General features: G+C 33.0%; 1 protein-coding gene across 2 annotated transcripts; it reads left to right on the plus strand.

Moving 5' to 3' along the window:
- Positions 1-235: 235 nt before the first annotated feature.
- LOC146998541 (lysosomal dipeptide transporter MFSD1-like) lies at positions 236-100261 on the plus strand. 2 transcript variants are annotated; one of them, XM_085811008.1, is made up of 13 exons: positions 237-743; positions 12176-12276; positions 29909-30015; positions 47503-47558; positions 49432-49575; positions 51238-51396; positions 52232-52347; positions 65506-65606; positions 70122-70230; positions 83131-83268; positions 85911-86050; positions 88123-88237; positions 95730-100261. In XM_085811008.1, exons 1-13 carry the CDS (start codon positions 719-721, stop codon positions 95841-95843), a joined length of 1425 nt encoding a protein of 474 aa, XP_085667134.1. In that variant the 5' UTR covers positions 237-718; the 3' UTR covers positions 95844-100261. The 2 variants fall into 2 exon arrangements, with proteins under 2 accessions (XP_085667135.1, XP_085667134.1); XM_085811009.1 differs by lacking the exon at positions 12176-12276 and having other exon boundaries at positions 236-743.
- Positions 100262-144179: the final 43918 nt, after the last annotated feature.

Here is a 144179-nt window from a genome sequence, read left to right on the forward strand (position 1 = left end):
TTTATCTGAATGAAGTTTTCTTATTACAGAAACAGTAAAATTATGCCATTACATAAACGAATGCACTTTCAGACAATATACTTCACACAGTTCACAAGTGCAAGCCACAAGTTCTGTATATGTTACTTCTCGCCCTTCAGCGCATGCTCAAGAATTACCATCTAGGCGAAACTAGTCGATTTGTCCATGACGTCAAAAATTCGAAAAGTGGGGTAGGGTTTGGATAAGGCAGCGTATTTCCAAACCTAAGGCCTAAGGCTCCTCTCCTAATATTAGGCCTTAGGTTTGGAAATACGCTGCGATGCATAAAGAACCTTGCTTCGCACCTATGCTTGATTTTTCGCCCATCTGTGCAGAAAGACTTAGCGGGTGCAAAACAAGACATCCGTTTACTTTGTGTATCTGTTTTGATTTCAAATCTGCTATTTTATCATCTGATCCTGATTAGTTTAGTCACATGTTTGATTACTACTGTGTGTAAGGGATGTTTTTCGTCAAGATATGTACTTATTTAACGTTTGCAGCTTTCTGATTACATTGAAATGATTTTGAGTGAAAATGCTTTCTGCGCTGTGATTACTGTACTACAAATTTTATTGTCTAGCAGTCTCATTTTTTTTAAATTTTCCATTGCAATAAATAATGGGAAAAAATAACATTGCTTTAAGTGCAATCAGAATTTAAGTATCATCATTTAATTCACAATTTAATATAAAAAATGTGCCTTGAGGATGTGGAAAAGCGTGAGTATCAGTAGTGTGTGGTGTGTTTGATAAAATTTTGACCATCGTATAATAACATTTAATACAATAGCAATAATATTTAATATTTTTTAAATAGATGGTTGGCTATGCAGTTATTTTTGAGTTTGTATTATATTTATATATATATCCAAACTTCGCTCTAGTGTAGAATTGGGTGCCCCTTCGATTGGCGACAATTTTTTAAAATTTTGCCGATAAAACCTCACTTCTGGTTACCACGATAGTTTTAGCTTCCCGATTTTATTTAAATGAAAACAGATTGATGTGTACATGGACATATTTAAGGCAGTGCGCAATGCCTAGTTTGTGCAATTCTAGGATGTTTTTTTAAGTAAAAACAGATCGATGTGTACATGAACACAGATCTTGTGCAATTCTTTGACTTCTTATTTTGGTTTTATGTAGCGGCCATCTTGAAATTGTGCCTTCGTGGCGTCAAAAAAGAATCGCCAATAAACAAGGGGCACCCAATTGTAAACTTTTACCCTAAACTTAATGTGGTAATGAAGAGTACATGATTGTGTGCTATTATTAAATTTTTATTTTTTACCATAATGGTCAGTCTTGTCTCAACTGTTCATTAATTTTCATGGCATGATTGAATACCTCAGACTTCAAACTTAAATTGGTCATACTCAACATTTGGATGCTTTAACGGAAAATTTCTTTATCTGAATTTTTGAGTCCCCAAATTATTCAAAAAAATATATAAAAATGTTTTAACTTTTTAGTAATATAAATATGCAGTTATTTTATTAAAGAGATTGTGATTTACTGCATATATAATTTTAATTTAATCATTATTTGGCTTGGAAAATTCACTTATGAGAAATACTGTTGTAGAATCCAATTTTAGAAAAAGAAAAATTATTGCCTAATTTACAAGTATAAATGTTAGCAGAATTTTTGTTAATAAAGTTTAGGAGTTGGCTTATGCAGTGGAACCTCAGAGCATGAACACCTCACATCATGAATAAATTATCTGAACAGAAAATGCTTCAAATAATGAATGGTGCCTTGAGTTACAAACACTCAGTCCAGAAACGTATAACTTTTAAAGATATTTTAAAGTATTTATCTATGTCATATAATTTATACTTGTGGACTTCTAGAAATATAATTTTTATATTTGTCGTTGCTCAATTCTCATTAACATAGTTTGGCAGCAAGTCAATACAGGACCACGAATTCGGCCTGGAGGAAATTATTATCAGACTGAATCGTAGGCAGAAACTTTGAGCACTTGTGACTTTTTTGTCATCTGTGATATTTTGTCTCTAGGCTAAACCATGGACTAGAAAGTTGAGAATCAAGACATGGAGAAGTAACCAGAGGACTATACAAATGAGCTAAAAAAAAAAAAAAAAAAATCCTAGCAGCATTCAAAAGCAAGCTAAGCAACTGTAAAAGAAATAGCTTAAGAAGAGTAAGAAGGAATAAGAGTTCATTCTCTGATCCATGAAATAAGTAATGGGGTAAAATACAAAATTTTCACATAAGGATATCACCCTAATAAAGTAGCAACAAGCTAAAGCATAAATGTTTTCAATGACAGGGCAATGTCTCAATTTAGGAACATTTTGAAACATAGGGTTGAAACATTATATTTTGTACAGGTAGAATAAAATTAAGGTTGATCTTTGGATTATGGTAACTTGGCGAAAATTTGGCGACCAACTCTGCTACAGCAACCCTCTATTTTTTTTTCCGCCGCCATTTTGTCTTCACGAAGTAGACATGTTTCTTTTCTTTTTATTTACTCAACACTTTTTCCAACAATCTACTAGCTGATACACTTATGCTAGAAATTTTATGTAACAAAACTGCTTAATCATGACAAATATTAACTGCAAAATTGGGAAAAGTGCACAATCGCAAACTCCTTGCGCGTTTTTCAGAATAGCACATACACATAAACCATTTTTAATTCAGAATTAAATATAAAAAATGTGCCTTGAGGATATGGAAAAGCGTGAGTATCAGTAATGTGTGGTGTGTTTGATAAAATTTTGACCATCGTATAATAACATTTAATACAATAGCAATAATATTTAATATTTTTAAATAGATGGTTGGCTATGCAGTTATTTTTGAGCTTGTATTATATTTATATATATATCCAAACTTTGCTCTAGTGTAGAATTGGGTGCCCCTTCGATTGGCGACAATTTTTTAAAATTTTGCCGATAAAACCTCACTTCTGGTTACCACGATAGTTTTAACTTTGTTTTAGCTTCCCGATTTTATTTAAATGAAAATAGATTGATGTGTACATGGACATATTTAAGGCAGTGCGCAATGCCTAGTTTGTGCAATTCTAGGATGTTTTTTTAAGTAAAAACAGATCGATGTGTACATGAACACAGATCTTGTGCAATTTTTTGACTTCTTATTTTGGTTTTGTGTAGCGGCCATCTTGAAATTGTGCCTTCCTGGCGCCGATCTTGGCGTCAAAAAAGAATCGCCAATAAACAAGGGGCACCCAATTGTAAACTTTTACCCCAAACTTAATGTGGTAATGAAGAGTACATGATTGTGTGCTATTATTAAATTTTTATTTTTTACCATAATGGTCGACTACATTATACACGTCGACTTATTTTTACTTAAAAAAACATCCCAGAATTGCACAAAAATGGCATTGCACACACTCTTAACTTTATCCATCTACACTGCTATTTTCTCATAAATTACAAAAATTTGCACGAAAATGCAGGAAAATTTTCTTAATCTTTAAACTCGGTAAAAAGCACATATGAAATTACCTGATCGCGAAAAAGTATATACCCTTTCCAAGGATGAACATTTCCACGTATAAAATAAATAAAATATCCACAAGCTTTTACCTCTAAATTATCTGTTATATCATAAATGTCACCAACGAATTTATACGCAAACATTAAAAATAGTTACAAATACTTATGTCAAATATTTAAATTATTTCCATACACGTTTACTTCAACTGAAACGTATCCCAAATTCCTACAAACATAAAATTCCCAAAATAACTATCATTTAATTAAAATATAACTAAACCATGTACACGCGACTTATTTTTACTTAAAAAAACATTCCAGAATTGCACAAAAATGGCATTGCGCACACTCTTCACTATATCCATGTACACTCCTTTTTCTCATAAATTAGAAAAATTTCGCGAAAATGCATGAAAATACTCAATGTATACTACTCAAACGTATTCCAAAATACTACAAACATATAACTCACAAAATCACAATCATTAAATTAAAATATAATGAAATTAAAAAAACACTACTTAAAATATAAATAAGCACATACATTAAATTAATAAAAATTAGATTACTATCCTAATTACTTTAAACTAAATCATTGCTAATAACAATTTTCTAATAATACCATATTAGTTTATTTACTCCTTACATTTAGAACAATGCATAAAAATAATATCCTCAAATGATTAAAAATACTAACTTACCTAATCTTCTTCAGAATCTTCATTACGTGGCACGCACACTTCCCTACAGAAAGAGTTCCAATTGGCTGCAGTACTACTGCTAATTTCTAAATCCGAAATCCAGTAGTCAACTGGCAGTCTATTCACCAAGTAATAAGAAATTAATAAAATTTCACCCATACTCAAACTACTTTCAGCAAACCACGTACCCTTCCTTACACTCCGTTTCATAAAATGTCCATTTTCACCAGATTTCTTGCACTGCCATTCAAACTTATCTGTAATATCCTTCCTTTCACACACTCTCAACTTATTATTATTATCAGATAAACGCATTAAAAATTTAAAATTCACTTTACATAGCGCCATGCAATCCGAAAATTAATCAACACTATTTCACACAACACACAATGAAGCTTAATACAAAATAATTTTTCCAAATTTACCCCCTTTTGCGATTAAAGAACTCTAATTCGTCCATTAATGTCACATGACATATCTCATGATCTCTCATTTCCCTCACACAAAATAATGCATAATCGGAACTGAGTACTTCTCACATTATTACCAAAGTCCTAAGTAGTAAACCTTTATCGCTTCCAAAATGTCACCAAACTACCTGTTACCATATTCCAAAGATCAGCCAAAATTAAATTAGGTTTTTATCTCCTTTATCTGTTTGATACTGTATTTATCATTCTTTTTTTATATTTAATGATTTCCATTGATTTTGTCATAAACTTGTGCACAAAGTTCTGCAAAATTTAAATAAACGATCATCTGTGGTCCAGGAACAAATTAATCCATTTTACATTAAATCATATGAGTAAAATTGTTTTGATTCACAAACATTTCAGTTGACAAATGGCTTTCAAGAATGAATTAAATTCGTAAACTGAGGTTTCATGTTGTTCAAAATGATTTTAAATAATTTGATTACAGAAATGTTATTATAGGTTAACCAACTGAAAAACTATTGTGATTGTTTTATTAAATCCTAATATACATTAATAAAATTTTTTAATATCAAATTTTTTTTAACACGAGTTTCCTATTTTTACGGTGGATAAGGGCTTCGCATTTAACTTTATAGCTTGTTAGACAATCAGTTATTTAAATACTTTGAAGAATGTGCAGTATTGTATTAACAAGGTGATTTTATAGTCAGCTTAAAGATGGATTTGCAGTTTTGGCTGAATTACTACATAAAAAATCATATGTCTTGGTGGTACTATTCCGTTTTGAGGACCAGCAGCGAAAATGTATGCGCAAAAGCGCCAAATCTACCAAAAGCACCCATTTAACAGCGCGCCAAATCTAGCTTACGTGCTTTCAAATTGCGTAAGTTTATATAGTTCTATATTTCTTACGACGCCATTGAAATACTAGTTTAAAACAATTTGGGAATTGCTCATGATGAAAAGTCTGGAAGAGAATTTTTTCAAAGAAAAGACATCCTTCATTATAGAAAATTATGTTTGAACAACCAACGAGATGAAATTGCTTTAGCGATAACTCGGTAGCGAAATAGCAATGCAGGAATCTATTCAGTTATGTTTAGCCTTTTTTTAAATAAATTATAATAATGATCTAAAATAGTTATTTACTCTTATGCTTAGCCTTTTCTATATAAATTATAATACAGTACAAAGTCTTTAATCCACACGTGCATAATCCGGAATGATCTATAATCTGGACCTCAAAGCTACAAACTTTCTGCAATGCGTTTACGCATGCGCATAATACGTTTACGCATGTGTATTTAATGTAGAACGGACGATATAAGCTACGTTAAAATTATCTAATTATCAATATCAGTTAATGCTGCAGATTGTGTTGTTTCTTAATCTTCTAATTGGATCCAGCTTATTATTTTTTGCAGACTGTTAGAGCAATTTTATAAAAAGTAAGCTTGAACTTTCAATTATGTCGAAAAGAGTTTCCGATTCTGGAGCTGCCAAAGAATCTACAAAGTAAAAGCATGTTTTGATGTCCATCAAACAAAAAGTGGAATTGCTGCAAAAAATGAATAAAGGCATGAAGAAAGTGACAGAGAGTGAAAAATATGGTAAGAAAGATTTTTTTAAGATAAAAAATTTTGATTGACAAGTTAATCTGTATTCTCGGCACAGCAATTACAGGACTTGAACAGCAGAACTTTGTAACTGAACAGAAAATGATGTCTGCTTTTAGAATTAAAGAGAAAATATTAGTACATAAAATGAAGCAACTAAACAACATACATTGAAAGAAATGTTTAATAAAGTAAACAAATAAATATGAAGCTTTTTTTTCTTTGTAAATTTTGATACCCTTTAGATCATAATTGCTCTTTATGTCATAAATTATGGTTTCATATTTTTAATTTTATAATTTCTTCATGCCATCTTACCAGATTTAAATTGATGATCTATATATAATCCAGAATCGACGAGTCCAGATTAAAGACTTTGTACTCTAATAAAAAAGTATTATATGAAATTAACCTTTCATATAAATTAAAATAATAATCTTTAGATAGTTATTTACTATTGTACTTCCTTTCTTGCGTTAGGGTTGCCGTAATTATTTATGACAGCACTGGCATCAATAATAGTTTGGCGATTTTTACGGTCCTCAAAAACGGAATAGTACCGTCTTGGCTTATACGCTATTGTCGTATATACTGAAATATATGGGTGTCATCATCTTATGTACCTTTAAATTTTAATGTCTTCATCTACTCATTTAAACTTTCTTTTTTAATATTTACTAATCTATGTTTTTAATTTTTTTTTTATTATTATTGTGTCCTTATTCTGCAGTACAAAATACAAAATTAAGTGTCTCCTTTCAATGGCTGAGTGATTAAGAGCACTAAATACTAGTAATTTAACTGATTTGGGTCCGTGCCTTGGAAATTGGCTGGCTGCATGGTTGGTTTTCCCCTTTGTAATGTGAATATGTACCAGTTTCTCTCAGAAAGCCAACCATGAAGGCATTCCTTCCTGTTATGCATGTAATCCTTGTTGCTTTGCTATATTCAAATAACCCAACCAAAATTTGGATGTCTATTATGTCCAGTAATTAAAATTATCTGCTATCTAGATCTCGCATATTTTTTTTCCCCCGTTTTTTAATATAGTGCGGTAGGGATGGAGAATACGATAGCCAAGGAAAACAAGACTGCCATGAAATTATTTTTCCTGCCAATTAACTAAGATTTGTTTTACTGAGAGACATACGCCATGTTACAATCGCATATTGTTTCATCAACAATACAGTCAAAAGTCTTTAATCCGGACTCATCAGCACTTCAGCGATTCTGGATTATCGGTTTTTCTGGATTATAGATCATCAGGTTAAATCTGATAAGATGGCATGCAGAAATTATAAAATTTAAAATATGAAACCGTAGTTTATGAAATAAAGAACAATTATGATCTAAACGGTATCAAAATTTACAAAAAAAAGCTTAATATTTATTTGCTTACTTTATTAAACATTTCTTTCAATGCGCGCATGCGTAAAGCATTCATTACGCACCAGAAAACTATTTTATGTGTATTCATGATATTTATAATGACGAGGAATTTGATTTAAATCATATCAAAGACGGAGTACATCGAGATGAAGTACTACATTTAGTAAGGAATTAAAATCCAAATAAAATAAAAACATCTGCCCTTGAAGATAAGGATAGTGCTGACAGATCAACTTCCAGTTCATTGTGCGCCGCAATGTCCCCCCACCCCCTCCCGCAGAGCAGCGTGAAATTGATAAACAGATTTCAGAATGGTTAGAGAAACAAAGGATATGCCTTTATCCATTTTTTGCAGCAATTCCACTTTTTGTTTGATGGACATCGAAACATGCATTCGCTTTGTAGATCCTTTGGCAGCTCCAGAATCGGAAATTCTTTTTGACATAATCGAAAGTTCAAGCTTACTTTTATAAAATTGCTCTAACAGTCTGCAAAAAATAATAAGCCAGATCCAATTAGAAGATTAAGGAACAACGCAATCTGCAACATTAACTGAATTAGATAATTAGATAATTTTAGCTTAGCTTATACCATTTGTTATACATTAAACGCACATGCGTAAACGTATTATGTGCATGCGTAAACGCATTGCAGAAAGTTTGTAGCTTTGAGGTCCGGATTATGGACGTCTGGATTTAAGACTTTTGACTATATTATGTATTGTATCACCTTTAAATGCTTGCTGTCTAGGAAATCAGTTTTCATTTTCAGCCTTTCAATAGTTTTGAGTGGTTTGACTAGATAGATCCTTTGCTTCTGATTCTTAGCTGGATGAATTATTTTCAAGTTTTTAAAAGCTGCACTCAGCATGTATATGCCTATCCTTTTTTTGCCTGAATTTTGATATTGTGTCTGGCTCCATCTGGTACTTTTCAGTATGTTCCACTCGGGATAATTTTATGTTGATTTTATTACAATCTGTGCAACTATTTTGTAGATAATTCAGGTACTTGGATGGACTTTGTTTTTTATTTTCCTATAGTTGTAAGTTAAATATTGTGGTGGACACACATGTGATATTTTCTTTTATATTTATTAATGGCAATTCTTGCATATGTATGCATTGATTTTAAGTCTAGTTGTGATAATGCCCATACAGCACAGGAATATATATTCCAGGAAAATTCCATCTTCAAATTGTGTATTACTGTATATGAAAGCGCACTTTTTTTTTTTTTCTTTTTTAACTAAGATTATGTCACTAAAATGCAGGTGTGGTCATTACACGGATCGTTCAAATGTCGCCCTTTTTCTCGTGAGTAATTTTGGGTGTAAGTTTTCTTTCAAACAGCCAGGTTAAGTTCTAATTGGAAGAAAATGGCATAAGTAATAAAAGTATCAAATTTAAAGTTTTCTAATAACTACCTAAAATTTACAAAGTCACTTTCTTCCATCCACATATACTATAATATAAATTATTCCGCTTACATTATCAAGACTCGGCACATATTAGTTCGCACAGGAGCACAGTATAGAGGCACAAATTAACCAACACTTGCAATTTTAATATTTACTTTTACGCAAAATAAATAAATGTTGCTTCTTTTAATATCTCACACGCGTTATTTTTTTAAAAAATCTGTTCTGACGCAGTGTAGAAAAATCCATTTTGTTTCATCATTTGCCGCAACCAGCTTTCACTCACCTTGAATTGTGATGTAGGAATGTCTTTTTCTCATGCTGCAGCAAGTGCTCTTATTTGACACATTTCCCGTGTTACTGCATACCTTTGAACACACATATCATGAACATATGCAACTACTTTTTTTCTGAAGTTCAGAAACTTGCATTTCAAACCACAAAACGCAGGTCTTGTTTTGTTCGTTGCCGCCAATTGCACACAAACTTTTCATACTCTTTGTGCTGCTCTTTTTCAATTTTCCTGCATAAATTATATGACTTTCAGTTTAAAACCACTGTATAGCTGCTGTATTCTCCCATTTCAAGCATACTGCCTGCTAACTACCACAAATTCCAAATGATACTATGAATGAAAAGAGAAAGCTTGAAATGTCCAAATGCTCCAAGGGTGAAGGAGAGGAAAGTAATTTCATTACAAAACAGTATTACCTGAAAGCTTTAATGTGGTGAAAACCTGTTTGGACTGCTTTCATTTATTATCCCTTCTGCTGAGTGGATTGTTGATGCTAATGTTATTACTGAGTAACAGCTGCACCAGTATACACGGAAAGTCTTTGCTTTCCATCCTGGCACCAACCAAAGATAAAACAAATGCATATTCTTTCTTTAAAGATGTTTACTGACTAAATGGGAAAAGGCAATGTTAAAAAAAATATATTTTAAGGTAAGAAATTCTTTAGTTTTTGGAGTGCGGACTTTGTGCGGGTCACTTTTTTTTTTACATAAATTTTATCTGTAAAGTTGGGATACAGACATTACATAAGTGTGGGTATTACATGATTACATAAGTGTGGGTATTACATGATTACATAAGTGTGGGTATTACATGGTATTACATGATATAGTGTTACGATACAATATATATGGAATATCCCAGTGTCTGCCTGTTTTCATGTGCCAAAAATATCTGAGGGCTATTCTTTACATGTTCTAGGAATGTTTCAGAAATTTAGATTATGTAGAAATCAAATCTGTTACCTTGTCCAATAGCTAATGATTTTCTTTGGCCTTTTCTACAAGAAACCGTCACAACCCATTCTTTTTCAAGGCTTGGTATGCATTTTAAGAATATATCATGTATGTTTTGTAATATAGAAGAACATTTGGTTAAATTTCACAAATATAGGAAGAAATAATCAAAGATTTAAAAAAGAAAGAAAAAAAAAAATTGTATTACATTTAGGTTGTTTCCTAATCTGCCATCCATGGTTTCTAAGTAATTTTAATGTACTTTGAAAATAAAGGATAAATGTTCTTAGTATTGTTTCCATATTTCCTGTATCTCATAAATTTGATGAAGTAGAAGTCATATTCAAAACTGACATTTAAGGCTTTATGCTCCAACAATTTTCTCTTATTCTTATAAACTACTCTTTGAAAAATTGAACCATTCTGAAGAAATTAATCCATCATCCCCATTCCTTTCGAGAGCATTTTTCATAACTGTATTTTACAAATGACTGAAAAGAATTGCAAACTTAGTTAATCACTCTTGTTGAATTTCGAAATGCTAGTGAAACTGAATGTTGCTATGAAATGAAAGTATATATTACTGTTAAGAAGCAAAATTTTAAAGGATTTTAATTTCTGCACTAAGGCAATTTATCAGATGGCTGCAGAATTTAAGATAACTCAAAAATAGTCCTTTACATGTTTCATCCAGTGCAAAAGAAGCAGATGAGTTTTTATTTTGCACAGATATATACTTGCTTTACAAATATAAAAATGCTTTAACTGAAGAAAAATTTCAATTTTTACTCTAAACCTTCAATTTATACTGAGATTTTAAGCATAAAACTCAATTTTTAAAGAACTAAGTTTTTAAACAAATAAACATTCTGAGAATTTGAAGCAAGAAAAAATTTCTAATCTACCTGAAAAGTTGCCATAATTGCACCACTAAAACCTCTCGATATAAATAAAACCTAGCCAGTCCATTTTATTGACATTTTGAAATTCTAGCTCATGGGGTGCCCTGTTCTGAAATTATACCAACTTGTTTCAGGCATTCTTTCCTGTAGATTAGAAGAATATGGATTTGAATATTATTGGAATATTTTTGAGGAATAATCTAGGATTACTCTTCAAAAATCATAAAATGTACCCTGAGATATTCCTAGAGTATTTCAAATCACTTGCTAGATATGTTGAGGATATGTATGGAATATTGCTCAGTATTCTATACAGTTTAATTAGGTGAATTATTTCATTACCTTTATTAATGCAAAAAATATTGAAATGTTATAATAAAAAATGTTTTTTTTTTTAAATTCATTTCAGGTATCAAAAATTATTTTTTCACTAATGTACTTGCTCACATAATAAGACTGGTGTCCTGATTTGTCAAACATAACACAGATGTCCGAATTTGTGAATAAAAAGAGTGGTAATCCTATACCAACCTCATTAATATGAATCCAGTTTCTCACAAGGCTTGTAAAAGTTTTATCTCGTTATTTTGATGTTTTTCTTGAGAGATAGCACTGCAATCAATAATTTTTTCTCCTGACATGTTTTTGTTCTTCTGTGCAAAATATTTTTGCTTCTTAATGAAGAGCAACCCAGTGCTGGCCTAGCTTTTTTAATAAAATTTAAATCAATGTAATTGTTTTTAATTTTAAAATTTCTGTTTTAATATGTAATTTCAGAATTTTTATTGAGTTTGTGCAGGGCAACTGCTCATTGGTAAACATTGTCAGTCTTATTTGAAACTTTGTAACATATAAGTAGTATTAGGTAACTTTTTGAAATGAAAATATATTATTTGTAATTTGTAATTTTTTTTTTTTTTTTTTACTTTAATTATCACAGCTACTTATAGGTTTCTTGTTCTCTTCTTCAACTGCTTACTAACATTTGGCTCTTACTATTGTTTTGATATGCCAAGTGTTCTTCAGGATGTTATGCAAAAGGTACGAATAATTTTTTTTTTGTCTTCTCAAGAATGAATAACGTGTAACTTTTTGATATGGGGTTTTCCTTGAAATGAATAATCTGTAACTGTTTGATAAGGGGATTTCCTTGAAATACAGTCAAAAGTCGTTAATCCGGACTCGTCGGGACTTCGGCAATTCCGGATTATCGATTTTTCCGGATTATAGATCATCAGTTTAAATCTGGTAACATGGCATGCAGAAATTATAAAATTAAAAATATGAAACCGTAATTTATGAAATAAAGAACAATTATGATCTAAAGAGTATTAAAATTTACAAAAAAAAAAAAAAAAAAAAAAAAAAAAAAAAAAAAAGCTTAATATTTATTTGTTTACTTTTAAACATTTCTTTCAATGCAAGTTGTTTAAGTTGCTTCGTTTTATGTGATAATACTTTCTCTTTAATTCTATAAACAGACATAATTTCTTCTTCAGTTACAAAGTTCCGCTGTTAAAGTTCTGTAATTGCTGTGTTGAGAATACCGACTAATTTGTCAATTGAAATTTTATCGTTTTCAATAACTTCTGTATCACTTTCTTCTTTATCGGAAGCGAATTATAATGACGAAGAATTTGATTTAAATCATATCAAAGGCGGAGTACATCGAGATGAAATATTACATTTAGTAAGGAATTATAAGGGAAATAAAATAAAAACATCTGCCCTGAAGATAAGGATAGTGCTGACAGATTAACTTCCAATTTATTGCGCGTTTCGGCGCCCCCCCCCCCGGTCCTCAGAGCAGCGTGAAATTGGTAAACAGATTTCGGAATGGTTTGAGAAACGAAGTATATGCCTTTATCCATTTTTTGCAGCAATTCCACTTTTTGTTTAATGGACTTCTAAACATACTTTCGCTTTGTAGATCCGGTACTTACGTATTATCGCAACCAGGTTGGCGCGATTTGTAAGTTTGAGTAAAAAAGTATGAATAGAAAGAAAATATACATTTATTAATTACAGATAATTTTTAATACAGTTTTTTATATTATTTTGTTTTAAAATATAAAATAGGAATTAAACCCTTCCGGTTTCGAATTTGAATAAGTTGCAGAATTATTTTTTCGGCAGAAATCTTTTGGCTATTGCTTTCAGCACTGATTGAAAACTGTCTTCACCATTAACAGCTTGAGCTTGGCGTCATATAAATTCGATAGGTATGAGTCAAGATGATGACGGGCTGTTCCTCTCTGTTTTTTGTTGCGCCATTTGGCTGAGCCCCACATGCGCTCTACATGTTGTGTGTGAACGCCCGTGTTGGGATCCACAAAGTTATATTTGTGATTAACAGTTCCATGCAGAAATCCAGCATTTTCGAACTCGCTTGTATTGTATCCTTACCAGCAATCCGAATAAATGATGCTTCCTTCCTTGATATTTTCGCAAATTTTTTCCATGAGGGTAACGGTGCTTCTGTTAGGTACAGTAACCAAAAAGTCTCTTTCTTTTCTCGGCAAATTCCGCCGAAAACCCATTGCTGTGGTAGTACATGCCCAGTGTTATTTTTTCTTTTTACAAAACTACTTATAACACGTAAGGTTGCCGTAAGTAGGGTCGCCAAATTTGGCGATTTATGCGAATTTTGGCCTGGTTGCATTAATACGTAAGTCCTTTACATATTAGTAAATATATATCGGAAATTCTATTTAACACAATCAAAAGTTCAAGCTTACTTTTATAAAATTACTCTAACAGTCTGCAAAAAATAATAAGCTGGATCCAATTCGAAGATTCAGGAACACAATCTGCAACATTAACTGAATTAGATAATTTTAGCTTAGCCTATACCGTCCGTTATACATTAAATGCGCAAGCGTAAACATATTACGCACATGCATATTCACAGCAGTAAAAGTCTTACGCTGCGACCTATGCGCAGAAAGTTTGTAGCTTTGAGGTTCGGATTATAGATCATTCCAGATTATGGGTGTCCGAATTAACAACTTTTGACTGTATAAGAAATAAATATTAAAATGCACTGTTTTAGATTTGGTCCTTTCTGATTATCTGCATCCCCATGGAAAAAAATCACAAAAAGTATTCATGAGGCAAAGCAGTATGTTGCCAAAATAGTTATGCGGCAGCCAACAGTGTTGCCAAAAAGTATTTATGTGGCAACATAGGTATGTGCATAGCACATATCTTTTAGGTGGTGCACAATATTGAAGTTGTACAATGTCAAATTTTTTCAGTATTCTGAATTTTTTTTTAAAATGAAATCAAATTGCTATATACATCTTGCATTAAAAAAAAGGGGGCAGCTCTATCTCTCCCATTCTAATAGGCCAATTGACAAGATTTAACTTGTGTTTTTCATATCTCAAAAGTGTGACTTATGTATTAGATTTATAAATTATATTGTTCTAACATAGGTATTTGAACACAAAATTGGACTTTTCTGATATGACATAACAATTTTTTTCATGCTTTGGTTCTAGACCTTAAATTATGCCTGGATATTAAAGTAAGTAAAATGTGATGAGACACTGAGAAATTTTTAAAATTTGTTTTGATGCAATTTAAAACTCTTTTTCAGTTTGCACCAAGAATGATTCACTTGGCAAAATTCTTAATTTATGGTAAATTTTCCTTTCCATTTCACTGTGCACAAACAGAATAAAAGGTGCATCGCTTATTCTTTCAAATTATTTTAACAAAAGGTATAAACCATATTTGGCATTATTATCGCTTATAACGAATATGCCAAATTTCAAAATGTGCCAATATATAAATTTACATATATTTTCAGAAATTTTGAATAAATAGTTCTAATTTTTTGCAGGTACGCCTAGAAATAAATCTTCTTTAAGATGATGGCAAAAATTTTATGACTTATAATTCAAATATGTTTTTTGAAAAATTTGTAAAAATTACTAAAGAATACAAATTTTAAAAACAAATCAGAAAATAGTTGTAAATTTGTAAAAATTACTAAAAAATACAAATTTTAAAAACAAATCAGAAAATAGCTGTGAATTTTATTTGGATTGAACCAAAATTTCGAATTGTGAGAGAAGGAATCCACTAAGTTTAATAAAAAGAGATATAGTAATATATTTAGACCGTATTCTTTAAGTAAGTTTTAATCACGTTGAGGAGCTGAAATTTTTAGAGCTAATTTGTTAAAAGTAGTAGTGTTCTATTAGTATTGTTTCATGCTTTTAAAATTTTATTGATTATTGCTTTTGTGCTCAGTGCGCCACTATTTTGAAAATAACTATTGCCTTTCGTACATAAGCTTTGCAAAAAAGTAGTCACCAAGTAGTCAGCGAATTCACATCTCTTCAGTGGGGGTGCAGATAATCAGAAAGTGCCCCAGAATTGAAGTAATAGTACTTAACATTTAGAAGCGTTTTTCATTTAAGATGTAGTAGTTGTGTGTTTACATTACAGTAGACACAATGACTACATTTATTGTGTCTTAATGTAGTAGTATTACTTTTTTATTCCTTTTTATTTCTAATGAAGCAGCTTCCGTAACTGTAAATAATTGAATGTCTGAAAATTATGTAAAATAAAAGTTAGAATTATGTTAGCATTTCCCATATAAAATTGTATATAATATATATGTGTGAAACACAGGTTTCTAAACTGGTAAACATTATGGCATTTAAAATATATGTTACAATCAATGAAATATATACATATAGCAAATTTAATATCTTTGATTATAACTATATTATTGATGAAATGAGTGGAGGTTTCAGCCTCTTAACTTGCAGAGATTTTGAAACTTTTATAAATAACCACTTGAATGAAATCATTGATTAAACACATTACTACCTTATAAGTGAACAACAGCTACCTGTATGTAGTAATGATGGAGATTAATATAGACATTCTGCACTGTTTTGACTGAAGGGCTGCATTGATACAGCTTGTATGGAAACAGTGCTCCAAGAATACTGGTGAATGGACGGCACACTGTAAGGTACTAAAACCATCATTGTTCTGGTATACCACTGGTGATTGCATGTTGTTAGGCAGTATGTTTCCTCTAATATGTATCAGCACTATTGAATGTGGATCTATAGGCTTTGCCTGGAAAGTAGTAGGACTGATTTTTTTTTTTTTTTTTAAATTTATGTACAGTTTTGACACATCGACTTAATAGTTTTCAAATATGCCCCTTCTGCATCAACACACCTTAAAAGAGGTTTACCTTAAACTAGATTTATTCTCCTTGATGGTTTGCAGATGACTGGCGAATGGTGCACTGGTAGCTAAGATTCTTCACAATCCAAACACAATAACATACCCCTCCTTCACCACATTTTGGTGGGAAAACATCAGTCCTACTACTTCCCAGACAAACCCAGATGAATATGTCTTCGTGTGCCAGGTTGATGTGAAAATACAATTGGGTTGGCATCAACATCAGAGTGAAGACTGTCAAATGTCAATGATATTGTGGTGGCTCTGTGAAGGTGCACAATATTGTACAGGGTTTGTAGCGGTCCTTATAACTTTTTCTTTAAAGCCCTTATTTTTTTGTTTTTAGTGCTTATTTTTTGCTTTTAGTTTTTTTTTAGTCCAAAGGGATTTGAATCCCGAAGGACTATTAGTTTCGTTTTGGCATTTTGCGTCGGACGGATAAATGTCGGTTCACTTTTCAAACTGTTGCCATAAAATGTTAGAGTCCTGCATTATATTTGAAGAAATTAAATAATGAAAATCTGCATAAATGTATGTATATTTCTCACATTGTCATAAAATAACAGTACATAGAGTCATCGAATTTTGAATAACGTAATCCTCCAACGAATATGAGCATGTGGAAGACCAAATTTGAAATTTGTTTTATGATCGATTTCCTATTTTTTAAAACTTTGACGAATTTTTGATTAACAAACTCAAGGATTTAAAAGCGAGCAATGGCAACGTTGTGCAGAAAAAACATTTTTATCTCCAGCGCGTGAGTCTCTGTATCGGAAATTCTAAAGATATGCTCGTTTTAAAACTATTTTGCGATATTGCTGTTGCACTGGATCTTATGGTTTAAGTGCGAGGAACATGATATTTAATAAAGAAAGGTAACACACAAAATGTTAAAAAACGCCCCTTTGGATGTAAATCTGAAACATTTCAGTTTTTTTTTCTAAGGAACGGGCTTTTTACTCCCGTACCAAAGCCGAAACTAAATAAACAACTTTTCTTCCTAATATGGAATGTCAGATGGCGAGTCATACTTCCGGAAATAGCTTTTCCCCTTTCTCTGCATTAACATAACCTTTGGTGTGTACAAAGAGTACAGACAGGTGCCCGTCGTTCTATTGGTCAAAGAATTGCGAAAGCAGTAGAAAATTCCGCTACATTTGGCATTTTTTTCCTCCCACCCAAATACTACATGCGTTTGAATTTCTATCAAGATCTTAATAATTTGCATTCTCGTTTTGCTTGGTCAGTTCATATTCATGTTTATTATGATCGTTATGCTTATATTATGAGCATATGTATGAATATTTATAATAACATAGTTGCAGTAACTACTGAAGTATAGTAAACTTCCAAAAATGGTTGTGTTTTAACACAGATTAGCTTTCTAAGGAATAATATTCGGAATGGCTTAAATAAAGGGAAAGTAATCAAATAGTCAAAATAATTTCATTTTTTTGGCAAATACATTATACAGTACGAAGGTTGGGAGGTTCTCCCCTTTCTCCGCAAAATCTTGAATATTGAAACTTACAGTTCGCTGCAAAACAAGCAACGGACCCTTCCCCCCACACTTTCCAATCTGGATTGAATAGTTAAAAAATAGGATTGAATAGTTAAAAGTTCTGCGGTCTACCAATCCAAGCGAAGAATGATTCTATTCCAGAAATTTAACGCCGTCTGTTGAAAATTAGAATGAAAAACACCAGTTATTTAGTTTTTTATTCTCCCAATACCAGCAGTTGTTGATTCCGATTGCTTAATATCACGTAGGGAAGAATTACCATGCACATATTGCGCAGTAACCTTTGCGATATTTTGCAGAGATAATTAATTTTGATGTTCAGTTCGAGATTTGTTTATGAACACTTAAAAGAGTTTTACTGTGCTTGCTAAGCAGAATATTTTTTAGTTCCGTTGGTTTATTTTTATATGATGCACATATTGAAATGTCAAAAGCATTTATTTAGCGGAAAAATCTAAAGAGCGGCTACAGTCTACCCTCCCATCGACTCCTTCAAGTTACGCTTGACTGTCCGAATATTCGCCAATTTCCACGTATGCGGGTTAGTTAAGCTTTTACTGTTAAAGATGACTACATGAAGCAAATTTCTGTCTGCTGATTTCAGAAATGCTCCTCTTTTTTACTTAAATTACTTTGCTTACAATATCTGTTAAGAGAAAACTGATATACAATGAAAATGTAGAAAATGTTCAGAATTTAGATTTAAATTATTTAAATATCAATATTAGTGGAAAAATAAATTGTATGTATTATTAGGTTCCAAGCGAATACAATAAATATGCCTTATTATTATTTATTTTCTCTATTTTGAACTGAAATTTCATCATTAAATTTGGAATATAGTTTAGTTCTTCATAGTTTTTTTTCCTCTCATTGTAAACTAGTTCTGTAAATTGAACTATTATTTAAAATTAAAAAAAAAAAAAAAAAAAAAAAAAAAGTAATTATTTTCCATGTTTGAGGTAATGCTTCTTATCTCTTAATTAGTACTTCATTTCTCATATTTTAAATTACAAGTCTAATTTTTAAGGTTATGCAGTTGTGTATGATGTAATTAGACAGGTGCTTATTTTTTTTCTTAAAATGTGCTTGAAAAGTGCTTATAGGTGCTTATTCTTTTAACTAAAATGTGGCTATGAACCCTGATTGTATCATGGTACATATTAAACCCTCATAATATATGTCAGAATGTACTGATATAGCACAGTTTTATCAGTGATAAAAAATAATGCAAAAAAAAGGTTGAAGAAAAAGAATTACCCGAAGAAAACAAAAGTAATTTCAAATAACAGAATTTTAACAAAAATATCTAAAAAAAGTGCATCTTGATTATCTGCATATCAACTAGAAAATTGTGTCAAAGAAATTAACTAGGCAACGTAAGTTGTTTAAATAATTATGTGACAAACCACAATGTCGTCCAAAAGTATTTAAATAACCATCTAGGTATGTGCGTAACACATATCTGTTTTAAGAATGCACAAATTTACACTTTTGAAATTCAACCGTCATTTTTCTGATTAATGTTTCTTTTGCTTTGAATATATTTGTTTTTCTCATAATGTATCATATTGGGATTGTGGAATTTGCCTAGCTGATGGGGAAAAAAAAAAAAAAAAAAAGCATTGTATTTCTGTACAAATGTGATGTTTTGCCCAGTAACAGAAAAGCAAAAATTCACATGCTATGAAGTTATACTTCTTAAGTAACTAAATTTTATGGAAATGTGATGTGAAAAATTGCTAGGAAGATGTTAGAATGCAGGTCGAAAGCTGGTTTTAAGATATTCATATCTTGTTTATGTCAGCTGTTTGTTTTATTTATTTATCTTTGGCAGTGCACTGTGCTGAAATTGTGCTTGATGTCGAATTTGTGCGATTTTCTGATATTTTTTTAAAGCAAAAACGCATCATTATGTACATAGGGACCAGCATAAAAAATTACAGGTTTCTTGGGAAAAAAAAATAAGATTGAATTTATTACCTAGTCTTGCTTTTTTAATTTTATTGATTGATTGTTCTTTTATAAAATTCTTAGTGTGCTGCTGTTTTAAAAATAGCTCTTGCCTTCAGCTTACATTACCTTGGTGAAAAATTAGTTGCCATTGAGTTTGTAAGTGTTCTTTTAAGTGGGGAATGAATTTATGACTTGTGGGCTGGGGTGCAGATAATTAGAGAGAACCCCCTTAAAAAACACATTATTTTCAAAAATGTAAAGTCCTACTTAAAAAAAGTTTTGCAGTATACTACTGTCAGGATTATAATTTTTGAAGCAGCAAACCAGTTGCTGATGTGACTTTTTTTTTTTAACAACTTTTCACATTTCATTTCTTATATGGCTTCTGTAGTTGCAGGTAACTACATGTAATGCCTGTTATTGCAAATTCGTGTGGAAGGTAAAATATGCTTTTCTTTGTAGAATGTGATAGTTTCTTGATGATAAATTAAAAATTGTCATTAATTTGAAAAATTATCGAAAAAAATTCTTTCATAAATGGGGGAAAAATATTAAAAATAGCATAGCAATTTATTTAGCATTGAGCAGAGAAACTGTGGTTTATTAAGTTTAGAAGAAGCAAATCAGCCTTTAAAAAAAAATGTGGTCTGTTGACTAGAAAAGTTTATTGATGATAGATGAATATTTGATGCCTAAAATGCAGTTATTGACTAGAAAAGTTTATCCAATACAGTGTGCCAACTTTATTTTTGCGAGCTCGCCAAAAAATAAAGCTCCTATAGTACTGGCTATTTGGCAAGTTATGCCGAGAAACTGGTGAATTCTTTTTCGCTCAGTTTCCAAATTTTAGGTAACCGCACTCATGTACAGAAAGGATCAATAATTTAGAGGCCTTTGTTAATGATTCTGGTTGCAGCCTCGAAGGTAACTCCAATAGACAAAGAGATAAGAGAAGCCTTTTCATCGGGGTCAGGAGATGGACTCCTTTGTTATACAAGTGAAGGAATTTTCGCCTTTGGGAGTTCAGCGCATGTAACAACACAATGAGATATAAAAGGTGGTTTCCCGAGAAGAGACAGCACCTTATTCCTGCTAGAGCAATGGATATGTTGGCCCGCTAGAACTATAATTCCTCCTGTATAACGCAATAGAGCATTTTTCCTGTTAACAAAATTCTGAAATTACGGGACTAAATATATTCAAGTCCCATACTATCAAGAACCACAACTATTAATGTTTTTATATTATTAAAATTCATGTTATTGTTAGAACTTGAGTTTGAAGTTCATTTCAACCCTGTATCATAATCCAGGGTTTGTGTAGCGGTTTTGGCCGCTACACCACAATCTTCAATCTTTCCTTGGTTTTATGCTTTTTAAAGGGTGTGGTTTATTTCAACGTATGCTTATTTAAAGGAACAGTCAACTAGGATCATCTGTTGACATCGCCAGCTCCACAACTGGTACAATCAGTGCAACTGCATTTTGTAGCAGAATATGTTAACGATATATATTGCATTGTGCTGCAAAATGCTTAGCCCTGTCTGTTAGTCTGCATTATTCCTGTTTTTAGCCATGTAAAATCTTTTTGGGATGCTGTTGAGCAAAATATTAGTTTTTAAAATCAGGTTCAGGTGGAAATGTAGTGGGACACCCAATGTTTACTATAAGTAATGTAGGTATAGTCCCACTATGGTTTAATTTTAAAGTTAATATTCAGAATAGTATATAGTATAATATAACACATAATATAACATAATAGTATAAATAGTATATCAGTATTTTGATAGATATCATATCTATTAGATATAATTATAGTAGTTATAATAGGTATAATAATAGTAGGCTAACAGTTATAATTTATAACAGTTCATAATAGTTCCTTAAGATAAAGTTTATTATATGAATCTAGTATATGTTCTTCCTCTTCTTTTTCCTTTTTTTACTATATCATTATTATTGCAAGGGTATGTATTAAGATAATTAGATAATAAAAGTTTTAGAAGAATTGCAGCTTCAAAAATGAATTTTGACATTAATTACATTAGTGCTCGCATAAATTTTTGCCTATTGAAGATAGATATTTCATTGTATTTTCTATTTTATTTTTTAAATGTTTGTTGGTAATTGCAAAACGAAGGAAGGCATTGATATTTGAATTAGGCAATGTAATATGAGTTGACTTTGTTAAGGGACATTGAGTAATATAATGGATTGGATCACCTTTATTTCCACATACACATTGCTCAGAGTTTGAAATGTTGAATCTTAAGAAGTATGTGGGAAATGGTCCATGTCCAGTTAAAAAGCGGTTTATATAACCATTGACCATTGTACATGTATCATTTACATGAGGTGCTATTTGATGTAAGTGTCTTCCTGTATTTATTGTTGTCCATTCTTTTTTCCACATTTGGAGGCTGATTTTATGTAGATATTTAGTGATTTTATGTAGATAGGTATGATTTCGGCCAGGAGATTTTTCTTAAAGGGATAATATTGTTGGTAGTAGCTATTTGGCTGCTGAATCGGCTTCTTCATTACCAAGAACTCCGACGTGAGCCTTTATCCAATAAATGTTTGGTGATATTTGAGGATATTGGATAATTTTGTTAAAAATATCTTGAACTATTTCAGATGTGTGTTTGAGATTTTGTAGAGCTTCTCGGGAAACCACCTTTTATATCTCATTGTGTTACATGCGCTGAACTCCCAAAGGCGAAAATTCCTTCACTTGTATAACAAAGGAGTCCATCTCCTGACCCCGATGAAAAGGCTTCTCTTATCTCTTTGTCTATTGGAGTTACCTTCGAGGCTGCAACCAGAATCATTAACAAAGGCCTCTAAATTATTGATCCTTTCTGTACATGAGTGCAGTTACCTAAAATTTGGAAACTGAGCGAAAAAGAATTCACCAGTTTCTCGGCATAACTTGCCAAATAGCCAGTACTGTAGCAGCTTTATTTTTTGGCGAGCTCGAAAAAATAAGTATGGCTGATTGACTATCTGAGAAAATATTGATTTTTTGTAAATTGTTATCGATTGAGTATTCTATTGCCATTCGAATTGCATGTAATTCTGCTTGGAAGATACTATTTTCCTTGGAGAGTCGATTTTGGAGAGTTATTTTCTGGGTTTGATCTATTTGTATTATACATGCACAGCCAACTTCTAAGTCCATCTTCGATCCATCTGTATATATTATTGGTGGAGATATATGATTGGTTGGAGGTTTTACTGTGCTATATATTTTAGGATTAGAGGCAGGATGTCTTTTGTAGGGGTTGACTAAAATTTCAAAATTGTTTGGATTAAATATTTCATCATGTAATATGCAGGATTTTTTTAATTTGAGAACTGTGACTTTTGCATGTTCAGTTTGTGCTAAAGTATGAAGAGGTGCTATTCCTGAAAGTACACATAGGGCAGCATTTGATGTTGTTTTATAATATTTTGTTATCCGGAGAAGGAATTGACGTTGTATGGCTTGCAGTTGTTTTTGTTTCCGAACAGTCATAGGCTGCGCCCAAATTTCTGCACCATATAAGAATATTTTTGTTATTACTGTATTGAACAATATTTTTTGAATATGAAAATTTAGTCCCCAATTTAGTCCTTGGACATAACGTAAGTTGTTTGCTATTTTTTGTGTTTTAGTTCTGATATATTTGAGATGTTCAATCCAGTTGAGGTTTTTGTTAGTGATTAAGCCTAGAAATTTAAGTTTTGGAACTATTTTTATTCTATTATTTTCTATTGAAAATTTTGGTAGTCGAGTGATTTTTTAGATTTTTTATGGAAAATTATAGCTTTTGATTTTTCTTCACTTATTGTCAGTTTCAATTTGTTGCACTCAGTTTTAAAAAGATGGAGAGTTTCATTTACATTATTTTCCAGATTATTTCTTGTTGTACCACTCACAAAAGCTGCATCGACAGCAAAAGCAACACTTTGTGTATGATTTGGCCATTTGAAAGATGTTATTGAGTTAAACGTAAGGTTCCAAAGGTCAGCACTAAGGCAGGAACCTTGTGGACAACCTCTTTGTTGAGCATATTCTATTATCTTATTGTTGTATATTATAAAACTTTTTCTTTCACATAGATAATCTTGAAGTAAGTTCAATATATTTTTTGGACAATTTGCTTTTCGTAATGCTTCAAGTAGAGATGGCCACCATAATGAGTCAAAAGCTTTGGTTAGATCCAGGCAAATAAAACCAGAATGCAGATTATTGGAGTTATTGATATGAATTTGGTTTAAAGCTGAATCTATGGCATTCCTTGTTCATTTATTTGGGATGAATCCAAATTGATTATTGCTGCTAAATTCTATTTTTGTTAGATGATGTCGTAGGCGATTAGCTATTATTCTTTCTAAGACTTTTCCTATTGCCGGTAATAAGTTGATTGGTCTGTAAGATTTTAGAGTATTTGCATCTGCGCTTGGTTTGCTAAACAAAATGACTTGACCAGTTTTGAAATGAGTAGGAAATGTGCTTAATTCTAGACACTTATTACTGAGATTTAAGAAAATAGTTCAATCAATAGAATGAATAAGTTGGACTATTTAGTTAGGTATTCCATCTGGTCCTGGTGCCTTATTTCTTGCTAAATTTTTTATTATATTAGAGATTTCCTTTAATGTAAAGGGAAAGTTATCCATTGTATCAAGAGCTCTATTATTATTTCTGATGTACGATTGTTCAGGAGTATCTTCTTGAGAGGAGTCTTGTAGAAAAACTTGTTCCATGATATTAGAAAGAGTTATTAAAGTTACATCTTCATCTTGATGTTGAGATTGATTGAGGTTTGAAGTGATGGAGATTTAGGTTGGTTTAAAAACTTTGTTCATACAGATCTTGTAAATATTTCCATATCTTTCTGTGTTTTTGGTACAATAATCTCTCCAACATTTATTTTTAGCTGATAGTATCATTTTTTTATACATTGCTTTTTGTTGTGAGTATATAATGTAAAATTTATCTTTCAGTTCTTGAAGGGAGGCTTTTTTCATTTTCCTATAGAATGCTCTTGTTTTGCTTCTCTGTATCCTTAATTCTTTAGTTCACCAGTTTAAGTTAAGTTTATTATTTGGTTCTTGGGTTATAAATGAATGTTTGCAGCAATGCTGTATGAATATTATAAGGTTTTCCATTGATTTATTGAGTGTGATTTTATCATATGAATTATTGATTTCCCGATGGATCTTGAAGAGATCTTGTTTCATGAGCTGATTAAAAGTTTTAATAGATCTTGGATTAATTTTAAATCAATGAGGTAAGGTTATTTCAAAATTAAGATCTATTCTGAATGAGATTATTTTGGTCAGATAGCGATATGGTATCTAAAACTTCCCATGATAAAATTTTGTTAGCTATTTGATATGAGGTTATAGTTAAGTCAGGCCATCCACGTCCATGTATGGTTTCATACGTAGGTAGGCTGTTATCATTATTATGAAGAATTAAATTATGTTGCTATAAAATCTTCGACATGCTCACCTCTTATATCAATATTATTATATCCCCATATTGTATGGTGGGCATTAAATTCACCTCCTATTACGTGTTGATATTTTGAATGCTTCCTTATTATTGAAAAAGGGGCTTGTAATGTTATTTTCTAAATTTTCTAATGGGGATGCATAGAAGGAGGTGATGATAAGTTGGTTTTCTTTATTATTTAATAATATGGAAACTATATCTTTATTTGTAAAGATTATTATTGGAGATAAGTATTTGTTATTGATGATGATAGCTGATCTGACTGAAGGTTTATCTGAAGATTCATATTGAATACAATTCCAAAAGTTTGGTATTCCGCTAACTTTTCCATGGACACAGTAGGGTTCTTGTATGAGGATTATGTCTGGATTGAGTTCGGTTGAAATTTGGACCAGGTTTGTCATAGAAGAGTGGGCTCTTTGAAGGTTAATTTGTTGTATTTTGAGAGTCGAAAATTCTTTATTTTTAATTAGTATTGGTGTCATATTAATTATATTGTTTTGGTGAATTAAAATGAAGAAGTGGTATTAACTTGTTAATGGTAAGGATGAAACTAATCTAAGATGTCATATTCGGTTCTTGTAATTACTTTGGTCACTTCTTTTTGATATGTTGGGCAGTTTGGTGCATAAGCAGGGTGATATGTATTAAGGTCCGTATTATTGGTATCATTATGTAATTTGCAGTTTATACATAAGGGACTTTTTGCTTGGCATTCTTTGATATTGCGATTGCCGCCACAGAATGCACAATAGTTTCTATGTTTGCAATTTCTGACTGAGTGTGAAAAGTCTTGACATATGAAACATCGACGTAATCCAAAACATTCTGCGATTTTGTGACTTCTCCAGCTGTAGTTAATAATATTTTGTTTCATTAGTATTTTGAAAGCTAGAGGAGAGCATTCAGTTACCCATTTTATTCCATTGTTTCTTTTGTCATTTATTTTAAAAGAGGGTATGAATTCATTTTCATCCAAATTAGTTGCTTGTTTAATTATTTCAGTGACATCTTCGGGACCAGTATTGTTAGGTAGATTGTTTATTGTGCATTTAGGTTTTCTTTTGGAAGGTATTTTGAAAGAAACTAAATTATTGATATTTTTATTGCTTTCCAATATGGAATTAATCTTGAATCCAAAACATTCTGCGATTTTGTGACTTCTCCAGCTGTAGTTAATAATATTTTGTTTCATTAGTATTTTGAAAGCTAGAGGAGAGCATTCAGTTACCCATTTTATTCCATTGTTTCTTTTGTCATTTATTTTAAAAGAGGGTATGAATTCATTTTCATCCAAATTAGTTGCTTGTTTAATTATTTCAGTGACATCTTCGGGACCAGTATTGTTAGGTAGATTGTTTATTGTGCATTTAGGTTTTCTTTTGGAAGGTATTTTGAAAGAAACTAAATTATTGATATTTTTATTGCTTTCCAATATGGAATTAATCTTGAGTATTCCTTCTTTTGTATTGTATGAAACTGCAATACCACCTTTTCGGATATATGAAATCTTTTGAATTTTTACACCAATTTTGGAAACTGGATTGTATTTTTCTAAATTATCTTGCAATTCACGATTCGTCATTTGTGCCTTTGGGATAATAAGAAGTGTTGGAGTCTGTCTTTTAGTTGGATCTTTATTAATTTTGGTTACTTCTGCATAAGGTCTGGATCTTTCCTTTTGTATTGGTCATGAGATATAGGAGATATAAATGTGTTATTGATATTTTGATGATAAATAAAACTTTCTTCATTTGGTGGTAAAATCTGCATGTTGTTGTAACCTATGGGTGGATTATTACTTGCATCTTGGATATACTTTTTCTGCAGAGAAGGATTTGATGTTGAAATCCTTTGCTTGTGTGAAGATATATTTTGTAAATTGGTTTCATATTCATAGTTAGAACTGATTGGTGAGAGAGCTGCGTCATCATAGAATTTTCTTGTATGACAGCTAATAGGTGAAGTTGCTGAATCCATATATCTCTTAGAATTGATATGATGACTAATATCATTAGAACTTTTTATTTCATTATCTTTACATGAGAGTGAAGATGAATGCGTGTTTTTTGCAGCAAATTTTGAATCTTTTATAAAATCAATCAAAGATTTGATTTTTAGATATCAATTGGTACTTTTCCGTTTTGCCGGCGCAAGCGATAAAGTCGCCAATAATGGTACAACCGATGCCAAACGGAATATTCTCGCTGGTAACCTTTTACGCTTCATTTTCAAAACAAGTCGCAGCTTTTTCTTATCAGATTGTTTGTTTCTTTCAATACTGGCATATAATTACATAGAATTTTTATCAGATAGTTCAGTTTTATGTCTAAGGCCATTTTGAGTAATTAAGTCAATTAGGATGAAATCACAGCGCTTACCCGAAGCCGAAAATATAGAAAAGGTAAAGTCAAGGGTTAAATTTATCAATTCTAATGAGAATGCATTAGCGAAGTAAAGCACTGCAGTTTTATATAATTTCTGAGTAAGCTATTCGTACGAATTGAAATATTTCTTGCATTTAAACTTGTGTTCCAAATTAAGATTTAACTTGAAATTAATGTAGATAATTACTGAGAGCATTAGATTTTTGTAGAGTAGTTTACGTGAAATGAGATCGCTTGGGGTCACGTGATATGAACCGGCGAATCAGGATGTTGAACCATGAAAGCATAGTAAATTCTTTAATTAATAATGTCTTTTTACAAATTTATTGTCTTTATTTATTGGCTTTTTATAAAATTTTAAGCGATATTAAAATGTTTATGCTTTCAAAAAAAGAATTCTTAGAACTAGCATTTTTTAAATATTTTTTATGTTTTTACTGTATGTTGTCGCCAATAAAGTCTGCTTGGCGAGATTTGCGCTGGCGAAACGGAAAAGTACCTATCAATTCTTAGAGAGACCTCTTTTGCCAGATATTCGAGTTTGTAGTAATGAAATACATTCCTTATAAGCGTTTTGAATTTTTTGATCCATATTATCAGTATTATGAATTGTGCTTTGTGAATTAGCATAAGTATTGCAAATCCTTGAAAGTTTAAAATGCTGAAGAACAGCCGTTGGATCAGTCGAATGATAGGTATCGAGTGATATTAAACTTGAAGATCTAGAGTTTTGCATTAAAGGGTTGCATGCAGTAAATCAATGTAAATCTTATTTATTTTATTTTAAATACTTTATGAGTTCAGTTGAGAAATATTTTTATTATTATTATTTTTATTTATTTAATAAGACTATTTATGTATCTACTTTATATTAATACATATTAAATAAACAGTTGATATTAAATACCGAAAGTTTCAGTTGTACAAAAAAATATAAGGATTAAAGATATTAAATTAAAATTTATTTTTAATGTTTATGTTACATTAAATTACATGAGAAAAGTTGAGTTGTCTATATCCTTGTTATTTTATATTATTATAAGAAAGATAACGTGAAATATTTTAATAAACAGTTTTTCAATATATGTAATACAAATCTTATAAAGGAATTATTGCATGACCTATAATAAAATTAATATGTCAACAATGGTTTTCTATAAATTTTAAAAATAAATATTAGTGAAAATTCAATATTTTAGTCAATATATATAGAAAAAATATCACATAAATTTATATAAAAATTATGTATTCTGAAAGAGAAAAATTTGCTCTATTTGGTACTGTAATTCTTGATACAATATGTTGAGTTTCATAGAGATATAAGCTATTTAAAAGATTTGGCTCCAGTCGTTGTAATATTAGTTTAACATTGAGTATTGTTAAATTTTAATAACTTACGAACTTGATAACTTTGAATGACAATATCTTTTCAGTCCTTGGCGATACATTCCTAAAGATTATATCCTCTTATGTATCTTTTTTAGGGCTTTAAAATGATATAAAAATTTTTCACCTCGGACACCTATTTACGCAATTCAATTTTCTTGCTGTAGGAGCTCCTAAAAATACGTTCAACACAGTTCAATACACAACAACAAACCAGTTCTTAAAATCAGTGTTTGAAATGGAAGAAGTAAACTAGGTATTGTGATTCCTCTAGCAGCCCTGCAATACTGATTAGAAGTAATCCTTGGTATGTGCATGCTGTGTCTTTCCTGCTGGAGTCACACTGAATTCTATTAAGAAGGTTTATTGTCTTGGCCATTCAATGTAATTTTTCGTTCATTAGTTTTGAGAATAAACTAAATGATTAATTTGAGAATAAACTAAGTGATTTAATTACCAATGATATCTGTATACGTAAAAATGATTATACATGAATATTGATTTCTTTGTAATCTGCAACATTAGTCTGTATTAATTTTTGTAGAAGTATATTAGAAAAATTAGCTAAAAGGATTATATTGGTTTAAATTGCAATAATTAAATAAGAAAATTATCCTTATTTAATTATTAAATTGGAATAAGTGGAGTTTTCCCCTGTGATATGTTTGTTACATATTTTCTTTTATATCCACAGAATTACAATTGCTCAAATTTTACATCAAATGGTACTGATTGTTATAAAGATGGTTTGGCCATGTCTCCCAGTCAGTATAACTTGTTATATGCAGTATATTCATGGATGTAAGTAGAAAAAAATAGCTGACATATTTCTTCTCTTTTTAAATATAATTTAATGATTTTTTAAGATGGAATTTTTCGTAATGAATTACTTATTTTTTAATATTATGATATTATATATTTTGTTTAGTACATAAAATAATTAATGATGAGATGCTTTTTACCAACTGAAACAGGATCTAGTATTTGATTTCTTAATCTTATTCTGAGTGTGAAAATTTGGCTATTTTTTTAAGTCATGCTTAATTAAATAAAATACAAATAAAATTTTCACTTAAATGTGTACACATTCTAATGCAAGTAAATTCAGGTATGAATTTTGAATATTTTTTCACTTTATTTTGCTCTGCAATTTAATACTTTGGTATTATTAATGTCATAGGCACATTATTTAGATGATCTCTATAGGGTGATTCTAAATTGTTTTTACAAATTAAGAGGTGTCATAGTACTCATCCAGATGAGCAATAATTACCATAGAACATAGGGTTGCACTCTACTTTGGGAGGCAGAAAAGAGGAATGTTGGAATTCCAACTCGAACTTACAACAATGTTAGGAGAATGAATGAACGTGTTCAAAAGTTACACAATCAGTTTAGTGAAAAACTCGCAGAAAGTGCACAAAATGCATAAAACCGAAAACTTGGCGTTTAAGTGTTAATTCGAGCTCAGACTTTGATGGCAAACACTCAAATGCACATCTTTGGTTGGCACATCTCAACCTCGCAAACGATTGCAACAAGTTAATTATCTAAATTGCAGGGGTGTTTGTGCTCTGGGGAAACTCCAGATTTCCGGGGATTTTGAACTTCGATACCCGGAAATTCCGGGGATCGTCGTTCAAAAGGAAGTAGGAATAATAATGAATTATTTATTTTGATCTGGGTAATTTTGTTTGCTTTGAAAGCAGAAAATGCAAGGTCAGTGTGTGTGGGGAAAACTTTTCCTTTTTCTCCAAAGGCAGTGATAATGCGTGAAAAGGGGGAAAAAACTTCTTTTTTGTTCTTTCCTTATTGCGAGTTATGACTCATTCCCCCCGGTTCTCGGACATTGTCTTCTGGATTCTTTTCGGCAAGTAGGCGCGGCAGAAAAAAAAAGGGAGAGACTTCGTTCGACCAGATGTGCGATCACGTAACTCTGGGTTCAAAGGTCTTATCTCTTCTGGCGTGGCGCCAATAAGTAGAGAAGGGGGATTTTTCGCCACATTAGCTATTTGTCATTGATCGCTTCTCAACTTTTTTTCCTCCGCTGTGTAAAATTTTCGTTTCATTTATTGATGCACGTGTAAATTTTTCGTTTCGTTTATTGAAATATTTTATTTATGTACGCAAGAGAATTTCACTATGAAATTTCTCGATATAAATAGTGATATTATACTATTAGAAGAATGTCCGGAATGCATTTAGGTGGAATTGGATTGAACAGAGAGGTGGTAATGGGGATACCATCGGCACATGGTGCACGAAAATAAATGTTGCTGGACAAACATATTATGTTTTTATTAACTCACTGCTGAAGTATGGTGGGGAAGGATTCAAGGCTTTCACAAATCATTCTAAAACTGTGACGCACATAAAATATTCAAAGTGCATTAGACATTCAATGACTTTAAGTAATTATGCTAATTCAAAAAATACTGATGACTTACTGGAGACTGATGCTCGGCCATTGGATATAGTGACAAGAAAAGCACGCCAAGAGGTATTAATAACTTCGTTTATCGCCGAGAATTCTCTTTCTTTCAATGTAGCTCCCAATTTAATTCAATTCTGCAAACAGTTGAGCCGCGATCAGACGGCACTAAACTCGTTGGAAATGTCCAGGACTACTGCATGTTATAAGAAGAAATATGGGCTCTCAAAAACTATTAAGGAAAATATCATTAAAACTTTAAAGGAGACTCAATTTTCTCTAAATTTGGATGAAAGTACTAGCATCAATGCTCAAGAAAGTATACTGGTAATATTGATGCAGTTTTATGACAACAATCAAAAGGAAGTTGTAGTTCATCATTTTGCATCTCTAAAGATGGAATCTTGCTATTCAGAAGCTGTTTTTAAAGCAGTTGTTAATACTATTGAAGATAATAATATTCCATGGGCAAACTTAATTAGTGTATTAATGGACTCATGTAACACCATGCGTGGAAAAAAAAAAGTGTTTTGAAACAAGATTACAATCAAAGAACCCCACTTATTAGATATTGATGGTGACACATGTCACACAGCTAATAACTGTGCAAAAAAATTTGCTTCATGTTTTGATAGATACTTAGAAGATTTGTTTGACATCTATTTTGATATGAAAAGCTGCAGTAAAAGAGAAAATTTTTTCAAAATCTGTGAATCCCTTGCCATTAAAAAACTTAAGCCCTTGAAGAGACCAGACCATAGGTGGGTGTACATTTTATGTGTTTTAGAAAGAATCAAAGATCTGTGGGATGCTCTTATTGCATTTTATTTTCACTACTTGGATAAAACTGATAAAGGGGATTATTTTTCTTATGTTGAAACTGTATACAATAAAAGAAATATTTCTGCAGCTCAGAAAAAAAATTGTTGAGGAGGTGTATTCTTGCTTGCATTCCCAACAACTCACAAAGGATGCTTTAGCTCAGAAAAAAAGAATACTAAATGGGTTATTTGTTATGCAAAACAAAACTTTATTGCATAAGGCATTATATTCAGCAGTATTACCAGAGTTCAACACATATATTAAATTATTTGAAACAAAAAAACCAATGCTTCATTTAATACATTCCAGTATTTATAAATTGATGGCAAAAATTTTCTCTTTTTTTATGAAGCCAGAAAATATAGAGTGCACATCTTATAATGATTTATTAAAGGTTGATGTCACAAATCCAGAATTCCATCTACCTAGCAAAGTAATATTTACTGGTGCAGAAGCTTTCACTCTCCTGAAGAAATTATCATCCAATAGCAAAAGAATTCCAAATTTCTCTGATGAAAGCTTATACTAATACAGCACAGCATATGAAACAGAAATTACCCCTTAAAAATCCATATCTAATTAGTTTTACAGCATTAGATCCAGAGCTAAGAGTTATCATCTTTTATGTCCCATATTTTTAGTGATAATGAAAAGTCAAAAATAGAAGCTGAAATAAGGTTATACCAGAGTGATATTGGTATTACCAAAGAAATGCTCTACACATCTGATGAAAGTGGAAATCAAGTCAAGTGTACAATTGATAAATATTGGTCTAAAGTTTTTAATTTAAAAGATGATTTCACAAATGATTATAAGTATACTACATTGCCTAAATTGGTCAAAGCCTGCCTTAGCTGCTTCCATGGCCCATTGAGTGGAAAGTGCATTCAACTTAATGGATACACTTGTCACTGACTATAGAACCTCTCTTAAGATTGATTCCCTAGATGCAGTGCAGACTATTAAATATGATTTAATGGCTTCTAAAGAAACCTCATGTGAAAAATATGGCTAAAAAAATCCAATGTCTGATCCAATTCACAAAGATCTCTTACTGAATATGAACAGAAGTTGGAAAACATATCAAGAGGACTTAAAAACATGTATTTCAGATGAGTCACCTATAAAAGTCTCTGAAAAACCTTCTACATTAGCAGAAAAGCAAACTGCTTCTACCTCTGCATGTGCAGTTCTCGAGGAAATTTCTTCAACTGTAAATGAGGAAAATAAAAGTCAACCCTCCTGCAATTATGAAGTTCACCACAAATGAAAGACAAGCCCACAAACATCAGGAAATAAAAAAAAAAGGCATAAATTAGATAATTTTTTTTAAAGAATTAATTCAGGTAATTTAAAATATTTACATAAAATGTAGTAGTTTATATGTTTGAAAATTTATGGTTATTAATTTTGCAAAAAAAGTAATTCATTGAACTATTGTAATTAGGTCATTCAATACTTCATAATTGTAATTTTTCATTTCTCTTCCCCCCTTCTCGAAACTCCAAAATGTCGGTAGTAAGTCCGTTTTTTGGGGTCCCACAAACACCCCTGAAATTATTATGAGGAAATTATCTATTATTGGGGGAAAACTGCTACCTTGGTATCAAGTATCAAGATAGCAGTGTTTTTTCCCCTTCACCATTTTCTATCCTGTCTTCCTAGACTTACTGTGCTGTGCTCATTCAACTTGAAGCGCCCTTCTATGGGACGCGAAGTTCTGACAGCCGGAGTACAGCATGAACTTTTCATGCTAATCTCGGCATACAATGGAAGTTGGAGTTACTAGATAGCCCTTGATTAGATAATTAACTTGTTGCAATTGTTTACGAGGTTAAGACCTTGCCAACTAAGGATGTGCATTTGAGTGTTTGCCATCAAAGTCTGAGCTCGAATTAACACTTGAACACCAAGTTTTCGGTTTTATCCGCTCTGTGCACTCTCTGTGAGTTTTTCACTTAAACTGATTAGGCAACTTATGGTCTCGTTCATTTGCTCTCCCAACACTGTTTAAGTTCAGGTTGGAATTCTAATATTCCTCTTTTCTGCCTCTCAGAGTGGAATGCGACTCTCTGTTCTATGGTAATTATTGCTCATCTGGATGAGTACTATCACCCCTCTTAATTTGTAAAAACAATTTAGAACCACCCTATATTAGTATTTAGGCCCGGTAGTGCAGTGGCTAGCACGTCGTGCAGCTGCACCACTGGTCCAGGGTTCGATCCCCAGGCTAGACAAGGTTGACTCAGCCTTTCATCCCTTGAGTGGGTCAATAAAATGAGTACCAAGTTTGCTCGGGGTCTAAACACCGGATGTCCTGCAAAGGGCTGACCACTTGCCCAGGGCATATGCTGATGCACATCGCGGCCCAAGGTGAAGAAAGCAGATTTGGGGGTACTGCCGACCGTAGCCCACTAGGGCTGTTGCGCCACTGAGTTTAGTTTTTTCATTTATTATTTGCTAAAATCTAAGAGTTTTCATAACCCGGATTCAGTGAATTTTGATTAATGTAATAGAATAGCATAATCAATTTAAAACAATTAAATTCATTATTTTAGGATCATTATCTTTTAAATAAATAAGTCTTTTACAGACTTTCAGTTCCCATTTTGTTGTTATTACTAAAGTTCATTTGAGTTAAGCCATCTTCATATCAGCAATAACCAAGTAGATAAAACAGCTGATCTCTGGTAGTTAGACCCAGATTCAAATTCTAATGAACAGAGGCTGAGCACATGATCATTATTATTTTATTGTAGTTTTGCCTCATGTAGTATGAATATGAGCCAATTTTTATAGAAAGGTCTTCCATGAGAATCTCTCCGTTTTGGCAGATAGCCCTCATATACATTGCAGTAATCAAAATAAATCAAATCTGTTTTAGAATGAAACAGGGAAAGAAAAGTCTTTCTAATATTTAAGAAAATATTTAGTATGTAAACTTGTATTAAATAGTTCAAATAAGATCAAAAAAGAAATTTTAGTATTTAGAAGAAAAAAAAAAAAAAAAAAAAAAAACTGATAATGGTGCATCAATAATGTACTTCATTTTTTATATGCCATTTTCATTTATTTTTAATTTTCAAAAGTATTTGATGTTGTGATAAATATGCTTATGAAAGGAAAAAAAAACACTTTGTTAGAACAAGCTTAAAAGGTTTTCTTATATTCTAAAATTATAAATTTGTCTCAGATGATATATGACAATGTCTCTTTTTGCTTTTGAGAGGTAATTAAACCAGCAATGAAATACTGTTTACTGTCTTAGTAGCTGATTCTCAAGTTTTAAAAACAAATCTTCTAGGTATGTAGTATAATGTTTGACACATTGAATTACAACAAAGCATTTTAAGGGCTTTCCTATAACTCAATAATTAGTAATCTGCTTTAAAGAGATAATGCCATTTGATGGAGAACATTCTAAGGGAAGTTGCTTGTATTAGTGATATGCACAGCAAAATCTCAAGCTGCTGGCTTATTTAGCTTCTGGATGAGTACTATCACCCCTCTTAATAGGAAGTAAACAAAGAGCAACTACCAGTATTTTGTGGCTTTAGTCACATATCTATTAGTGAGCTACTTGCTTATTTAGAAAGATCTATTTGCTGTAAATATTTACTTTCTTTCTAACTCTTATTATTTATAAACTTTTCTACATTCTAAAAGTCAAAAATTTTATAAAACAGACATATAACAGTATTTAAATTTTAATTATTTATTGGGTTAATATTTTAGTAGATCAAGAAATGCTTTTAAGAAAAATTGCAAATATGTATTCTTTTCTTTAAAAAAAAATGCAGAAAAAATTTTAAATATACAGAAATAGACTAATTGTAAAAATTCATAGGTTACAGATTCATTGATTTTTGATTCAGTTTCTCGTGTTCTTTTGTATGAATTTGTTTATCCCTTTCAAAAAAGAAATAAAAGTCAGCTTTTTGAAACCTAACTATTAACTTCACTTTTTATTATTACAGAGGTTAGCCTAAATTTTTTGTATCAGCTTGACTGATAATTCTGATAATGAGCCAAAGATGTTTTCTTGCTAGGAATCTAGAAAAATTTCTAATAGCAGAACTATTAGTGCACTGATAAGTTATCAGAGTAATCAGTAAACTGATATGAATAATTAGGTTACCAAACTTGGGTAATCTGAAAAGAACTTGAGTATCTTGGCTGATGGCAGAATACAATTTATAGATGTTCATAAACTAGATAATAGAAATAGATATTTTTAAAAGAATTTCATTCAAAATAATTATTTTCTTTTATGTTCCTTGGAGTTGAAATAATCCAAAAGAAAGCAATTTTTCTGTATTTGCATTAAGAAAAATACTCACAGTCAAACCCAATATTGGTGCAAAACAAACCTGGTTTGTAATGAGCTCCTGCATATAATAAACAAACTTTTTGATCCCATCCAGTTTCCTATTCATTTAATGTTATTTTATATAGCTGTAGAAAACCTCTGTATATATGAGAATTACACGTAACGAACTTTATGGATATATTTGCTTAACATGTTTTGTATATTTCATATTCGTTTCCAGAAATTTTTTGCGTTATAACTGAAAAATTAGTATCTCTTAAAAAGCATTCATGTTTAGGATGTTAAGATCCATATTACATTATTATCTTATTTATGGCCCCACTTTTCTCCATGTTCTAAATAAAGGCTGTGCAAGGGAGGTGTAATACCTTATTCTTGAAGAATTTAGGACATACAGTAAGCACCTTATGCATTCAGCATAAGGAGGTTGAATCCTTAAGCATTCAGCCAGCCTACAGTTTGAGTTTACTAAAATCTCCTGATAAATCCTCCCACCGCCGTTTTTTAACAAAAAGATTTTAAGTGAATAAAAAAATTTATAACTAACGTTTGAATTTTACTTACTAATTATCTATTGAAACACATGTAAACAACAACAATAATAATACAAAGGGGGGAAATCAAATTGATATTTGTTTTATTATTTGAATTTTAAAGGTTGGCCTAAAGATGGGAGAAATTTTGTTGGTTACGCTGTATAATTCAAGCGTACTGTTTGTAGCTAAATAATAGCTGTTTGTGAGACCGCCTCTACAGAACTAGAGTGGTGGATTCCCATATACCAGTGTTTGGTATAAATCAATGGTCTCATTCAAATTGCATGCGGGCTGAATACACAGTCTGAAAATAACTGACAAGCCAAATTTTTTCATTTATTTTTTATTTTTAACAAAATGAGTACAAAATAAAAAAATATTTTAAATATTGCTTACTAAATATTTATCACATATATATTACATAATTATTTATTACAAATAATGATAATATTGCAGAGAAGAAAATTCAAATTTATACTTATTTTCTGTATGAAATATAAAGTTTCCTGCAAGATATTATTATTGGTTACACTTTTTAAATAAAATATGTTGACAGTTAAAATTTTAATTTTCAGACTGGCATTTCTTTCAGGACATATTTAATTAATCATTAAATGACTTACTTTAATGTAAACTAAAAATAAACCAATTATGAAAACTTTCCAAGTTGGTCAAAATGTGTGAATTAATAATGACAATCCACTCCCTTTCTCTTATTTATGAAATGTTTTTGACACATCAATTAAAATACGTATGTTTGTAGGTGAACAGTTTTAAAATTCTTTATTTCTTAATACAGCTTGATACTTGATGGCATTTCAATTCGGATAAAATTTGCAGTGTTGGAAAGAAATTTTTTGAAATTATCTTTGTCATGGATTATAGATGTTCATCAGTAAATTAGGTTCTTTTCTAACTAATTTTCCGCTATCAAAAAAACCTATTCATATATAATTTGATTCCCAAACAAAACAATTATTTTTAGGGCAGATATTCGTAACTGAACTTGCTTATTTTTTGACTAATACAAATAAAAGTTGATGAAATCTGTATCTTCAAATCTTTGAATAAGATTTATGTCACACTCTAAATTAATTAGTTTCATTTATAGCTTTTCTGGTGTGTTATTCACATTTGTTTTTAATGGAATGAAAATAATATAAAGTTAAACTTTGCATAACTAAAACATAATTGAATTCAATTATCTCCATAGGCTGCATAAAATTGCTTTGTTGGCTGCGTAAAATTACTTGCTTGTGGCCCACAAGTTGTTGATTTGAAATAACTGGTTACATCTGAACCTCCTCTGAAAGCCACATTCTATTCAGCTAAATACTGATTTATTCATTAAATGTTCTAAAACCTTAAACCAATGCACTTGTTTTTTCCTCATTTGTTACTGAAGCTAAGTATCAATAATTTTATTTTCCTCTGGCTTCATCATAACAGAAAAACTATGTTTATTTGCATCATTTGAGAAAGTGTTCCGTTTATTAATAGGATGTAGCCCATTCATAATGATGTGATAATTGACAATTAATATGGCCAGTATCCTGGATCCTTGTAGTTTACATTTATTTCCATTTATTTTTAAAATTTACTTTTAGTATTCCTTAATATTCCTGTCTGTGAGTGTGACATTACCTAAGACTAATCCTTCAACGGCATTTCATTTAGGATTTTTTAGTTCATGCTTTTGATTGCTACTGTTTTTGAAAGTACTGTATTTTTAGTGGGTCTGGCCTTTCAATCACTATATATATATATATATATATATATTTTAATGGCGGGCTCATGCCTATAACAGCACTGGCCACTACTAAGGTTAGAGAGGGTGCCCATTTTATTGTGGACGCACCTAATAGGCAGCTACCATTACTTCCTATGAAGGGACACACAATTTTTCATTCATGCCTTCTCTGGGATTCAAACCCGGACCCTTCGGTATCGCATTCAGGCTCCTCTAACCACTATATCGTCTGGGAGGCACAATCACTATATGATATGTGGGTGTATATCTGAAGAAGTTGAGTCTGTAACTAAAAAAAAAAAAAAAAAAAAAAAAAATTAATACCTTAGATCTTTCGTGACTGCTTCTTCTTGTTGATGTTATCTTTTTCTGTCTTCGTAGATAGATAAGTTTTTTCAAGGCATTTCCAAGTTTTAGAGATAAGAAAAAGGAAATAAATCTAAATTGTCTTCAGGGAGGGAACACTACAATACATCATTATAATTGCAGCAAGCAAAAGAACTCAAAAACGATCTTAAGAACAAACAACAAAATGCTGATTTTGACTCAGCATTGCTTTGGTGCTGCCATCTGTAACTTTTTTCTTAAATCGGAGTGTCAGAAGTTCAACCCAAGTAATGTTTAGACCAAAAAAAGGAAATTCGTTTACTTTTTAGGGGAAAGGAGATTCTTCATGGGTGTGCAGGACAACTGCCCATGTTGCCAGCACTAATGAAGAGTAAATTTTGGTGTAAAACTCTTCATAAATCTGCTAAATTTATTTATAGACAAGAAATTTGATATACGCTGCTATCTGCTAAGGATGTTGCTGATTGCTATGGTCCCAATTGCTAAAGATGGATCTCAGATTGTTATATAACATAATATTAAGTGGTGTTGGAGGTTAAGCAGGATAAAATAAAATATTGTTGTCTCACTGTTCAGACATTTGAATAAAAGACATTTGTTGTTTAAGAAAATACAGAAAAATATCCAAAAGTTTAAAAAAAAAAAAAAAAATGATGTACAGAAAAATGCAAAAATTCATGTTAATGATAGTTTGCATCATTAGGAAAAATATCAATATAGGATATTTCCACTGTAGAGTATGATGCAACTTTAGTTGTGTCATGCTTTGCACAAAATTCCCCAGCAGGTTTTGAGGCATTCTCCTACTTCCAGTACATGGGTGAGGATGTTCTTATACGTTAGAGGATATTTTCGACCAGCTAGTTGCCTCCTCAAAACATCTCAAACATTTTCAATGGAGTTTAGGTCTGGAGAATTACCTGGCTATACGAGATATTGAATATTCTCACTGTCTAGGCAATCATATGCAGCATATAGTCAACAGCATGGTGCATTATCGTAAATGAAAATTTTTACCGAAATTACCCCATAAAAGGCGAACATGAGACAGTAGAACTTCATCAGTGTACTGTTTGCTGGTCATAGTCCCAGTTCTACCACATGTAGAGGCAAGCTGATATTGATTATGATGCCAGCCTATATCATGATGCTGCATCTTGGATATCAGTCCCTTTCCTAGATATTTTGTAGATAATAAGTAGTACCACTCTCATACTAGATCAGTAGGCATCTACAGTCTGATGACAGACTGAACCTACTCTCATCTGAGAACAGTACACAAGCTCAGTTGCATTCAGTCATAATGTGATGATCACGACATAGTTGCAAATGTGTAATATAGTGCTGTCTGGACATAGTGACACACACAACAGGGGTGAAACAATGCTGTGGGTGATGGTAATCTTTTTTACAACATCTGTTATTTTTCTCTTCATGAATCTTTCCAGGGATATTGCCACTTGTAAAATTATCTAAGTGATGTCAGGAAGATCTACTGAAACGTTTATGATCATCAATTAAATCTTTCCTGTAAAATGTTCTCATGCAGCAAATCTTTTAAATCTTTTATCAGCACCATCACATCATGAATAGGCAAGGAAATAAAAATTTGTATACACGCACCTCTTCTTAATGTATCCAGCACTTTTTCAAATTTTCCACATTTTTTTTCTTTTTTATTTCATTTCTCAGAGCAATGCTATTGCCCATCCTTAGCAGTTGTCCAGCAGTGAATAGCTATGCACATAATAGTTCATTTTTTAAGTGAAAAGGAATTGAATGAAAGTGGGGAGAAAATATTACTATATTGAACTATTAATAATACTATATTGTACCTTTTATTACTGTATGTAAGAACAATGTATTTAATGTTATATGATAATCCCCCTTAAGTTTCTGCAATTATTTCAACAAGATTTCTCATTTTTCACACATTTCTGTGTGTTTTTACTTTAATTATAACTGGTTAATTCAGTGATAAAAATTATAATTTTTGCATTCCTCAAAGTAGAAATCAAATTTCTGTACTGGATCAGTGATTTACTTGGAAAATCTGTCAGTCTTGAACTCCAGGTTAGTTTAAAAAATTACAGCTGATTGCATAAATTCAAAAAAAAAAAAAAAAGTTTTAATTATTTGCTTATTGCTTTTAGGTAATCCAGAAAAAATAAAATATTCAGTTCTTGATCGCTGAAGGTAAAATTTTCCATTATTTTTAGTGTCATTATAAACTTTCAGAATATCACAAAACAGCACTGCATCATTAAACCTCAGTACACTTAAATTTCTCCAAAATTTAAATTTATCCAAAAATCCACTGTGTTGGGAAGATTATTTTTTCACCTCATGGTTTAACTATCATGTATTTCAATGATGCACCCAATGCTGATTTTTTTTTTTCCTCAGTCTTCCTTTTTCACAGAAAATGCACACACTCGAAGATAATTACTTCAGTCCATTGTTGTGTTTGGAGACACCTACAGTTCTTGTTTACAGAAATTTATGGATGTATATTCTTTTGCCCAACAATAAATGAAACAAATGGCTGTCATAAACGAGATACAACAAGATACAAATGTCTTCAAAAGAATTTCCAACACGCATTCTAACACATTGCTTGCAATTTTTTCAGTGCATTTTCATAAAATTTAATCATTTATGAAGTACATTTTCATGAAATCTATGTTTCTGTATTCTCTGCCATTGGCCAAAGTCCTATATTTTTGAAGAAATGCAATGCTTTCTTTTTATCTAACTAGCAGACTTCACAGGCCCATTATGATTTCTTATAAAAAATATGCACACACTTATCTACTCTAACCAAATATCTATGCGATTCTTCTGCATACGCATATGCATACTATTTTTTAAATTACACCTATCTAGCTTTCAAGCATAGGGCACCTTGCAATCCAATAAATAAAGGAAATTGTCCCTATAGTTGGGAGAGTGTAAAGAAGTCTGATGAAAGAACATCTTACAAAGCAGTACAAGAAAAAAGATACTGTCTAGTCATTGGAACAAAGGCATAGAGTATACAATCTATGGAATCAGCAAGCCCAAATCTAAAAAGATGAGCCTCTAAGTAATTATATTGTGTCATGAATCTGATGCAAGTCACATCAATAGCTCTTGGCAGAGAAACACAGATCTGTTTGTCCAATAAGGAGCACCAATTCTTCGCAGCTGCAGCATCCCTGTAATGACGGAATGTTTCTTTATGAGTTTGCTCTCCAATAGTCCATTTGATGTTTCTAAGAGGAACGTGTAATTCAAGTTGGTTAAACCATAACTCTGCTTAGTGAGCACGTCTGCCTGCTCATTTCCAAGAATATCACTAGGAATCTATTTGAAGACAACATCCCTTGCTGACTTTATGGAAAAGCTATTCAGTAATTTTCACTTAAACTCAGCGAATGTAAGGTCAATATTATAACCTGTAATAGTGTGAATGAGAGTCGAAAAATCCACAAATAGAACAATATTTATATTAGCTATATTAATGATGCAGAGGGCCATCAAAATAGCATGCAATTCAGAATTAAAGTTGTCACAAAAGTGCCCGACTGCCTCACTCAGTCGAAATAGTTCTGACTCCCCATTTTACTAAATTTCTGTTGGTAATTATGTCCTTCCCATTGCATAATGTTAGTTTCATCTTTGAAATAAAATCTAAGAAGCATAAAATAAAAACAAATGCAGGGAAAAGGTAGTTTTAGTTAATTATTTCTTCTTAAATTGTAAGGATCTTAAGTTTTACTAACGTTTATTTTATTTTAAATCTTTACTATCACTTCTTATTTTCTACTTCCGGCCAGAATTATAAGCGTTAAGGTTTTTATGCAAAGTTTGTCTGGCGAACGCCAAGTATTTAAGTTGTGGCCTTTTGCCAAGCGAGAGAGAGGAAGCAGTGAGTCAAAGCAGGCCGCTTACCTTAGAAGTTACTTAGTTGCTGTTTGCCTTCCAGGCCAGAGGTTTTAATCCTCTTGATAAATTTAAACGTATTGTAGTGTTCACAGTCTCTGTACTACATACGCTTCCTGTTAATATAAGGCCAATCTTCCACGTTTATTATTCTAAAGTTAAATTAGAGTTTAGTTTTATTTTTATACTTTTACGTTAGACCCCAAGTAGTGGGTCAGTGTATTCCGAAGTACGGAAGTTATTGTATAAGGAGAAAAATAAAGGGTTTTGTATACCCTTCGTCTGTATCCTGTCTACTTACCACATTAGTGAACATAGCTTTAGTAAGCTCTCTGTTCCGAGTCAGGTCCTTGTATGTTCCCGAAGAAGGAAAGAAGGAACATTGAACCTGATAAAATGACTAAACAAATTATAAAAAACTAAAGTAAAAAGTAACAATAATTAATTACACCAAAGGAAGAATTGTATTAGATTAAATGGCAGGCATGACATTTAAAATTACATTGGTGTGCAAAACTTAAGCAACAGGTGTTCTTTTTGGCATAACTCCATGAAAAAACATCTGAGAGACATGAAATTCAGAATTAAGGGACAGCATTTTGTATTTAAACGATGACGAAATCATAATTGCTCTAAAAATTAATACAATGCATACAGTATGGAATCAAAGAACTTTATTGAACTCATAGTATTGTTACACATGATTGTCTGTACAAGAGGAAGAATAACAAAAAGGTGTTCATTAGTATGGGATATGCCCTCCCCTTACTGCAATGGTTGCTTCGAACGGTCTGTCCATACTCTGCACCAGATTGTCCAACAGATCTTGAGGTAAGAGTGCCCATTCCTCAATCACCATCTGTTTCAGTTTCTGAGTGTTCCCTGGAGGATGTAATCGTGTCACAAGCGTCTCCCCAAAGCATCCCACATATGTTCTATGGGGTTTAAATCAGGGAAGAACACTGGCCAATCCATTCGAGTGATATCTTTAGTTTACAGTAGCTTCTGAACAGCAAGAGTCTGGTGTGGCCGTGCATTGTCATCCATAAAAACGAAGTCTGCTCCAATGGCACCTCGGAACAGACGCACATGGGAAAGGATCACCTCCTGATGATAGCGATCTCCGGTTACAGAACTTCTGTCAAAAACGTGGAGCTCTGTCCACCCGTTCAGCATAATGCCTCTCCAGACGAGATCTTCAGAACACCGGGCTCTTTTCGTCTGCAGGACTATATATCGGTTATTTGCTGCAGTTGTTTTCTTGGGATGGCCACCATCAACCTTTCTAATAGCTGTGCCTATGGTTTGGAAGGCTTTTTAAACGCACGAAACGCCATTTTTGTTGATTCCGAACTCTTCAGCTGTACTGGTCACACTTTGCCCCTACTCCAGATTTTCGATCATTCTTCCACATGTGAAGTCATCCAGTTCATTTCTTCTAGCCATATTTCACGAAAGAGCACCTTGTACTTGCAGCGAATGTCTTTAATTGCATCTCCATCCTTTCTTTTATGGTAATCTCGAGTTGAGCGTGCCAACCGTACGCGTTTTGCAATAGTAGACCAAAAGTGGAATCTAAAGGGAAAATTAATCAAAGACCTTTATCTCAGAGGGGTAGAGTGCATGATACTATATGGGTGCCCCATTTGGATGACTAATACAGCTAGACTCAATCAAAAACTCCTACAAATTCAAAGAACGGCCCTTCTAAAGATCACGAAGGCCCTCTCCACAACATCTAAAGCCGCTTTGCAGATCCTAGCTGGAGTAATCCCATTAGATCTCAAAGCCCAAGCAGAAAAGCAAGTTTTCCAATTAATTCACTTCCAATAATAATAGATAGCGTCCAAGAACCAATTATAGTAGATAGCGTCAGTTTAATCCCAGAGGGATACGGAGAAAGGAGATCTCCAGCACATGCGCAATATCTGGCAGAGCAGTAGACTTCAAATGGTGTAAAAATACTCCAAATGGCGAAAGCATAGAAATCTTCACAGACGGTTCTAAGCTCAATAACCAAGTAGGCTCAGCTTTTGTTGCTTACAACAAGAGCTTAGAAACGCATGCAGAAACCTACCGACTTAGCGATACAGCTACAGTCTTCCAAGCAGAGTCGAATGTGCTAAAAAGAGCACTCCTTTGGCTAGACCACCACAACATCAGTTCGCCAAGTTCCAGCGCTACCATCTTTACGGACAGCCAGAGTGTCCTGCAGAGCCTTAATAAGATCTCACACGTCCCTCTTCTTATAGAAGCCCTAAGACATCTGCTGAGAATGCTACCAACTCCCTTACAACTTAATTGGGTCAAGTCTCACATCGGCATAGCTGGTAACGAACGTGCAGACACTCTCGCGAAGGAAGCATCCACACACCCAGCTATAGATGTAGATACACCACTTTCTGAGGATGTCATCAAACACAGAGTCCTACAGTTTATCATTGGCCAGTGGCAGGACAGATGGGAGCAAACTTCAACTGGACGGCACACTTTCTCCATATTCCCGGAGGTCTCTACAAAAAGATTGCACACAGACTTCTACCTAATGCAAGCCCTTATGAACCATGGTAAGTTCCCAGCTTATATGGACAGGTTCCTACACAGATACTCCAGATGCTCCTGCGGCATCATAGGACAAGACACAGACGCACTCCATTACATCTTAGAGTGCCCATTAACTTCCTCTTTAAGGGATAAACATTTCCCAAACAACTACAGGTCCAAGGACCGCACGGACTTGTTTACCGACTACTATTGCTTAAAAGGAATCAGCAATATAATGAAATATGTAAATCACACACCAGGCATTGTAACACGGCAATAATATAGTCCATCTTTGTCCATGTTGGGCAAGCTCGCCCATGTAAATATTGTATCGTGTAAATGTATTTGTAATTTGTATTAAGTGTTAAATAAAGAACAAATGTCCACATACTGTCGATTGCTGGTGCAATGACCAGAGTGATTCGAACAGACCTGTAATACCTAAGGTGGAACAGGTAAAGGATAAATTATGTACCCTTTCATAGCCTGTGACATTTTATCTTGACATTTGCATACGCATGACCTTTCTATTGAATTTCATGTTCATTATACTGAACGCAAGAACGCTTTTTCTACAATTTTAAGGCTATCTGATTAAAATTTGCATTGTTGCTTAAGTTGTGCGCCCCAGTGTAAGAAGCATGTTTGTATGAGTAATGAAAAAGACAGTTATAACCGGGAAAGAAATCAAGCCAAACTGGTGGTAGTTAGTGCCACAGAAAAATGCCAAAACAAAGCAAAAATGGGGGGGGGGACAAGTGATATGACTTTAATAGAAAATTACATTGAATAACATATTTTATTTATATGTATTGATTAGAAGACTTCACAGAGGCACTGGATATAATCATTTTTCTTAAAACCACATAGTATATGTATTGCTAAAAAAAGTCAGCATATAAATTTGCATCTTTTCATTTTGCTTTAAAATTTATGTGCAATTTCTGCATACTAATTAAAAGAAAATTGCATAAAGCGTAAAAATTGATATTTAAAAGCAATTGCATTCAATACCTCATTTAACACTTTTAGTGTTTGCTTGCTTGATTGTATTTTTTTACATAAAATTTTGTATGCCATGTTGAAATTATACATTAAACCTGTTATATTGTTATAGGTTTATTAACCTATTATATTATTACAGGTTTAATTTTTTCGCATTGATTGATCTGGAAAAAATATTTTTACTAAAATGTAGGTTACAATTTTAAGTGCATATAGCTAGATATTTTATTATGGCATTCCTAAATCTATGTTAATAAGTTGCAATTAAATATACGAGTATAATGATTGCTTTGATATTTTTCATTTATCAAGAGTAAACACTATTTTCACGTTTTAGGCTCAAATTTAAGGTTAATTCAGATTAAGATGCCAGCGTGGAATGTTAAATAAAAAATGGATTTCAGTTTTTCAAAACTTTTTATGCTGTTCTTTTAATTTTTACCTTTTATTATATTTATTATAATTTTTCCTTTTATTATATGTATAGGATATTTGCTTTTAATATTAAATATCAAAATTTGAAATAATTTAACATTAAAATAAAATTGAGATAGAAGTATTTCTGCTATTTTCTCTTTAATTCTTTTGTTTGTTGCAGGAATGCCTTTGTTGTTATTGGAGCTGGATTTTTCATTGACAAATTTGGCAATAGAGGTTAGTTGGTTTGTAATAAAAATTTTTGCGTATAATATTGCCTTGTAATATACTTTCATATCATTTTTGGGTGAGCTAATTTTGATTTTGAGTTATGTAAAAGTATAATTCGAATGGGAGATTTACACCGAGTTTTTAGAATTTCATATATAAAAATGCTTAGAATTTTATGTGCATTCATTTTATTTCTTCATATTTTGTGACATGAGCATTTTATCTAGCACTTGAAACAACACTCTTTTACTTTATCAAATACATATTTTATTCAACTAAATTCTTTAATCTCTGAAAGGAAAATTTAAATCGATGTGTTTGGGCAAACCTCCATTACCAAATACTCCACTTTAATGGACAGTTCTTGAATCCCTGGACCCTCAAAGTAGGAGACTGTTGTTCTCTTATTTAGCAGATACATCTGAAAACATTTCGGGTGCTATTTATATCCAGTAACAGAAGGTTTGACTGCATTTGTAATCTGCTTTATTCACTATTTCAGATTGCAGTTCTGTTACTTCTAGAAAAAACTTGTTATAGAATATTGCAGATTTCTGTTGTAAACTATCCTTCGTAAATTTGAAGCCGTATAGTAAACCAGATTTTGCTTTTTATTTCTTGAAATTAATTTGAAGTAGATTTTTTTTAATTATTAAACAATATTAGTATTTTGAAACTAAGTAATTTTTTATTCCATCTTTTTTTTTAATATTTTCTCAACTGTAACATTTGATTAAATTGTTTTCTATTAAAGCCTTACCACTTGGAGCTTCTTTTATTTTGTCATATTTCCTTGGCACCTAGCTTCTTCAATTGTATTTGGCTTCTTTCCTGCCACTAATTGTCTTTATAACCATTGTTTAATGCAAGGTTATAAAGACAATACATGTTTTTCATATAATTATAGTTGCTCATTTTTTTTAATACTGCAATGGATTATATTATTTAGGATTTGGAGAATTCTAAATCAATCTTATCATTTGTTGATCCAGAAACTAGGTGTCATATCTAGTCTATTGAACACTTATGGAGTAGTGCAAAATGGTATAATAAATGCCAGTCATTGTCCACTGGCATTTAGACTGTTATTTAGATGATTTATGCATTCTAAAAACAGTGTCTTTTGCCATTTTTACCAAGTGCCATTTTTAATTTTATGTGTACTGTTTAGTCTTCATGATTTTTTTTTTAAATGCAATGTTTATTAATTACCATTATTGTTCATTTTAGCTTCATGCATTTTATTCAGGCCTTTAAAAAGCAATAAGTAAACTTTTTCCCTGTATTTGTGTTTATATCATGTGTCTGTTCTTTTTTTTTTTTTTTTTTTTTTTTTTTTAAGAGTGAGAGATGGAGCTAATAAAAATCAAGGGGGGAAATACAGTGCTTTTTCATCATTGCACCCCTTGAAAAATTGCCAACTTGTTGCAAACTTCAAGTAATTACATACTGTGAATTATGGATATGGTTAAATATAAGGCATGTAAATCCACATGTATTCAAACATGTGGTTGTTGGGTGTATTCAAAAAATACTCCAGAAACGTAGTAATTCAACTGAATGTTGAAACCAGGGTATGCACATATCAGAAAGTACCAGAAATACTAACAGAATTCAAAAGGGGGGATTAAAAAAATAAAACAAGAAGGTTTTTTTTGGGGGGGAGAATGTCTTATATCAGGCTAAGGCATGTCAAAAGAAATAAGCCAAAATATGCCAATACTGTGCTAAAAATGTATTATATGGCTTCAGTAGAAAAGTGTGTGTAGTTGTTTGAATGAATATATTTTTACACAGTTTTAATAGTAAAAAATGTGCTTTCTTAATCTAAGATACGTTAAAAAGTATACTTTATAAAATCTTTGTCATTTGTTTTTAGTTGGTGCACTGCTATTTTCATCCCTTTGTGTAATTGGTTCTTCTGTTTTTGCTCTTGGGGCAATGTACAGAGGAACTGAATATTTGTTACCTCTCATGCTGATTGGAAGGCTTGTATTTGGTGCTGGGAATGGATCTCTAACAAGTATTGTTCTGTTTATATTATGATTTATAAATAGATTTTGCCTTAAATATCTTTTTTTTTTTTTTTTTTTTTTTTAGTCTGAATTTGATTTTATAACTAAATTATTTTTTCAAAAGTGAGACACTTGTAAAAGAATATGCAAAGGGTGTCTTTATATACACTCATCTTGTTAAAAACTTGGCATATCTCTAATTTCCACCAAATTCAATGGAATCTACAATATAAAATGTTTTTATCAATTCTAAAGATATGAATACAGCATTTATTTGGAAGGAGTTGTTATGTTTAAGATTCTTGCTGTAGCATCAAGAAGATTAAGTTATATTCTTTTCTGAGAATATAAGAGGGAATGTCCTGTATATTGTATAACTGATAACAGTCTATTAGGCGAAAATTTAATTAGTACCAAAAAGGACGTTTTATGGCCAATTTGAACGATTAGGAATTGAGAGTGGCATATTGCAGTTTATATATTGGCTTAGTTTATATATTTATATATAAGGCTTAGAAATAAACTGGATTTTGGACTTTGATATTATTATTGGTACAGTACAAAGTCCATAATCCGGACTCGTCAGGACTTTGGCGATTCCGGATTAGGGATTTTTCTGGATTATAGATCATCAATTTAAATCTGGTAAGATGGCATGCAGAAATTATACAATTAAAAATATGAAACCATAATTTATGAAATAAAGAGCAATTATGATCTAAAGGGTATCAAAATTTACAAAAAAAATAAGCTTAATATTTATTTGTTTACTTTATTAATTATATCTTTCTCTGAGTTGTTTAAGTTGCTTTGCTTTTTGTGCTAATACTTTCTCTTTAATTCTATAAACAGACATAATTTCATGTTCAATTACAAAGTTCCACTGTTCAAGTCCTGTAATTGCTGTGTCGAGAATACCGACTAACTTGTCAATTGCAATTTTTTCGTTTTCAATAACCTCTCTCTTACTTTCTTCACTATCGGAAGTGGTATTTTCTGGATCTAGAACCATACTACAGATTTCGCTGTCCGTTAATTGATTGATAATTGGAGCATTGTTGTCGCAATGAAAAACTTCTGTTATGTCATCTTCATTTATTACCACTTCTCCACATTTCTTTACAAAATTTAATAACTGGAAAATTTCACCTTTAGCTTGCGATGTCCGACAACCTACAAATTCGTGGCTATCATCTTCATCGCTGTCACCATGAAATATGGTAGCTGGCCATAAATTATGCCAAGCATTTTTTAACGTATCTGGAGACATCCTCCTAATGTGCATGCGTAAATGCATTTTATGCACATGTGTAAAGCATACAAAAAAAAATTTGTGGCTTTGAGGTCCGGATTATAGATCATTCCGGATAATGGACGTTCGGATTACAGACTTTGGACTGTATTTATAAAAATTTTGTGGTGCTGAAGAATTGCAAGTGCTTTATTTTTTAGTAACTATTTAGTAAAAACTTTTATTAATTTTGTTTTTATAGCAAAACGGACCTTACTTAAAAAATAACCCTTCTGCATTATATCAGCACAAAATATATATTTGAATTATACCCCAAAGATTCTGTTTATATTTTGTAAAATCTGTGTTTTAAATGTAAATTAAATGCTTTGTCTAAATATTTAAATACTTATATTTTATTAATTTTTTTAAAACCTAGTTGTGCAAAACAAAATTACATCTTTCTGGTTTACTGGAAAAGAGCTGGCATTAGCATTTGGATTTACACTCGCATTCTCTCGCCTGGGAAGTGTTCTTAATTTTTTCCTAACTGAGAGCTTACGTGATGCTGTTGGGTTGAGCTATACTTTATGGATTGGTAAATTATAATATTGTATTTTCCTGTCATAGGAATTAAGATATATATATATAAGAATTCACTGAATGTATATTTTTATTAACTATGGATAGTTTTATTTTCTTCACTATTTTAACCATATTTTATTATTATTTTTAATTGCTACTATTATAAATACAAGGGAGATTATAAATTTTATTGGAAAAATGTTTTGTTTGGAATTTAAAAAATAATTAAGAAAAATTTAATAAAAGGGTAACAGAAAAAGAGTTACCATTAGCAAATTAGATATTTAATGGATTTTAATTAATAATTAGTAATAAAATAATGTTTAATTAGCTGCTATATGTATAGAATGGGTAATGTGTTAATAATATTGCATACATTTTAGTAATTAAACTAGGAAAAAACTACATGCACGAGTTTGGAATTTTTTAACCGTAGATTATTTTATTTGGCTATTATTTTAAAACTTTTTATTATTATTATTATTATTGTTATTATGATACTCAACTGTAAGTATTTAAAAATGATATATAGTTTTAATACTTAAATTATTATTATGTGATTAATGTGTTTTATTTTAGGTATTTTGTATTTATCAAAATATATAGCAATTGGTTTTCAGAATACCAATATATTAACTGTGAAACACTTTATCTGATATACTTTAATTAACTGTTATTTCTAGTTTTAATGGCTTTCACAAAATTTTAAAGATTCTGATTTTTCATATAAAAAATGTTATTTATGATATATCAAATTCATTCATATTTTCTGTTTTTGTAATTAGGACTAACACTGTTGTTATCATAGATGTTGTTGTGTACATTTTGTATATTCATAAAATTTTCAGGTGCTGGTCTTTGTGGTTTTGGTTTTATTTCTGCTATAGTTGTTGGTCTTTTAGATGTATATGGCTTTAAAAGACTAGGCATGTTAGATACAATCAATATGCAGTCCAAAGCAGTAGTATGTTTTATTATTATTATTACGATTATTATTATTACAGTTTCTAGTGTGATTGTAATTACTGTCATTATACTTGCAATTTTTTGAAAGCCTTCAGTGTAATAAATTGCAGTTATTTAAATGGAAGGACTGTGGAGATAGGAAGAAAAGAAATAGCACTTTTACTTTCAAATGAAAATTTGAGATCTCAGCTTTTTCTATCCATCCTGATCTCATTGTGTTTAAGAATATTCCTTGGATATATATAAAATTTGTCAAAACATTCATGCTAAAGAACATTTCATGAGTGTATTTTAGAAAGCAATATGGACTAGTTACTTTTGATATAGCCATCATAATAATTTTACAAAAAACATTTAAGTTCTCTTCGTTATGCGATATTTTCTTCCCGGGATTTTCCAAAAATGATTTTATGAATTTGAAAAGTTGACTTATACATGCTACATATATATAGTGAACTTTCAATATTATGTCAGTCTTTTTCAATCATTTAAATCATTTCTTGGAAATAATAATAATATTAATAATAAAAAGTTGAAACATACATTATAGGCTTTTTTTTTTAATTTTTTTTTTTTTTAAACAGAGCTGAAGTAAATTTGTTTAGGAAAAAACAATTAAATAATAAATTTCTTTTTAAAGAGCAAAGAACTTTTAGTTATAATATTTAAAATACTTTTTTTCTTTTAATTATTTTAATAATAGCTTCTTTTAAAATGCAAACATTCCTATATTTATTGTTATGTAGAGAAATTATCTGATAGCGTTATAAAGAAATTAGGTGAATGATTTTATGATTTATGGAAATTTAAATTTTATTTTGATTCTGAATTATTTAATTTAAGGCTTTAATTGTGGGGAAAAACAGATGCTTCTGGAAATATTATTTAGTTTAAAAGAGTATTATTTATTTTCCTCTATTTGTAAATCTTGTACAAACTTTTATTCATTGTGAAAGAAGCAGGGAAAGGGAGGCAATTTTTGCCAAGTCATGATTTCGCGCGCTTTAGAATGTTCGAGAAAGAATTTTCATTGTTAGTTGACCTTAAGAGAGGAGAGTACGTGACGGAAAGGTCAAAGGTTGCTACTTGTCTTTCAATGTAAGTCATTGAGGTTTTTGGCGATTGAGGGTCCGGTTGTTGGCTAAGTGAAGAAGGGCGCGCATGCGCGATAACCCTTATTTCCGCATTCTGGAGTTGAAAACGAAGATTTTGCCATAATTAAGGGGGTGATAAGTGAAGCCATAGTGGGAGCCCGTTTTGGGAAGGAGGCGAAGGAAATTCGAGTGGGATTCACACTTACTCTTGGACTCGCTTAGGCACTCACGCTTGGATTCGCTGACTTTCGGGTTTGCTGGTCTTGTGGACGTTGCTCTTGAAAACTGGCTTGAAGAAAATTGGAGTTGGATTCTCTCCCTTACTGACTGGTGGGTGGAATTTACTTGGGTCGTTACTCGTGAAGCTTGCTCTTGGGATGAGTAAGAACAGGCGAGCTGAAATGGCCTAGAAAAAACGTTTCTGACCTGAGCCTGAAAACCCTCTTCCTTGCGGCGTGCTGGTAAAGAGGCGAAATTTGAACGAGTTACCTGCGTGTGGACATAGGACTTTCAGGACCAAGCGGATAGCCGCCCTGGGCAGCAGTGCTCCTGTTTCTGTTCTACAGTAGTGAAGTGGAGTCTACATTTTTAGAACCTGTGTCAAGATGAGCCCGGCCGACATCAACTCTTGATAAGATAAGAGTCCTCCGCTTCAAGATGTCCCCTCAAGCTAAGTTGTATTTTTTTGGTGTGTTTGAACCCTAGGCAAGTTTTTTCAAAAACGTCCTTAGCAGTAAAAAACAACGTCGAATCTAAAATTTAACTCTCAGGCCTTAAATTGTTTCCCTTTTCTTTCTTTTAAATCACCAGACAAACCTTAAATTTTTTTATGAATTTAAATGAACAGACTCTCAGATGAGGTTAAGATTTTTCTTATTGTGTTGTAATTGAATAAACTGATATTTAATCTGGAACCTCTTACAGTATGTTTTTTTTTTATATATTTAATATGAACTTTTCCTTTATATGTTTTATGTTTTCGATCCTCTCACGGCGCGGTCCCGGAATGCATTTTTTTCACAACGCAAAAATGCTGTACACGTTTCACTATACGATCACTCCCTTTAACGGCAAGTAGTTTCATATTTAACATTTAACAATATAGGAATTTCAGATATAACATGGTACCTAGAAGCAAAACTATTTAACCATGGTGGTCGAAACTTTCTTTTCTTATAACATTGGTGCCGTGAAGTAAGATTCATAACATTATTTCCCGGCGTGAACTTAAGAAAATATAACATTGGTGCCGTGACCTCTGCTTAGTGAAGGATCGAATCAGTAACTTATTTTTGAATTTATTTACTTTGTATAACTTACTGTTTTATGAAAGTGTTAAATTTTATGTGTGAGGACTAATTAAGGTTTTGCTTTGAATTATGTTTGCTTACTGGTTACTGCAGGATATTAATTCTCTAATTTAATTTAAGACTTGAATTTAAGATTAAACTGTTTTGGTATAATATTAACCAAAAAGATAGTGTTTTAGTACGTGTGATTCAATGATTTCATACTGTGCATGTTAGGTTGTTTACTAGTACAAAAGTATTAGGTTTTAAGAAGGCTTGTGAATTTCAAATTTTGAGGCTTTCGAAATACGCAGTATGTTTTAGGTGTAATGATCGATACTTATGTTTTCTGTAAAAGTACCGGAGTTGTCAATGAGTGGAGGTTCTTTTAAGTTTTGCGTGTAACTGGCAGCTGATTAAATTAGCTTGACAATTTGGAAACTTTTTGAATGATTCAAAACTATTAGAGGGCGATATGTTGAAGAAAACGCGCCGTTCTACTAGACAGCCTGACCCATCAGTAGAGATGTTGGAAGAGACAGCCCCGAGCGTAAAGGGTACTTCAGTTTTTGGCTTGGACCCACTGGAGTCAGTTCCTATTTTTACGGGAGGAGAAAATAGCATTAGCCTAGCTGATTTTTTAGATAGACTCGAACTGATAGCATCACGTGTAGGATGGACGGAGTCAGATAAAGTTACAGTAATTCGGGTTAAACTTGGGGGGGAAGCCGCGGAATTTGTTAGGAATAATCCGCGTTTGAGGAGCGAAGCTGATTTTTCCTACCTGGTAGGTGCCTTGAAGGACAGGTTTACAACAGTTCAAAGTCTACATTCCCATATTCGCTCCCTTATACAGGCATTTCAAAAGCCGCGGGAGTCAGTCAGACAATTCGCTGCGCGTATCGAGGCTTTATCTTATAAAACAGTGCCAGTAGAAAGGATGGGCGATCCGGCAGCAGAGACTCAAGAGACAGGAATTGCTATTATCGGTTTTTCTAGAAGGATTGCATTTGCACCTTAGACGTCTGCTTTTGCCCCATAATCATAAATCATTTGTAGCAGCGAAAAACCACGCAGTTTTGGAGGAAGACATGTGGATAAAAAACCATGCTGAGGCAGATTTTCAGTCAGCGGAAGTTAAGGCGGTCCATACTACGGGTACGGTAAATTCCAAGGATACTCTTTGTGTTTCGGGTGATAATGTAGAGCTTGTAGAGGCTATTCGATTGCAACAACAGAACTTAACCCAGTTGACACAGATGATGAATACTTTGCAGAGCCAAATGCAATCTTTGATGGTGCATAATCCTCGGTCGAGATCTTTACAGCCTAGATGTTTCCGTTGTAACCGGGTAGGACACATAAGCAGAAATTGTTATGTAAATGGCAGGTCTAATAACGAGCAGGGTAGATCAGATCACAGATTTCGACAAAGAGAGGCAGGAACGGCGAATACACTTAATTCTCATATGGCACCCGAACATTTGAAGGTAGCATCTCAGGATCGAGGTGCAACTGGTAGCAAATTGAATCACCAAGCTCAGACATTTAATTTAAACTAGAAAAGGGTGTGGAGAAACACGCTTCCATTTCTTCCTCGAATGCCCTTTTGGAGGTGCCATCCGTCTTTGTAGTCACTACAGGAGAGTCTTCATTACCAATAGTAGAGGGTTCTAGATTACAGGCAGAAATTAAGTTTTTGATAGATTCGGGGGCAACGGTTAATATTATAGAGGAAAAATTTATTGCAGGGTTAGGGGATAAAGTTTCATTTTCTCCTTGTAAACTTTATTTAAAAGGAATTTCTAATCAGAATGTTCTAATCACACGAAAAGTTTCACTTCCCGTAGTATTGCAAGGCAGGATTTTTCCTGTTGAATTTCTCATTAAGGACAAGGATTTTTCTTTGCACTATGGTGCCATTTTAGGAACACAGTTTTTACTTGATAATGCACTCATGCTGGATTTTAGCACTAAACAATTACTTGGGCAAAATTTTGCTTTACGTTGGTGTGACAGTTCAAATTGTCTCTTTCCGAGACCGATAGATTCCTTGGATTATTGCTATGCAGTTCATAAACATAAACTTTTGCCGTTTTCTGAGAATATAGTAAAGGTAATTGCTCCTACGTTTAATGATTCGCATGACACAGTCCTATTAGAGCCGATTGATAAAAACTCTCATAGTAAATTCTCTGTGGCAAGATCAATTAATTTAAATAATGATTCTAAGACTTTTAACGTTAAGATAGCAAATTTTACTCCACAGACTATTCATATTAACAAAAGAACTAAGTTAGCATCTATTCTTCCTGTTACTGTGTCTTCAATAGAAACTGCTTGCGTGAATAACACGACGACCATGGAGAAAGGAGAGGATTTTGAGTCGTGGGGGGGAGAATTTGACCTTTCTCACTTGTCACCGGATCAGCAGCAGCACCTGACTAAGCTTTTAAGCCATTACAATGACATTTTCGCTTCTTCTGTAACTCAGCTAACGGGGTGCGATACAATTCTACACAATATTAACCTTAAGGATAGTATTCCGGTTCGACAAAAGCCATACAAAGTGCCTTTTCATCTTCGCGAGGAATTAGATAGGCAAATAACAGAATTATTGGATTCCAATATTATTCAAGAAAGCGATAGTCCATATAGTGCGCCGGTTCTTTTTGTAAAGAAAGCTGATAATACGTATAGATTAGTGACGGATTTTCGGAAACTTAATGAAAAAACTGTTGAAGATTCATTTCCTCTTCCTAATATGCTCGAGCTTGTGGAACAATTGGGTGATGCGAATTTGTTTTCAACGTTGGACTTAACTTCGGGATTTTTCCAAATGAAGATCCACCCGGATGACACATTTAAAAGTGGTTTTTCGACCCCTTCCGGGCATTACGAATGGCTTCGGACACCTTTCGGAATGCGCAATGCACCCAGTTCCTTTCAAAGGCTCATGTCTGTTGTCTTAGCCAATCTGTCCCCGTTAAAAATAGGCATATACATAGATGACATTGTGATAGCTTCGAGTACTTTTGACGAACACCTTGAAAAGCTTAAAATAGTTTTTGACAGACTCAGAAATCATAATCTTAAGTTGAAACCGTCCAAGTGTCATTTTCTCAAAAGCCAAATAACTTATCTAGGATTTAAGGTATCAAAAGGTATCTTACAACCAGATGACAGAAATTTAAAAGTTGTACAAGCCTTTGTGCCTCCTCGGAATAGAAAAGAAGTTAGAAGGTTTCTCGGGCTTGTGGGGTTTTATAGAAGATTTATACCTAATTTCGCACAGAAGGCTCTTCCTCTTACACAGCTAACAAAAGACAAAGTTGTATTTAAATGGACCAATGAAGCTCAAAATTCCTTTGACACTCTTAAAAATGAACTTTTAAAGGAACCTATTTTAACTCTACCCAATTTTTCCAAACCGTTTTCGCTTTGTACGGACGCTTCCAATTTAGCCTTAGGAGCTGTTCTTTGTCAGGAGGATGATACTGGGTTCTTGCATCCAATTTGTTACGCAAGCCGGAAGTTAAAAGATCCGGAGACCAGATACAGTACAGTTGAAAGGGAATAGCAGTAGTTTGGGCTACTGCCTTCTTTCGCCAGTACCTTTTAGGGAAAAGGTTCACAATTTATTCAGATCAGGCGTCGCTGTCCCACGTACTAAAATTGAAGGATCCCACTTCTCGGATAGCTAGGTGGATTATGGGCTTGTCCCAATTTGACTATACAATAATACATAAACCAGGGAAATTGAACGTAACAGCTGATTTCTTGTCTAGAGCAGTAAATGTAACGCACCTTGTTCAAAATTCTGTCAGTCCAGACTTATTACAGACGTTCAAAGAAGAGCAGGGTTCAGATATGCATTGTAAGCAGATTATTTCAGATATAAAAAAAAATTTGACTCCTAGTCCTCGTTTTTTGAAATTTTTTATGCGTAATGGCATTTTATATTGTGAATATGCTAAGCAACGTACCCGTTGGCAAAAACTGCACAGGTTGGTTGTTCCACGATCTTTAGTTTCACGTATTCTGCAAGAGCACCACGATTCGCCGGTGGCGGCGCATTCCGGGTTCCATCGCACACTGCAACGTATTCAAAAATCCTTTTATTGGAAAGGCATGTATAGGGACATTCATAATTATGTAAAATCTTGTCACTCCTGTATCGGAAGGAGGGGTCACCGGCCTTCTCACAAGGCTCCTCTTCTGAGAATGCCTGTGGCTTCCCGTCCGATAGAAAGAATAGCCATGGACATTGTTGGTCCCTTACCCATTACTTTACAGGGAAATAAATACATCTTAGTTATCACTGATTATTTTACGAGGTGGCCCGAGGCTTATCCTTTGAAAGACTTTACTTCTGAATCTATCATAGAAAAACTGGAACTTTTTATTTCGGCTCACGGTGTGCCTTTACACGTAGTTACTGACAGGGGCTCGAATTTTATTTCACATGCAATAAAAGAAGTATATCAGAAATTAGGCATCACTAAGCACACCACCACCAGTTACCACCCGCAGTCTGACGGAGTCGTTGAACGCTTAAATGCTACTCTAATAAATTCTCTCAGCCACCTTGTGAGTGAAACGCAGGAAGATTGGGACAGACATTTGCCTTTCGCACTTTTAGCACACAGAACTGGACAGCATGGCGCATTACTGGACTGCCCAGCATTTTTTCTTTATGGAAGAGATTTAAATTTACCTATTGATTTGTTGACACAAACAGACTTTAAGACATATCGTGACACAGACACTTATTCAAGGGATTTAATTTTAAGACTCCGCAGGGTTTTCTCTTTAGTAAATAAAAACTTAACGGAAGCGGCCGAAAGACAGGAAAAGATTAGAGACAAGGTTGTTTTTTCAAAAAATATTAAAATAGGGGATATGGTGTATCTTTATACTCCTGTGTTGCGGCCTGGATTGACTAAGAAATTTGCGAAGTTTAATAAGGGTCCATTTAGAGTGGTCGAACAGGTCACCAAAGTGAATTTTAAAATTGAGTCAGTTACGAGCCCACAGCAGTCGCAGGTAGTACATGTGGATAGATTGACAAAGGTACCTGAACGTATAAACTTTCCTTCATTGCAGGCGTGCAACTCTGATGCTCCAGAGAGAATTCATAATCAATGTGCTGATATTCCTTATAACCTGAGACGTAGGGATTCGCAGGGTTTTGTTGCTTACTAATGTAGGGCTTTGCAAACATTTATTTTTGGACTCAGTAAATCAGACTTTAGCGAAATATATACATATAGATATATATTTTTTTTTCGTTGTATATAGTTTGACTTTTTCAGTTTGGCCAAACGTTATTTTGTATATGCATTAGGTTGTATTATTACTATTATTTTTGTGTGTCTTGGATAAAATTCTAATTGGTATTTGCACAGCGTATTCTGGATGCTATTTTCGGAATTGATTTTGGTTGGATTGAATTTTGGACAATCACGTTTTCTTTCTTTCTGATTTTTTTTGTGTGGGGTATTTTCGGCTGGTTCCGAGGTTCCTTGTGTTGTAACGTTCTTTTCTTTTCTAATGCTTGGCCCTGATCAGGCCGCTTCTGTTCTTAGACGTGATTGTTTGGGATTCATTCTTGGAAGTTATTTAATTTCGTAGTACTTAGGGGGATCTTTACTCTTTGTTTGAATACGTTCATGTGACATATTTTATTTGGAATTGTTTGAATTATTAGTGTGTTATTTTCTCAGGAATGTATTTTATGTATCTGCGGCGCGTTAATTATCTTATTTTTTTTTTTTTTTTTTTGGTGTGAACAATTGGATTAGATTATTTCTTTCTTCGGGTGTGAGTATCCGAACACATTCAGTGGCTTATCTATCGTAAGGGAAAAATTGAAAGATAAAGTCTTCTTCAACTTTGAAAGAGTGATTGTTCTTCCTTGGTCGAAGGTGAGACGTAGGGGGGTGAAATCTGGTTTCTTTTGAGGTCAAGTTCCTCTACTAAGGAGTATTGTGGTGCTGAGTTCACATTCCGGGGTTGGTTGCTTTCATTGTCTCGCGTTGAAGGCTGCAAGGGGGAGTTGTTAACACAATGATTTCTAACTACAGGGTTTTCCCTCGATTGCATTGACAACTCCGTACTCATTTAATGTACTCCATGATTGTGCTCAGCAGAAATTGTCACAATAGTAGACTGTGCTCGACCTCAGGTGAAATTGTTTACATTAATGGACTGAAAAAGAGAATGAATAGATAAATAAACGTTCAGGAATGTGGCCACACAGAGACTGCAACACTAGTGTGATGTAATGAACTGGAAAAAAAAAAAGAGAAATTCTTTTGCCATTATTGATTGATCTTAGACATATTTTGTTTGTGATTAACGCCTTATTTTTATTTTTATTTTTGTATGTGTTCTGAATATTTCTAGGTAATTAATTGATTTAATTGATTTTTTTGATTAATTATTTTTGATGATTTTCTTTGAGTATTTTAATTAGCAATTGCTTTGATTAATCTTGTTGTTTTACTTGCACATTTTGGACTTGAAATTTAATGTGTCAGTTACGTCACTGTTACCAAGGAGTCGTGTGAAATATTGTTACATTATGCTATCCTTTAGCCTTATTGCACAGTATGAGTCATGGTATTTCAAGAAGTGTCTGTCTGCTAAATTTTGGTAAACCAAAATTTAATTCCTTAGGGGAAAGGAATGTTATGTAGAGAAATTATCTGATAGCGTTATAAAGAAATTAGGTGAATGATTTTGTGATTTATGGAAATTTAAATTTTATTTTGATTCTGAATTATTTAATTTAAGGCTTTAATTCTGGGGAAAAACAGATGCTTCTGGAAATATTATTTAGTTTAAAAGAGTATTATTTATTTTCCTCTATTTGTAAATCTTGTACAAACTTTTATTCATTGTGAAAGAAGCAGGGAAAGGGAGGCAATTTTCGCCAAGTCATGATTTCGCGCGCTTTAGAATGTTCGAGAAAGAATTTTCATTGTTAGTTGACTTTAAGAGAGGAAAGTACGTGACGGAAAGGTCAAAGGTTGCTACTTGTCTTTCAATGTAAGTCATTGAGGTTTTTGGCGATTGAGGGTCCAGTTGTTGGCTAAGTGAAAAAGGGCGCGCATGCGCGATCACCCTTATTTCCGCATTCTGGAGTTGAAAACGAAGATTTTGCCATAATTAAGGGGGTGATAAGTGAAGCCATAGTGGGAGCCCGTTTTGGGAAGGAGGCGAAGGAAATTCGAGTGGGATTCACACTTACTCTTGGACTCGCTTAGGCACTCACGCTTGGATTCGCTGACTTTCGGGTTTGCTGGTCTTGTGGACGTTGCTCTTGAAAACTGGCTTGAAGAAAATTGGAGTTGGATTCTCTCCCTTACTGACTGGTGGGTGGAATTTACTTGGGTCGTTACTCGTGAAGCTTGCTCTTGGGATGAGTAAGAACAGGCGAGCTGAAATGGCCTAGAAAAAACGTTTCTGACCTGAGCCTGAAAACCCTCTTCCTTGCGGCGTGCTGGTAAAGAGGCGAAATTTGAACGAGTTACCTGCGTGTGGACATAGGACTTTCAGGACCAAGCGGATAGCCGCCCTGGGCAGCAGTGCTCCTGTTTCTGTTCTACAGTAGTGAAGTGGAGTCTACATTTTTAGAACCTGTGTCAAGATGAGCCCGGCCGACATCAACTCTTGATAAGATAAGAGTCCTCCGCTTCAAGATGTCCCCTCAAGCTAAGTTGTATTTTTTTGATGTGTTTGAACCCTAGGCAAGTTTTTTCAAAAACGTCCTTAGCAGTAAAAAACAACGTCGAATCTAAAATTTAACTCTCAGGCCTTAAATTGTTTCCCTTTTCTTTCTTTTAAATCACCAGACAAACCTTAATTTTTTTATGAATTTAAATGAACAGACTCTCAGATGAGGTTAAGATTTTTCTTATTGTGTTGTAATTGAATAAACTGATATTTAATCTGGAACCTCTTACAGTATGTTTTTTTTTTTATATATTTAATATGAACTTTTCCTTTATATGTTTTATGTTTTCGATCCTCTCACGGCGCGGTCCCGGAATGCATTTTTTTCACAACGCAAAAATGCTGTACACGTTTCACTATACGATCACTCCCTTTAACGGCAAGTAGTTTCATATTTAACATTTAACAATATAGGAATTTCAGATATAACATGGTACCTAGAAGAAAAACTATTTAACCATGGTGGTCGAAACTTTCTTTTCTTATAACATTGGTGCCGTGAAGTAAGATTCATAACATTATTTCCCGGCGTGAACTTAAGAAAATATAACATTGGTGCCGTGACCTCTGCTGAGGGCATACTGTGGAAAGCTCTGTGCTCATTTGCTATGAAAAATTGTAATATTTGTTTCAAAACCAAGCATAAGCACTGGTTGTTATCTTGAAATAGAATTGGAAGTTACGTAAAATTTGCATTAGATTAGCTTGCTGCTTCCAATATATTTCTTTATGCCATAGTGATCATATTCACTTCTGTTCTTCATCTAAAGGTCAGATGTTAAGGGAGATGAGACGAATGTAATCAGTATCGTAAGCAAATTTCAATTATGATTCTCTATTTGATGATAATGGGGAAATCAAGATTCATTGTCAAATTTGCATAATTATACCTTTTGCTTAAATGCTGATGCACAGACTATTATCTTGCATTATTCTGTTCTACCCCACAAAAAAAAAAAAAAAAAAAAAAAAAAACTTTAACTTTTTTCACTTCCTTTGAGAACAAAGCTCTTTCATCAGCAAACGGATCTGTATTAAGACTTTAATTTTTACCCTTTAATTTGCCCATTCACTTTTAGTTCCATGTTGTTATATTAAAATTTGAGATAATTTCTTGTTTTGAAGAATAAAAACATAAGGAATCTGAGGGAAATGGATTCTTTGGAATGAAATTTAAGTTTTCTTAAGGATTAGGTTTATGAAACTTAAAAAACATTCATATATGGTTAAAATTGTAAAATTTTTTGACATTTTTATTATGCTTTAGCACTTGTTGTTTTGTATGTAAACCACCTTGAACATCAATAATTTTTATTGAATTTGTATGAGCAGGTTTAATGAATTTAATGAAGAGGTTTCTTTTCTTAGAGTTTACTTGAGTTTTCTGATATATTAAAAGTGTCTGAAGCATTTTTTTAAAGATCTTTTTTCAATAAAAAACTAGGTTAGACAATTAGTGAAGGTAGTTAAAAATCATTTGCTTTATTGTCTTTGTTGATTGATTTTTTTTCTTTGAGTAATGCCAAATGCCATTTCATGGTATTTTGAAAAATTCTTGCTTGTAAAAAGGAAAACTATTAGCAGTAACTAAAAATTTAAGGATCTTAGTAAATAGAATTAAATAAAGTAAAAGAATTTCAGTCTGTACTTCATTATTTTGGCAGTGCTGCATTCTATTTCATTTCAGTATAACTAAGATAAAGATAATTGTTTCAAAAAGGTAAAAATATATTAATATGTATGTAAGGGGGGAATATGCAAAACAAAATTCTGATTTTAATTTACACTAGGCTCTTAAATCTCTTTCTGTATTTGTTTGTTTTCCCTTTCCTGCCCTACTGCATCGTTTCAAAGTTAATTCTCCTTTTCTTACATTTAATGCTAATGGTGCAGGTGCTTTTGAAATGCTTCAGTTAATCAGAATATTAAAATTGTGAATAAACATTTAAACAACCAATAGGAATGAAGCTGAACATTCTAAATTAGGCTTTCCTTTTGGATTGTCCTTATATCTTCTCTTCTATAGCTTGCAAGTGCACTACTTGCTACGTCTCCTTCTTTCTTCAGATATTCCCAAAGGGAGTAAAAGTACTAATGTATTTAACTATTCAAGGAAAGATGAAATTTCTTTGCCAGATTATCTGTTTTTTCATAATTTTACAGCTGTAAAAGCACTCTTTTGTCAATAAATAAAATATGTTCAACTGACAATGATGACTGATATTATCTCCTGCTTTTTATGTTCCCTGCTATCATCATTTAAATTATTACACATATACATTGTCTGGTAGTGAATTAAAAATTTTACTGATTGATTTAAAAAAGGTACTTGTTTTTCAGTGCTCTATATTTTAAAAAAAATTGTGTCATTTTTACTGCAAGCTGTAATTAAGAGTAATTTTTTTAAACTTCATAATGCAACTACTGTTTTTAATTCAAATGTTACATGCCAGTGAAGAAATTATAAAAATTTACAATTTATAAAATTACTTACTGTAATTAAATATATTGGTACTGTTCTGTAATCGGGACCGGATTAAAAAATGTGTGTGTATGTATACGTACACACATACATTTCTGAATCTGGTTCTGATAACAGATTATCTGTATCTTTATTTTTTGCTTACTGTAAAGCAATAAATGTGTGAATGAAGTGGGATATGAATTTTTTACTCTACCATGTTATATTGCTTATATTTTTAAATATTATTCTCCCTAAATACTTTTCATTGGATATAATTTTTTCATGCACTATGCATAACAAAATCAGATAAAAGTATTTTAAATCAGCCTGGCTCAGAGACTTGTATGAAATTTTTATGCTTTTATTCTATGTTTTGTAAAGTTTTCAAGATTCGTATTAATGCTGTAAATTTTAATATTATTAGTGTTTTATTTTGACATGTAGATTATTTCAGCTTTTTCCTGCAAATATTTAATTATCTGTATTGCTGTATGTAAAATTTTGTATTTAGCATTCTAATATATGATATTCTAATGCAATTTTTTTTTCACGTTCCTTTCTGTGTATAGCGTGTATCAGATGTAAAGTACTTCTCTCTTTCATATTGGCTTGTGATATTTACCATAATGTTTTTCTATAATGGTATTTTCCCATTTGTGGCTGATGCAAGGTGAGCTGTTTGTAAGTTTTGAACTAGTGCTTTGTATTGATAAAAACTTTATTCATGTTAATTCTTATACTTTTTAAATTTTTCAAAACGTTTAATTCATTTACTTTAGTGTGATTTATTTTGTGCCAGTTCAGTACTGTTATTTTTATTTGTCATGATCATTATTTTTTGCAAAAATTTGAAGAAAATTATTAGAGGTACCATATGTTTCTGCATATAAACTGAAAATTTATGGGACTATTTAAAACTAAATTTTGGGGATCAGCTTATATATGGATCTGTTAATATCGCCAAAAATATTAGTTTTCCATTACGCTGAAGCAAGCAATCATTGCCATATATTGTACTTTTTTATTTCTTTAAGTTTTTATGAAAATAAATTTGAAATGAAATGAGATATTCATTTTATGAAAATGAGTTGTTTTATTTTGAAAATTGTTTATGTTTGTTTGGTGTATTGTCATCAACATGAGAAATCTGATATTAGTGAAATTGCAAAAATGAATCACTTTTGAAAGAATGAAGTAAAGTTATTTTATTTCGAAATGTATTAAAACTGCAGGTGGCAAGAGAAATGAAGGAGCTTTACCTAATATCACTTACTGTAATTAAATATATTTCAGATATTTACCATTAGTTTGATTTTAATAACCTGTGTGATATTGGAAAATAATAAATTTTCATATTTTCTGCTCTAATGGAGGGGGGGGGAGGGAAGAGTTGAATCTGACATTTGAACTATACCCTAAAAAACTTCATGTCATAACAATGCAATAGATCACAAGACATGTACTGAAAAACAATATTAAGTTATATGTTGTCTCTGTGTGTGGGGGGGGCTTCTAATATAATTTCAGTCATTAAACATATTTGTAGAATTATTCTGATAGTTTTGTGAAATTTTTTTACCCTTGTCATATTTGTTATGTTTATTAAATTGAAGATTAAAAAAATAAGTCCCAAATTCCTGACTTATCAACAGTTAAGTGAATAAAACCAAAAATTCAATTTCCAACAATTAATTATATTTGTTGCATGGAATTTTCATGCTCTTCTTCGTATGCTTATGACTGGAGTCAGTTTCATTAAGAGAGTCTTCCACAAAAACATCTTTTCTAAGCTGTATGTTTGGTCATAGTAAATTCCTTGCTAACAAGCCATTATTGTTGAAGTAAAAAGTGCAAAAATCTTGACGTATATTGAAATAAAAAATTTAAGTACACTTGTAATAAATTATTTTTTGTTAAATAATGCAAAACATTGATGTTAAATGTTTTGTTTTAGGATGAATAGTATAAACCAGGTGTGGCCAAACTGCAGCTCTCCAACACCTTAACTGCGGCTCGCTAGCTATTTCCTATCCTGTGCCATCTGATGTGTGACTTGTTTTGAATAAATATAGTTTAATCTCTTAATACAAATGGAATTTGAAATAGAAATCATGCAATGCCACATTTCTTTATTAATCGCTGATTTAATTTCTGATATTATGTATGCAAAAATTTGGTAGATTTCAAACCATCTACTGCTGGCTTATCATCAGAGCAACAATATATAAAATTACAAATAATTCCAATTCTGGTAATTACTATTTCTGTTATGTTTCTTTTTGAACAGATAATGGTCATCGGAACACATGAATATGAAGTTAATCTAAAACTCAATGCTAATATTTTTATTTAATTATTCTTCCTAGTATTTTTTCTCTCAAGTTAATTTTACTTCAGGCAATATCTGCTTACATTCTTGTGTGATCTCATTGTTACCAACAGTGGTGATCGACCTGGAAGATTTGCTATTACTTGTAGGGTACAACTTTTATTCAATCCATGAAGGGTGTGAGTATCTGCTGAAAAAAACCGGTTTGGCATTGCAATCCATATAGAGAGATCTTTTAATCAGTGAAAGAATTTTACGAGGATTTTATTTTTGGTGGAGTGAACCTTCAGCCTCTTACTTGGTTAAGAGACTTATCTCAAATTTATGCGGAACTCCTTCAAAATTAATTTCTTATCCTAAACAAATCAGGCATTTTTATACATTTGCTTCATGTATTTCACAAAAATTCACAATAATATGCTTAATACTTTTTCTACATGAAACTCTACCTCTCATAAAATTCCTTGGTAATCCTAGATATGAATTAATTTTTAATTTATTTCCCCAATGGTTGTGTATGCTGAAATATTTAGAGTCGTGGGAGGAATCACTGGTTTGCCAATAATTTAAATTTTAGTTAAAATATTTAATTCCCATTTAATCAAATATTGTTATTCCAGCTAAAGATCTTTCACCTTAATCTTCATGTTGTTACAGATTTTGTATTTATTTAGTTATTTTTAGTAGAATTTGAAATTAGAATTGTTTTATATTCCCGTGCAATGCAGTATGAGACTTATTTGAAGACAAAGCTACACTGGAAAAATTAAAATACAGGAGCATGCACATTTAATAGTTTAATAAATAGATATCTCATAATTGTACTCTTTTGCTATCCAGAAAAATCGAGAAAATACCAGAATGTTCATGTGCTGGATTAAAAACCTTAAGAAAAGCCAAAGAAAAACATCTCAATTTGGTTGTTTATTAGTTGTTTACTTAGTGCTGTTATTGATTTTAGTGAATTTGCGGTGAGATCGGATTAGCTTTCTCAGTGTTTTGAAGTGTGTTCTGTTCAGCGTTTTAGTAGTTTAAATTATAACTACTGTGAGATATTGTATGAATATCTCTGAGGAAATTTCAGCATTTTGTTTTATTTGTTGTGATAAGTATAAATTTTATTCACTTTTCATCGGATTTGTGCATTCAGTTTATTACAAATCCATATGCACGCAACAATACGAATAACGTTGCATCAAGCAATGAGGGATCAATAGAACACAAACCTCTCCAAAATTTCTGTCAAAATCGGCATACTTATATTGGTGAATATCTTTAGCTTTTCTTTCTTTTAGATATTTTCTCATATATTTTTTTTATTTCTTGTTTGATGACCTTCCTTCTTTCTACCTTAGAGGGATTTTGCTGCCCTAGGTTAGAGGCAATTTTCTGCCCGGCATAGCTAAGATTTTTCAGATTAGTTCGGCCAGTTGCTCCTGCTCTGATGCCAGCATGCCTCTTCTTTTAATCTGTTCATATTTTTGTTGTCCTAATTTTCAATCATTGTATACACCTGACAAGTCCTTCTTGAAAGCTTAGTAGCCAAACGAAAATTGTACAATGATCCACTGCTTGATCACTACAAATTTCGGGCAATAATGTGAAATTTTGCTACCATAAAAGTTTATTTTTAAAAGTCTGATCTTTTATTTTCTAAAGAGTGCCTAGAGACTAAAGACTCCATTTCAAAGTCATTTTTCTACCTAAAGACTCCATTTCAAAGTCCATTTGAGATTTTTTTTAACCTGAGTACACAGGTTAGGTAACCCAATGGAAAGTTGTACTCTGTAATCGTTAGGTGGTAATAATTTATTTTAAACTTTCTTCTGATTTATTTTATTTAGATTTTCAGTACAAGACAGTAAGTCATTTGACTGTCTTTATGGGTCCAGCAGTAAAAATATGGTAGATTCATTCATCAGTTTGGCAAGAGCTTTGGAACTAAACTATTCTACAGATGTCTGCCATGTTACAAAAAGCCTCATCGAACATCTGTGCATGTCCATAGAAATATGAAGAGTTATGCGTTGGTGTTACACAACTTGGTGTATTAATGTCACAGTAGTTAGAATTTAATTTTAATCATTTTTCTTTTAAGACATGTCTTAATATTTACTTTATGGATTCAGAATTACTTAAAAATTTAATTTAAATTACTTTAAATTAAAATCTAATTTAAAAGTACTGCGTGCATTTTTATGTTTGCATTTAAGCTTTATTTATCAGTATGTGCCCATTGGGAGATGAATGTTAACTTCACAAAAGCATTTCTCTTCAGAACTCTTAGAACTCAAGATAGAGTTTTTTAATTTTAATAATTTTTCCTGAATTTTATTCCATAAAATATTTAGCGGATTTTAATTTTTATGATTTTTCGCTATAAAAATGGGAAATGATGTATATGTAATATCCGAATAATGTTGTGCATATATAATCCAATCTCCCAGAAATTCTTCCATTAAAAAAGACTTTATAAAACTAACAGCTGTTGCACATTTTGGCATAAAAAGTATATTTATGTCCAATTTTAATATAAGTCATATAAATGTTTCATTAGGGAAGTTATATAATGCAATTTACAGTATTGATCCATATTCACCATTACTGATTAGGTTTTGCATTATAATCAATATATTAAGAAGTGCTGCATGCATTTTTATGTTTATGAAGTTGTTAGTGTATATTATGTAATTATATATCATTAATACATTTTTATTACAATATTCACTAATACTAATATGTAAGGAATTATTTAATGGATTTAAACTATAGGAGTATAGTGAAATGTTACACTCAATTGACTTTTGTATGTAGTACACTTTATGAAGTGTGTATTCATTGATGTAATATTGGCAGTAAATTCATTGGAGATAAGTACCATTACGATGACAAGCCTGCTGCATATATAGCTGGTGCTGTGTATGATGTTTCCTTATTGATGTCTCCATTTTTGGGTGGATTCATAGTAAGTATTTTGTTTTTCCTCTTTTAAGACATGTCTTAATATTTACTTTATGGATTCAAAATTACTTTTGTTTGAAAGAATGGAAAGTTTTTAAGATGTAATATTACTGGTAATTATGTATTAACCAGCATTCACCTTTATTTTGCCAAAAATAACCATCCCTGACTCTTTTTCTTGCAAGTATTAGCAACTCTGGAAATGGTTGCAGATTCTTCTAGTAAGTTGAGTTTCTCCCTTCTTCTTTTCTAGTTAGTGTTTTCTTTCTGATTTCCTTCTTATATTGCTGAGGGAGGGTGAGTTGGCTTCTTTTTTTATTCTGTGTAAATTTCAAACCAATTAATAAAAGAGTATATCTGCATTGCTTCATTTCTGGAGAGAGGGGATAATCCTTTTCTTATAGAATATTCAATATCATAATCAAGCCAGTTTCCCTTAGAAAGTCCTCCACAAAGGCATCCCTCCCCTTAGGCAGATTGCCCTAGTGTGCTTTGCCATAATTAATTACACCAATATCATATTCAGTAATTTTCTGTTAAAGCCACACCATTTGAATTCCCCCTTGCATTTTATTTTATTTTATTATTATTATTGTTAAGAATAAGTTCACAAAAAAAGGTAAGCGGACTGTAATATCACTAATTTATTTTACATAACACTTCAAAATAGAAGAAATGCCGTCCACCTGACGACACAGCACACGTCACTCTTCGCACTGTAGCAATTAATAAAAACAAAAAAGAATAGAATACAAATCACATAAATTATGAGTTGAAAGTTCGTTACCATAGCAACCAGAATTGAATCATCAGGCAGCAACGCCATCTAATGTTGCAAAGACACACTAGTAATTTGTTTGATAACAAAAAATACTAAACATAGCCCCCGGCCTTGAAGCCTTCTAAGGCTTCAAAAAAGACAAATAGTTAAAGCATACATAATAACATTAACAAAAAAATTAATTGAAAATATAACTAAAATTAAAGTTCAATAATATGAAAAAAGTCACTAGTTCATAGTTCATATTAGTCATGATTGGGGATAAGCATAGACTCCAACTACTACGGATTCTCCGTAGTTTCTACGGAAATTCATGAAAAACTACGAGCTACGAAAAGTATGGAAAAAACTACGGATTTTACAGAAACAAGAGCAGGAGAACCAGTACGCAAAACGGAACCAACTAATTCATCCGATGATTGGCTGAATACTCGTGTTATCATATATCACGTGTTGAGTGCGTTCCTAGTTTTGAAGAATTAGCCAATCGTAGATCAGTAACTCCAACCGTTAACGACTTATCAATAGTTCCACCCAATTGTCTGTCTCCCAGGTTCCTCGCTGATGCGTGTTTAGGCTGCATTCGGCTGCATTGTGTAGTTTACGGCGAGAGCTTAGTGTGTGTCTTGTGAACTGTGAATCAGGTGAAAGATTTTTAATCATAATGCTGCCTCGAACGAAGAAGCCAAAATTATCAAAGCAGTTTAAAGATTCATATTCTTCAGAATTTCCATGCATTAAAGCGTCCGAAATTTCTGTGAATCACGCACACTGCAGTGTATGCAACAAAGACTTCTCAGTTGCTCATGGCGGAAAAGATGACTGTAAACGGCATGTGTTTTCTCAAAAGCATATAGAACTTGGCACCGTAAAATCTAAAGAAATAACAAATTTCTTAATAAAAGATGATGAAACAGATCCTATAAAAGCCGAATGCTATTTTGTTCGTTTTTTAATTGAACATAATCTACCGCTTTCTGTTTCGGATCATTCCAAAGAGCTTTTCAAAGCAATGTTTCCGGATTCTGCCATAGCAAAAAAATTTAGCTGCGGTCATACCAAAACTGCTGCTATTGTGAAAACGCTTGCAGAAAATACTGTTGCTGATATTATAAAATCAGTGTGCAGTACATCATTTTCTCTAAGTACTGATGGAAGTAATGATAACAATGATAACAAACTGTACCCATTGGTTATAACATACTACAGTAAAGAAAAGGGAGTGATAATTACTTCATTGATTTCTATTTTAGAATGCACGAATAATACAGGAGAAGGTATTTTAAATTGTATAAATGAAAACTTTAAAAACAAAGGTTTAGAATGGAAAAATTGCTTATCATTTTCTTCAGATAATGCTAGTAATATGATTGGAAAGTTTAAAGGTGTAGCATCATTTATCAAAATGCATCAACCAAGTATAATCACCCGAGGTTGTCCGTGCCACCTCTTGCATATAGCTGCAAAAAAAAGCTACTGAAAAATTAATTGGCTCAGAAATTGAAATGTTGATAATAGATATATATTTTTACTTGGAGAAAAGTTCGAAACGGAAGCATAGCTTCAAAGTTTCTCAACAAATTTTGGGACAGAATGCAAAATCTCATAAAATTTTGAAATATTGCAGTACGAGATGGTTGTCTCTTTTAGAATCTATAACAAGGATTTTGGAACAGTGGGATGCTGTGATAAATTTTTTTGGAGATAAACCAGATAACAGTGAGAATGAAGGAAAGAGATTGCAAAACATTAAAAAAATTTTACAGTCTCCGACCACCAAATTGTACTTGTTATTTTTGAAAAATACTTTGTTTATAACAGTAAATATTAATTTGCAACAACAAGCTCCTTATATACATAAATTGAGAAGAGAACTTTTTGAACTTTTAATGAATTTATTTGTTAGATTCGTAAAACCATCAGTAATTTCTAAAGAAACTGAAGATGTTACTCTAATGTCTATTCCATTTCAGAAGTATAGTAAACAAAAAGAAAATGAAAATTTAGTGATTGGTGCGGAAACAAGACTATATTTAAAAAATGCCAAGTTGAATGAAAGTGAAGTGAAATCATTTTTCAATTCTGTGCGAGCTTTTTTTGTAACTGCATGTTCATATATAGTTGATAAATTTCCACTGAGTGATCCATTTCTAAAACATGCTGAAGTTGCTGACATCAACTTGAGAACTGAAGTCTCATTTTCATCTGTTCTTTACTTGATGAATACTTTTCCATCCATTATTGATGAAAAATGTCTTAATCAAGTAGAAATTGAATTTTCCATGTATCAAGTAGATGATTTGAAAGAAATTGTAGATTTGCGTATTGATATAGCATGGGGAGAAATTGCCAAATTAAAAAATATGAATGGGTGTATTAAATACAAAGTATTGCCTTCTGTAATGCTTGCTGTCTTAATAATACCTCATTCAAATGCAGCTTGCGAAAGAATTTTTTCTATTGTTAAAAAAATCAGACAGAATTTCGACCAAATTTAGGTCTTAAAACTTGAAGCAGTTTTGATTGAAAAAATAAATATGCAGGCAAATGAAGAACTGTGTTATAAAAAAACATTCTCAAAATCAGAACTTAAGCACGCTACATATAAATCTTTGCATTCATAAATTATGCGTATTTTGTTTAATACTTATATGTATCATTCTTGGTTATTTAAATTTTATTTCCCTGTAGAAATCATATCCAGAATAAAGATATGATTTATAGCTTCTGATTTTTTCTATGATTAGTAGTGATTTGAAGTACTTTTTATTAGTGAATGCTTGAGGAGTTAAAAGAAAATTTCTAATTAAATGTGCATATAATTTACAAGGTATATTTTTAATTATTCAGTTTTATATGTATATGGATTTTAAATGTAATAAAATTGATTACAATTAATTATTAATTTAAAATTAATGAATGGTTAATTACAACATACGCTACGCGCACATTTTCAAAGTTGTAAAAATGTCGTTTGCGCGTTGACTACTGACAAGGTTTGCTGAAGGTTGGAGTCTATGGATAAGACACAATTTAGTAACAGCTCGTTTGAAATCACCAGCGGCTGTATGGATTGTAGCCACTCAAACTTTTTTATCACTACCTGGATGAATTAAGGCAATTCTTCCAATTTTCCATTAGTTTGGAGGCAGTTGTTCGTTTTTGATCAGAACTAAATCACCACATTTTAGATTTGGAGACGCACAAAACCACTTAGCACGTAGTTGAAGTGTTGTTAAATATTCTGCACACCATCATTTCCAAAAATGTTGCACAGTCTGTTGAACTAGAGACCAACGTTTAAGTCGTGAAGATTTCACATCACTCAAGTCAGATTCCAGGTGACCTGGAGTCAATGCACTAAAGTTGTTTGGATCACTAGACATTGCACAAAGAGGACGGGAATTCATACACGCTTCTACTTGTGTAAGCACGGTTAAAAATTCCTCGTAAGTTAGAAGTGTGGATCCTAATACTCATTTAAGATGAAATTTCATGGATTTCACATTAGATTCCCACAAGCCACCGTAGTGAGGAGATGTCGGAGGATTAAATAACCAAGTTATACCTTCTGAGGTAATGTAGTCACATAATTCACTGCTTTTCTCAATGTGTGCTGCATTTTTATAAATCTCCTTCAGTTCCTTACTAGCACCTTTGAAGTTAGTAGCACAGTCACTCGAAATTTTAGATGGTTTGCCTCGTCGGGCGATAAATCTTTTTAGAGCTGCTAAAAACGTTGAAGTTGATAAATCACTGACTAACTCCAAGTGTACAGCTTTTGTTGAGAAACACACAAAAATGGATACGTAACACTTGAAAGTTTTTGTTCTTCTCCCAACTTGGGACATAATGGAATATGGACCAGCATAATCAACACCGGTGACTGCAAAAGGTCTTGATGGTTGAACTCTGGGTGAGGGTAAATCACCCATTATCTGGGTCAGTCTTGCCTCGATTTCTAATACAAGGAATACATCTGTGAATAATCTTTCTCACTACGCTTCTCACCGCAAGAATCCAAAACTGCATTCGTAAAGTGCTTATTAATAACTCTTGACTAGCATGCAAATAATTGACATGGTAATGAGTTACGATGAGATTAGTGACATGTCCTTCCTTTGGAAGCAAAATAGGATGTTTGCTATTTTCAGGAATGTTTGCATTTTTTAAGCGACCACCTACTCGAATGACACCTTCTTATTAAGGAAGGGAGTTAATTGTATTACTCGGTTGCTCACACCTTTTAATTCTCTCGATGTTTTTAAATAAGAGAGCTCTTGAGGAAAATATGATTCTTGGTCGAAGCTCATCGGTTGTCAGAAAACCTGTCAAACGATTTTCGGAGAAGTTTCAACAGTTGTAAGTAAATCTTAGGCATAATGTAACTATACGACGTAATTTTGTCCAAGATGAATACCGTTTAAAAATGTAATTTTCCTTTACCACACAAGATACTGAAATGCAAGTTTTTCTTTCTTCTCTACGAACTCCTTCATAATCTACATCAGCAAGATGTTCACTGTCAGGACATGGTTTGAAATCTTGTGAATATAATCAAGTAGGTCCAATGAACCATCGCTCACACTTCAGAAATTCTGCCGGAAACATTCCTCTTGTACATGAATCAGCTGGGTTCCGCTTTCCATTTATATGGTTCCACCTTACATTAGGAATTGTGTTCTGTATTTTAGCAACGCGGTTTGCAACAAAGGGAAACCAATGATATGGTTTTGCAGAAATCCAAGACAGTACAACAGTTGAATCTGTCCAGGCCAAAACTTTCCGTATAGGAAACTCTAAATGTTCTAACACTGATTTAAGCAAATTCACTAACAAAACTGCAGCGCATAACTCTAATCGAGGTAATGATTGCACTTTCAGAGGGGCAACTCTTGTTTTTGATGTTAAAAGTGTTACTTTGATGTCCAAATTACGTGACACTGAACGAAAATAAATTGCTGCACAGTAGCCTTTCTCGGAGGCATCACAAAAGGCACAGATATCAATATAGTCACGTCAGGAATCAAAACAAATCTCGGTATTTTTAATTGTTGAGTAAGATGTAAATCATTTCGGAAAATCTTCCATTTGTTAGCAATCTCATCACTAACAGGTTCATCCCACGATAAATGGAGTTTCCACATGTCTTGTATCAAGATTTTGACATAAATAATACAAGGAGAAAGCCAACCCAATGGGTCAAATATTTTCACTAAATCAGAAAGGATATCTCTTTTAGAGTATTTAAACTTTTCACCAAAAATGGATACGGAAAAGTTAAAGTAGTCTTCACGGGGGTTCCAATTAATTCCTAAAATCTTGATTGAGCTATCGTCTTGAATTTTCATAGCCTCAGAATCATTTCTCAACTTCTGGGGTATATTCTCTAACACTGACAAGTCATTGGGTGACCATTTACGCAGAAGAAATCCTCCATGTTCTAACATTTGCAAGAGTTGATTTACTAGATTTTTGCACTCTTCAGTGTTTTGAGCACCTACCAAACAATCATCTACAAAAAAGTTTTGAAGTACAGTCTTCGAAGCTAAAGGATAGTTATTCTGCTCATCGTAAGCAAGTTGGTATAAAGCACGAGTAGCCAAATATGGAGCCGAGGCAGTGCCGTATGTGACAGTATTAAGTCGAAATTCTTGAATAGGATCACTTGGATTGTCCCGCCAAAATATCCTTTGAAAGTTTCTATCCTCTTCATTAACTAGAATTTGTCTAAACATTTTCATGATATCAGCTGTGACAACTACTGGGTAACATCTGAATTTGACCAAAACTGGAAACAGCTCTTGTTGTATTCTGGGACCTGTCATCAGTATATCGTTAAGAGATACTCCTGATGAAGACTTACTAGTAGCATTAAATACCACACGTATTTTACTCGTAGAGCAAGATTCCTTAATTACTGCATTGATGTGGCATGTAGCTGACTTGGGTGACTGACTTGGACTGATTGATGTGGCTGACTTGGGGACTCTGTACTACGGACTGGTTCCATGTGCCCGAGATCCAAGTATTCCTTCATGAAATGTTTATACATATCATATGTATCAGGATATCTTAAGAGATTTCTCTCTAAAGATTTAAATCTTTGTAAAGCAAGATCTTTAGAATAACCCAACCTTGAAGGGTTATCTTTAAATGGAAGTTTCACTACATAACGACCATTTTGATCACGGAAGTGTGTTGTTTTAAAGAACTCTTCACATTTTTTATCTTCACTTGAAATACGTTTGATTTCCGGAATGGAGTCTAAAGACCAAAATCTTTCAACTGATTCGTTTATATTCAACTGAAGATTATTCACTGTAAAAGTGTTAGTTAGATTCGAGTCATCAGTTATAGTGTTCCCGGAAATGATCCAACCCAACTGAGAACAAATTGCAAAAGGTAATGATTCTCCTCTCTTTATGATGTCTCCCTTAAGCATAGTAAAAAATACATTTACACCTAACAAAATATCTATAGGTTTTCTTTCATAGAACTTAGGATCAGCTAAGACTAGATCGTCAAAATGATTCTCAATTTTAGAAGGAAGCGACACGTTAGGCACATCTGAAGTTATCCTTGGAATCACGAATGCATATGTTCAAAATTTGGAATTTGAAAGTGCGGGGTAAAAATTAATTCCACTTCTCCACTTGTTACAGTGTTGAACGAACCAAGGCACGACACTTCAATTTTTTTATTAAATCTACCTATCTTTAGTTTACTGACACACTCTTCACTTATAAAGCTGGCTTCACTGCCACAGTCTAGTAAAGCCCTGCAAGGGATGGCTTTACCATTGGAATCACTAACTTTAATGAGAGCAGTACACAGTAATACACGTTTTGATTCACCTTTAGAATAACTAAATTGTCCTGTACATGTTGTGGCATTTGTAACGACTTCATTCTTTGGTAAGAACACTTCGGCTGTAGGGGAGAGTGAGGAAGTTTGTTTTGGTTTCTCATTTTCACTAGTTTTGATATTTCTATCAAAATGAAGAACAGTATGATGAGGTAACTTACATGTCATACATTTACGTAAACTATGACAGTTTTTCACTAAATGAGGCTGAGAAGATAAACAATTAAAACAAAGTTTGTGTTTCATAACAAATTCGATTCTTTTTTGGACACTTAAGTTTAAAAACTTACTACATTTGTGGAGAGAATGATCTTCCTTGCACATTATACAACTGTTTACACTAAAGAAGTTACTTTGGAATTAGAAAATTTCCTAAAATCTTTAGATTGGTTTCTACTATTCTGAAGGGTTCTAGCGTGGTCTTTTAGAAACTCGAGTAAATTATCTAAAGTACCTAATTCATCTTTTTTCAAAGTTCTTTCCCACCAAAATTTTATGTTTTTATCTGATTTCTCAGTTATCAGATAAACAAAAAGAACATCAGAAAGATGAGAAACTTCTAGCTTAAGAGTTCTCAAAGAGCGTACACATTCATTCACTACATCAACACAATGTAAAATAGCTTGAGCTGAATCAGAAACATTTGGCAAATTAAACATTTTACAGATTAATGCATCAGTTAATTCTCTTTTTTTAGAATAATGTTCCTGTAAAAGTTGCAATGCTATATCATAATTAGCATCAGAAATAGGAATTGACTCAATAATAGACAGAGCCTTTTTTTTACAAGAAGCCTTTTGATATTGAAGCTTCCGACATTTAGAAATATTCAGATTGTTATCTACACTAGCCTTAAAAAGATCATAGAAACTAATCCACTCATCTATATTTTTCCCTGTAAAGGTAGAAAGTTGTAATTTTGGTAATCGAACGTAAGACGAATTTACTTTTGCTACACTACTTGTTTCGTTAACAGAGTCACTGGAAAGTTTCTGTAACTTTTTATTTATAGCTATCCATAATTCATCTAAAGTTTCTTGTATTGCTTGTTGTTCCGTAATGAATGTATCACAATCTTTTTCAGGACACAATAAAAATATTTCCTCATAAATAGAACGCAGTTCACTGTTAAAAGCATTTAGTTTTGTTTCAAACAACTTTACCTCTAAAATTTCTGCTTGTTCTAAATTCGAATTTACCTTGCCTTTAAACATTGTTATATTGCTTTTTAGAACCTTCTTTTTAGTTAAAGCTGGTTTCAAATCAGCCATTATGAATAACAATAAATATTATACTAACAACTCTAGCAAAAGAAGATGAAATATTGGAACGTACTCACCCCAATGTTGAGGTTTTTACGCTTACCATGCCACGGGAATATTCCACAAATCGAAACTGATTTCACCACAGATGCCACACGCATAATCCACAAATCGAAAGTGATTTAACTTGCTAATATTTGAATAAATCACATCATATCCAAAGCTTGCTAACTCTTCTCTCCGGCTCGACAGACCAGGAATGTTAAGAATAAAGCGGTAAAAAAGGTAAGCAGACTGTAATATCACTAATTTATTTTACATAACACTTCGAAATAGAAGAAATGCCGTCCACCTGACGACACAGCACACGTCACTCTTCGCACTGTAGCAATTAATAAAAACAAAAAAGAATAGAATACAAATCACATAAATTATGAGATGAAAGTTCGTTACCATAGCAACCAGAATTGAATCATCAGGCAGCAACGCCATCTAATGTTGCAAAGACACACTAGTAATTCGTTTGGTAACAAAAAATACTAAACAATTATTGTAGGGGGAAATTGCAAAAAATCATTACATTCTTTTATTTTTTTACTAAATACAAGGAAACAAAACAAAATATGTAGGTTTTAAGTTGAATTTTTAATTTTTATAGGTGTAAAAGCATTTAGTTTTAATATCAGTTGGTCTCTTTTCTTACTGGCTTACCTCTGTAATTACCTTACCTCTCATCCGAATCCGAATCACTTGAACTATCGTCTTCAATAAGGTTACATACAGAAGAATCACTTCCACTTTTTTCACTGTCCACCTCTTCATAATCACTATCTGAAAAATTGTTGCTTTCGCTATCTTACATTATCGTCATTATTTTACCCTTTTTCAGCGCAACTGTCTTTCTTTATACATTACTAATCCACTAGCCAATGTATATTATACATTAGGGAAAACAAGTGATCAGTCCCACCAAAGGAACCACGAAAGCAACAAAACTTGGCAAACTGCTAGTCAAAGCTGAATATTTCCTTTCATTTCCTCCAAGCTGAGTAAAACCATGACAAAACAAATCATACTAACAAATTCTGCTTCGCCCGAGTTTTCTTGGGATAAATATATATACGAATATATATGAATCTGAGATAACTCAGAATAATCAGGCAAGCGGTTAAAGACACTGGCATACATTTCTGACGTATTCAAACTGTCCAAGGAAATGCAAGGTAATTGTTCGCATTAAATGTATGTTTTGTCATATTTTAATGTAAAAACTTTTTTTTTTCATAAATAAGGTTATTATTACGATATCTGGTTATGTTTAATGATAGTAACTAGTTTGAATTGACTCCTAAAAACAAGGTTCTTGAAAAGAAATTTGCCCTCAAAAGAAATCTTAATCACTGTATTGCTAATCTTAAGCTCTTTTGGCTAATGAGTTTGCTGATCATTGGTTTAAGAGAAGTCACTTGCATAGGTGTTAACTCTCCAAGTTTTTCATCGCATCTCACAGTCTCTTTGTAGATCCCATGTGTTTAATAAATTTTTAGACTTTACTAAAAGCATTTCCCAGAAGTAAATGAAATTTAGTGAGTTAATGAAACTTGCAAATTTCATTTGATCTACTGTAGATAATTGTAGATCTACTGTAGATAATTGTAGAACATTTTTGAAGACTCCATGAAAGTTTAATCAATTAATGTTTGTATTTAGTTCTGTTTCACATCAATAAATGGCACATTACTAAGTTTATCCAAGCAATATTATATACATTAATTATTAATTTTATTTCCAATGCGTTTAAAAGTACTTTGATAAATAAAAGCTTTTCTTCCCTACTCAGGATTTTATCACTGTAAGCGTGTACAGAAATTAAGAAATGAAATTAGTAAAAAAGTATATCTAAATATACATTAATTTATTTTGCATCAGAATCATTTTAAAACTAGTTCAATAATTATAATTATGTAATATAAAATGAATTTAAGCCAATGTGAAGTTTTGTAATTGGTATCTCATGCTAGCATGGTAACTTTTTTTTTAATTCCTGTTTTTTGTATTGTAAGTTTGGTAGCTGTGCACTTTGCCTCCTTATTTAAAGAGTTCATATGAAGGCAAAGATAATTTACAAAGAATAAGAATCTGATGTGATTAGGAAACAATACCCAGAAAAAATCAGAAAATCTGTTTCATTGAACTGTGTATGAAATCTGTTTATCGCACTATTAGATTATTGCAGGTATATTGATAGGTAGCAATTAGTGCAGAAATACTGTATTGCCTTTCAAGTGCTTAAATTATTTTACTTTTGGTTGAATGTAAGACAGTTTTTTTTTTTTTTTTTTTTTCCTTTCTGTCAATATTTCTCTCCGAAAATGTTACTCATGTTGATCATGCAGTAGAACTTAAAAAAAATATGAAAGAAAATATTTTAATTTTAAATTTTAGTTCAAAGTACAATATTTAGACCATTACTCACTTCTGGTAGAAAACTTCAATATGTTAAACTTATGTATGAGAGGTTGTTTTATATATAAGCTCCCCCCCCTTTTTTTTTGTGTGTGTGTGTGTGTGTGTGTAGCACTTTTGAAATGCTTAGTTATCTTATATGCTGTTCAAGATAGCATGGTCTGTATATATAAAAAAAATGGATAGAGATATAGATGTGTATGTGTTTGCATGTATGCATTCATATTATGTATGTGTGCTTCCTTACTTTTAACTTAATACTCCATTATTCACGTTTTATTTCTTATTAAATATTGTATTAAGCATTCACATTATGAAAACTATTAACTCTGTATCTTAAAAGTACCAAGAGTATTAATAGCATGTATCATGTCAGGTACATTAGTATATTTTGACAATAACAAATAGGATAATATTTACAAACCTGTTAAATTAATTACTGGATATTGTAAAAAGTGTATAACAGGGGTGGCCAAAGTGCGGCTTGCGAGCCTAATACGACTCTTGCAGTCAATTTGTGCGGCTCGTGCATATAAAATATATGTATGAAATATTGTAAACTAAAACTATTCAGTGTTCAAAAAGAAGTAATTAATTAGTTTAGACTCTTTTTGCAAAGTTATCAGGGATTTCTTTCTATTTAAAATCTCCTCCACTACTTCTATAATGATGTAAATATGAGTTTGTGGCTTTTAGAAAATCTAGATGCGGCTCTTGAACATGCCTGAATTCAAACGTGCAGCTCTTATTGACATGAAGTTTGGCCAACCCTGGTATATAATTTATTGAAAGATGTTTTGGGAGTTGGTGGTGATCAAGGATGAAGATAACCATGCTTTTTTTTTCCCTTCCCAATTTATGAAAGAACTGTATTTTTAATTAAAAAGTGTTTTCTATCGAAATTTTTTTTATGCTTACAATAGAATTCTTAATAATTTTTATGGTCCATGAACCAAATTCCCTTATTATTTTTAATCTTATTAACATAAATTACATTTCCCTGTTTTCTTGTAACTGTTAAACAAAAATTGGATTTTGTAGATGTATAATGACTTTGATATATACTGGTATCTAAGATCTTCACATATATAAAAATAGGAATATTTGATAAAATAGCCAGTTTGATTTATATTTTCATGAAATGAGGAAAAGGTAACTTTAATTATCATATCCGATCCAGTTTGATTGATCTTGGTTTTGAAACTAATACATGATGTTATTCAAAGATATGGCAAGTGCTATATTTTCAAAATATATTTTAAGTAATTGTATTACACTGATTGTATACTACTTTATACTATTCTGTATGCAATTTATCCTAAAGCAATTAATATTATAAAAATTACACACATTTTTCTGGTTACTGAATATTAATTTACATACTTCTCTCTAAATTTGTTCATTCTTAATTTCATTGTTATTAATACTTTTAAGAAAGTAGAAAAATATTATGGTATTTTATATTTATTTTCTGTATCTGATACTGCTTTCTCTTGCATTAAAAAAATGAAAATTATTTTATCTTTAGGATGTTTTTGGAAAACGTGGAATACTGTGTGTTATTTGCTCAGTTTTGACCATACCAGTGTTTGGGCTTTTGGCATTTACTCAAGTTCATCCTCTAGTATCAACCATTTGGCTTGGTATTACGTACTCTGTGGCAGCTGTAAGTTTAGTATTAATATAAATTTAAATAATATATACCTTAATAATTTATTTAAAATTTTAGGTATATTTGAATAATTTAAATCACTAATCATTCTTAAGGGAGTAAGTTAAAAAAAATGTTACATTTTTCTAAAATTCCCCATTTGCTAGAAATAATTGGCTGTTTTACCTAAGTTATTTCATACATTTTTCTTAATTAGAAGTATGTATGCACAGAAGTTTTTAAGCTGTTAAATGCATGGAACTGTTTTTTTTTTTTTTTTTATGAAGTGAATTTTATCCTTTCATAATTATTTTTGATGATGGATTGCTTTATGCAATCCCAAAATTATACCTGTATAAAAAATGCTTCAATTAATGTAACTTATTTTCTGTATTTTGGTAATATTTGTATTTTTGCTGTGTCTAAAACTTTTATTTTATATATTTTTATTCTAATTTTGTATTTATAAAAAATATATTGAATATTTTCATTCTGTTTTTCCATGTTGAATTTAAGCAATAGGAAATATCGGCCTCTTACCAGGTCATATTCTTTTATCTTAATTTTTTAATTTGGATTTGTTAGATAAACAGAAAGAAATCAATCTTGAATTTTTATTATTATTATTATTATTATTATTGGCAGAAAACACATTTGTTGTAAATGTTTTATTGTACATTTGAGATAATTGTGTTTTGTAAATTATTTCAAATGTATAATAAGTATGTTTAAGTAAAAATGCTTGTTGTTAAAATATTTAAAATGATTGATTCATTTTATGTTCATGTATTTCACTAATTCAAAAGTTGAAAAATCTTTTGTATCATTTAAATTTTTTTATTATGCTTTTGAGATAAATAAATGTATTTGAACAAAACTATTCTAGAGTCACAAGAATTTTTATGTCAGCAATTAGAAAAAGAAGGATCAAGGTAAAGAACTTGTAAACAGTAATAAGTTAATTAAATACTTCTGTTCAACAATGATATCAACAATCCTCGTTGGATTACCAAATCATGTTTATACTAATTGGTTAATAGTAGTGCAAACAGTTGAAACTATTTAATGTATGTCCTTAATTATGCTATGCTTTTTAGGATAATGTGTAAAATAAAAATGTACAAAAGGTCCTTCCAATAGAATCATACATTAATGTAATATTTGGTAAATGCAGTTAAACTTTGAACAAATAAAACTGAAGAGAGCAAGCAAGAATATCAAGTAATCTAAAATGTAACTATCAAGAAGATTTAATATTAAATTCACGATCTGTATTTTGACATGTAAAAGTTCTGTTCTACTTTTATTCAAATCATGCATGTATGTTTGTGTATATGGTGTATTTGCTATGGAAAGGGATGTCAAGGGATGTGACAGCACATGTCAGGGGATGTGAATGTAAGTAAAAACATCATCTTCAGAAAAGGATTAAACTAAAATTAACTTTAGAATTGTCATTGCTATGCTATATTGAGTTGACAGATTTAGCTTGAAACATTTTATTGGCATGAGGATGTGATCCTGTGAGAAATTTTGCATTGCCTCTCTTTCCGTTATTTAGAAATGCAAATGCAAATGCAAAATAGTGTAAGGTTTTATTAAGTTTTTAATTACTATTGTAATGGGCATTTAATAAAAAAAAAAGTAAGCGGAAGGCTGCTAGAAGAAATCTGTTTCAGAAAAAACTTTCGAAGTGTCTAAGGTATAGTCTTTGGGAGGTTAGAGTCACCATGCAGTGGAGAGTCAGAAGGAACTAATTGTATATTGATGTAAGGGCAAAGTGAACCAACTGTATTCACTATCTTTGCAGTCTACATGTCAGGTGAGTGTAAAGATTTGAAAACATTGAAATAAAAACAAGGAGCTATAGTGCATTTTTTATCGCATATGATATAAACAATACTGAAATTCATTGATGGATGGTAAAAGTTTATACAGTCAATGCTGCATGTCACATGTAAGGATAGAGTATTACAAGTGCTTTTGAGAGAGTCCGTCATTTTTGGCAAGTGACAACTAATATGGTACACCAAATTACATTACTACAAAAGCAAATATATGCTTTCAATGAGACTAATATGTAACAATAGGAAAAATTTGTTAAAGAAAGCTTTGCAAAGACAATGATTCCATTCAGACAATAATGTGAAGAAAAGAGTTTTAAAATGTTTCCAAAAGAAACCTAAGAACTTTTCCAAGTATGCTGTTACATATTTGGTGTCTGGGTGATATGTATTCTAATTAATAACAGTAAATATTTTTTAGATATACTAAAGTATTTCTGTGTAAAATCTCTTATTTTTTTTATTAAATGCCCCTTATAAATGCTTTTGTTTTTTTAAAAACAAATCAGATTTTAATATGCTAAATTTGCTTACAATGGAAATAAAGTTATGTATAAAATACGTTGTAAAATGTTGCAATTTTTTATAATACAATTTTTAGTCATATCTAAAATTTTAAGAATGTGCTACATATGAAATTGAGTCGTGCATTCACAACACCGAATTACAAATTCGTAACTACCTGTTTCTTCCAGGCAATGGTTGGTAAGCTGAGATAAGTGTTTTGCATATAGTATTTGTTTTTATATGTAGGAAGAGGTTGATAAAATATTAATAAAAATATTTTTGAAGAAATTTTTTTTTATTTGATAGGCTAGTATGTGGCCTTCAATTCCTCTTGTTGTATCTCAGGCTACAGTTGGCACTGCAATGGGGATTGCAACATCTCTTCAAATGATTGGTGTAGGATGTTCCAACCTTATTGTGGGTGAAATCCTTGGCAAAAGAGATAAGTAAGAAACAATTACTGATTTTTCTTTTTTATTTTAATCCCACCTATAGTAAATTTCAGTGTCTAAGTTAAGCAGTTTGGATGCAGAATTTACAACTAATTGCTGCATCATAAAGAATACTAACTATGAACTTGTTTTTTATTTTTATTTTATTTATGTATTTATTTATTTTTCCAATGCTGCAAAATTACTGCACAGATATTTTTTAGCATAATAGTTCTAGCACATTTGAATATTTGCTGAATGGCTCTTTGCAAGGCCACATGCAAGATATGATAACTCTTTGTAGATGAGAGAGGAATTTTACTTTGTGGAGCAATATAAATCATATGATGCAATGTCTGTGCAAATTAGCAGCATTTGCCAGTCCTGTGGATAAGTGCGTGATAGGGTAATATAACATTAGGAATCCAAAAATTTTGATACAATCCCATTAAAGACATTCTAAGATCAAAAAGTGTTTTTTTGGAGCTGAATGTTTTTTGTGGTTTTGTGTATATTGTTGGAAGCATGCACCTTTATTGTATTAAATATGTCTCAGTTAATTTGATTTTAATAAATGTTTGCTGAAACTGGCACTCCATGTGAATATTTTAAATATGACAAAAATACTATTCTTTGCTATTCCTAACTCATTCATTCATGTTCTTTAGTTTTAAAATTTAAACTATTATTTATGCAAACAGTTTTGAGGAAATTCACCTGTGAAATTGCATAATAATCAAAGATTGTTGGACATTTGCTGAGAAAATGATGATAACATCGGAATGCTAAATTGGCTTGCTATCATTTTATGATTTAGAGCATTAAAATAAATTAATAGTTGTGTAGAACTGGATTATGTGAGATGTGTTTCAATTTTCTTTAATAAAAAATGCATTGTGATTTATAGATTTTAAGTGATATCCTTCTTGAACAACGGGCTAATGAAAACTTGAACTTCAGTAATTCAATTTTGGGCTTATTTATTGTAAAACTGACGAGCTTCATGTTATTTGTGGTTTTCTTTGCTTTATATTGCAAATATAAGCCGCTTGTTGTTTTTTAGATATTTTGGGGAATGGTGACATTACTTCCAATGAGTTTCTCTGTTTTAGCAAAAAAAAAAAAAAAAGAAATTTAAGAAATTAAGCAGTCTTATCACATCTTCAAATGAGAGCAATCCTGTTTCATATCTTTCAGTTGTGTTTATTTTACTACTATGGTAATATGTAAGAGAATACTGATAGCCCTTTTTCACATTCATAGAAATACTGTCTTGGTATGTGGGTTTTGTAATGGTAACGATTGGCAAATACAGAAAAGTCTGTTATGCTAAATACAGCTTGCTAAGGATACTTGTTGTGAGAATATGCAGATTTTATTTATTTATTTGTAATACCTGTTCTGTATACATTATTATCAAGTTTTTTAATACTGTGTCGAAATTCCAAGCAGTTGATTTAAATTGCATTACTTAATTCTAGAATAGATAGGTAATATCTACCCTGAAAGGTACTAGAAAAGTAATTCGAAAAATTTTTTTGAACTTGATTACAAAAATTTAGATTCTTTTATGTATCAGGAGATACATCATTTACCAAAATGTTGCATAAATATCCCCCCCCCCCCAGTTTTTGTCTGCTTTTGATAATCTGATCTTTTAATTTATTTCATATTATTTTCAACATTTAAACAAACTTTTATGCTCTTTTAACATACTTCAGTATTTGAGTGTATATATTTATATAGTTTTATTTTTAAAAAAGATAAATAATGCCTTGTTTCTTTGCCTCATAATGCATTTCTATGCTAAAAATGAGTCGGTTTACATTTTTAGAGTTTCCCTGTTTGTTGACAGAACTCAGGTTCAACTGAATAAGTAGAGAATTTTGTGATACACAAAAGCATTTATGTGTACATCTGTGATTATTTATTTACATATGCAGAAAAAAACTGCAAGCAATTTGAAAAATAATTCATCTATAGTTTTCAATAAAATGATAACAAGATAATTGTATCTAGAGTTTAATACATAAAATGAACTAAAAATATATGCCATTTTTAAGTGACTGTTTTTAATATTTTATTAGCCTGCCATCTGAAGAAGTACTTTTGCGCTGGAAATATGTCATGATCTATCTTCTTGCAAATACTTTGGCCTGCGTTGCTACATCAGTTGCTTTGCATTTTGCAGATGCCAAGAAGGTTATTTTATTTCTTAGATATCTTTTGGCTTATATATGTATTTTTATTATTTCAGTAATTTTAAGAAAAAATTTTAAAAATCTTTTAAACTGTTTTTAAATATATTTAGTTTATTGCTTTTGTATTGATTTTTATTTTAAATTGGAATTTTATTGTATATTGTTTGCAAAGCTCCAGCCAATATTTTATAATCTAATGAATATTGTAGAACAAGAGTGCTGATTTTTATTTTGTGCATCATATGTAGTAAACTGTGAATGGGTGATGATGTTTTATGCCAAGTAATTTTGTCTGTTTGTTAAAAATTATGTAAAAATTAGAATTGTACAATTTTATGATGTAGTTTTTGTGAAGTCATGCCATGGATCTAAATATACATGGATAATATAATAACTGTTTATTAAGATTTGAAGTTCAAAAATATTGTAAATTTAATGAAAGGAATTCTATAAATCATAAAGATCATTTGTAGATCCCTCCCTCCATCTATCAACTGGTATATATATATATATATATATGTGTGTGCATTCATGCAAGCTGTTGGTATATGAAATGAAAACATAATAAAAATATCCTTGAGACTTGTACAGACCTGTTACATTTTGGAAGCAACTTTGATTTATTAACTGACCTTAGTAAAGCTAATTTGTGATCTAAAGCATTTTTTTCAAGCTCAAATTACACGCAGGCTAAATGTGCATACTGAAAGCAGACAATGAGTCTTTTTTTTTTTTTTTTTTTTTGTAAGTACCGGAAATGAATTTATGCTATATGTGTATATATATATATTATGGTGTTTCATTTTGTAAACAAAAGGCAAAAAAATAAAATGTAAAATTTTTACAAATTGTGTTTACTCTACGAATCTCAGTGATGTAAAAGGTATATACACTGCTCGAAATTGAAAATGTAACACCAAGAAGTAGTGGTCAGAAAGTGATGAAATTTGGAAAAAAGACAGAGGCAGTAATAAGTGATCTTAATTTCAAAATGATAGTCAGAATACAGAGCGAGAACGGCGTCGGCTCAATAGGATGTAGGACCTCCGTGGACAGCGATGCACGAAGAAATACGTCTAGGCATTGAGTCAATAAGAGTGCGGATGGTGTCCTGAGGGATGGCTCTCCATTCCGTTTCAATTATTTGCCACAGTTCGTATTCTGAACGAGGCAGGGGCAGAGTCTGCAAACGGCATCCAATCACATCCCACACATGTTCGATTGGTGACAGGTCAGGAGAGTACGGTGGCCAGGGAAGCATCTGCATACCTTGCAGAGCATGTTGGCAGATGCGAGCACTGTGTGGTCGAGTGTTATCCTGCTGAAAAATTGCATTAGGCGGTCCTTGAAGGTAGAGGATTGCCACCGGCCGCAGTACGTTATCCAAGAATCGTTGGGCCCTCATAGAGCCCTGAATACAAACTAGAGGTGACCTGAAATCGTAGGCAATAGCGCCCCAAACCATTATGCCACGTTGTCGTGTGGTGGGGCGTTCCACAGTTACTGCCGGATTAGATCTGTGTTCGCATCGACCCCACACACGTATTCGGCGATTGTCGCTGGATAAACAGAAGCGTGACTCATCTGAGAACACGACATTTTGCCATTCTGTGATCCACATCACTCCAGTCCAGCACCATTCTAAACGTTGGCGTCTATGTTGTGGGATCAATGGCAGTCTTCTTAATGGATGCTGTGAGCACAGACCACTTTCAACCAATCAACGGGAAATGGATCTGGTCGACACGGGAACATCCACGGTATCTTGCACGTGCTGCAGAATCACAGTACAAGTGACTTGCGGGACCGCCACAGCTTGTTGGCGGATGCATCGATCCAAGCGTGCTGACGTCACTCTGGCTGCACCTGCACCCCTCCTTCTTCTCAGATTTCCTTGTTCCAACCATGTTTGCCATAGCCGATGCACCGTGCTCTCATCCATGTGAGTATCAGCTACGATTTGATATAAGGACCAATCCGCCCTTCTCAGTCCAATCACCATACCCCTGGTAAAATCGTCTATCTGCTGGAAGTGCCTTTGTTGACGGCGGCCTAGCATTCTCTCCTGTTACATGTATCCTTCGGGACAAAAACCAACTTTTTTCGATAATTCGTCTGGCAGAAATAACAACACGAATATTGCCCATTCTGCACGTTCCTTCCCTTATATCTTACTTCACATGCGTCGGAGAACTGCACATTTCACATCATTCCCATAACTCAGTGACATGCGTCTACTCTAACATTTGCATAAATTTCTGACCACTCCTTCTTGGTGTTGCATTTTTAATGTCGAGCAGTGTATATGCCAAACTTCAAGAAGGTTCGATAATATTTAGAGGTTGCACACAGTTTTATAAAATTAAGCAAAAAATATGATTTTTCAACGTTAATTAATTTTATTGGAAAAAAACCAGAAATCAAAAATTTTAAATAATATTAAAAGACACACTAAGATTATTAGGTAGTATGATAAACAAAACATGTGTTATATTAATCAACTTTGAACAATGCAGTCCCTTCTTTTGTTTGCTTGGCAAAAAGGTTTCCATGATGCTGGATTGCACTCAACAAGAATTGTTTTTGTTGTTCATTCGGATTCATTTGTTAAACTTTTTTATCTGAGCAATTCCTCATTCTGCAGTATAATTGACATCTTAAGGGTGTTCATGTAGCTTTTTAGAGAATAACTGCAGTATTCTATCACATTGTGAATCCCAGACAATTCAAAGAACATCTTTATTTTATTAATAATGAAATGGCTCATTCTTAGCAGGTTTGGCTTCTAAGTTTTTAGTCATATTTTCTTTATCAGCTAGAATAATATGTTTGTCCAAAAAACCCAATTTTATGTTTGTTTCTGATAAATAGCAGAGATGTCTGTTAATAGCTGTAAGAGCACGTTTTTGAACATCTGTATCTGGGTAAGTTCTCAGAGGCTATAGCATATCCAAATCATTCTTTGGAGTCCATTGACTTACAATTGCCTCATGCCAAAAGTGAACATATTATGAAATGTGCAACCCGTGCATGACAAAATGTGCAACCTGTTTCAGTCCTTTCAATTCTCATTGAGGAATAGCTAGCTGTTTAGCAAAGAGGACAGCTTTAAGTCAATATAATATATTTGCCTTTGTCATTCTCCTTGCTTGATGCAGAGCCCTTGCGATCCTGAAACTGAAGTCATTTTGAGACCAGCCTCTTATATACAGGATTAAAAGTTGTAACAGCTCTTTGTAGTCTTATCTTGGATGACATCCATCTTTTAGGACATTTTGTATGTAGCTAACCATTTTCACTCATTGTTCTTCTAAAAAGCTTTGAATGGAACTTTTTTCATCCAGCATTATAGTATATGACTTCTTATCAATTGAAGCCCATAGACTTTGGAACTTCCCAAAAATCTGGATGTTATGACCACTTGACGGTACACCACCTCACTTCTCAAACACTCCTTTCAGTATTAATTCATGGGTGTTATGAAGGCAAGCCAACCACAAAAATGTTCTTCTGAATTCCCTTTCAATTCTGGTGCATACCCCTTAGATCAATCAATTAGTACAAAGAACTTCAGTATTAGAAATTTTACTAGTTTGAGATAAAAGGGATCTATATCTGTGACCCTTAAATATTATTCAGTCTTCTTGAAATTTGGCATACACATCTTTTACATCACTGAGACTCGGGGATGTTTGTTAATGAGTGTTTAAATTAATAAGCATATAACCTGCACTAAAGCTGCAAAGTAATAATCCACATATATATATGTGTGCATTTATGCATCTGCATGCATACATTTGTGCATATATGTATGTGTGTGTATACAGGGTGATTTAAAACTAGAGGAACAAACTTCTAGGAGAGGGTAGAGTACACCTAGAAGACCAACAGGAATCCCATAATAATGCAAGATGAGAAATGCAGTCCTAACGAAATAGGGAGTTGTTGCAGGAAAACCATTGACAGCCACCTGCAGAGGTATTAGGATAAAAACTATGAATACAGCATGATCACAAATTGACATTTAAAGACCATAAACTTAAACTAAGTCATGGCTTTCCTGATAATGAAGTTGCTCAAAGTTTCATTACATGGTCACAGAATCTCGGATGTTTTTAAGTACGGCAGACGTCTGTTAGAAGACGTGCAATTGCCGTGAAGATTTGCCATTTCAAAACATCCGAGATTCCATGCTTTATGCCGCATTATGAAATATCAGGAACCTTGATCGTAAAGAAAGTTGGGACATTTTTTTGCGATCATAATGAATTCCTCAATCCCTTCCCTACTTACCTCTGGTCAGCTGGAGGATAAGCAAAGATGCAGGAAAGACAAGCCAATAACAAGTGAAAAAACTCAGCATTTAGCAATAAATTATAATACGTGTACACTTTCAGTTTCACAGCAACTGCTAAAAGTCCCAACCATTCACTGTCATTCACTATCATGTAGGCTTCACAACAGCAATGCATGGATTGGCAAGCCCTTTAAAAAATAATTGTTATGTTGTGAATGTTTGCAGTTGCCATGGAGATTCTTGCAACAAGTTCGATGTTACACTCAATGGGCATCTTGTAGGCTGCAGTTCTCAAGTCCCCCACAAGAAGAAATCCAGGCTAAATAAATCAAGTGATCCTGGTGGCCATGTGATAGGTCCTTTATGCTAAAGCCACTGCTACTAAATGTATTTTTACACTAATCCCATACAGCATGGGCAAAATGAGCTGGAGCCCCATCGTGTTGGTACCACATTGCACATTGAACAGATGTAGGAACATTGTCAAGTGATTGTGGCAGTACCTCTTCCAGAAAAATGTTATATTTTTTAACATCCAGTAGAGATGCTAAGAGATATGGCCAATTAAGTAATTGGCAGTAATACCCACCCATATATTCACAGAAAACCATCATTTAAAAGCATGTGTGGGCATTCTTCATGGATTGTCATGTCTCTGCATATCAACATTGTGTTAACTGAAATCCCTTAATGACAAAAAAGGGCTTCATCCCAGAAAAGAATGCAGGATGGAAATGCCAGGTTCTGCTTGCATCTGTCTATGCAGCATTGTGCAAATTCCATGCATTGAGGCTAATCATCAGGCTGCAGTGACTGGACCCACTGCAAATGATGTGGATGCAAGAGCTCCCTGAGTAATTTTGTTGTACATTGGATTGAGATGCTGCAATATCATGGGCAGTGGTTCATGTACTTGCACTAGAAGCTTCTTCTACTCGGTACAATATCTCATCTTCTAAGGTAGATCTGTGTACATGCAATTCACGGCCACTCTGTATTATGCTCGCTCTTGCAGAATGTCCCATATTCACACATGTTATGGTGCAAATTCATAAACATTCGGTAATTCAGTCTGTTCAGATATTGTTCAATATACACTGCTTTCCAAAAGAAACAGAATGTTTTTTGTGTCAAATTTGAGAATAAAGCAACACACACACACACACACACACACACACACAAAAAAAAAAAAAAAAAAAAAAAAAAAAAAAAAAAAAAATATATATATATATATATATATATATATATATGTAAATCACATAACATGTTTGCTAAACAGTTCATTGATGATATGACATAGAATGTTTCTAAAGTTTAATGCAAACATGAATTGCATCAAAAAATTGCACTCTTGGCAGAGAAATCCGGTTTTCAAGAAACAGTCCATCAGAGTTCTTTGAGGAGATATGTGACAGTAACATTACAAAAATTGGTTCTAATAAGGAATGTGTCCAACCCTAATTGCAATACATTGGTAACAGCAATATTCCATGCTCTCAGTTAAGCTGTCAGTCAGAGAAATGGGAAGCAACGATTAGACGCAGAAGGATTTAAGATGTAGGAAATATATGAAGTATTTTGATTTAAGTTGTGTTTCCTATGACTGCATTTTAACTTTAAAAGATGTAATACAATCGTACATGTCGATAATAAATTTATTATTTCCTTGCAGCTCTTTATTGAGAATATTTAAATTTCTGGTGAAGTCAATGAGAAATGTGGAATCTGTTACCCATGTATCATTATAGCAGCTTATTGATTTTATTTATTTATTTGAGTCGTGAAAAGTTTGATTTCATTTGTTGAATCAAAAAATTGTCTTAATGCAGCTCCTTGGCATAAACACCTCACCTTGTTGTACTAAATAATTTCCCTGTTCTTACTTCTAATTTCTTCAAGAAATAGAACAAAGTTGATAATTCAAAGCTCATCCATGGATGAAATTAATTGTATTTATTTTTTCAATAACCTTATAATTCTGCAAATTTTTGGCACCATATTTACAGCAAATAGATACCTAAAATTTATTAGAGGTCACATGCAACCCACCAGTTTGAGATCACTGTTCTAAAACACATACTACTACAGAGATGATAATACACTTAATTCTGAAGCAATAATGCAAGAATTAAAATTTACTATAAAGGGGTTTCAAAAGATCCCATTTCATACTGCTGCAGTTATATATATAATGTTCACTGTATCTGGATGAACTCATTTAAAGGTTGTAATTGAGTTATACATTTAATAAAATTTTAGTTCCATCTGGAACTTATTATGGAAGTGGGAGTGCACACATTGATGTCATCATTGATATGAAATGCGACCAAAGTAGATCAGTGAGCAGTTTTATTATTTATTTACTTTGCTACTGAAAAAGGTAAACTGATGGATATTTATCGGACTATCTTGTGTATAATGTGCAATTAAGGCAAAATAGATTATCAGTCTTTGTAAAGGGGTCATTCTGCTGAATACAGTTGTTTGGCTCTATGTTGTTAGGTCTCTGAAGCAAAAGTTAGGCAATCATAAGTGAAAAACCATGCCTGTATAGTCTAACTTTCTTAAGCCCTCTCAAAATGTGCTTGAAGGCATTGGTTCCAGTCTGACAGTGACATAAAGAGGCAGCAAAAGGGTAAACAAAGCACTTACCAGATAAAAAATTAGAGAAGGCTTGAAATTAAAATATGAAAAATTGAATATTAATACAAAAATAATAAAAGTATTTAGTGGATGCAATTTTGAATTAAACTCAGATATTAAATTATTAAAAATCTGTTATTACTACTGTGTGAGGAAAGTTGTACAAGAGCTGCAAACAATACACTTCTACCAAAAAGTTTCTCTTTGCTTTGAAGGGGAATGGCTAAAACGTTTATCAGGGAGATAACTGCCCCTAACTTAAATCACCTGCAATTTTTTTTAATACATTAAAAAGTTTTGGCCATTCCCCCTCAGAGTGAAATTTTAGTCACCTTTTATATAGTTATAATGGAGTTAAAAAAAAATCAAAACATTGTGAGTAATAATAAAATGTAGTATTTTGACAATCCGCTTAATTCTGAATTAGTGCAAATTGCATTGTCATAATGTTTTCTGTGAAAATGCCACTTTTGTATTTTAATATATCTGTTTGCTAAGATAAAAAAAATTAAAAAAAAATTTATTTATTTATTTATTTATTGTTTAAAATTAGGGTGGAATTCTAAATCGCAGTCGCAGAGCTGCAAAAGAAAGGGCAGAAAGTGAAGCACTTGTTAATCCAGACACAGAAGCTTTAGTGGAATCTTTACAGCCAATTAATGACTGATTTGCCTACTTTTATTTGGATCTGAAAATGTCTTTTTTTTTTTTTTTTTAACATTGATAATGGCAATTACTTGGCGTTATCAATGACTTGTGTTAATTCATTCAATTCATATATTTAAGAAGAAATGTAACTTTGGTTTTTATTATCTGAATTTTTCAGTTTTTATAAGTGTTTTTTTAAATATTAAATTAGTAATTTTAAGAAATTCTAGATGATATTAAATTATAATGAGTTATTTCCATTTACTTCCCTTGGTAATTTTGAATGTTTGAAAATTATAATTTTTCTTTCATTTTAATCATATGTTGTTCTTATTGTGCAATTTACTACTTTAGTTCTCATTTTATTTATCAAGAAAATCCTGCAGTACCTTTCCATTAAAGCCATACCTAACATTTTCAGTGCCATGTCATCACATTTTGGCTTATTTCTTTCCCCACGCAGTTGGCTCAATACTACAGTAGATCAAATGGAATGAACAGGAATAGCAACAAGGAACACTCTTAAATTTCATAATAAAAACCCTTTAAAAATTTGCAGGGAAAGAAGGTGGTCTACATTATTATTATTATTATTATTATTATTATTATTTTTCTTCTTTTCATGAATTTTCATTAGTTACCCTAATTTTGTTGTGTCCATTGATTTTAACATTAGGACAGGATAAAAAGAAATTGGCATATACATTTCTTGTGTAATTATTCCAATAAATTGTTTTGTTGTGATTCATTTGAAGCAGGTCTTGATTTGCAAAACTCAACAGATGTTAATTTCTGGCACCAGAACTAAATGAATCATATGTGGTAGTAACAAAAGCCATGATCCAATAAATTGCATTTTTGTTTGGAAACGTTTTTCTTTCCAGCGTGAGCAAAGGCTGCATAGCCACTTTAGTTTCAATTAATTTATTGCAGTAAGGTAAGGTACATGAGGGCTATCTGATGCCTTAGTGGAGGACTTTCTAAGGAAAACTAGCTAGTATTCAAATTGCGTATAGGAAAAACTACAAAAAACAACATTGCAACCATCTCATTTGACTAGTTTTGAACTATTACCATTCGTTAGTTTTAATCACTCACTCTGCTACTGATGGGGTCCATTTTAGCTTCAAGTCACATTTTAACTTCTCGAAATGGTTATTTGAATACAGTTTTTCTTTCTGAAAAACATTGAATTCGAAGAGGGTCACTGATGACAGGCACTGAGTTGGTTCGACCAATGAAGCCAAGATTACTAGAAACACATAATTCAAGTAAATTTTCAATGTTTTTAAATTTAATAATCATTGTTACTAAAATGGTGTGAAGAAATAAATACAATATAGAACATACAAAAATAATTGAACAAAGTTATTTTTGTTGCAAATGAATGCACCAAGCAAATGAAAGGTCAACCAGTGCAATCTCTACAGTATGTCACAACGTTTTTGGTGCAGTTTTTTGCCTTTAGCCTACCTAGGTTTTTAAAATTTTTTTCATAGCTCACTTAACAAAATCTTCGTATGACCTTAGCTTTTCCTGGCATTCTTTAAGTTCATGACACTGATGAGTTCGTTAAATTGTCTGTTGTAATTACTATTTCATCAACATATTCAATATGTAATAAGAAATTCATGCTGGCCAGATAGACAAGCCGTGTGAATGGTATTCAATGTGTTAAAAAGTAGGATAGCTAATTATTCATCTCTTGGCTAATCCCAAGCTGTAGAATCAATTACAATTCAAAAATAAATAAATAAACTGATTAGTTGAAAAATGTGGTAATCGCACTAGTGATGGGTATAAAAACAATTATTGCCAGGAAAGTAGCCAAACAAACCTACAACACATGGTGCCAAGAAAATACTCCAGAACAAGAAAAGTCCCAAATAGTATGGCATAATGAAAAAGTACCAATCCTGCAATTTTCCTTGGTGTGATAAGAGAATCTGTATTGTAAATAATGTTTTCATTTTTAAGTAATATATTTAAATTATGTAATAATAAAACAGAATATCTGATTATTTCTCATATTTATTTATCTCTTTGGAGGGAAATTTCATTATACCTTTCAGTATGTTATGTTATCAAGATTTTTGTTCTACATTTCAGTGTAAGCTAATTTATATCAGTTATATCAGTTTTAGTGTAAGCTAATTTATATGTGTATAATTAATTGAGTCATTTTAAAGTTTAACTTAAGATGTAATATTTTGTGTATATTCTAATTTAGATTTGATATGATATATGATTGTTAAAAATTCATTCGAAGTACTAAATTTTAATGCATGAAAATAATTTTGCCTGAATTTTTTTATGAAAATGATTTAAAAGGGTAATCAGCATATTTATAACAGAAAATTAATAAACATTCATATGTGATCTTTTGTGATATAGAGAATTCCTAGTCAGTTGTCGATCTCATGCAAAGAAGCCCACAGCATGGTGGTATTTGTGGAGAAAATCGTAGTGCATAGGTCCTGGATGTCTTAAAGTATTCTAGCATATCAAAGCATCAGAAAATAAAGCTCAGTAGATGATATTTGACTAGTGGCCAGGTTTAAATTAGGTTATTTGCATGTGGCAAAGGACACAAAGCCAGCTGCATAAGAGGAGGGTGTATTTGTGAAGGACGGTTCTAAGGAAAACTGGCTTTTATTCACATTATGCATGGAGAAGAACCTATCATTCAGCCACCCAATTTGCCTGGATTTCAAACCTAGGTCAAATTACTAGTATTCGGCATTCTTAACCACTCAGCCAATGGTAGGACACATTGTGATCAGTAACATCATGCCTAATCCGCTTACCAGAGCAATGTTGCTTTTATATCCAATTAAGTCTTCTTGCTAAATTGCACCATTATTAGACCTTGCCTGAACATAAGTTAAAATAACTGACTTATATACATAGCTGTTCAAGCTTTTATAACTGCTTTAAAAAGAGGGGGAAAAAAGGTGATGCTATTTTATATTTCAAGAGGCTTAACAGGCTGAGATGGTCTTATGAATAAATAAATTCTAAATTAATACATAATATCTGAGCATATCGTAATGCTTATAGCTGAATCCTTGACATCCTGTACTTTTCTTTAATGATAAAAAAATTAAAAAGATTGCTCAGCATTATATGTGAGTAAAAATTAATTCATGGATTAAAATTTTGTTAAATATACATGTCAGTGTATGTAACGCCTAATGAAATATGACATGCTTTTCTAAAAAATCATTAATTTTACTTTTTTGAACTGTAGGAAACTTTGAACATTGATTAGTGGCAACATTCCAATAAAATATGTGTAATTTGTCAATATTTTTTCATGTGAAATAAAGTTAACATAAGAGTAGATAAATTATTCAGTGCACATTTTGTAAACTTACAAACATTCCAAGTTGATTATTATAACTACTGATAGTTTATAGTTGATGGTCCTGAAAATATTAATATTTTGTTCTTAGTAGAGGAAGAATAGCCATTTGAATTCTTAGAATGTGAAAGTCTCCTCATTAAATATATTGCATGCATTGTGAATTGCTTTATTATCATAAAAATGTATTTTGCACTTTTAGTGCAAGTAATAATTATAATTGTTTTGTTAACTTCTTTGTATTTTAGTCACATTCTTCTTTCAGTAATATTTAGTCAAAAAGTTTGATATGACATTCTCTGTAAGATCAAGGCACCTTACTTATTGTACTTCAAAAAAATAGAGAAATCCAGATTTGTCTTTCTACCTTTTAACCATTTCAATATGGTGGATCTCTGAAACTGTTTTTAAAAGAAAAATATGTTTAAAGGTTTAAAAATGTGGAGAAACTCTAACCCAGTCAGTAGAGACTGACTGCTTCTAAGTTGTTGGGATTTATGATTATGGTGTCTGTATGAAGCAATGATACTTAAAATCCCTGAATCTAAAAGGTCTTGTATGGGTTGATTTTAGAAAGACAGATTTCTTCTTCCAGGGTGTTTTCTAAATTGGGGACTGAGCTGAGTGAAATTCCATTGTTACTATTGTTGTTCGCAACCATGACTTCAGTGCGAAAAATGCAACCAAAAAAACCCTAGAGATGCATTTAGTTGAAAATAAAAGTTGATATTAGTTTGTGTCTTGTAGTTCTGTGCTCATATTTCTGTATAAAATATTTTTCTACATATGTCATAAATTAATTTATTAACAGGCCAGAAAAATCATCTGATTTGTTGTATTGCTGTCAATAGATAACATTATCTAGACTTTAAAATTAAGATGTAAAATTTTATTTCAAGAATAAGTTACATTGTTGCCATCATGTTTGAAATAATTTTCTCTGAGTAAACATTTATTATTATTAATTTACTTAAGAGAATGGATATGTGATGATATTGTATGTACGGAAGAAAACTATACATATTCTTTGCATGTTTATAGCATAACAAAACACACACACACACACACACACACACACACACACACACACACACAAAAAAAAAAAAAAAAAAAAAAAATGCTATATCAAATGGATTTAGGATTCCAGTAACTTCCAAATTTTGTTGATCAAACTGAATGAAAATGAAAATATACATCCAGTTGAGAGAGCATTTTGTTTGAAAAAATGTTTTAGTATTTTATTAATGCTTTGATCTTTGATATAAAGAAAGTTGAAACTTATGTAATGTTAACTTTTAAGGTGAATTTTAGTTTCTGTCCTCTTTTACATTGCATTTTATGGTCAAGTTGTTCAAATGTATGTGTTACATTTTGATGTATTGATAAATTTGAGATATTACCAATATTTAAATCAGTGCTGTCTAAAGTGCCTTTAAATTGTAAATACATGCATATCTATACATATAATAAAATTTTATCATTTGCTCATTGCTCTTTGCGTTTTATCATGCTGAATTTAAACACTACATTTTATATATTTCTTATAATATTTTTCATATTAATAAACATAAAAGAAATCAAATAAAAGTATATAATAAGCAGCTGTCATTCTCTTTGGAAATGTTATGATATGCAGTGCTGCACAGAAAAGCTAACTAATATAAATGATTAAGACACAATAACACGCCGAATAAATACTAATTCAGAAGTCAAACAACAAAAATCAGCGTTAATTTACAAAATTTTCACAGGACTAGTTTCGATGGTTTTACCGAACCATCATCTTCAGCTGCAAAACCGCAAATGAACAAGATAGGAAATAATGTTTAGATGAGATAAGAAAGCCTGGACAAGAATAAGCAAGTGGCGCCATCTGTTGGCGAAACCAGAACTAAAACATAATTTCTCTAAAAGCCGAAGGCAAATTTGGATTGGAATTAGGATCGTTAACGAGAACAGAAAGATTTTTATGAATGTGAAATGCCTCTAGAAAATCCAGTTCTCCAATGGAAGATGTTTTTTGAATAATTTTGGTAGCAGAAAAATTGAAAGTGTGATTTTCGGACCAACAATGTTGAGCAACAGAAGACTTCTGTGTTTCCTTTTTTCTAACATATGCCTCATGTTCTTTGACGCGAAATTTTAAGGCTCTCTTAGTTTGGCCAATGTAAATTAAACCGCACTGGCAAGGAATCCTATAAATACCCCAGGAATTCATATCCGGAATGGGGTCCTTGAGTATAGAAGTTGGAATTTTATTGATGGGAGAGTAAACAACCCGAAAGTTAAATTTCTGCAAAATATGTGCAACTTTATAGCTAATTGATGGAAAGAAGGGAATGACAACAGAATTTTTATAATCTCCTAAAATAAGAGTGTGGCTTTTAGTGTGTTGAGATGAGAATTTTTTAACTGCTTGATTAATAATGTTGGGTGAAAAGCCCCTGTCAATAGCTATTGCTTTTAAATAATTTAGTTCTTCATCAAGGGCTAGTTTGGAGGAGCAAACTTGAAGAGCACGGAAAACATAGGAATAAAATGAAGCTAAATTTTGTTTAGTCGGATGACATGATTTAAAGTGTGGTGGAAGGCAAACCGATGAAGGTTTACGGTAAACTGTAGTACTGAAGTTGGATGTGTTACGTGTGACCAGAATGTCGAGAAACGGAAGAGAATTGCAAGTCTCAAGTTCAAAAGTGAACTGAATAGCAGGATCAATAGAATTCATTGTTGAAAGAACTCTATTTAAATCATCTTTATTACCTTCAAATAGGGTAAAAGTATCGTCTACGTAGCGGAACCATGCCGGGAAGTTTAAAGTTTCAAATAATTTTGATTCAAAATAATGCATGTAGATATCAGCCAGGATGGGACTGAGGGGGCTTCCCATGGCTAATCCCTCAGTTTGCTTGTAATATTTATTTTGGAAAACAAAATGTGTTTGTTTCAAACAGAGTTGAGTGAGAGAAATTAGCTCATCAATTTCGATGCAAGAGAAATGAAATTCGCGAAGTCTCGTTTCTAGACATCTTAATGCACCCTCCACTGGGACATTGGTGAATAATGATTTTACATCAAAAGAAACCATGAGTAAATTACGAGGAGAAATGTTTTTAACCTTTTTTACAAACTCTATTGAATTTTTTATGGTGTAAATGTTACTGTCTAATAGAGTGGAAAATCTAGTAAATATTTAGCTAATGGATACGAGGCAGTACCTAAATTTGATACAATAGGGCGGAAAGGAATACCACTTTTATGAATTTTGGGAAGAGCATATAATCTGGCACAATTCGCAACAGATGGGATAAGCGAATGTTTTAAGTTGCTTGAAATGATTTGCGAAGATTTGATCGCAGTTTTTATTTTGGATAAGTCCGAAGGTGAAGGATCTTTAGGGATCGGATTATATGGTCCTTCGTTTAAGAGTTTAGTGACACCATCGATGTAAGTGTTCTTATCCATGACGACTATCTGGCCACCTTTGTCGGCCTTTGAAATGACAATATCCGGGTTAGAATGAATCTCGCGCATTGTAGCTCTTTCTCTCGCAGTTAGATTTGGTTTCAAAGGTTTATTATTGAATTTCACATTATGAGCGATAAGATGCCTAATCATTTCTTTCTGTGAATCTGAAACTTTACTGAACTTGAAAGCTTTTTCGATAGGAGCCAAAATCTTTGGAATCGAGGGTTTACAGGTTTGTGAGAAGTTAAAATTATATTTTAGAATTCTCTCTTGTTCTTCTGAAAGACTAACATTAGAAATATTAACTATTGGCTTGATGTTTACAATGGGAAGATTTTTTGAACTACTTGGACTGGAAGATTGTAAAAGAAGTTTTTCGAATTTAACTGCAAGGGTGTTTTTATGACGGTTAACTGCATTCTCCGTTCTAGACCAAGACTTTTGTTCAAGGGCAGTGAATTTTGGATATGTTTTAGCGAGTTCCAGATGAAGCTTATAGAGTTCATGTTCAATTTTGGACAATTGTTGACGTGTATCCCTTATCACGGACCGAAGTAAGGCAAGTTTGCAATTTAACAGAATTCTTGAAAAGCGACTCGAAGGTTTTTGATTAGATTTGATTTGAATAAAATTGGGGATCAATTTTTTACATTTACATTTAAGTAAAAAGTCAAGATGATTCAGGAATTTTTGCCGTTTCAGGCGTAATTTAGTGAAACGATTAACGGATGAAGGCATGATAAACAATGCAGAAAATCAAACAAAATTAACTGAGCAATAATAAAGTACACACAAAATAGCAGAAAAATCTCTCACTGAAATGAATAGAAAACAAAATGTTTGTAAGCAAAATGCATGAAATCAGACAAGCAAAGCACAATATCCAAATGTACAAAACATAAACATAACTTGAAAATTGCAAAAATGTACTCACCGAAACTCCTACAATCACAAAATGGCGGCCACACCACGTGCAAAAAAAAGCAAAATGTAAGCCTGTTTGGGGCTTCTATAATTAAGACACAATAACACGCCGAATAAATACTAATTCAGAAGTCAAACAACAAAAATCAGCGTTAATTTACAAAATTTTCACAGGACTAGTTTCGATGGTTTTACCGAACCATCATCTTCAGCTGCAAAACCGCAAATGAACAAGATAGGAAATAATGTTTAGATAAGATAAGAAAGCCTGGACAAGAATAAGCAAGTGGCGCCATCTGTTGGCGAAACCAGAACTAAAACATAATTTCTCTAAAAGCCGAAGGCAAATTTGGATTGGAATTAGGATCGTTAACGAGAACAGAAAGATTTTTATGAATGTGAAATGCCTCTAGAAAATCCAGTTCTCCAATGGAAGATGTTTTTTGAATAATTTCGGTAGCAGAAAAATTGAAAGTGTGATTTTCGGACCAACAATGTTGAGCAACAGAAGACTTCTGTGTTTCCTTTTTTCTAACATATGCCTCATGTTCTTTGACGCGAAATTTTAAGGCTCTCTTAGTTTGGCCAATGCAAATTAAACCGCACTGGCAAGGAATCCTATAAATACCCCAGGAATTCATATCCGGAATGGGGTCCTTGAGTATAGAAGTTGGAATTTTATTGATGGGAGAGTAAACAACCCGAAAGTTAAATTTCTGCAAAATATGTGCAACTTTATAGCTAATTGATGGAAAGAAGGGAATGACAACAGAATTTTTATAATCTCCTAAAATAAGAGTGTGGCTTTTAGTGTGTTGAGATGAGAATTTTTTAACTGCTTGATTAATAATGTTGGGTGAAAAGCCCCTGTCAATAGCTATTGCTTTTAAATAATTTAGTTCTTCATCAAGGGCTAGTTTGGAGGAGCAAACTTGAAGAGCACGGAAAACATAGGAATAAAATGAAGCTAAATTTTGTTTAGTCGGATGACATGATTTAAAGTGTGGTGGAAGGCAAACCGATGAAGGTTTACGGTAAACTGTAGTACTGAAGTTGGATGTGTTACGTGTGACCAGAATGTCGAGAAACGGAAGAGAATTGCAAGTCTCAAGTTCAAAAGTGAACTGAATAGCAGGATCAATAGAATTCATTGTTGAAAGAACTCTATTTAAATCATCTTTATTACCTTCAAATAGGGTAAAAGTATCGTCTACGTAGCGGAACCATGCCGGGAAGTTTAAAGTTTCAAATAATTTTGATTCAAAATAATGCATGTAGATATCAGCCAGGATGGGACTGAGGGGGCTTCCCATGGCTAATCCCTCAGTTTGCTTGTAATATTTATTTTGGAAAACAAAATGTGTTTGTTTCAAACAGAGTTGAGTGAGAGAAATTAGCTCATCAATTTCGATGCAAGAGAAATGAAATTCGCGAAGTCTCGTTTCTAGACATCTTAATGCACCCTCCACTGGGACATTGGTGAATAATGATTTTACATCAAAAGAAACCATGAGTAAATTACGAGGAGAAATGTTTTTAACCTTTTTTACAAACTCTATTGAATTTTTTATGGTGTAAATGTTACTGTCTAATAGAGTGGAAAATCTAGTAAATATTTAGCTAATGGATACGAGGCAGTACCTAAATTTGATACAATAGGGCGGAAAGGAATACCACTTTTATGAATTTTGGGAAGAGCATATAATCTGGCACAATTCGCAACAGATGGGATAAGCGAATGTTTTAAGTTGCTTGAAATGATTTGCGAAGATTTGATCGCAGTTTTTATTTTGGATAAGTCCGAAGGTGAAGGATCTTTAGGGATCGGATTATATGGTCCTTCGTTTAAGAGTTTAGTGACACCATCGATGTAAGTGTTCTTATCCATGACGACTATCTGGCCACCTTTGTCGGCCTTTGAAATGACAATATCCGGGTTAGAATGAATCTCGCGCATTGTAGCTCTTTCTCTCGCAGTTAGATTTGGTTTCAAAGGTTTATTATTGAATTTCACATTATGAGCGATAAGATGCCTAATCATTTCTTTCTGTGAATCTGAAACTTTACTGAACTTGAAAGCTTTTTCGATAGGAGCCAAAATCTTTGGAATCGAGGGTTTACAGGTTTGTGAGAAGTTAAAATTATATTTTAGAATTCTCTCTTGTTCTTCTGAAAGACTAACATTAGAAATATTAACTATTGGCTTGATGTTTACAATGGGAAGATTTTTTGAACTACTTGGACTGGAAGATTGTAAAAGAAGTTTTTCGAATTTAACTGCAAGGGTGTTTTTATGACGGTTAACTGCATTCTCCGTTCTAGACCAAGACTTTTGTTCAAGGGCAGTGAATTTTGGATATGTTTTAGCGAGTTCCAGATGAAGCTTATAGAGTTCATGTTCAATTTTGGACAATTGTTGACGTGTATCCCTTATCACGGACCGAAGTAAGGCAAGTTTGCAATTTAACAGAATTCTTGAAAAGCGACTCGAAGGTTTTTGATTAGATTTGATTTGAATAAAATTGGGGATCAATTTTTTACATTTACATTTAAGTAAAAAGTCAAGATGATTCAGGAATTTTTGCCGTTTCAGGCGTAATTTAGTGAAACGATTAACGGATGAAGGCATGATAAACAATGCAGAAAATCAAACAAAATTAACTGAGCAATAATAAAGTACACACAAAATAGCAGAAAAATCTCTCACTGAAATGAATAGAAAACAAAATGTTTGTAAGCAAAATGCATGAAATCAGACAAGCAAAGCACAATATCCAAATGTACAAAACATAAACATAACTTGAAAATTGCAAAAATGTACTCACCGAAACTCCTACAATCACAAAATGGCGGCCACACCACGTGCAAAAAAAAGCAAAATGTAAGCCTGTTTGGGGCTTCTATAATTAAGACACAATAACACGCCGAATAAATACTAATTCAGAAGTCAAACAAGAAAAATCAGCGTTAATTTACAAAATTTTCACAGGACTAGTTTCGATGGTTTTACCGAACCATCATCTTCAGCTGCAAAACCGCAAATGAACAAGATAGGAAATAATGTTTAGATAAGATAAGAAAGCCTGGACAAGAATAAGCAAGTGGCGCCATCTGTTGGCGAAACCAGAACTAAAACATAATTTCTCTAAAAGCCGAAGGCAAATTTGGATTGGAATTAGGATCGTTAACGAGAACAGAAAGATTTTTATGAATGTGAAATGCCTCTAGAAAATCCAGTTCTCCAATGGAAGATGTTTTTTGAATAATTTCGGTAGCAGAAAAATTGAAAGTGTGATTTTCGGACCAACAATGTTGAGCAACAGAAGACTTCTGTGTTTCCTTTTTTCTAACATATGCCTCATGTTCTTTGACGCGAAATTTTAAGGCTCTCTTAGTTTGGCCAATGCAAATTAAACCGCACTGGCAAGGAATCCTATAAATACCCCAGGAATTCATATCCGGAATGGGGTCCTTGAGTATAGAAGTTGGAATTTTATTGATGGGAGAGTAAACAACCCGAAAGTTAAATTTCTGCAAAATATGTGCAACTTTATAGCTAATTGATGGAAAGAAGGGAATGACAACAGAATTTTTATAATCTCCTAAAATAAGAGTGTGGCTTTTAGTGTGTTGAGATGAGAATTTTTTAACTGCTTGATTAATAATGTTGGGTGAAAAGCCCCTGTCAATAGCTATTGCTTTTAAATAATTTAGTTCTTCATCAAGGGCTAGTTTGGAGGAGCAAACTTGAAGAGCACGGAAAACATAGGAATAAAATGAAGCTAAATTTTGTTTAGTCGGATGACATGATTTAAAGTGTGGTGGAAGGCAAACCGATGAAGGTTTACGGTAAACTGTAGTACTGAAGTTGGATGTGTTACGTGTGACCAGAATGTCGAGAAACGGAAGAGAATTGCAAGTCTCAAGTTCAAAAGTGAACTGAATAGCAGGATCAATAGAATTCATTGTTGAAAGAACTCTATTTAAATCATCTTTATTACCTTCAAATAGGGTAAAAGTATCGTCTACGTAGCGGAACCATGCCGGGAAGTTTAAAGTTTCAAATAATTTTGATTCAAAATAATGCATGTAGATATCAGCCAGGATGGGACTGAGGGGGCTTCCCATGGCTAATCCCTCAGTTTGCTTGTAATATTTATTTTGGAAAACAAAATGTGTTTGTTTCAAACAGAGTTGAGTGAGAGAAATTAGCTCATCAATTTCGATGCAAGAGAAATGAAATTCGCGAAGTCTCGTTTCTAGACATCTTAATGCACCCTCCACTGGGACATTGGTGAATAATGATTTTACATCAAAAGAAACCATGAGTAAATTACGAGGAGAAATGTTTTTAACCTTTTTTACAAACTCTATTGAATTTTTTATGGTGTAAATGTTACTGTCTAATAGAGTGGAAAATCTAGTAAATATTTAGCTAATGGATACGAGGCAGTACCTAAATTTGATACAATAGGGCGGAAAGGAATACCACTTTTATGAATTTTGGGAAGAGCATATAATCTGGCACAATTCGCAACAGATGGGATAAGCGAATGTTTTAAGTTGCTTGAAATGATTTGCGAAGATTTGATCGCAGTTTTTATTTTGGATAAGTCCGAAGGTGAAGGATCTTTAGGGATCGGATTATATGGTCCTTCGTTTAAGAGTTTAGTGACACCATCGATGTAAGTGTTCTTATCCATGACGACTATCTGGCCACCTTTGTCGGCCTTTGAAATGACAATATCCGGGTTAGAATGAATCTCGCGCATTGTAGCTCTTTCTCTCGCAGTTAGATTTGGTTTCAAAGGTTTATTATTGAATTTCACATTATGAGCGATAAGATGCCTAATCATTTCTTTCTGTGAATCTGAAACTTTACTGAACTTGAAAGCTTTTTCGATAGGAGCCAAAATCTTTGGAATCGAGGGTTTACAGGTTTGTGAGAAGTTAAAATTATATTTTAGAATTCTCTCTTGTTCTTCTGAAAGACTAACATTAGAAATATTAACTATTGGCTTGATGTTTACAATGGGAAGATTTTTTGAACTACTTGGACTGGAAGATTGTAAAAGAAGTTTTTCGAATTTAACTGCAAGGGTGTTTTTATGACGGTTAACTGCATTCTCCGTTCTAGACCAAGACTTTTGTTCAAGGGCAGTGAATTTTGGATATGTTTTAGCGAGTTCCAGATGAAGCTTATAGAGTTCATGTTCAATTTTGGACAATTGTTGACGTGTATCCCTTATCACGGACCGAAGTAAGGCAAGTTTGCAATTTAACAGAATTCTTGAAAAGCGACTCGAAGGTTTTTGATTAGATTTGATTTGAATATAATTGGGGATCAATTTTTTACATTTACATTTAAGTAAAAAGTCAAGATGATTCAGGAATTTTTGCCGTTTCAGGCGTAATTTAGTGAAACGATTAACGGATGAAGGCATGATAAACAATGCAGAAAATCAAACAAAATTAACTGAGCAATAATAAAGTACACACAAAATAGCAGAAAAATCTCTCACTGAAATGAATAGAAAACAAAATGTTTGTAAGCAAAATGCATGAAATCAGACAAGCAAAGCACAATATCCAAATGTACAAAACATAAACATAACTTGAAAATTGCAAAAATGTACTCACCGAAACTCCTACAATCACAAAATGGCGGCCACACCACGTGCAAAAAAAAAGCAAAATGTAAGCCTGTTTGGGGCTTCTATAATTAAGACACAATAACACGCCGAATAAATACTAATTCAGAAGTCAAACAACAAAATTCAGCGTTAATTTACAAAATTTTCACAGGACTAGTTTCGATGGTTTTACCGAACCATCATCAAAACCGCAAATGAACAAGATAGGAAATAATGTTTAGATGAGATAAGAAAGCCTGGACAAGAATAAGCAAGTGGCGCCATCTGTTGGATCTGTTGGCGAAACCAGAACTAAAACATAATTTCTCTAAAAGCCGAAGGCAAATTTGGATTGGAATTAGGATCGTTAACGAGAACAGAAAGATTTTTATGAATGTGAAATGCCTCTAGAAAATCCAGTTCTCCAATGGAAGATGTTTTTTGAATAATTTCGGTAGCAGAAAAATTGAAAGTGTGATTTTCGGACCAACAATGTTGAGCAACAGAAGACTTCTGTGTTTCCTTTTTTCTAACATATGCCTCATGTTCTTTGACGCGAAATTTTAAGGCTCTCTTAGTTTGGCCAATGCAAATTAAACCGCACTGGCAAGGAATCCTATAAATACCCCAGGAATTCATATCCGGAATGGGGTCCTTGAGTATAGAAGTTGGAATTTTATTGATGGGAGAGTAAACAACCCGAAAGTTAAATTTCTGCAAAATATGTGCAACTTTATAGCTAATTGATGGAAAGAAGGGAATGACAACAGAATTTTTATAATCTCCTAAAATAAGAGTGTGGCTTTTAGTGTCTTGAGATGAGAATTTTTTAACTGCTTGATTAATAATGTTGGGTGAAAAGCCCCTGTCAATAGCTATTGCTTTTAAATAATTTAGTTCTTCATCAAGGGCTAGTTTGGAGGAGCAAACTTGAAGAGCACGGAAAACATAGGAATAAAATAAAGCTAACTTTTGTTTAGTCGGATGACATGATTTAAAGTGTGGTGGAAGGCAAACCGATGAAGGTTTACGGTAAACTGTAGTACTGAAGTTGGATGTGTTACGTGTGACCAGAATGTCGAGAAACGGAAGAGAATTGCAAGTCTCAAGTTCAAAAGTGAACTGAATAGCAGGATCAATAGAATTCATTGTTGAAAGAACTCTATTTAAATCATCTTTATTACCTTCAAATAGGGTAAAAGTATCGTCTACGTAGCGGAACCATGCCGGGAAGTTTAAAGTTTCAAATAATTTTGATTCAAAATAATGCATGTAGATATCAGCCAGGATGGGACTGAGGGGGCTTCCCATGGCTAATCCCTCAGTTTGCTTGTAATATTTATTTTGGAAAACAAAATGTGTTTGTTTCAAACAGAGTTGAGTGAGAGAAATTAGCTCATCAATTTCGATGCAAGAGAAATGAAATTCGCGAAGTCTCGTTTCTAGACATCTTAATGCACCCTCCACTGGGACATTGGTGAATAATGATTTTACATCAAAAGAAACCATGAGTAAATTACGAGGAGAAATGTTTTTAACCTTTTTTACAAACTCTATTGAATTTTTTATGGTGTAAATGTTATTGTCTAATAGAGTGGAAAATCTAGAAACTAAATATTTAGCTAATGGATACGAGGCAGTACCTAAATTTGATACAATAGGGCGGAAAGGAATACCACTTTTATGAATTTTGGGAAGAGCATATAATCTGGCACAATTCGCAACAGATGGGATAAGCGAATGTTTTAAGTTGCTTGAAATGATTTGCGAAGATTTGATCGCAGTTTTTATTTTGGATAAGTCCGAAGGTGAAGGATCTTTAGGGATCGGATTATATGGTCCTTCGTTTAAGAGTTTAGTGACACCATCGATGTAAGTGTTCTTATCCATGACGACTATCTGGCCACCTTTGTCGGCCTTTGAAATGACAATATCCAGGTTAGAATGAATCTCGCGCATTGTAGCTCTTTCTCTCGCAGTTAGATTTGGTTTCAAAGGTTTATTATTGAATTTCACATTATGAGCGATAAGATGCCTAATCATTTCTTTCTGTGAATCTGAAACTTTACTGAACTTGAAAGCTTTTTCGATAGGAGCCAAAATCTTTGGAATCGAGGGTTTACAGGTTTGTGAGAAGTTAAAATTATATTTTAGAATTCTCTCTTGTTCTTCTGAAAGACTAACATTAGAAATATTAACTATTGGCTTGATGTTTACAATGGGAAGATTTTTTGAACTACTTGGACTGGAAGACTGTAAAAGAAGTTTTTCGAATTTAACTGCAAGGGTGTTTTTATGACGGTTAACTGCATTCTCCGTTCTAGACCAAGACTTTTGTTCAAGGGCAGTGAATTTTGGATATGTTTTAGCGAGTTCCAGATGAAGCTTATAGAGTTCATGTTCAATTTTGGACAATTGTTGACGTGTATCCCTTATCACGGACCGAAGTAAGGCAAGTTTGCAATTTAACAGAATTCTTGAAAAGCGACTCGAAGGTTTTTGAGTAGATTTGATTTGAATATAATTGGGGATCAATTTTTTACATTTACATTTAAGTAAAAAGTCAAGATGATTCAGGAATTTTTGCCGTTTCAGGCGTAATTTAGTGAAACGATTAACGGATGAAGGCATGATAAACAATGCAGAAAATCAAACAAAATTAACTGAGCAATAATAAAGTACACACAAAATAGCAGAAAAATCTCTCACTGAAATGAATAGAAAACAAAATGTTTGTAAGCAAAATGCATGAAATCAGACAAGCAAAGCACAATATCCAAATGTACAAAACATAAACATAACTTGAAAATTGCAAAAATGTACTCACCGAAACTCCTACAATCACAAAATGGCGGCCACACCACGTGCAAAAAAAAAGCAAAATGTAAGCCTGTTTGGGGCTTCTATAATTAAGACACAATAACACGCCGAATAAATACTAATTCAGAAGTCAAACAACAAAATTCAGCGTTAATTTACAAAATTTTCACAGGACTAGTTTCGATGGTTTTACCGAACCATCATCAAAACCGCAAATGAACAAGATAAGAAATAATGTTTAGATGAGATAAGAAAGCCTGGACAAGAATAAGCAAGTGGCGCCATCTGTTGGCGAAACCAGAACTAAAACATAATTTCTCTAAAAGCCGAAGGCAAATTTGGATTGGAATTAGGATCGTTAACGAGAACAGAAAGATTTTTATGAATGTGAAATGCCTCTAGAAAATCCAGTTCTCCAATGGAAGATGTTTTTTGAATAATTTTGGTAGCAGAAAAATTGAAAGTGTGATTTTCGGACCAACAATGTTGAGCAACAGAAGACTTCTGTGTTTCCTTTTTTCTAACATATGCCTCATGTTCTTTGACGCGAAATTTTAAGGCTCTCTTAGTTTGGCCAATGCAAATTAAACCGCACTGGCAAGGAATCCTATAAATACCCCAGGAATTCATATCCGGAATGGGGTCCTTGAGTATAGAAGTTGGAATGTTATTGATGGGAGAGTAAACAACCCGAAAGTTAAATTTCTGCAAAATATGTGCAACTTTATAGCTAATTGGGATGGAAAGAAGGGAATGACAACAGAATTTTTATAATCTCCTAAAATAAGAGTGTGGCTTTTAGTGTGTTGAGATGAGAATTTTTTAACTGCTTGATTAATAATGTTGGGTGAAAAGCCCCTGTCAATAGCTATTGCTTTTAAATAATTTAGTTCTTCATCAAGGGCTAGTTTGGAGGAGCAAACTTGAAGAGCACGGAAAACATAGGAATAAAATGAAGCTAAATTTTGTTTAGTCGGATGACATGATTTAAAGTGTGGTGGAAGGCAAACCGATGAAGGTTTACGGTAAACTGTAGTACTGAAGTTGGATGTGTTACGTGTGACCAGAATGTCGAGAAACGGAAGAGAATTGCAAGTCTCAAGTTCAAAAGTGAACTGAATAGCAGGATCAATAGAATTCATTGTTGAAAGAACTCTATTTAAATCATCTTTATTACCTTCAAATAGGGTAAAAGTATCGTCTACGTAGCGGAACCATGCCGGGAAGTTTAAAGTTTCAAATAATTTTGATTCAAAATAATGCATGTAGATATCGGCCAGGATGGGACTGAGGGGGCTTCCCATGGCTAATCCCTCAGTTTGCTTGTAATATTTATTTTGGAAAACAAAATGTGTTTGTTTCAAACAGAGTTGAGTGAGAGAAATTAGCTCATCAATTTCGATGCAAGAGAAATGAAATTCGCGAAGTCTCGTTTCTAGACATCTTAATGCACCCTCCACTGGGACATTGGTGAATAATGATTTTACATCAAAAGAAACCATGAGTAAATTACGAGGAGAAATGTTTTTAACCTTTTTTACAAACTCTATTGAATTTTTTATGGTGTAAATGTTATTGTCTAATAGAGTGGAAAATCTAGAAACTAAATATTTAGCTAATGGATACGAGGCAGTACCTAAATTTGATACAATAGGGCGGAAAGGAATACCACTTTTATGAATTTTGGGAAGAGCATATAATCTGGCACAATTCGCAACAGATGGGATAAGCGAATGTTTTAAGTTGCTTGAAATGATTTGCGAAGATTTGATCGCAGTTTTTATTTTGGATAAGTCCGAAGGTGAAGGATCTTTAGGGATCGGATTATATGGTCCTTCGTTTAAGAGTTTAGTGACACCATCCATGTAAGTGTTCTTATCCATGACGACTATCTGGCCACCTTTGTCGGCCTTTGAAATGACAATATCCGGGTTAGAATGAATCTCGCGCATTGTAGCTCTTTCTCTCGCAGTTAGATTTGGTTTCAAAGGTTTATTATTGAATTTCACATTATGAGCGATAAGATGCCTAATCATTTCTTTCTGTGAATCTGAAACTTTACTGAACTTGAAAGCTTTTTCGATAGGAGCCAAAATCTTTGGAATCGAGGGTTTACAGGTTTGTGAGAAGTTAAAATTATATTTTAGAATTCTCTCTTGTTCTTCTGAAAGACTAACATTAGAAATATTAACTATTGGCTTGATGTTTACAATGGGAAGATTTTTTGAACTACTTGGACTGGAAGATTGTAAAAGAAGTTTTTCGAATTTAACTGCAAGGGTGTTTTTATGACGGTTAACTGCATTCTCCGTTCTAGACCAAGACTTTTGTTCAAGGGCAGTGAATTTTGGATATGTTTTAGCGAGTTCCAGATGAAGCTTATAGAGTTCATGTTCAATTTTGGACAATTGTTGACGTGTATCCCTTATCACGGACCGAAGTAAGGCAAGTTTGCAATTTAACAGAATTCTTGAAAAGCGACTCGAAGGTTTTTGATTAGATTTGATTTGAATAAAATTGGGGATCAATTTTTTACATTTACATTTAAGTAAAAAGTCAAGATGATTCAGGAATTTTTGCCGTTTCAGGCGTAATTTAGTGAAACGATTAACGGATGAAGGCATGATAAACAATGCAGAAAATCAAACAAAATTAACTGAGCAATAATAAAGTACACACAAAATAGCAGAAAAATCTCTCACTGAAATGAATAGAAAACAAAATGTTTGTAAGCAAAATGCATGAAATCAGACAAGCAAAGCACAATATCCAAATGTACAAAACATAAACATAACTTGAAAATTGCAAAAATGTACTCACCGAAACTCCTACAATCACAAAATGGCGGCCACACCACGTGCAAAAAAAAGCAAAATGTAAGCCTGTTTGGGGCTTCTATAATTAAGACACAATAACACGCCGAATAAATACTAATTCAGAAGTCAAACAAGAAAAATCAGCGTTAATTTACAAAATTTTCACAGGACTAGTTTCGATGGTTTTACCGAACCATCATCTTCAGCTGCAAAACCGCAAATGAACAAGATAGGAAATAATGTTTAGATAAGATAAGAAAGCCTGGACAAGAATAAGCAAGTGGCGCCATCTGTTGGCGAAACCAGAACTAAAACATAATTTCTCTAAAAGCCGAAGGCAAATTTGGATTGGAATTAGGATCGTTAACGAGAACAGAAAGATTTTTATGAATGTGAAATGCCTCTAGAAAATCCAGTTCTCCAATGGAAGATGTTTTTTGAATAATTTCGGTAGCAGAAAAATTGAAAGTGTGATTTTCGGACCAACAATGTTGAGCAACAGAAGACTTCTGTGTTTTTTTTTTTCTAACATATGCCTCATGTTCTTTGACGCGAAATTTTAAGGCTCTCTTAGTTTGGCCAATGCAAATTAAACCGCACTGGCAAGGAATCCTATAAATACCCCAGGAATTCATATCCGGAATGGGGTCCTTGAGTATAGAAGTTGGAATTTTATTGATGGGAGAGTAAACAACCCGAAAGTTAAATTTCTGCAAAATATGTGCAACTTTATAGCTAATTGATGGAAAGAAGGGAATGACAACAGAATTTTTATAATCTCCTAAAATAAGAGTGTGGCTTTTAGTGTGTTGAGATGAGAATTTTTTAACTGCTTGATTAATAATGTTGGGTGAAAAGCCCCTGTCAATAGCTATTGCTTTTAAATAATTTAGTTCTTCATCAAGGGCTAGTTTGGAGGAGCAAACTTGAAGAGCACGGAAAACATAGGAATAAAATGAAGCTAAATTTTGTTTAGTCGGATGACATGATTTAAAGTGTGGTGGAAGGCAAACCGATGAAGGTTTACGGTAAACTGTAGTACTGAAGTTGGATGTGTTACGTGTGACCAGAATGTCGAGAAACGGAAGAGAATTGCAAGTCTCAAGTTCAAAAGTGAACTGAATAGCAGGATCAATAGAATTCATTGTTGAAAGAACTCTATTTAAATCATCTTTATTACCTTCAAATAGGGTAAAAGTATCGTCTACGTAGCGGAACCATGCCGGGAAGTTTAAAGTTTCAAATAATTTTGATTCAAAATAATGCATGTAGATATCAGCCAGGATGGGACTGAGGGGGCTTCCCATGGCTAATCCCTCAGTTTGCTTGTAATATTTATTTTGGAAAACAAAATGTGTTTGTTTCAAACAGAGTTGAGTGAGAGAAATTAGCTCATCAATTTCGATGCAAGAGAAATGAAATTCGCGAAGTCTCGTTTCTAGACATCTTAATGCACCCTCCACTGGGACATTGGTGAATAATGATTTTACATCAAAAGAAACCATGAGTAAATTACGAGGAGAAATGTTTTTAACCTTTTTTACAAACTCTATTGAATTTTTTATGGTGTAAATGTTACTGTCTAATAGAGTGGAAAATCTAGTAAATATTTAGCTAATGGATACGAGGCAGTACCTAAATTTGATACAATAGGGCGGAAAGGAATACCACTTTTATGAATTTTGGGAAGAGCATATAATCTGGCACAATTCGCAACAGATGGGATAAGCGAATGTTTTAAGTTGCTTGAAATGATTTGCGAAGATTTGATCGCAGTTTTTATTTTGGATAAGTCCGAAGGTGAAGGATCTTTAGGGATCGGATTATATGGTCCTTCGTTTAAGAGTTTAGTGACACCATCCATGTAAGTGTTCTTATCCATGACGACTATCTGGCCACCTTTGTCGGCCTTTGAAATGACAATATCCGGGTTAGAATGAATCTCGCGCATTGTAGCTCTTTCTCTCGCAGTTAGATTTGGTTTCAAAGGTTTATTATTGAATTTCACATTATGAGCGATAAGATGCCTAATCATTTCTTTCTGTGAATCTGAAACTTTACTGAACTTGAAAGCTTTTTCGATAGGAGCCAAAATCTTTGGAATCGAGGGTTTACAGGTTTGTGAGAAGTTAAAATTATATTTTAGAATTCTCTCTTGTTCTTCTGAAAGACTAACATTAGAAATATTAACTATTGGCTTGATGTTTACAATGGGAAGATTTTTTGAACTACTTGGACTGGAAGATTGTAAAAGAAGTTTTTCGAATTTAACTGCAAGGGTGTTTTTATGACGGTTAACTGCATTCTCCGTTCTAGACCAAGACTTTTGTTCAAGGGCAGTGAATTTTGGATATGTTTTAGCGAGTTCCAGATGAAGCTTATAGAGTTCATGTTCAATTTTGGACAATTGTTGACGTGTATCCCTTATCACGGACCGAAGTAAGGCAAGTTTGCAATTTAACAGAATTCTTGAAAAGCGACTCGAAGGTTTTTGATTAGATTTGATTTGAATAAAATTGGGGATCAATTTTTTACATTTACATTTAAGTAAAAAGTCAAGATGATTCAGGAATTTTTGCCGTTTCAGGCGTAATTTAGTGAAACGATTAACGGATGAAGGCATGATAAACAATGCAGAAAATCAAACAAAATTAACTGAGCAATAATAAAGTACACACAAAATAGCAGAAAAATCTCTCACTGAAATGAATAGAAAACAAAATGTTTGTAAGCAAAATGCATGAAATCAGACAAGCAAAGCACAATATCCAAATGTACAAAACATAAACATAACTTGAAAATTGCAAAAATGTACTCACCGAAACTCCTACAATCACAAAATGGCGGCCACACCACGTGCAAAAAAAAGCAAAATGTAAGCCTGTTTGGGGCTTCTATAATTAAGACACAATAACACGCCGAATAAATACTAATTCAGAAGTCAAACAAGAAAAATCAGCGTTAATTTACAAAATTTTCACAGGACTAGTTTCGATGGTTTTACCGAACCATCATCTTCAGCTGCAAAACCGCAAATGAACAAGATAGGAAATAATGTTTAGATAAGATAAGAAAGCCTGGACAAGAATAAGCAAGTGGCGCCATCTGTTGGCGAAACCAGAACTAAAACATAATTTCTCTAAAAGCCGAAGGCAAATTTGGATTGGAATTAGGATCGTTAACGAGAACAGAAAGATTTTTATGAATGTGAAATGCCTCTAGAAAATCCAGTTCTCCAATGGAAGATGTTTTTTGAATAATTTCGGTAGCAGAAAAATTGAAAGTGTGATTTTCGGACCAACAATGTTGAGCAACAGAAGACTTCTGTGTTTTTTTTTTTCTAACATATGCCTCATGTTCTTTGACGCGAAATTTTAAGGCTCTCTTAGTTTGGCCAATGCAAATTAAACCGCACTGGCAAGGAATCCTATAAATACCCCAGGAATTCATATCCGGAATGGGGTCCTTGAGTATAGAAGTTGGAATTTTATTGATGGGAGAGTAAACAACCCGAAAGTTAAATTTCTGCAAAATATGTGCAACTTTATAGCTAATTGATGGAAAGAAGGGAATGACAACAGAATTTTTATAATCTCCTAAAATAAGAGTGTGGCTTTTAGTGTGTTGAGATGAGAATTTTTTAACTGCTTGATTAATAATGTTGGGTGAAAAGCCCCTGTCAATAGCTATTGCTTTTAAATAATTTAGTTCTTCATCAAGGGCTAGTTTGGAGGAGCAAACTTGAAGAGCACGGAAAACATAGGAATAAAATGAAGCTAAATTTTGTTTAGTCGGATGACATGATTTAAAGTGTGGTGGAAGGCAAACCGATGAAGGTTTACGGTAAACTGTAGTACTGAAGTTGGATGTGTTACGTGTGACCAGAATGTCGAGAAACGGAAGAGAATTGCAAGTCTCAAGTTCAAAAGTGAACTGAATAGCAGGATCAATAGAATTCATTGTTGAAAGAACTCTATTTAAATCATCTTTATTACCTTCAAATAGGGTAAAAGTATCGTCTACGTAGCGGAACCATGCCGGGAAGTTTAAAGTTTCAAATAATTTTGATTCAAAATAATGCATGTAGATATCAGCCAGGATGGGACTGAGGGGGCTTCCCATGGCTAATCCCTCAGTTTGCTTGTAATATTTATTTTGGAAAACAAAATGTGTTTGTTTCAAACAGAGTTGAGTGAGAGAAATTAGCTCATCAATTTCGATGCAAGAGAAATGAAATTCGCGAAGTCTCGTTTCTAGACATCTTAATGCACCCTCCACTGGGACATTGGTGAATAATGATTTTACATCAAAAGAAACCATGAGTAAATTACGAGGAGAAATGTTTTTAACCTTTTTTACAAACTCTATTGAATTTTTTATGGTGTAAATGTTACTGTCTAATAGAGTGGAAAATCTAGTAAATATTTAGCTAATGGATACGAGGCAGTACCTAAATTTGATACAATAGGGCGGAAAGGAATACCACTTTTATGAATTTTGGGAAGAGCATATAATCTGGCACAATTCGCAACAGATGGGATAAGCGAATGTTTTAAGTTGCTTGAAATGATTTGCGAAGATTTGATCGCAGTTTTTATTTTGGATAAGTCCGAAGGTGAAGGATCTTTAGGGATCGGATTATATGGTCCTTCGTTTAAGAGTTTAGTGACACCATCCATGTAAGTGTTCTTATCCATGACGACTATCTGGCCACCTTTGTCGGCCTTTGAAATGACAATATCCGGGTTAGAATGAATCTCGCGCATTGTAGCTCTTTCTCTCGCAGTTAGATTTGGTTTCAAAGGTTTATTATTGAATTTCACATTATGAGCGATAAGATGCCTAATCATTTCTTTCTGTGAATCTGAAACTTTACTGAACTTGAAAGCTTTTTCGATAGGAGCCAAAATCTTTGGAATCGAGGGTTTACAGGTTTGTGAGAAGTTAAAATTATATTTTAGAATTCTCTCTTGTTCTTCTGAAAGACTAACATTAGAAATATTAACTATTGGCTTGATGTTTACAATGGGAAGATTTTTTGAACTACTTGGACTGGAAGATTGTAAAAGAAGTTTTTCGAATTTAACTGCAAGGGTGTTTTTATGACGGTTAACTGCATTCTCCGTTCTAGACCAAGACTTTTGTTCAAGGGCAGTGAATTTTGGATATGTTTTAGCGAGTTCCAGATGAAGCTTATAGAGTTCATGTTCAATTTTGGACAATTGTTGACGTGTATCCCTTATCACGGACCGAAGTAAGGCAAGTTTGCAATTTAACAGAATTCTTGAAAAGCGACTCGAAGGTTTTTGATTAGATTTGATTTGAATAAAATTGGGGATCAATTTTTTACATTTACATTTAAGTAAAAAGTCAAGATGATTCAGGAATTTTTGCCGTTTCAGGCGTAATTTAGTGAAACGATTAACGGATGAAGGCATGATAAACAATGCAGAAAATCAAACAAAATTAACTGAGCAATAATAAAGTACACACAAAATAGCAGAAAAATCTCTCACTGAAATGAATAGAAAACAAAATGTTTGTAAGCAAAATGCATGAAATCAGACAAGCAAAGCACAATATCCAAATGTACAAAACATAAACATAACTTGAAAATTGCAAAAATGTACTCACCGAAACTCCTACAATCACAAAATGGCGGCCACACCACGTGCAAAAAAAAGCAAAATGTAAGCCTGTTTGGGGCTTCTATAATTAAGACACAATAACACGCCGAATAAATACTAATTCAGAAGTCAAACAACAAAAATCAGCGTTAATTTACAAAATTTTCACAGGACTAGTTTCGATGGTTTTACCGAACCATCATCTTCAGCTGCAAAACCGCAAATGAACAAGATAGGAAATAATGTTTAGATAAGATAAGAAAGCCTGGACAAGAATAAGCAAGTGGCGCCATCTGTTGGCGAAACCAGAACTAAAACATAATTTCTCTAAAAGCCGAAGGCAAATTTGGATTGGAATTAGGATCGTTAACGAGAACAGAAAGATTTTTATGAATGTGAAATGCCTCTAGAAAATCCAGTTCTCCAATGGAAGATGTTTTTTGAATAATTTCGGTAGCAGAAAAATTGAAAGTGTGATTTTCGGACCAACAATGTTGAGCAACAGAAGACTTCTGTGTTTTTTTTTTTCTAACATATGCCTCATGTTCTTTGACGCGAAATTTTAAGGCTCTCTTAGTTTGGCCAATGCAAATTAAACCGCACTGGCAAGGAATCCTATAAATACCCCAGGAATTCATATCCGGAATGGGGTCCTTGAGTATAGAAGTTGGAATTTTATTGATGGGAGAGTAAACAACCCGAAAGTTAAATTTCTGCAAAATATGTGCAACTTTATAGCTAATTGATGGAAAGAAGGGAATGACAACAGAATTTTTATAATCTCCTAAAATAAGAGTGTGGCTTTTAGTGTGTTGAGATGAGAATTTTTTAACTGCTTGATTAATAATGTTGGGTGAAAAGCCCCTGTCAATAGCTATTGCTTTTAAATAATTTAGTTCTTCATCAAGGGCTAGTTTGGAGGAGCAAACTTGAAGAGCACGGAAAACATAGGAATAAAATGAAGCTAAATTTTGTTTAGTCGGATGACATGATTTAAAGTGTGGTGGAAGGCAAACCGATGAAGGTTTACGGTAAACTGTAGTACTGAAGTTGGATGTGTTACGTGTGACCAGAATGTCGAGAAACGGAAGAGAATTGCAAGTCTCAAGTTCAAAAGTGAACTGAATAGCAGGATCAATAGAATTCATTGTTGAAAGAACTCTATTTAAATCATCTTTATTACCTTCAAATAGGGTAAAAGTATCGTCTACGTAGCGGAACCATGCCGGGAAGTTTAAAGTTTCAAATAATTTTGATTCAAAATAATGCATGTAGATATCAGCCAGGATGGGACTGAGGGGGCTTCCCATGGCTAATCCCTCAGTTTGCTTGTAATATTTATTTTGGAAAACAAAATGTGTTTGTTTCAAACAGAGTTGAGTGAGAGAAATTAGCTCATCAATTTCGATGCAAGAGAAATGAAATTCGCGAAGTCTCGTTTCTAGACATCTTAATGCACCCTCCACTGGGACATTGGTGAATAATGATTTTACATCAAAAGAAACCATGAGTAAATTACGAGGAGAAATGTTTTTAACCTTTTTTACAAACTCTATTGAATTTTTTATGGTGTAAATGTTACTGTCTAATAGAGTGGAAAATCTAGTAAATATTTAGCTAATGGATACGAGGCAGTACCTAAATTTGATACAATAGGGCGGAAAGGAATACCACTTTTATGAATTTTGGGAAGAGCATATAATCTGGCACAATTCGCAACAGATGGGATAAGCGAATGTTTTAAGTTGCTTGAAATGATTTGCGAAGATTTGATCGCAGTTTTTATTTTGGATAAGTCCGAAGGTGAAGGATCTTTAGGGATCGGATTATATGGTCCTTCGTTTAAGAGTTTAGTGACACCATCGATGTAAGTGTTCTTATCCATGACGACTATCTGGCCACCTTTGTCGGCCTTTGAAATGACAATATCCGGGTTAGAATGAATCTCGCGCATTGTAGCTCTTTCTCTCGCAGTTAGATTTGGTTTCAAAGGTTTATTATTGAATTTCACATTATGAGCGATAAGATGCCTAATCATTTCTTTCTGTGAATCTGAAACTTTACTGAACTTGAAAGCTTTTTCGATAGGAGCCAAAATCTTTGGAATCGAGGGTTTACAGGTTTGTGAGAAGTTAAAATTATATTTTAGAATTCTCTCTTGTTCTTCTGAAAGACTAACATTAGAAATATTAACTATTGGCTTGATGTTTACAATGGGAAGATTTTTTGAACTACTTGGACTGGAAGATTGTAAAAGAAGTTTTTCGAATTTAACTGCAAGGGTGTTTTTATGACGGTTAACTGCATTCTCCGTTCTAGACCAAGACTTTTGTTCAAGGGCAGTGAATTTTGGATATGTTTTAGCGAGTTCCAGATGAAGCTTATAGAGTTCATGTTCAATTTTGGACAATTGTTGACGTGTATCCCTTATCACGGACCGAAGTAAGGCAAGTTTGCAATTTAACAGAATTCTTGAAAAGCGACTCGAAGGTTTTTGATTAGATTTGATTTGAATAAAATTGGGGATCAATTTTTTACATTTACATTTAAGTAAAAAGTCAAGATGATTCAGGAATTTTTGCCGTTTCAGGCGTAATTTAGTGAAACGATTAACGGATGAAGGCATGATAAACAATGCAGAAAATCAAACAAAATTAACTGAGCAATAATAAAGTACACACAAAATAGCAGAAAAATCTCTCACTGAAATGAATAGAAAACAAAATGTTTGTAAGCAAAATGCATGAAATCAGACAAGCAAAGCACAATATCCAAATGTACAAAACATAAACATAACTTGAAAATTGCAAAAATGTACTCACCGAAACTCCTACAATCACAAAATGGCGGCCACACCACGTGCAAAAAAAAGCAAAATGTAAGCCTGTTTGGGGCTTCTATAATTAAGACACAATAACACGCCGAATAAATACTAATTCAGAAGTCAAACAACAAAAATCAGCGTTAATTTACAAAATTTTCACAGGACTAGTTTCGATGGTTTTACCGAACCATCATCTTCAGCTGCAAAACCGCAAATGAACAAGATAGGAAATAATGTTTAGATAAGATAAGAAAGCCTGGACAAGAATAAGCAAGTGGCGCCATCTGTTGGCGAAACCAGAACTAAAACATAATTTCTCTAAAAGCCGAAGGCAAATTTGGATTGGAATTAGGATCGTTAACGAGAACAGAAAGATTTTTATGAATGTGAAATGCCTCTAGAAAATCCAGTTCTCCAATGGAAGATGTTTTTTGAATAATTTCGGTAGCAGAAAAATTGAAAGTGTGATTTTCGGACCAACAATGTTGAGCAACAGAAGACTTCTGTGTTTTCTTTTTTCTAACATATGCCTCATGTTCTTTGACGCGAAATTTTAAGGCTCTCTTAGTTTGGCCAATGCAAATTAAACCGCACTGGCAAGGAATCCTATAAATACCCCAGGAATTCATATCCGGAATGGGGTCCTTGAGTATAGAAGTTGGAATTTTATTGATGGGAGAGTAAACAACCCGAAAGTTAAATTTCTGCAAAATATGTGCAACTTTATAGCTAATTGATGGAAAGAAGGGAATGACAACAGAATTTTTATAATCTCCTAAAATAAGAGTGTGGCTTTTAGTGTGTTGAGATGAGAATTTTTTAACTGCTTGATTAATAATGTTGGGTGAAAAGCCCCTGTCAATAGCTATTGCTTTTAAATAATTTAGTTCTTCATCAAGGGCTAGTTTGGAGGAGCAAACTTGAAGAGCACGGAAAACATAGGAATAAAATGAAGCTAAATTTTGTTTAGTCGGATGACATGATTTAAAGTGTGGTGGAAGGCAAACCGATGAAGGTTTACGGTAAACTGTAGTACTGAAGTTGGATGTGTTACGTGTGACCAGAATGTCGAGAAACGGAAGAGAATTGCAAGTCTCAAGTTCAAAAGTGAACTGAATAGCAGGATCAATAGAATTCATTGTTGAAAGAACTCTATTTAAATCATCTTTATTACCTTCAAATAGGGTAAAAGTATCGTCTACGTAGCGGAACCATGCCGGGAAGTTTAAAGTTTCAAATAATTTTGATTCAAAATAATGCATGTAGATATCAGCCAGGATGGGACTGAGGGGGCTTCCCATGGCTAATCCCTCAGTTTGCTTGTAATATTTATTTTGGAAAACAAAATGTGTTTGTTTCAAACAGAGTTGAGTGAGAGAAATTAGCTCATCAATTTCGATGCAAGAGAAATGAAATTCGCGAAGTCTCGTTTCTAGACATCTTAATGCACCCTCCACTGGGACATTGGTGAATAATGATTTTACATCAAAAGAAACCATGAGTAAATTACGAGGAGAAATGTTTTTAACCTTTTTTACAAACTCTATTGAATTTTTTATGGTGTAAATGTTACTGTCTAATAGAGTGGAAAATCTAGTAAATATTTAGCTAATGGATACGAGGCAGTACCTAAATTTGATACAATAGGGCGGAAAGGAATACCACTTTTATGAATTTTGGGAAGAGCATATAATCTGGCACAATTCGCAACAGATGGGATAAGCGAATGTTTTAAGTTGCTTGAAATGATTTGCGAAGATTTGATCGCAGTTTTTATTTTGGATAAGTCCGAAGGTGAAGGATCTTTAGGGATCGGATTATATGGTCCTTCGTTTAAGAGTTTAGTGACACCATCGATGTAAGTGTTCTTATCCATGACGACTATCTGGCCACCTTTGTCGGCCTTTGAAATGACAATATCCGGGTTAGAATGAATCTCGCGCATTGTAGCTCTTTCTCTCGCAGTTAGATTTGGTTTCAAAGGTTTATTATTGAATTTCACATTATGAGCGATAAGATGCCTAATCATTTCTTTCTGTGAATCTGAAACTTTACTGAACTTGAAAGCTTTTTCGATAGGAGCCAAAATCTTTGGAATCGAGGGTTTACAGGTTTGTGAGAAGTTAAAATTATATTTTAGAATTCTCTCTTGTTCTTCTGAAAGACTAACATTAGAAATATTAACTATTAACTTGATGTTTACAATGGGAAGATTTTTTGAACTACTTGGACTGGAAGACTGTAAAAGAAGTTTTTCGAATTTAACTGCAAGGGTGTTTTTATGACGGTTAACTGCATTCTCCGTTCTAGACCAAGACTTTTGTTCAAGGGCAGTGAATTTTGGATATGTTTTAGCGAGTTCCAGATGAAGCTTATAGAGTTCATGTTCAATTTTGGACAATTGTTGACGTGTATCCCTTATCACGGACCGAAGTAAGGCAAGTTTGCAATTTAACAGAATTCTTGAAAAGCGACTCGAAGGTTTTTGATTAGATTTGATTTGAATATAATTGGGGATCAATTTTTTACATTTACATTTAAGTAAAAAGTCAAGATGATTCAGGAATTTTTGCCGTTTCAGGCGTAATTTAGTGAAACGATTAACGGATGAAGGCATGATAAACAATGCAGAAAATCAAACAAAATTAACTGAGCAATAATAAAGTACACACAAAATAGCAGAAAAATCTCTCACTGAAATGAATAGAAAACAAAATGTTTGTAAGCAAAATGCATGAAATCAGACAAGCAAAGCACAATATCCAAATGTACAAAACATAAACATAACTTGAAAATTGCAAAAATGTACTCACCGAAACTCCTACAATCACAAAATGGCGGCCACACCACGTGCAAAAAAAAGCAAAATGTAAGCCTGTTTGGGGCTTCTATAATTAAGACACAATAACACGCCGAATAAATACTAATTCAGAAGTCAAACAACAAAATTCAGCGTTAATTTACAAAATTTTCACAGGACTAGTTTCGATGGTTTTACCGAACCATCATCAAAACCGCAAATGAACAAGATAGGAAATAATGTTTAGATGAGATAAGAAAGCCTGGACAAGAATAAGCAAGTGGCGCCATCTGTTGGATCTGTTGGCGAAACCAGAACTAAAACATAATTTCTCTAAAAGCCGAAGGCAAATTTGGATTGGAATTAGGATCGTTAACGAGAACAGAAAAATTTTTATGAATGTGAAATGCCTCTAGAAAATCCAGTTCTCCAATGGAAGATGTTTTTTGAATAATTTTGGTAGCAGAAAAATTGAAAGTGTGATTTTCGGACCAACAATGTTGAGCAACAGAAGACTTCTGTGTTTCCTTTTTTCTAACATATGCCTCATGTTCTTTGACGCGAAATTTTAAGGCTCTCTTAGTTTGGCCAATGTAAATTAAACCGCACTGGCAAGGAATCCTATAAATACCCCAGGAATTCATATCCGGAATGGGGTCCTTGAGTATAGAAGTTGGAATTTTATTGATGGGAGAGTAAACAACCCGAAAGTTAAATTTCTGCAAAATATGTGCAACTTTATAGCTAATTGATGGAAAGAAGGGAATGACAACAGAATTTTTATAATCTCCTAAAATAAGAGTGTGGCTTTTAGTGTGTTGAGATGAGAATTTTTTAACTGCTTGATTAATAATGTTGGGTGAAAAGCCCCTGTCAATAGCTATTGCTTTTAAATAATTTAGTTCTTCATCAAGGGCTAGTTTGGAGGAGCAAACTTGAAGAGCACGGAAAACATAGGAATAAAATGAAGCTAAATTTTGTTTAGTCGGATGACATGATTTAAAGTGTGGTGGAAGGCAAACCGATGAAGGTTTACGGTAAACTGTAGTACTGAAGTTGGATGTGTTACGTGTGACCAGAATGTCGAGAAACGGAAGAGAATTGCAAGTCTCAAGTTCAAAAGTGAACTGAATAGCAGGATCAATAGAATTCATTGTTGAAAGAACTCTATTTAAATCATCTTTATTACCTTCAAATAGGGTAAAAGTATCGTCTACGTAGCGGAACCATGCCGGGAAGTTTAAAGTTTCAAATAATTTTGATTCAAAATAATGCATGTAGATATCAGCCAGGATGGGACTGAGGGGGCTTCCCATGGCTAATCCCTCAGTTTGCTTGTAATATTTATTTTGGAAAACAAAATGTGTTTGTTTCAAACAGAGTTGAGTGAGAGAAATTAGCTCATCAATTTCGATGCAAGAGAAATGAAATTCGCGAAGTCTCGTTTCTAGACATCTTAATGCACCCTCCACTGGGACATTGGTGAATAATGATTTTACATCAAAAGAAACCATGAGTAAATTACGAGGAGAAATGTTTTTAACCTTTTTTACAAACTCTATTGAATTTTTTATGGTGTAAATGTTACTGTCTAATAGAGTGGAAAATCTAGTAAATATTTAGCTAATGGATACGAGGCAGTACCTAAATTTGATACAATAGGGCGAAAAGGAATACCACTTTTATGAATTTTGGGAAGAGCATATAATCTGGCACAATTCGCAACAGATGGGATAAGCGAATGTTCTAAGTTGCTTGAAATGATTTGCGAAGATTTGATCGCAGTTTTTATTTTGGATAAGTCCGAAGGTGAAGGATCTTTAGGGATCGGATTATATGGTCCTTCGTTTAAGAGTTTAGTGACACCATCGATGTAAGTGTTCTTATCCATGACGACTATCTGGCCACCTTTGTCGGCCTTTGAAATGACAATATCCGGGTTAGAATGAATCTCGCGCATTGTAGCTCTTTCTCTCGCAGTTAGATTTGGTTTCAAAGGTTTATTATTGAATTTCACATTATGAGCGATAAGATGACTAATCATTTCTTTCTGTGAATCTGAAACTTTACTGAACTTGAAAGCTTTTTCGATAGGAGCCAAAATCTTTGGAATCGAGGGTTTACAGGTTTGTGAGAAGTTAAAATTATATTTTAGAATTCTCTCTTGTTCTTCTGAAAGACTAACATTAGAAATATTAACTATTGGCTTGATGTTTACAATGGGAAGATTTTTTGAACTACTTGGACTGGAAGATTGTAAAAGAAGTTTTTCGAATTTAACTGCAAGGGTGTTTTTATGACGGTTAACTGCATTCTCCGTTCTAGACCAAGACTTTTGTTCAAGGGCAGTGAATTTTGGATATGTTTTAGCGAGTTCCAGATGAAGCTTATAGAGTTCATGTTCAATTTTGGACAATTGTTGACGTGTATCCCTTATCACGGACCGAAGTAAGGCAAGTTTGCAATATAACAGAATTCTTGAAAAGCGACTCGAAGGTTTTTGATTAGATTTGATTTGAATAAAATTGGGGATCAATTTTTTACATTTACATTTAAGTAAAAAGTCAAGATGATTCAGGAATTTTTGCCGTTTCAGGCGTAATTTAGTGAAACGATTAACGGATGAAGGCATGATAAACAATGCAGAAAATCAAACAAAATTAACTGAGCAATAATAAAGTACACACAAAATAGCAGAAAAATCTCTCACTGAAATGAATAGAAAACAAAATGTTTGTAAGCAAAATGCATGAAATCAGACAAGCAAAGCACAATATCCAAATGTACAAAACATAAACATAACTTGAAAATTGCAAAAATGTACTCACCGAAACTCCTACAATCACAAAATGGCGGCCACACCACGTGCAAAAAAAAGCAAAATGTAAGCCTGTTTGGGGCTTCTATAATTAAGACACAATAACACGCCGAATAAATACTAATTCAGAAGTCAAACAACAAAATTCAGCGTTAATTTACAAAATTTTCACAGGACTAGTTTCGATGGTTTTACCGAACCATCATCAAAACCGCAAATGAACAAGATAGGAAATAATGTTTAGATGAGATAAGAAAGCCTGGACAAGAATAAGCAAGTGGCGCCATCTGTTGGCGAAACCAGAACTAAAACATAATTTCTCTAAAAGCCGAAGGCAAATTTGGATTGGAATTAGGATCGTTAACGAGAACAGAAAGATTTTTATGAATGTGAAATGCCTCTAGAAAATCCAGTTCTCCAATGGAAGATGTTTTTTGAATAATTTCGGTAGCAGAAAAATTGAAAGTGTGATTTTCGGACCAACAATGTTGAGCAACAGAAGACTTCTGTGTTTCCTTTTTTCTAACATATGCCTCATGTTCTTTGACGCGAAATTTTAAGGCTCTCTTAGTTTGGCCAATGCAAATTAAACCGCACTGGCAAGGAATCCTATAAATACCCCAGGAATTCATATCCGGAATGGGGTCCTTGAGTATAGAAGTTGGAATTTTATTGATGGGAGAGTAAACAACCCGAAAGTTAAATTTCTGCAAAATATGTGCAACTTTATAGCTAATTGATGGAAAGAAGGGAATGACAACAGAATTTTTATAATCTCCTAAAATAAGAGTGTGGCTTTTAGTGTGTTGAGATGAGAATTTTTTAACTGCTTGATTAATAATGTTGGGTGAAAAGCCCCTGTCAATAGCTATTGCTTTTAAATAATTTAGTTCTTCATCAAGGGCTAGTTTGGAGGAGCAAACTTGAAGAGCACGGAAAACATAGGAATAAAATGAAGCTAAATTTTGTTTAGTCGGATGACATGATTTAAAGTGTGGTGGAAGGCAAACCGATGAAGGTTTACGGTAAACTGTAGTACTGAAGTTGGATGTGTTACGTGTGACCAGAATGTCGAGAAACGGAAGAGAATTGCAAGTCTCAAGTTCAAAAGTGAACTGAATAGCAGGATCAATAGAATTCATTGTTGAAAGAACTCTATTTAAATCATCTTTATTACCTTCAAATAGGGTAAAAGTATCGTCTACGTAGCGGAACCATGCCGGGAAGTTTAAAGTTTCAAATAATTTTGATTCAAAATAATGCATGTAGATATCAGCCAGGATGGGACTGAGGGGGCTTCCCATGGCTAATCCCTCAGTTTGCTTGTAATATTTATTTTGGAAAACAAAATGTGTTTGTTTCAAACAGAGTTGAGTGAGAGAAATTAGCTCATCAATTTCGATGCAAGAGAAATGAAATTCGCGAAGTCTCGTTTCTAGACATCTTAATGCACCCTCCACTGGGACATTGGTGAATAATGATTTTACATCAAAAGAAACCATGAGTAAATTACGAGGAGAAATGTTTTTAACCTTTTTTACAAACTCTATTGAATTTTTTATGGTGTAAATGTTACTGTCTAATAGAGTGGAAAATCTAGTAAATATTTAGCTAATGGATACGAGGCAGTACCTAAATTTGATACAATAGGGCGGAAAGGAATACCACTTTTATGAATTTTGGGAAGAGCATATAATCTGGCACAATTCGCAACAGATGGGATAAGCGAATGTTTTAAGTTGCTTGAAATGATTTGCGAAGATTTGACCGCAGTTTTTATTTTGGATAAGTCCGAAGGTGAAGGATCTTTAGGGATCGGATTATATGGTCCTTCGTTTAAGAGTTTAGTGACACCATCGATGTAAGTGTTCTTATCCATGACGACTATCTGGCCACCTTTGTCGGCCTTTGAAATGACAATATCCGGGTTAGAATGAATCTCGCGCATTGTAGCTCTTTCTCTCGCAGTTAGATTTGGTTTCAAAGGTTTATTATTGAATTTCACATTATGAGCGATAAGATGCCTAATCATTTCTTTCTGTGAATCTGAAACTTTACTGAACTTGAAAGCTTTTTCGATAGGAGCCAAAATCTTTGGAATCGAGGGTTTACAGGTTTGTGAGAAGTTAAAATTATATTTTAGAATTCTCTCTTGTTCTTCTGAAAGACTAACATTAGAAATATTAACTATTGGCTTGATGTTTACAATGGGAAGATTTTTTGAACTACTTGGACTGGAAGATTGTAAAAGAAGTTTTTCGAATTTAACTGCAAGGGTGTTTTTATGACGGTTAACTGCATTCTCCGTTCTAGACCAAGACTTTTGTTCAAGGGCAGTGAATTTTGGATATGTTTTAGCGAGTTCCAGATGAAGCTTATAGAGTTCATGTTCAATTTTGGACAATTGTTGACGTGTATCCCTTATCACGGACCGAAGTAAGGCAAGTTTGCAATTTAACAGAATTCTTGAAAAGCGACTCGAAGGTTTTTGATTAGATTTGATTTGAATAAAATTGGGGATCAATTTTTTACATTTACATTTAAGTAAAAAGTCAAGATGATTCAGGAATTTTTGCCGTTTCAGGCGTAATTTAGTGAAACGATTAACGGATGAAGGCATGATAAACAATGCAGAAAATCAAACAAAATTAACTGAGCAATAATAAAGTACACACAAAATAGCAGAAAAATCTCTCACTGAAATGAATAGAAAACAAAATGTTTGTAAGCAAAATGCATGAAATCAGACAAGCAAAGCACAATATCCAAATGTACAAAACATAAACATAACTTGAAAATTGCAAAAATGTACTCACCGAAACTCCTACAATCACAAAATGGCGGCCACACCACGTGCAAAAAAAAGCAAAATGTAAGCCTGTTTGGGGCTTCTATAATTAAGACACAATAACACGCCGAATAAATACTAATTCAGAAGTCAAACAACAAAAATCAGCGTTAATTTACAAAATTTTCACAGGACTAGTTTCGATGGTTTTACCGAACCATCATCTTCAGCTGCAAAACCGCAAATGAACAAGATAGGAAATAATGTTTAGATAAGATAAGAAAGCCTGGACAAGAATAAGCAAGTGGCGCCATCTGTTGGCGAAACCAGAACTAAAACATAATTTCTCTAAAAGCCGAAGGCAAATTTGGATTGGAATTAGGATCGTTAACGAGAACAGAAAGATTTTTATGAATGTGAAATGCCTCTAGAAAATCCAGTTCTCCAATGGAAGATGTTTTTTGAATAATTTCGGTAGCAGAAAAATTGAAAGTGTGATTTTCGGACCAACAATGTTGAGCAACAGAAGACTTCTGTGTTTCCTTTTTTCTAACATATGCCTCATGTTCTTTGACGCGAAATTTTAAGGCTCTCTTAGTTTGGCCAATGCAAATTAAACCGCACTGGCAAGGAATCCTATAAATACCCCAGGAATTCATATCCGGAATGGGGTCCTTGAGTATAGAAGTTGGAATTTTATTGATGGGAGAGTAAACAACCCGAAAGTTAAATTTCTGCAAAATATGTGCAACTTTATAGCTAATTGATGGAAAGAAGGGAATGACAACAGAATTTTTATAATCTCCTAAAATAAGAGTGTGGCTTTTAGTGTGTTGAGATGAGAATTTTTTAACTGCTTGATTAATAATGTTGGGTGAAAAGCCCCTGTCAATAGCTATTGCTTTTAAATAATTTAGTTCTTCATCAAGGGCTAGTTTGGAGGAGCAAACTTGAAGAGCACGGAAAACATAGGAATAAAATGAAGCTAAATTTTGTTTAGTCGGATGACATGATTTAAAGTGTGGTGGAAGGCAAACCGATGAAGGTTTACGGTAAACTGTAGTACTGAAGTTGGATGTGTTACGTGTGACCAGAATGTCGAGAAACGGAAGAGAATTGCAAGTCTCAAGTTCAAAAGTGAACTGAATAGCAGGATCAATAGAATTCATTGTTGAAAGAACTCTATTTAAATCATCTTTATTACCTTCAAATAGGGTAAAAGTATCGTCTACGTAGCGGAACCATGCCGGGAAGTTTAAAGTTTCAAATAATTTTGATTCAAAATAATGCATGTAGATATCAGCCAGGATGGGACTGAGGGGGCTTCCCATGGCTAATCCCTCAGTTTGCTTGTAATATTTATTTTGGAAAACAAAATGTGTTTGTTTCAAACAGAGTTGAGTGAGAGAAATTAGCTCATCAATTTCGATGCAAGAGAAATGAAATTCGCGAAGTCTCGTTTCTAGACATCTTAATGCACCCTCCACTGGGACATTGGTGAATAATGATTTTACATCAAAAGAAACCATGAGTAAATTACGAGGAGAAATGTTTTTAACCTTTTTTACAAACTCTATTGAATTTTTTATGGTGTAAATGTTACTGTCTAATAGAGTGGAAAATCTAGTAAATATTTAGCTAATGGATACGAGGCAGTACCTAAATTTGATACAATAGGGCGGAAAGGAATACCACTTTTATGAATTTTGGGAAGAGCATATAATCTGGCACAATTCGCAACAGATGGGATAAGCGAATGTTTTAAGTTGCTTGAAATGATTTGCGAAGATTTGATCGCAGTTTTTATTTTGGATAAGTCCGAAGGTGAAGGATCTTTAGGGATCGGATTATATGGTCCTTCGTTTAAGAGTTTAGTGACACCATCGATGTAAGTGTTCTTATCCATGACGACTATCTGGCCACCTTTGTCGGCCTTTGAAATGACAATATCCGGGTTAGAATGAATCTCGCGCATTGTAGCTCTTTCTCTCGCAGTTAGATTTGGTTTCAAAGGTTTATTATTGAATTTCACATTATGAGCGATAAGATGCCTAATCATTTCTTTCTGTGAATCTGAAACTTTACTGAACTTGAAAGCTTTTTCGATAGGAGCCAAAATCTTTGGAATCGAGGGTTTACAGGTTTGTGAGAAGTTAAAATTATATTTTAGAATTCTCTCTTGTTCTTCTGAAAGACTAACATTAGAAATATTAACTATTAACTTGATGTTTACAATGGGAAGATTTTTTGAACTACTTGGACTGGAAGACTGTAAAAGAAGTTTTTCGAATTTAACTGCAAGGGTGTTTTTATGACGGTTAACTGCATTCTCCGTTCTAGACCAAGACTTTTGTTCAAGGGCAGTGAATTTTGGATATGTTTTAGCGAGTTCCAGATGAAGCTTATAGAGTTCATGTTCAATTTTGGACAATTGTTGACGTGTATCCCTTATCACGGACCGAAGTAAGGCAAGTTTGCAATTTAACAGAATTCTTGAAAAGCGACTCGAAGGTTTTTGATTAGATTTGATTTGAATATAATTGGGGATCAATTTTTTACATTTACATTTAAGTAAAAAGTCAAGATGATTCAGGAATTTTTGCCGTTTCAGGCGTAATTTAGTGAAACGATTAACGGATGAAGGCATGATAAACAATGCAGAAAATCAAACAAAATTAACTGAGCAATAATAAAGTACACACAAAATAGCAGAAAAATCTCTCACTGAAATGAATAGAAAACAAAATGTTTGTAAGCAAAATGCATGAAATCAGACAAGCAAAGCACAATATCCAAATGTACAAAACATAAACATAACTTGAAAATTGCAAAAATGTACTCACCGAAACTCCTACAATCACAAAATGGCGGCCACACCACGTGCAAAAAAAAGCAAAATGTAAGCCTGTTTGGGGCTTCTATAATTAAGACACAATAACACGCCGAATAAATACTAATTCAGAAGTCAAACAACAAAATTCAGCGTTAATTTACAAAATTTTCACAGGACTAGTTTCGATGGTTTTACCGAACCATCATCAAAACCGCAAATGAACAAGATAGGAAATAATGTTTAGATGAGATAAGAAAGCCTGGACAAGAATAAGCAAGTGGCGCCATCTGTTGGATCTGTTGGCGAAACCAGAACTAAAACATAATTTCTCTAAAAGCCGAAGGCAAATTTGGATTGGAATTAGGATCGTTAACGAGAACAGAAAGATTTTTATGAATGTGAAATGCCTCTAGAAAATCCAGTTCTCCAATGGAAGATGTTTTTTGAATAATTTTGGTAGCAGAAAAATTGAAAGTGTGATTTTCGGACCAACAATGTTGAGCAACAGAAGACTTCTGTGTTTCCTTTTTTCTAACATATGCCTCATGTTCTTTGACGCGAAATTTTAAGGCTCTCTTAGTTTGGCCAATGTAAATTAAACTGCACTGGCAAGGAATCCTATAAATACCCCAGGAATTCATATCCGGAATGGGGTCCTTGAGTATAGAAGTTGGAATTTTATTGATGGGAGAGTAAACAACCCGAAAGTTAAATTTCTGCAAAATATGTGCAACTTTATAGCTAATTGATGGAAAGAAGGGAATGACAACAGAATTTTTATAATCTCCTAAAATAAGAGTGTGGCTTTTAGTGTGTTGAGATGAGAATTTTTTAACTGCTTGATTAATAATGTTGGGTGAAAAGCCCCTGTCAATAGCTATTGCTTTTAAATAATTTAGTTCTTCATCAAGGGCTAGTTTGGAGGAGCAAACTTGAAGAGCACGGAAAACATAGGAATAAAATGAAGCTAAATTTTGTTTAGTCGGATGACATGATTTAAAGTGTGGTGGAAGGCAAACCGATGAAGGTTTACGGTAAACTGTAGTACTGAAGTTGGATGTGTTACGTGTGACCAGAATGTCGAGAAACGGAAGAGAATTGCAAGTCTCAAGTTCAAAAGTGAACTGAATAGCAGGATCAATAGAATTCATTGTTGAAAGAACTCTATTTAAATCATCTTTATTACCTTCAAATAGGGTAAAAGTATCGTCTACGTAGCGGAACCATGCCGGGAAGTTTAAAGTTTCAAATAATTTTGATTCAAAATAATGCATGTAGATATCAGCCAGGATGGGACTGAGGGGGCTTCCCATGGCTAATCCCTCAGTTTGCTTGTAATATTTATTTTGGAAAACAAAATGTGTTTGTTTCAAACAGAGTTGAGTGAGAGAAATTAGCTCATCAATTTCGATGCAAGAGAAATGAAATTCGCGAAGTCTCGTTTCTAGACATCTTAATGCACCCTCCACTGGGACATTGGTGAATAATGATTTTACATCAAAAGAAACCATGAGTAAATTACGAGGAGAAATGTTTTTAACCTTTTTTACAAACTCTATTGAATTTTTTATGGTGTAAATGTTACTGTCTAATAGAGTGGAAAATCTAGTAAATATTTAGCTAATGGATACGAGGCAGTACCTAAATTTGATACAATAGGGCGGAAAGGAATACCACTTTTATGAATTTTGGGAAGAGCATATAATCTGGCACAATTCGCAACAGATGGGATAAGCGAATGTTCTAAGTTGCTTGAAATGATTTGCGAAGATTTGATCGCAGTTTTTATTTTGGATAAGTCCGAAGGTGAAGGATCTTTAGGGATCGGATTATATGGTCCTTCGTTTAAGAGTTTAGTGACACCATCGATGTAAGTGTTCTTATCCATGACGACTATCTGGCCACCTTTGTCGGCCTTTGAAATGACAATATCCGGGTTAGAATGAATCTCGCGCATTGTAGCTCTTTCTCTCGCAGTTAGATTTGGTTTCAAAGGTTTATTATTGAATTTCACATTATGAGCGATAAGATGCCTAATCATTTCTTTCTGTGAATCTGAAACTTTACTGAACTTGAAAGCTTTTTCGATAGGAGCCAAAATCTTTGGAATCGAGGGTTTACAGGTTTGTGAGAAGTTAAAATTATATTTTAGAATTCTCTCTTGTTCTTCTGAAAGACTAACATTAGAAATATTAACTATTGGCTTGATGTTTACAATGGGAAGATTTTTTGAACTACTTGGACTGGAAGATTGTAAAAGAAGTTTTTCGAATTTAACTGCAAGGGTGTTTTTATGACGGTTAACTGCATTCTCCGTTCTAGACCAAGACTTTTGTTCAAGGGCAGTGAATTTTGGATATGTTTTAGCGAGTTCCAGATGAAGCTTATAGAGTTCATGTTCAATTTTGGACAATTGTTGACGTGTATCCCTTATCACGGACCGAAGTAAGGCAAGTTTGCAATTTAACAGAATTCTTGAAAAGCGACTCGAAGGTTTTTGATTAGATTTGATTTGAATAAAATTGGGGATCAATTTTTTACATTTACATTTAAGTAAAAAGTCAAGATGATTCAGGAATTTTTGCCGTTTCAGGCGTAATTTAGTGAAACGATTAACGGATGAAGGCATGATAAACAATGCAGAAAATCAAACAAAATTAACTGAGCAATAATAAAGTACACACAAAATAGCAGAAAAATCTCTCACTGAAATGAATAGAAAACAAAATGTTTGTAAGCAAAATGCATGAAATCAGACAAGCAAAGCACAATATCCAAATGTACAAAACATAAACATAACTTGAAAATTGCAAAAATGTACTCACCGAAACTCCTACAATCACAAAATGGCGGCCACACCACGTGCAAAAAAAAGCAAAATGTAAGCCTGTTTGGGGCTTCTATAATTAAGACACAATAACACGCCGAATAAATACTAATTCAGAAGTCAAACAACAAAAATCAGCGTTAATTTACAAAATTTTCACAGGACTAGTTTCGATGGTTTTACCGAACCATCATCTTCAGCTGCAAAACCGCAAATGAACAAGATAGGAAATAATGTTTAGATAAGATAAGAAAGCCTGGACAAGAATAAGCAAGTGGCGCCATCTGTTGGCGAAACCAGAACTAAAACATAATTTCTCTAAAAGCCGAAGGCAAATTTGGATTGGAATTAGGATCGTTAACGAGAACAGAAAGATTTTTATGAATGTGAAATGCCTCTAGAAAATCCAGTTCTCCAATGGAAGATGTTTTTTGAATAATTTCGGTAGCAGAAAAATTGAAAGTGTGATTTTCGGACCAACAATGTTGAGCAACAGAAGACTTCTGTGTTTCCTTTTTTCTAACATATGCCTCATGTTCTTTGACGCGAAATTTTAAGGCTCTCTTAGTTTGGCCAATGCAAATTAAACCGCACTGGCAAGGAATCCTATAAATACCCCAGGAATTCATATCCGGAATGGGGTCCTTGAGTATAGAAGTTGGAATTTTATTGATGGGAGAGTAAACAACCCGAAAGTTAAATTTCTGCAAAATATGTGCAACTTTATAGCTAATTGATGGAAAGAAGGGAATGACAACAGAATTTTTATAATCTCCTAAAATAAGAGTGTGGCTTTTAGTGTGTTGAGATGAGAATTTTTTAACTGCTTGATTAATAATGTTGGGTGAAAAGCCCCTGTCAATAGCTATTGCTTTTAAATAATTTAGTTCTTCATCAAGGGCTAGTTTGGAGGAGCAAACTTGAAGAGCACGGAAAACATAGGAATAAAATGAAGCTAAATTTTGTTTAGTCGGATGACATGATTTAAAGTGTGGTGGAAGGCAAACCGATGAAGGTTTACGGTAAACTGTAGTACTGAAGTTGGATGTGTTACGTGTGACCAGAATGTCGAGAAACGGAAGAGAATTGCAAGTCTCAAGTTCAAAAGTGAACTGAATAGCAGGATCAATAGAATTCATTGTTGAAAGAACTCTATTTAAATCATCTTTATTACCTTCAAATAGGGTAAAAGTATCGTCTACGTAGCGGAACCATGCCGGGAAGTTTAAAGTTTCAAATAATTTTGATTCAAAATAATGCATGTAGATATCAGCCAGGATGGGACTGAGGGGGCTTCCCATGGCTAATCCCTCAGTTTGCTTGTAATATTTATTTTGGAAAACAAAATGTGTTTGTTTCAAACAGAGTTGAGTGAGAGAAATTAGCTCATCAATTTCGATGCAAGAGAAATGAAATTCGCGAAGTCTCGTTTCTAGACATCTTAATGCACCCTCCACTGGGACATTGGTGAATAATGATTTTACATCAAAAGAAACCATGAGTAAATTACGAGGAGAAATGTTTTTAACCTTTTTTACAAACTCTATTGAATTTTTTATGGTGTAAATGTTACTGTCTAATAGAGTGGAAAATCTAGTAAATATTTAGCTAATGGATACGAGGCAGTACCTAAATTTGATACAATAGGGCGGAAAGGAATACCACTTTTATGAATTTTGGGAAGAGCATATAATCTGGCACAATTCGCAACAGATGGGATAAGCGAATGTTTTAAGTTGCTTGAAATGATTTGCGAAGATTTGATCGCAGTTTTTATTTTGGATAAGTCCGAAGGTGAAGGATCTTTAGGGATCGGATTATATGGTCCTTCGTTTAAGAGTTTAGTGACACCATCGATGTAAGTGTTCTTATCCATGACGACTATCTGGCCACCTTTGTCGGCCTTTGAAATGACAATATCCGGGTTAGAATGAATCTCGCGCATTGTAGCTCTTTCTCTCGCAGTTAGATTTGGTTTCAAAGGTTTATTATTGAATTTCACATTATGAGCGATAAGATGCCTAATCATTTCTTTCTGTGAATCTGAAACTTTACTGAACTTGAAAGCTTTTTCGATAGGAGCCAAAATCTTTGGAATCGAGGGTTTACAGGTTTGTGAGAAGTTAAAATTATATTTTAGAATTCTCTCTTGTTCTTCTGAAAGACTAACATTAGAAATATTAACTATTAACTTGATGTTTACAATGGGAAGATTTTTTGAACTACTTGGACTGGAAGACTGTAAAAGAAGTTTTTCGAATTTAACTGCAAGGGTGTTTTTATGACGGTTAACTGCATTCTCCGTTCTAGACCAAGACTTTTGTTCAAGGGCAGTGAATTTTGGATATGTTTTAGCGAGTTCCAGATGAAGCTTATAGAGTTCATGTTCAATTTTGGACAATTGTTGACGTGTATCCCTTATCACGGACCGAAGTAAGGCAAGTTTGCAATTTAACAGAATTCTTGAAAAGCGACTCGAAGGTTTTTGATTAGATTTGATTTGAATATAATTGGGGATCAATTTTTTACATTTACATTTAAGTAAAAAGTCAAGATGATTCAGGAATTTTTGCCGTTTCAGGCGTAATTTAGTGAAACGATTAACGGATGAAGGCATGATAAACAATGCAGAAAATCAAACAAAATTAACTGAGCAATAATAAAGTACACACAAAATAGCAGAAAAATCTCTCACTGAAATGAATAGAAAACAAAATGTTTGTAAGCAAAATGCATGAAATCAGACAAGCAAAGCACAATATCCAAATGTACAAAACATAAACATAACTTGAAAATTGCAAAAATGTACTCACCGAAACTCCTACAATCACAAAATGGCGGCCACACCACGTGCAAAAAAAAGCAAAATGTAAGCCTGTTTGGGGCTTCTATAATTAAGACACAATAACACGCCGAATAAATACTAATTCAGAAGTCAAACAACAAAATTCAGCGTTAATTTACAAAATTTTCACAGGACTAGTTTCGATGGTTTTACCGAACCATCATCAAAACCGCAAATGAACAAGATAGGAAATAATGTTTAGATGAGATAAGAAAGCCTGGACAAGAATAAGCAAGTGGCGCCATCTGTTGGATCTGTTGGCGAAACCAGAACTAAAACATAATTTCTCTAAAAGCCGAAGGCAAATTTGGATTGGAATTAGGATCGTTAACGAGAACAGAAAGATTTTTATGAATGTGAAATGCCTCTAGAAAATCCAGTTCTCCAATGGAAGATGTTTTTTGAATAATTTCGGTAGCAGAAAAATTGAAAGTGTGATTTTCGGACCAACAATGTTGAGCAACAGAAGACTTCTGTGTTTCCTTTTTTCTAACATATGCCTCATGTTCTTTGACGCGAAATTTTAAGGCTCTCTTAGTTTGGCCAATGCAAATTAAACCGCACTGGCAAGGAATCCTATAAATACCCCAGGAATTCATATCCGGAATGGGGTCCTTGTGTATAGAAGTTGGAATTTTATTGATGGGAGAGTAAACAACCCGAAAGTTAAATTTCTGCAAAATATGTGCAACTTTATAGCTAATTGATGGAAAGAAGGGAATGACAACAGAATTTTTATAATCTCCTAAAATAAGAGTGTGGCTTTTAGTGTGTTGAGATGAGAATTTTTTAACTGCTTGATTAATAATGTTGGGTGAAAAGCCCCTGTCAATAGCTATTGCTTTTAAATAATTTAGTTCTTCATCAAGGGCTAGTTTGGAGGAGCAAACTTGAAGAGCACGGAAAACATAGGAATAAAATGAAGCTAAATTTTGTTTAGTCGGATGACATGATTTAAAGTGTGGTGGAAGGCAAACCGATGAAGGTTTACGGTAAACTGTAGTACTGAAGTTGGATGTGTTACGTGTGACCAGAATGTCGAGAAACGGAAGAGAATTGCAAGTCTCAAGTTCAAAAGTGAACTGAATAGCAGGATCAATAGAATTCATTGTTGAAAGAACTCTATTTAAATCATCTTTATTACCTTCAAATAGGGTAAAAGTATCGTCTACGTAGCGGAACCATGCCGGGAAGTTTAAAGTTTCAAATAATTTTGATTCAAAATAATGCATGTAGATATCAGCCAGGATGGGACTGAGGGGGCTTCCCATGGCTAATCCCTCAGTTTGCTTGTAATATTTATTTTGGAAAACAAAATGTGTTTGTTTCAAACAGAGTTGAGTGAGAGAAATTAGCTCATCAATTTCGATGCAAGAGAAATGAAATTCGCGAAGTCTCGTTTCTAGACATCTTAATGCACCCTCCACTGGGACATTGGTGAATAATGATTTTACATCAAAAGAAACCATGAGTAAATTACGAGGAGAAATGTTTTTAACCTTTTTTACAAACTCTATTGAATTTTTTATGGTGTAAATGTTACTGTCTAATAGAGTGGAAAATCTAGTAAATATTTAGCTAATGGATACGAGGCAGTACCTAAATTTGATACAATAGGGCGGAAAGGAATACCACTTTTATGAATTTTGGGAAGAGCATATAATCTGGCACAATTCGCAACAGATGGGATAAGCGAATGTTCTAAGTTGCTTGAAATGATTTGCGAAGATTTGATCGCAGTTTTTATTTTGGATAAGTCCGAAGGTGAAGGATCTTTAGGGATCGGATTATATGGTCCTTCGTTTAAGAGTTTAGTGACACCATCGATGTAAGTGTTCTTATCCATGACGACTATCTGGCCACCTTTGTCGGCCTTTGAAATGACAATATCCGGGTTAGAATGAATCTCGCGCATTGTAGCTCTTTCTCTCGCAGTTAGATTTGGTTTCAAAGGTTTATTATTGAATTTCACATTATGAGCGATAAGATGCCTAATCATTTCTTTCTGTGAATCTGAAACTTTACTGAACTTGAAAGCTTTTTCGATAGGAGCCAAAATCTTTGGAATCGAGGGTTTACAGGTTTGTGAGAAGTTAAAATTATATTTTAGAATTCTCTCTTGTTCTTCTGAAAGACTAACATTAGAAATATTAACTATTGGCTTGATGTTTACAATGGGAAGATTTTTTGAACTACTTGGACTGGAAGATTGTAAAAGAAGTTTTTCGAATTTAACTGCAAGGGTGTTTTTATGACGGTTAACTGCATTCTCCGTTCTAGACCAAGACTTTTGTTCAAGGGCAGTGAATTTTGGATATGTTTTAGCGAGTTCCAGATGAAGCTTATAGAGTTCATGTTCAATTTTGGACAATTGTTGACGTGTATCCCTTATCACGGACCGAAGTAAGGCAAGTTTGCAATTTAACAGAATTCTTGAAAAGCGACTCGAAGGTTTTTGATTAGATTTGATTTGAATAAAATTGGGGATCAATTTTTTACATTTACATTTAAGTAAAAAGTCAAGATGATTCAGGAATTTTTGCCGTTTCAGGCGTAATTTAGTGAAACGATTAACGGATGAAGGCATGATAAACAATGCAGAAAATCAAACAAAATTAACTGAGCAATAATAAAGTACACACAAAATAGCAGAAAAATCTCTCACTGAAATGAATAGAAAACAAAATGTTTGTAAGCAAAATGCATGAAATCAGACAAGCAAAGCACAATATCCAAATGTACAAAACATAAACATAACTTGAAAATTGCAAAAATGTACTCACCGAAACTCCTACAATCACAAAATGGCGGCCACACCACGTGCAAAAAAAAGCAAAATGTAAGCCTGTTTGGGGCTTCTATAATTAAGACACAATAACACGCCGAATAAATACTAATTCAGAAGTCAAACAACAAAATTCAGCGTTAATTTACAAAATTTTCACAGGACTAGTTTCGATGGTTTTACCGAACCATCATCAAAACCGCAAATGAACAAGATAGGAAATAATGTTTAGATGAGATAAGAAAGCCTGGACAAGAATAAGCAAGTGGCGCCATCTGTTGGCGAAACCAGAACTAAAACATAATTTCTCTAAAAGCCGAAGGCAAATTTGGATTGGAATTAGGATCGTTAACGAGAACAGAAAGATTTTTATGAATGTGAAATGCCTCTAGAAAATCCAGTTCTCCAATGGAAGATGTTTTTTGAATAATTTCGGTAGCAGAAAAATTGAAAGTGTGATTTTCGGACCAACAATGTTGAGCAACAGAAGACTTCTGTGTTTCCTTTTTTCTAACATATGCCTCATGTTCTTTGACGCGAAATTTTAAGGCTCTCTTAGTTTGGCCAATGCAAATTAAACCGCACTGGCAAGGAATCCTATAAATACCCCAGGAATTCATATCCGGAATGGGGTCCTTGAGTATAGAAGTTGGAATTTTATTGATGGGAGAGTAAACAACCCGAAAGTTAAATTTCTGCAAAATATGTGCAACTTTATAGCTAATTGATGGAAAGAAGGGAATGACAACAGAATTTTTATAATCTCCTAAAATAAGAGTGTGGCTTTTAGTGTGTTGAGATGAGAATTTTTTAACTGCTTGATTAATAATGTTGGGTGAAAAGCCCCTGTCAATAGCTATTGCTTTTAAATAATTTAGTTCTTCATCAAGGGCTAGTTTGGAGGAGCAAACTTGAAGAGCACGGAAAACATAGGAATAAAATGAAGCTAAATTTTGTTTAGTCGGATGACATGATTTAAAGTGTGGTGGAAGGCAAACCGATGAAGGTTTACGGTAAACTGTAGTACTGAAGTTGGATGTGTTACGTGTGACCAGAATGTCGAGAAACGGAAGAGAATTGCAAGTCTCAAGTTCAAAAGTGAACTGAATAGCAGGATCAATAGAATTCATTGTTGAAAGAACTCTATTTAAATCATCTTTATTACCTTCAAATAGGGTAAAAG

This window comes from Stegodyphus dumicola, chromosome 2, assembly GCF_044657685.1.
Source record: "Stegodyphus dumicola isolate Sdum_Otavi_A_Nest chromosome 2, ASM4465768v1".
Taxonomy (NCBI): Eukaryota; Metazoa; Arthropoda; class Arachnida; order Araneae; family Eresidae; genus Stegodyphus; species Stegodyphus dumicola.

Bases quoted from the DNA above. Each gene is read 5' to 3' on its own strand.
- LOC146998541 (XM_085811008.1), top strand. From the start codon at position 719: ATGTGCCTTGAGGATGTGGAAAAGC. The intron at 30,016-47,502 runs GTAAGTAGAAAA...TGTTTGTTGCAG, and splicing joins TATGCAGTATATTCATGGAT to GAATGCCTTTGTTGTTATTG. The intron at 52,348-65,505 runs GTATGTTTTATT...TTCTGTGTATAG, and splicing joins ATATGCAGTCCAAAGCAGTA to CGTGTATCAGATGTAAAGTA.